Raw genomic sequence first — 136275 nt, forward strand, 5'->3', positions numbered from 1 at the left:
GTTGAGTTAATGTGGGTTTGAGAGCAGCAGACAGCCAATAAAAATTCATGATGCTGGAAAACGTCAAAATGTCATGGTCGGTGGGCTGTTCATAAACATATCAATAAGGAAGCCACAATGGCATCCCCTTTTGCAAGCGTATTGATTAACATTTCAAAGACTTCTGAGTGCTCATTGAAAAGATAGATTTAACTTTGAGCTCAACACTGGATGAAACCATATCTGACCTGAATGTTTTTAAAAATGAGCAATCTTGAGGTAAACTTATAGTGCCCTCTACTGGTGCAAAGTAAATATTGCAGGTGGTTTCATGATACATCATTTGCAGGTCTTATAGAGAATCCTTGCAACAACAAAAAAGTACTATGTCAGATGGTAATAGCAATATTCTTATATATACACAATTATATTATATCATATACTAGTATAAAGCAGGGGTGGGGAACCATTTTCCTATCAAGGACCATTCCAGTATTTCCAAAATTATTTGTTGGCCATAAAATTGCTCACATCTCCTTATTGTTGCTTGAAATTAAAGTATAGGGTGCATCCTGTACAAGCTCACACATAAAGAAAAAAAATTATAATTAAAGGGGACTTTCCATTTTACATAATTTTTTTTTAATCATAATTGTAATTTAATTACATTTTTTTTCAGTAAACAGAATCAAAGCCATTTTCTATGATTATTAAATTAATTCTCAAATGACCTAGCGAGCCAGTTCAATTGTTCTCACAGATGCTGGACATTCCTCACCCCTTATATAAAGAATTTACCATGGAATTAACATAGGAAATGTCCCAAAATAAATAATTAAATAAACATGGTATTAACATATATATATATATATATATATATATATATATATATATACACACATACATACACTGGGGGCCAAAAGCTTGGAATAATGTATAGGCATTGCTCTTTTGGAAAAAAATTGAACTTTTATTCAGCAAAGTAGCATTCAACTGACCACAATGTATAGTCAGGACATTAATAATGTAAAATATTACAATTTGAAATTTTTACTTCAAACAGTTCTCATAAAAAATGGGGTTAAGATCCATAAAACTCTTTTCCAATGATCTGTTGTCCAATGACTGTGTTTCTTTGCCCACTCAAACCATTTCTTTTTGTTTTTCTGTTACAAAAGTGTTTTTTTTCTTTGCAATTCTTTCCATAAGTCCTGCACCCCTGAGTCTTCTCTGTACTGTTGTACATGAAACTGGTGTTGAGCGGGTAGAATTCAATGAAGCTGTCAGCATAAATGTACTCCCGAACCCATACATTTCCAAAATCTTAAAAAGATAATCCCATTCTACCATATCAAACGCCTTTTCGGCGTCAAGTGAGATGGCAGCGACCGGAGATTGATCATTCGCTACTGACCACATTATATTGATGAAATGCCTAATGTTATCAGAAGAATAAACTCCACCTGATCTATATTTATAAGAGTCATAACTTAATGAAGCCAGAATTTTTACATCTAACTGGATCAGGGAAATTGGATGGTAACCTTTACATTGGCTTGAATCTTTGTCCTTTTTAAGAATCAGACTGATCCGGACTTGTGTTATGGTTAGGGGAAGCTTTCCATTCTTTTATGATACTGTATAAACTTCTAACAAAAGCGGAGCAAGTACTGTAGCATACGATCTAAAAAATTCAGTGGCAAAACCATCCGGCCCCGGAGCCTTGCCCATAGGTAAGGACTTCATTACCTTGTCAAGCTCCTCCAAGATTATCTCAGAATCAACTCACCAGGGTGTGATCAGAGACTTAATGTTTCCAATTGAGCAATCCACAATAGATGAAATGAGGGACTTTGATATATATATATACAAATCTATTCTAGAATAAATCTTGGACTGATGAAAATATGTATGGATGTGTAGTCCGTACAAGATGGGTTCAAAAGTCTCCAAATATCTGTAAGACCGAGACATTTACGCATCCTGTGAACCACCAGTGTTGCTCTAGGGGGCTTACACACTTTTGCTTCACTTTGATCAAGGAATGAATTCATCAATAGATTAAAGTCTCCTCCCAATATTATATCATGAGGGGTTTCAGCAGCTTGCAACATCCCTTCAAGATCATAAAAAAGCTCTAATTTTCAGTGTTAGGTTGCGTAAATATTAGCCAAAATCAGCATTTGCCCCTGAATTTCAGCTAAAAAAATAATGACTCTACAAAATGTATCATTAATTCGTTTGAGAAATTTGAATTGCATAGGTTTAATTATCATTATAATGACCCCACTCTTACTTGAGCCAGCATTAAAGAAAATATTTCCGCCCCATATCTTCCCAATGTTTTCAGCTTCCTACGGGGAAAGATGTTTCTTGAAGAAACACTATATCACATTTTAAGAAAATAAATAACCTTCCTTCTTTTTTTGGGGTGCCCTAACCCGTTCACATTCCACGTGGAGAGAGACAATCCACTCATATTAACATTTGCCATTTTTATATAATAGAAAAAATTAATTGTGTCAAATTTTTTTTTTTTTATAAAGACCACATTTCTGCATTAATGCAACAATCAAACCCTGATCATCCCCACGAACAAAACAAACAGAAAAATGTGTGCATTAACCCCATGCACGACAGCGCCAACCGGCGTCGATCTCTCTAAACTCAAAAGGTCCATGTAAGCATACGAGAGCCCCCACGACAACTTTACCATCGGATTGCTCAAGTCTGGTGTTTCTGCACAAATTTTGTGAAGCAAAATGACATTACAGAAAATACATTGTAAATCAAACCCCAGCCAATATGCAGAATAAACACAAAGAACATGTAGATTTATTCACAGAACTGTCTCGAATGAATGTTCCTCCACAAAACAAATTCCAGCTGATATACAGCCGTAGATGACATAATCATTCCAATGACTTGCAAAAATACCTGCCACACTTGCATTTTCTTGGTTGTGTGATTGGGGTCAATGTCCTGTTGGAAGTTGAACCTTTGGCCCAGTCTGAGGTCTTGAGTGCTCTGGAACAGGTTTTCATTAAGGATATCTCTGTATTTTGCTGTGTTCAGCTTTCCTTCAACCCTGACCAGTCCAAGCCGCTGAAAAACACCCCAACAGAATGATGCTACCACCACCATGCTTCACCATTGGTATTGCTTAAGTGATGAGCGATTTCTTCCAACATGATGCTTGGAATTGAGGGTAAACAGTTCAATATTCATTTCATCACACCAGAGAATCTAGTTTCTTACAGTCTGAGAGTACTTCCAAGTGGGCTTTCATGTGTCTTGCACTGAGGAGAGGCTTCCGTCTGGCCACTTTGCCATAAAGCCTAGATCGGTGGTGTTGCAGTGATGGTTATCCTTCGGCAAGTTACTCCCATCTCCACACATGATCTCTGGAGCTCAACCAGTGTGACCATCATGTTTTGGTCACCTCTCTTACCAAGGCTTTTCTCCCTTGATTTGTTTGGCTGGGTGGCCAGCTCTAGGAAGAGTCCTGGTTGTTCCAAACTTCGTCCATTTAAAAATTATGGAGGCCAACATGCTCCTGGGAAACTCCAATGCAGCGAAATTGTTTTGTATCCTTCTCCAGATCTGTGCCTTGACATTCCTGTCTCTGAGCTCTGTAGGCAATTCCTTAGGCTTGGTTTTTGCTCTATGTATTTTTAGCTGTGAGGCCTTATATAGACAGGTGTGTGTCTTTCCAGATCAATTGAATTTGCCACAGGTGGACTCCAGTAAATGTGTAGAAACATTTCTAAGCTGATCCAGAGAAATGGGATGCACCTGAGCAAGTCATATCAAAATATCTGAATACTTAGTCAATGTGATAATTCACTTTTTTCTTTTTAATAAATTTGCAGTTATCAAAAATCTGTTTTTTTGCTATGTCATTAGTCATTAAATGTCCGTAATATCCGTACTGTGAGATGCCTAAGACAGCGCTACAGGGAGACAGGATGGTGATCATCCTCACAGTGGCAGACCACGTATAACAACACTGGCAGAAGATCAATACATCCAAATATCACACTTGCAGATACAGGATGGCAACAACAACTGCCCGAGTTACACCAGGAACGCACAATCCCTCCATCAGTGCTCAGACTGTCCGCAATAGGCTGAGAGAGGCTGTACTGAGGGCTTGTAGGACTGTTGTAAGGCAGCTCCTTACCAGACATCACCAGTAACAACGTCACCTATGGGCACAAACCCACTTTGGGGTCGTGATTTTGTCTCACCAGGTGTGATGGTTGGTCTCACGTTTATCGTCAAAGGAATGAGCGTTACACTGAGGCCTGTACTCTGGAGGTGGAGGGTCCGTCATGGTCTGGGACGGTGTGTCACAGCATCATCGGACTGAGCTTGTTGTCATTGCAGGCAATTTCAACGCTGTGCGTTACAGGGAAGACATTCTCATCCCTCATGTGGTACCCTTCCTGCAGGCTCATCCTGACATGACTTTCCAGTATGACAATGCCACCAGTCATACTGCTCATTCTGTGTGTGATTTCCTGCAAGACAGGAATGTCAGTGTTGTGCCATGGCCAGCAAAGAGGTAGAATCTCAATCCCATTGAGCACGTCTGGGACCTGTTGGATCAGAGGGTGAGGGATAGGGCCATTCCCCCCAGAAATGTCTGGGAACTTGCAAGTGTCTTGGTGGAAGAGTGGGGTAACATCTCACAGCAAGAACTGGCAAATCTGGTGCAGTCCATGAGGAGGAGATGCACTTCAGTACTTAATGCAGCTGGGAGCCACACCAGATACTGACGGTTACTTTTGATTTTGACCCGCCTTTTTGTTCAAGGACACATTATTCCATTTCTGTTAGTCACATGTCTGTGAAACTTGTTCAGTTTATGTCTTAGTTGTTGAATCTTTTTATGCTCATACAAATATTTACTCGGTAAGTTTGCTGAAAATAAAAGCAGTTAAAAATGAGATGACATTTATATAGGTACTTTTTGTGAGTGTTGACTGTAGAGGCTTTTAAAAAATGAAAACAAACAAAAATTAAACCAAAAGAAGCTCACAGTTTAGATTTTTAATTAATAGGGAAGTGAATGTACATTTGATTCTTGAAAGACCTTTATGTATACATCTTTACATAAAAAAGAACTATACAGTGGAATAAAACAGATCTTCTTGTCTGTACCGGATCATTGTATCTCTGTTGCATTTTTGTTTGTGCTTTATAAAAACAGGATAGTGTAGTACTACACTTACAATTAAAACATATTTCTGACATCAGGGATACAAGATATACAATCAATCTACAGCATATATCTATACAGTGCACAGGTCGTCTATGGGCCTATAAAAACAAAGTGTACAATAAAACCAGCAGTGAAAATGAGCTCATTTTAATGTACCACTTAAAAATGCACCAGCAGTTTTACATTTTCAGTGACTCCATGATGTAACATCAACCATTTTGTTTAAAATTGCTCAAAGTACAGTGTAAAATTTCATTTAAGAGCTGAAGGCTCTAAATCTGACAAAACAAACATCTCCAGTTCATATTTAACCCCAAAATCAAAAGAAAAAATAATACATTATATTTTGCACATAGAAAATGCAGGCTATTTTGTTTTTAGGACTATTAAGACGTGCTGCCTGTAATATGACATTTTTAAGACAATTGAGCACATTTACACCGCAAACTGTCATTACCATAATGCGAAAAAATATTTACACATTATTTGGTTTACTGCATTCAATTTAAGCCTGATTTCAATAAAAAGGTTATTTATTACAGTGTTAACAAACTGAAAAATAAAATGCCCAGACACATTATGCTAATAAAACATTAGGAGGATAAATGAGCTTTTATGTCTTAAAAATAATGTCACAATACAAAAAATCTTATTGGTTATAAATAGGATTCTTTTCCTTGTGAAAAACAAGAAACAAAATGGACATGTTTTTTGTGAGATTCACCCCCAAACATCTAAAGTGAAGTGCTGTGTTGCTAAAAAGAATGAAAGATATTAAAGACAGAGGCTTATCTATGTGAAAGAGTAAAAGCATTGTAATTTACAGTAAAATGCACGTAAAATGGTACTGTGTATTGCTGTCCTGAGAATGTCAAATATGTGCTTTCAGATACACACATCAGTGTTTGTTTAGCGTGAGAAACAGAGAAATATTAGCTTTCAGTGTTATATGTATAAACAGACTTTATTATTCTAGGGTCAGTGTACAAAAGTCACGTAGTACCAGTGTTAAGGCAAAAGTGGACAGCATATTTCATTGAACACACTCACACAAACAATCCCAGTCACTCACCACTAAAACAGTTTATCATCAGTGTTGTAATTTCCATAAAATAATTACTGTTATGCACACGTACAAGTCTATTCCTGTGCACAACAAAGACAATTAAAACAGCCCAACCCACACAGTTCCATGTTATCTTTTCCATGAAGTTCCCAGTATAGGTCTCTCCACAACACAAAGTGATCTGGTCGTGAGGAATAATGGGAAATCTTCAGAGGATTGGCACTCCAAACTCGCTCCTCAACAGTGTGTGAAATTAATTACCTGCATTCCGCACACACCCGCATCACTTCCTCTTCCTCACTCTATAGCTCTAAGTGACTGGCCTGGGCTCTCGTCAGTACACACTGGAGGCTCATGGGTAAAAGTATGCTAGAGTGAGATAGAGAGATTTTAGCTGCAGTTCTAGAGGCAGCTTTTATCTGTCTAGGGCTTCCTCTGCAAAGATCCTGATTATGGCCGGTGAAACCTGCATAGAAAGACATTTTTGTGAGCAAGTGTTCAGATAAAGTTCAAGCAATCTGTCCTCTTACCAAAAGACAATAACCGCATTTACATGTGCAATGCATAAAATCATGCAGAGCTTAAGCTAATATTCACATAAACCATCAAAATGGGGAAAAATTTGATCTTAGTGTTTTGGACCATGGCATGATTGTTGGTGCCAGATGTGCTGGTTTGAGTACTTCTGTAACTGTTGATCTTCTGGGATTTTCACACACAACAGTGTCTAGAATTTACTCAGAATGGTGCCAAAAACATCTAGTGAATGGCAGTTCTGCGGATGGAAATTCCTTGTTGATGAGAGAGGTCAACAGAGAATGGCCAGACTGGTTTGAGAAAGGCTACGGTAACTCAGATAACCACTCTGTACAATTGTAGTGAGCAGAATATCATCTCAGAATGCACATGTCGAACCTTGAGGTGGATGGGATACAACAGCAGAAGACCATGCTGGGTTCCACTTCTGTCAGCCAACAACAGAAAACGGAGGCTGCAGTGGGCACAGGCTCACCAAAACTAGACAGTTACAGACTGGAAAAGTAGAGCCAGGTCTGATGAATCACGATTTCTGCTGAGGTACACAGATGGTCGGCCAAATGGAGATTTTATGCATTGCTGCCACATTACTGGCCGATTAGATAATTGAATGAATAAGTAGGTTGTATCTCATGATCATTGAAATGTTTCTCATGATCTTAAAAATCTCTTTATCTGAAGGTGTATGCTTAAATGTTTGAAATGAGTTTTGTAGACAAAAATATAATTGTGCCACCATATTAATTTATTTCATTAAAACATATATATATATTTTTTAAATGGACCAAATAATAAAGAAAAGCAGCCCATCAGTGCCCAACATAGATGGGAAATCCTTCAATACTGTTTAAAAATCATCCCAGGGTGAAACCTCAAGAAGTTAGTTGAGAAAATGTCAAGAGTACATTTCCGCAAATTCTAGGTAAAGGGTGACTACTTGAAGATCCTAAAATATAACACAGTTTTGATTTATTTTGGATTTTGTTTAGTTACAACATAATTCCCATAGTTCCATTTATGTTATCCCATAGTTTTGATGACTTTACTATTATTGTAAAATGTGAAATTTAAAAAAATAGGAATAAATAAAATTAAAATAAAGAATGAGTAAGTGCTTCAAAACTTTTGACCGGTAGTGTATATATGTATGTGTGTGTATGCAATCAATATTTTTTTCAGAGTTTGCAAGAGAATAACTGTACAAATATATTCACTCTATGGTATGTTTCACTAAAACATTTTCAAGGACATTAAAGGTCATTTTAGCTGGAAAACTGCATTAACAATTTCCAGACTTTCAAGGTTTTCAAGGGCGCTTGGGAACACTGGTATACCACAGGCAGATGATTTAAGCATAGCTTCTGCTCATGCACAGGATGCCGAGAAAAACAACAAGATGTGCCACAACAGTCAAATACATAATACAAAAAAACAGCATAAACGGATGCAAAAACAAACTTCTTCAATAAAGTAAAATATTGTTAACATTTTATAAGAACCTACATGAATAACATCCATAGGCTATACACTCCTTAAAGGGGCCATGACATGAGGAATCAAATTGTCCTTGATCTTTTGACATTTAAGAGGTCATTGTTCTATTAAACTTTTTAAATACATTTAATTATAGGGCTGGATGTTGAAACAGATTTCCAAATTCAATTAAATTCGATATTGATTCATGTGTTATGATGTCTGTTTTGCTTACATATGAAAGAAATTCTCTTATAAAGGGGACCTTATAACTAGATACATAAAAACTATTAATTTGACTAATTATATTTTATTATTTTATTAATAATTTATCACATTTGACCTTTTTAAAAATGAACAGATCCATGTTTTCATTGAATAAATATGATATTACATTGCATATATTATATTTTGTTACATGTTTATTGTTTAACTGCATAATTTGTGCCATTTCCAATATTTACATTGATTTGTTGAACACATGCTAAAAACGGCAATGTCTCTTTAAGAAAACCGGCATTTCTGTAAATGAGCGCCTGTTAGTGAGAGAGACTCCAATGGCTTAATCTCAACTGTGCTATGCATGATTAGAATTAATTGTTTATTTATAATTGAATTTTTGATCAACTACTGAATGTTAAAGGTGCAGTATGTAAGAAGGAATCAAATGCCCTGCCGATGTTCACTCTAGTTTTCACACGACCACGTTCTCGCTTATTCCATGCTGGATTCCATCTCTAAGATAACGTTACCTAGTGTTGTAATTTGTTGTTGCTGTTGAATAGCAGAAGAGAAGCGATTACTGAGGCAAGGCTCTTGTGAGGGCAAATAAACGTCACATCCTTTTGGATTTTCCCGGCAAAAGCGACCCGCTCCCTTCGCATGAAAATCTGTCTAAAGGCTTTAATAGGCAACCTAGGAAGTCCGGGAAGGGCTCATTTTTTAAGTTGCGTTACAAGCCGTTCACACATTGGCAAACAAAGGGCAAATATTACATGGAAATTGTTACATATTGCACCTTTAAAGAACAGAAAGGATATTAAAGAGACATTATTCAGTTACCTTTACTCTCAACACTCAGTGTAAGGATCTCACAGATGAATACCCCACCACTATACTACACAATCACTGCGGAGTGAAATCCAAACATTTACCAGCCAGTATACATTTTTAGTCACATAGTGCGAAATTTGGTTGCTAATGCGAGTGATTTCCCCTCATTGTAATAAAGGGTTGCGACAAGATTAAAAGATCGATTTTGGGATTTAAGAATCGATAGAGATTTTTCAACTCAAGATTGCGATGCAACGGAAAATCTATATTTTCACCCACCCTGATTTAAATAGGTATGAATATCATGAAAGTTGGATTCATATATTTTCATTCATACTTGAATGTTCATGAACGAATGCTTGTCAATGACGTATGATAGTTTAAAGCGTTATCAATGTGTTTTAGTTTATCAGATGTTAATAAAGTTAATAAAGAGAAAAATGTACTAAAAGGCTTATCAGAGAATGTGTCTAATGTCCTTTGTCATGTATCAAGTATATATTTTATCTATGAGTTCTGTAGTAATTCTTAATGCCTGCTAGTGCATATGTTTTATTGCGACACATTAACAGTCTGACTCTTGACTGTACCCCTTCAAAAGTTCACCAAAACTGTTAGCGTAGAGCTCTGCATATATATGCCACTGATCTTATTTAGATGTCGTTGTAGTATTCACAAAATTGGCTTATACAGTAAATTATGTGCCACATACATAATCAAATATGACCAAATTCTGAATAATATAGGAATATTCTTGTGCATGTGAATTACTCATTGACCGATAAATCCATTTACTTATAATCAATCATACCTGGTGTATATCCTGCTCTCCTCATGTACCTCCATTTCTGAGCTCTTAAACTCATTCAGTTCTTTTCTTATGGCCGCCTGGAGGAAAAGAGAAAACACAATGTGCAAATGTTTATTTATGTAACTTTACAATTTACATAAGACTAAATTCAAGTCTTATATAAGCCACCACTAGGTGGCAGATGAACCCAGTAAATCAGACAGACCTTGTCGGCAGGTGTGAGTTTGGTCCAGGGCTTGTCAGCACGGCGGTCATAGTCTTGAGCTGAAGTGCACTCCACATACTCATGAAAACGCAGGATTTTTCTGGCCTGAAGCTCAGCTACTGTGGGCCTCTGTGATAACTGTAGACATAAAAAGGAAACTTTTGTTTTCATGTTCTTTAAAAAGGTGGTATTTAAAATACCAAACTTGCTTTTTCTGAACCCAAGTTCGTTCCCTCCCCCTGGTTTCTGTTCACATCATATAATTTGGGATTTGCATCATTAACATGTGTACAAGCGGCAGCTGTTTACCACTGTAACTAGGTAACAACTCAAGAAGACATCAGACTCGCTGTATTATTCAAGTACCATCAAAATTGACATGCACAAAACAACTCTCGTGTTTGTCTGCCTGATGCATGAATAGTTCAATGATGTAATGCATGTTAACGTTTGTCTGCCACAAGCTCGTGGATGCGTTGCAAGAAAAGCGAAGAACGTGAACTGGCTTTTAAGGGCCATTTATTTGGTGAAAAACAAGTACGAGAAATGCACTTTACTATAATAACTGCGAACCGGAGCCTGTGAAGATGCAAATTGTGCGTTACCACAAGCAGTTCACTTCCACAAATTGGTACGATTGAAGTTCACATGAACCGTACACTCTGACCTCTTTTTCAAGCAGACTCATGAAAGCACCCTTAACTGTACAATGAGATTAGTGTCTGTATTAGTGGCTTATAAGATTCTCCACAATTGTTTCCATACAAGGTGAAAAACTTGACTATTTTTTGTCCACCTGCAATATCCTCATTGACCATTGGAGTCAATGAGAGCTATAATATCGACAAATGGTGGTGACTTTGAAGAAGCTCAAATTTAAGATAACTTTGATTTGCTTAACCTTTTTTGATTCATATAATTCCCACACTTCAATCTTTGTTTTTTCATAGTTTTCATTTACTATTTTCTATTATTCTTATTAGTCCAAAGCTGTATCCCCAAATCGCATACTTCCTCACTATTCTATGCCATTTTGTAGAGTAAGTAGGGGGAGTAGTGTGTTTAGACTGAAAACACAATGAAGTGTCCTACAGTACGAGCACTTGGATGATGTACTTCTTCAACCAAGTGTGGAATGTTAAAATGTACAAGTGTTGGACTGAGGTTGACTAATGCGCTATAGCAAACATCAACATATCAAACGTGCCAATTCAGTCAGCTGAAAAACATCCAATACTTCCATGTAGTAAAAAAACATTAGTGTTCCATTAGAAATGATACTACACTTTGAAGATTCATACACTAAATGACTGAGTGCACCTATAATGTGTCATATGGGATTGCACGTCAACATGCATGAAAACCTCAAGGTTAAGGTAAATAGATAGAGACTAAGATCTAATCATTCCAGCCTCATTTAGTTTGGCTGCTTTATACCTTTCTGGTCAGCCTGCGTTTGATCTCACTTCTTTCTGCTCGTCGGTCAGATTCATTCTTGGCTGAAAAACAAGAACAAACAGGCATTCAGTATAGAGAACCTTTTCTGGAACCACTTCTCTTTCCCAGACTGAACTGATGTGGATAAAAGCATCAGTAAATCTTGACTATACATATCAAGACATTTAGCATTCCACATGTGTGTTGATCAGTTGTGACCGGCTTCTGTAGATGCTATACTAGATGACTGGAGGACGTGTAGTGTGTGCTGGCAAAGGAAAAACTCAGCTGGCCAAAAACTCACCTAGCAGGATGTTTCTCTGCTCGAGTTCTTGTGCTGTGGGTCTCTGACTCAACCTCCTATGAGGAGAGAATGAAAAATACACAATGTTGATGTGAACAGAATACATAAACACTCTGTAAAACACCACTGAACACACACAGACCTTGTGAGTGTGCTGCCAATCTTGTTGCGGAGCGCCTCCCACTGCTCTTTGTTCTTCCAGGTGCCGCTGTCATCCTCTTCAGACTGTTCCTTCTCCTGCTGACGCTCCAACTTCAGTGCCAGAGTATCCTTACGCTTCACACGACTCGCAAGACCACCTGACAACACAGACATTGGTCAAAAGGCAAGGCCAGGTCATATACGAAATGTTTTGCAGATCTCCACAGAAATGATAATGCTTTTAGCTATAGCGAGGAGGTTTTTTTCTTTCCTAGTTCATTTATTTTCCCAAGACACTAAAACCAGAAGCAAAGCTAGTACCTAGTACTAGTTCCACAACTGTGTGGAGTTACGCTTAATAATAGTGTAGAAACAGGTCAGAATTTTTAAACCCATTCAGCCAAATTCTCCCAAAATCGTGCAAAAAGAAAATTTGAAAAAAATCTCTAGATTCTCTATGGGACTGTTCAAAGTTCACATTACAGGCATTAAGTCATCGGTATAACCCTCACTATGCATATTTTCTATTTAAAGGTTGTGTGTGAACCGGACCAATTGTCCAAACGATGGCTCTGCCAATTTGATTGCTTAAAGAGTTGTAACATTGAAACATAATAATGATAAAAAAGAGGGCTATCCTATCAGAAAGTCGACAAAAACACACAGTGAACAGATACAGATACAATGTGAAGATGATGTGAATCTGTTTTTTTGAACGATTTGTCCAAATCGTTCAGCCCTATTACTACTTCACACCATTTATTCATAGGCCTTTGTAGGCCCAAATCAACATTGTTATTACAGTTATGCCTGATATAAATCAATGTTCTTTCTTTTTTCAAAATGTAGTGGCCTACTATTTTTCCCAGTGTAGCTGGTTAAATGTAGCACATCTGTCAATTGTATGTATATTTAACAGATTTCATGTGTTAGAGTGTGGGCTGAGATAAACTGTAAATTGAACAATTGCCTATACTAGGGGTCTGCAACCTTTTTGACATGGAGTGCCATTTTAAGCTTTCCCCTGTTAATGGCTGTGCCAATGCCTAGTTTGCTAATTTAATAGTTTATCTTTTATTACAAGTGATATTATCAGCATAACAGTTTGAGTGAAATGTTTGCGAAAACCTGATCATTATGATATCAAGCACATAAATTGTTCTACAGAGCCTCTTGTGTATTCTAGTGAAAACCTGATCATTATGATATCAAGCACATAAATTGTTCTACAGAGCCTCTTGTGTATTCTAGTGAAAACCTGACCTTTAGTACAAAATGAGTTAACATCGTTAATGTCCCAAATTTGTAACAATCTGATTTGTGACCAAGAAACTGTCTGAAATCTTAAATATTTCGTATTAATTTTATGTCACACATTTTTCAAAATCATGAAACATTATTTCCTGGTTAAATATATATATTGAGCAGACTCCGATTTCTGAACCCTAGGATGTGTATTCTTGTTTAATGTAGTTATAAGAATCACCATCATTGAGGTTTAAGGAGGGTGTATGCTGGTTTGAAAACCTTAACGATTGAAAGCGCTGTCTTCTTATTTACATTGTGTTTTTCTGAAAGCAAAAGCTGCGCTCCTCTGTTCCGCAGTCTCATCACACTTAGTGTTTAGATTCCCATTCTACTCATAACAACATAAAAAACACATAGCATGATTATGAGGAAGGATTACATCAAGAGGTAGATTGGCTTGCAGGTGTGAGGAACTTCATATAAATACAGAGGCAAGAAAAATATGTGAACCCTTTGGAATTATCTGCATGTATGTATAAATGTATCTTAAAATCTGGTTTGATCCGCATCCAAGTTAAAATAATGAACAAAAGAAATTAATCAGTTTTTACTAATACAAAATTAATTATTTTACTGTTATTGTATATATTGAATCCATCACTCAAACATTTTCTGTGTAGGTTGGAAAAAGTATGTGAACCCCTAGTCAGAAGTTGGCAAACCTGGCATCCAATTAATTAAATTAGATTGGAGGTGTGGGTTAGAGTTACTTTGACTTATAAAAAGAACTCAAACATTTTGAGTTTGCTATTCTCAGCAAATATTGTCAGCTGTGGACCATGCCTTGCAAAAAAGAGATCTCAGAAGACCGACGATCAAGAATTGTTAGTTTGCATAAAGTTGGAAATGGTTACAAAGTAATCCCGAAAAGCTTAGATGTTTATCTGTCCACCGTTAGATAAACTATCAATAAATGGAAATTATTTAGTACTGTGGCTACACTCCCAAGAACTGGCTGTCCAGCAAAGATGACTCAAAGGGCACACTTCAGACTGATCAATGAGGTAAATAAAGAGCCCTAGAGTGACAGCTAAAGACTTGAAGGAATCATTGGAACTGTTTAACATCTCTGTTCATGAGTCTACTATACAGAAAACATTAAACAGCCATGGTGTCCATGGCAGGACACCACGGAGGAAGTCGCTGCTCTCCAACAAAAGACATAACTGCATGCCTAAATATTGCCAAAGACCACTTTGACACTCCATAACGCTATTGGGAAAATGATTTGTGGACCGATGAAACTAATGTTGAATTGTTTGGGAAGAACATGCAGCACTACGTTTAATGGGACATGTTCAATAAAGACATTAAAGATTCTAGATGTTTGTGTGTTTTTAGCCATACTCGTGACATTTTATGACCAATTAAGGCAGAAAACCAGCTAAAAACCACAGGGTTCACGTAACTTTTCTAGCCACTGTAAATAAGCCTACTCCTCTCTCACTTTTGCTTGTGTGTCAGTGGTTACACCTCCATGTGCCAATGGTGACATGTGTGGCATAGGTTGCCAACCCCTGGCCTATACTGGATTTTGTTAAACTCAGATGAATGCAGGGCAGGTACAAAATAATATTTTAAAGTCATACAGCTGGTCAGAAAAAATAAAGAATCATACTTGTTGGAACATCCTCCTCATCATCATCTTCCTCATCTTCATCTCTGTAATGGATGGGTCCGTCAGAGTCGCTCTCATCCTCGTCCTCGCTGTCTTCAGGTCCCCTGTGCTCCGGTATGACAGTTACTCGAGGGTCTCCCACCAGACCTCGGCGGCTCCGTGGCTCCATTTCCAGCTGTCGTGCAGGCCGAGGGTCTGGACGTAGCTTCTGCAGCTCTTCTTCCATGTCAAAATCATCATCCTCAGGCCTAAAAAACATAGCATATAAATAACGCAAGGTCGTATGCATATAGGAGGTGCAGTATGGATTTACAGGAAATACAGAAAGTGTGTAATACTGTATAGTCTGGTAAAGCACAATACAGCATAGTATAGTATACACTGGTGGCCAAAAGTTTGGAATAATGTACAGATTTTGATTTTTCGGAGAACGCTTTGAAGTAGTTTAAGAAGTAATGAACATTTTTGTCAAATTGTAATAGTAATTTGTCACATTATTAATGTCCTGACTATATATTGTGATCAGTTGAATGCCACTTTGGTGAATAAAAGTACAAATTTCTTTCCATAAGAGCAAAATCTGTACATTATTCCAAACATTTGGACGCCAGTGTACATGTAGCGTGGTTAAAACATTTGAAGTATTGTATCTACACTACCGGTCAAAACATTTTAATTTGATCAGAAGGCATATGCTTAAATGTTTGAAATTAGTTTTGTAGACAAAAATATAATTGTGCCATCATATTCATTTCAAAAAGTTTTTGAAATGGATGACTTGGACCAAATAATAAAGAAACGCAGCCAATAAGTGTCCAACATAGATGGGAACACCTTCAATACTGTTTAAAAGCATCCCAGGGTGATACCTCAATAAGTTAGTAGAGAAAATGTCAAGAGTACATTTCCGCAAATTCTAGACAATGGGTGACTACTTTGAAGATGCTAAAATAGAACACAGTTTTGATTTATTTTGGATTTTGTTTAGTCACAACATAATTCCCATAGTTCCATTTATGTTATTCCATAGTTTTGATGACTTTACTATTATTGTAAAATACGGATAAAAAAAAAAAATTATAATAATAAAGAATTGGTAACATGGGGTGACATTTCAAATACCAACTATTTTAAATCATATCGTTACATTTTAAATTCTAGCTTTTGGTAGGTACCAACTTTAATTTGTACAGGTTGACCATCATAGAATGACTTGTGTATTAAATTCACAATGAAGCTTCTATGTGTTTGGAATGGAATACTTTCAACACTGCGCAGTATACACTTTAATCAAATAATCAAATCAGGAACGTGTGCTCTGAGTATGTAGACTGTGTAAACACTCACAGTCGGAGAGGTTCGATAGTGACTGGGAGCGAGTATCGCCCTCCTCCTGGGGCCTCAGCGAGGATGTCCGGCGGTGACTCAAACAGAAGCGAGTAAGCACGCTGGGATCCTTCCAGGTTGGGATGGGTTGGGCTGGGATTGTTCAAGGCTCTCTGGATGCGTATGTGCAGAGGTAGGGGCAGCTCAGTGGGTGGGTCTGTGGTGGGGCTGGGAGGGTCCACATGAGGGGTGTCAGGGGCCGGATGGGCCCGAAGAGGGGATGGGGGGATGTGGGTTGGTGGAGGAGAGACGTCTTCAGAGCTTCTATTTCTGCCATCATTTGATTGGACAGTGGGCAGGGCAGGGGCTGGAGCTGGCACAGGGACGGGGGCAGGGCCTGTGGATGGAGGCTCGGGCTGATTGGATGAGGAGTCATCTGAGTGGCGTTTGGTCACAGGTGTCATCCTCTTTGGGGGAATAGGAGGAGATGGCTTGACTGGGACTGCAGTTTGAGAGGGATCCACTGTAGGAAATTAAATTATTAATCAAAATGAGTTTCACAGAGAACAGGGGGTTAGTGCACATCTGAGAACAACAAATTAGGGGCTGTTCACACAGGATACATTCCTTACAGAAAAGAACAAAATGAATGGGGTCTTGAGACAAGTTGGTCAAAGTTGGACTTTTTTTTTAATAACAGGGCACAACATCTTAAACGCATGTGTACATAGACAAACGAAAATTGTGCAGTGTTAGGACATTGATTTGCATGCCATGAAATGAATTAAGGGTATTAGCATGGAGGGGTGAGACCATAAGCAGTACTGTACACTGTTTCTTACTTGAGAACATCAAGCACAATTTAAGCCAAGGAAGATAACATCTGCTGCAAAACCAGGCTTGAAACACACACTACGCAAGTATGTTTAAAGTAAACACTTCTAGTTATGCAAGCTTGATTTCATGTACTGAGTTCCAAAACCTGTCAGAATGCAATTCATAACGCAACGTATAACTTAAGTGCTTGGCATTGTCAGCATTGAGTCAATGGGACAAAGTTTTCTTTCAATGTACTGTAACTACCTTCACGGTGGGGTAACAGTTTGAAGAGACTTTGGCTGAGCAGGTCAGGTAGAGTAAGTTGAACTGTCAACATGTTTATAGCTATCTACCTCAATAACAACACATCCTTTTTACGGCACAGACATTTGAAGGAAACTCCATCATCCCCATGAGTCCTAAGGTGTTACCGAAAGTTTGTTACTAAAGTTTGGCCAAGCATTCGCATCTGTTTATCTGTACTTGTGTACCTTACATGCAGGACAGCTCCATAAAAATTAAAAATGTAATATAAACTCTTTATAACACTTTAAAAATGTCTCGAGTGAGAGCTCAGTCTGAACTTCCAGTAAGCACACATTTGTAAGCTCTGCATGATTATGACATGTTAGTATATGGATGAATGTACAGATATCAGCCAGATTGAGTCTGTTAATTTCATCATTAGCAATGGTTATATTAAATTATCATATTGCTTATGGATTGAAATTCCATTAAATTACAGTAATCACACTGTTTCGGAACAGGACTACACATTCTGGGTTTTAAACAAGCATGACTGTCAGATGTTACTATAAGGGACATGCATGCCAATTGGCGATGGGCGGGTCGACACCAGGGCTACCTGGGCAGAGTTGAGCACCCCTGTGGCAGAGGTAGGCAGGCAGCGACAGATAGACTCCAGAATCTGCCTGCTGTCTCCAGCTCATCCAGTACTGAGGAGGCGGAGCTTTACTACACCTCTGTAATGTTGAAGCTTTGGAGTGGAGGGAGGGAAATATGCTTTTAGAATTTCGAACAACATATCAAAAGCACTGTTGGAGAGTGGTTCAGTTCAACAGACAAAACGTATTCAAAACTTAAAAATGCAATTTAAATACATCAAATTTAAAATTTAAAGATTTTCTGTGGCACACCAAACAGAATTGCAAAAATAATGACCTACAAATGGCTTATAGTCTTTCAGCACATTAAACTGGGAAAGTATTTAACTTTGAGAATATGTACACACGTCCCCTTTGAAATTGTATAAATATATATATACACACTCAGATACACAGTGCCCTCCACTAATATTGGCACCCTTGGTAAATATGAGCAAAGAAGGCTGTAAAAAAAAGAAATCTTTATTGTTTATCCATTTCATCTTTCATGGGGGAAAAATCATATAAATAATTTTTCTCCAAAACACGTTTGCCACAATTAGTGGCACCCCTAGAAATTCTTAGAAGTAAAATTTATCTGAAGAATATTCACATTCAGATTTTAGATTAAAAAAAATTTGGTACACCTTTGTGACTAAGAACATTACATTGTTCAGCCATGACTTCCTGTTTCACAAGGGTATAAATATGAGGTAACACACAAGCCAAATTCCCTTATTCATACCTCACAATGGGTAAGAGCAAAGAATAAAGTTACGATGTGAGGCAAAATGTTGTTGAGCTTCAAAAAATGGGAAGTGGCTATAAGAAAATAGCTAAAGCATTGAAAATGCCCATTTCCACCACCAGGGCAATAATTAAGACATTCCAATCAACTGGAGATGTTTAGAATCGGCCTGGAAGAACGCGTGTCTATATTGTCTCCATGCACGGTGAGGAGGATGGTTTGAGTGGCCAAAGAACATTCAAAGATCACAGTGGGAGAATTGCAGAAATTAGTTGGGTCTTGGGTTCAGAAACTCTCCAAAACTACAATCATTTAATCACCAACAAATTATTTTGGGAAGATTTATATTAAAAAGCCTCTTGCTCTTATCCAACAACACAATCAAGCCTCTTCAGTTTGCCAGATACTACTGGAACTTAAAATAGGACCAGGTTCTATGGTCAGATGACAGAAAAATAGAGCTTTTTGGCAGCAAACACCAGAGATGGGTTTCACACACACCGAGTAGTAGTCATTTGGAAAAGTACCTCATGGCCACGGTTAAATATGATGGTGGATCTTTAACGCTGTGGGGTTTTTTATGTCAGAGGCACTGGACGTCTAGTTCTGATACATGGCATCATGGATTCTATCAAATACCAAAAGATACTGAATCAAAACCTGAATGCCTCAGCCAGAAAACTTAAATCGGGCCATGGTTGGATCTTCCAGCAGGACAATGATTCAAAACAAACATAAAAATAAACACAAAAATTATTCACTGACCACAAAATCAAAGTTCTGCCATGGTCATCCCTGAACCACCAGAACCCCCATAGAAAACCTGTTGGGTTGAACTGAAGACAGTACACTAGTGTGGACCTCGAATATGAAGGATATGGCGAGATTATGTATAGAGGAATGGTCTCAGATCCCTTGTCATGTGTTCTCCAACCTCATTAGGCATTATATAACCCCAACTCCTAAAAAGTTGGGATGGAGTGAAAAATACTAATAAAAACAAAAAGGAGTGATTTGTAAATTATATTCACCCTGTGCTGAATTGAAAGCACTACAACTAAATATTATATGATTATTTTCATATCATTTTTTTGTGTACAGTACTTTCAAAAGGTTGGGAGAGGGGCAATTTAAGACTAATCAAAATTTGACGAGTTAAAATAAGGCGATGTGAAACAGGAGATGTTAAACAGATGAGTCAATCATGTCATAGTATATAAGGAAACTCCAAAACAGTCCTTCAAGATCAAGCATCATTCAAGTCTTGTCAATTTGCCAACAGATGCTTCAGCAAATAATCCAGCAATGTTCCCCAAATACAAATTAGAAAGATTTTGGGCATTTCACCCTCTAGAGTGCACAATATAGTTAAAAGATTCAAGGAATCTGGTCAAATCTTGGTGCGTAAAGACGAAAACCACTTCTGAATGCACGTGATCTCTGATCCCTCAGACATCACTGTCTTAAAATCATCATTCATCTGTAATGGATATCATGAACTTGAGCTTGGAATTACTTAAGTAAACCTTTGTTAGTCAACACCATTCACTGCTGCATCCACAGATGCATGTTAAGACTTTACTATGTAAAGCAGAAGCCATACATCAACACTGTCCAGAAGAGCTGCCGACATCTCTGGCCTCGGTCTCAACTTAGATGGAAAGTAGAACAGTGGAACCGTGTTTTTTTTGTCTGATGGGTCCACATTTCAAATTTTTGAGCTGTTATCAGCGTCAGGTCCAAAGGCTAGTGTCTGTATGGGCCAGGGATGTGTCAGTGCCCATGTCATGGGTAACTCACACATCTGTGAGAACACCATTAATGCAGACAGATATGTACAAATTTGACCAGCCACACCCAGCAGTCTTTTCCAGGAATGTCCCAGGATTTTCAGCAGGACAACTTCAATCCACATACTGGCCGAATTAGCAGAGATTGCGGGTGCTAGATTGGCCTGCTTGAAGTCCTGACCATCTCCAATTGAGAATGTGTGGTGCATTATGAAGCGCACAATATGGCAATGAAGACCCCATAAAATTGTGCAGCTGAAGACCCGCATAATGGATGAATGGGGGAAAATTGCACTTTTTAACAAACTTGTGTCTTCAGTGCCTAAATGCTTAATCACAGTGGTAAACACTCGACAATCCCAACTTTTTGTGAGTGTGTTGCAATAATCTGATTTGAAACATCTTAAACTTGTTTTTTTTTTTTTTGTTGCTTTTTTGCTAAAACTTGAGTTGTGTTTAAAATTGTTTGATTTTTGTGAATATTCTGAATGAATGATCAAAAGGATAAACAACACATATTTGCTTTCTTTGCTCATATTTACCAGGGTATACAAGTGGAGGGCACTTAGCAGTATTTTTAACCAACCTAAGACCTTAGCTTCACCAAAAACTTGACAAAATTATAGTTAATTAAAAATATGTCAGTGTGGGAAACATAAATCTAACATAGACAAACAAAGCTAATTATTATTATTCTTTATCTCTGCCTCTCAATTGTTTTAAGGTCAGAACTGACATTGGTTTGTCCTGGTGTCTGCACACGTGAGGCCTATAAATGGCTCCTTTTGGAGAGGGATGGTGTGTTGTGTTTCAGACACTTGAGCAGCTGCTACCAGCCTGTCATTCCACTGGATGTCTAAAATGATCTATTCTCAATGACACTGCGTTGCACTGTGTTCAGTAAGCGCTGTGGTGATGAGACTCCCCATTAATTCCCTTAGATCTTCAATGTTGGTGTAAGATTATCCATATTTGGCCAAAGCAGTTGGACTTGTTGTCAATTTGCTCGTATAAGAGCAGACGTGATAATAATGACATTGATTTGTGAAATCTATGCCATTCATACCATATTCTTTATGTTGGCTACACCTCAAAAACAAGATAAGAACAGTTAAGCTGAATTATTTTATTGCTATTTTAAACTAATCAAATTCACATTGGGCTACTTATTAACATGACAATGTCTATGCCTTGATTCGAACGGGAGCATTACATTTAGTTGCGTTTCTCATTTGCAGTGTATTTACAGTCTACGATGCAAGCGAGCAGCGCAACAATGAAATAATCCAAAATAATTCTAAAGTGCTTTTCGCTTTTGCTTATTGTCTAGTGTCAGGTGATGTTTCTTTAGTATTCATTTCCTTGTGCCACCGTGAACAGAGGTGAAACAAAGCAAGTATCTGGGCATCAGACTGTTGAAAACTTACACGTCAGGATCAGTTAGTAATTTAAGCATCTCTGATTGGCCATTGCCATTTCAATACTCAACGGACATGTCTGTGATTGGTTAGAAAACTCAACTGCTGCAAAAACACCTTGTAAATTGAAACCATTGACGGCAGCCGTAATCATGATTAGTTCTTCGATTAATTGTGCAGCCCTAATTACAGAATGTACACAAACCACTCTAGAGAAACCAAAATTGGTGCTAATAAACCAATAGCAAGTTGTTGTCCATTTACATTATATCAAATAGTAGTCTAGCAACGTGAATCTTCTATGGCTAGATACACAACAATCCATCGTGATGTGTTACTGGTCTAGACAGGACATAATGTAAGACATGCCCATAAAAGACATTGCCTAGATTGACAAAATCAGTAAGCATTAACTATCAAACTAGTAAGACAATCTTAATGCAATGGATCACACCCACAGTGTTTCAAATATAAATGTCCAGCTACATGATCTGGGCTTCACTACAAATTAGGTTTGCAAATTTTAAGAAATGTTCCTAATCGACAATCGCTAACGTCAATGACTGGAAATCGACTTAATTTATACCTACTGTTTAAATATATTTAAACAAATACACTTAAGAAATGTGAGTTCAGTGTATTTTTCAGCCTGCTTCTAAATCACACAGACGAAATGTTGTTTGACAGGTTTTAAACGGCGTGTTTCACATGGAAATCACAGGAAATGTTTGTAAGAAACAAATACAAATATAAAAAAACAAACAAACTAGAAGGTGTGTGTGCACATGCGTGTGTGTGTGTGTAGACTTGAATGGAATGCTGTAAACGTAATTTTTCATGATAAGTTATTTGCAGCTGATAAAGTAATATAATCGCCTTTCATTTTCGATTGTGCCGCACTAGCTGCTGTAATTTGCTGAAGTATGGAGCATCTACAAACAATCCACCAGCCAAATCAACACCTGTTAATAGTGTGTCAGCAAAAACAGCAGAGACAAGTCTGAGCCTGCCCATCATTTTGTAACTCCCTCTGTCTCTCTGCTTCAAAACAACACAGTGTAACTGAGGCACCAGACAACCACACCTCTTTCACTTACCACATAGGGCTGCAACCAATATCAACTAATGGACTGTTTATTCAGATCAAAACAATGAAATAACCTGTACCACAAAAGACCATTTTTTTTCTTGTAACATGTTAAGCTCTGTATAATGCAATAAAGCTTACTGATAATGTTATTCTTAAAAAGTATTAAATATAAACAATATATTTTCCTATGATGCACACATAAGCTACCTTAAAGTTTTATTAAAATGTGTTTCTGCATCTGTATATGCTGTAAATGCAAGAAACTCATTTACAGTATATCTGCCTTTGCTGCTTCAATCTCTCGCCCTCTCAGAGAGAGACAGATGCGAGTGAGATGCGTTCACTGTAAAGACTTAATATAGTACCACAACATCACCTAAATAGCTGTAAGCTTAACTATAAGTCTGCATTACGTAATGTTGTTTATTCCTTGTACAATGTAGGTCGGACTATAAAGTTTGTACCAGTAGTAAAATCTAGCTCTGTTGTTTAACCATGAATTAAACTTGAATTTTAACTCTGTCAAAACAAATCAGCGCAAGACAGAAAACAATATAGCAGTTTATTAAAAACAAAGAAACAACTATATGACCACACAGTCACTGAGGCAGCCTGTGGTTTTACACAGCCAGCCAGCACAGTATAAAACAGAGCATTGTTAAACATATTTCATGTCTTAATGTAATTTATCAGAAAACAAAGTATTTTTCCCATTACTGTATCACAATAATTTGTTATTATTCTCATTTCTGTAATGCAAAAAATATATTTTTCTCGCAACTCTAACAAAAAACTAATTTCTGTAATGTGAAAAAATCCTATTTTCATTACTGTAAAGCAAAAAGAATTATATTCTCATTACTGTAAAAAAAATATATTCTCATTACTGTAACGTGAAAAATATATTTTTATTGTTACTATGACAAATTTATTTTTTCTGTAATGTGAAAAAAGTCTCTAATTTCTGTAACATGAAATGTATTTACTCTCATTACTGTAACGCTTGAAAATAATATTATTCCCATTAATGTAACATGAAAAGAATCATACTCTTATTACTGTAACGCTAGAAAATAATATTATTCCCATTAATGCAAAATGAAAAGAATCATACTCTCATTACTGTAACGCTAGAAAATAATATTATTCCCATTAATGCAAAATGAAAAGAATCATACTCTCATTACTGTAACGCTAGAAAATAATATTATTCCCATTAATGCAAAATGAAAAGAATCATACTCTCATTACTGTAACGCTAGAAAATAATATTATTCCCATTAATGTAACATGAAAAGAATCGTACTCTCATTACTGTAATGCTAGAAAAGAATCATATTCTCATTACTGTAACAAAAAGTATAGTATTCTCATTACTGCAATGTGAAAAAAATTATTCTCATTACTGTAACATGAAAAAATTGTATTCTCATTCTGTAACACACACGTGTTTTTATTCTCATTACTGTAATGTAGAACATTTGTATTCTCAATACTGTAGCACAAAAAACTGTATTCTCATTACTGCAAAAAAACAAATTGTCTTCTCATTAAGGCAAAAAAATCATATTCTCATATTTTGGTACTGTAACTAATAAAAACAAATTAATGCAACAAAAATAAATTGTATTCTCATTGTAACTTGAAAAAAATCGTTTTCTCATTACTGCAATGCAAAAAATATATTTTCATGTTACTGTAGCAAAAATTAATTACTGTAATGTGAAAATAGTTGTATTCTCATTACAGTAACACAAAAAAAGTCTTATTCTCATTTCTGTAACGTGAAAAGGATCGTACTCTTATTATGTAACAATCTTATTCTCATTAATGTACCACACAAATAAATATTTTTCTCAAATGTAATGCAAAAAAATTATTTGCATTACTATAATGTGAAAAAAAAAATCACTGCAACGTGAAAAAAAACGTTTTATATTACTGTAAAGCAAAAAAAAATATATATATATTATTATTGTAATGCGAGAAAAAAAATCGTTTTAATTATGCTATATTATTTAAATCATCGTCTTTATTTTACAACAAAAACAACTGTGTTCAAATAGAATCAATTTCAGCACTGTATTACGAGAACGAGTAGCTTATTATTACATCAGGATTCAGTGCATAAGGCAGTGGTTCCCAACCAGGGGGTCGGGACCCACTAGAGTGCCTCAGCACACTTCCAGGGGGGCCTCAAGATGTCTTAAAATTATTTAAAATATGATAAAAAAGATGATCATTATAATTTTAATATAATTATTAGAATTCAACTTACTAAAAATGCTAAAAGTGTAATAACTACCTTTGACAGCTTGCTTTTTATGAAGAATATAGAGTTCTAGACATTTCTTGAAGGAAATATCTCATAATAGATACATTTTATAATATAAATATCTAATAGCCCACATGAGGTGGCCTTTGAAAATATTCTCCGAAAATGGGGGGCCTTGGAGTCAAAAAGGTTGAGAACCACTGCCATAAGGGACCTGGGTAGCTCAGTGAGTACTGATGCTGACAACCACCCCTGAAGTTAGAATCTGAAGTGACTCTAGCCAGGTCTCCTAAGCAACCAAATTGGCCCAGTTGCTAGGGTCACATGGGGTAACCTCCTCTTGGTTGCGATTAATGGTTCTCGCTATCAATGGGGTGAGTGGTAAGTTGTGCGGAAAGTAGCATGAGTCTCCACATGCTGGGAGTCTCCGCGGTGTCGTGCACAACGAGCCACATGATAACATGCGCGGACTGACTTTCTCAGAAGCGCCGGCAAATGAGACTTGTCCTTCGCCACACGGACTGAGGTGAGTAACCGTGCCACCATGAGTACTTGCTAAGTAGTGGGAATTGGCATACAAAATTGGGGAGAAAAGGGGATATAAAAAAAAAGATTTTGTGCCATTATTAGAATTTAGGGAGAATATGTGCTTAATTGTAATAAAAATAAGAAAAAAAAAGGAAAACCTTATTTTATTTGTGAGATGCACTCTTGTAATGTTTTGTACCTGGGCATTGATCACTCTATAAATCTTTTTCCAATGAAAACAAAAACGAAAATATGTGATCTTTGACATTAAGATCTGACTCTGAATGACCAATAATTTTACCCTTCACAGACTCTATTTTTATTCAAAGCGAATTCAAAATGCTGTCTACTCTGACTCTAGTCTATTAAGAGTGGCACAAGCCATACAAACTTTACAGTTGCAACTTTAGAGGCATAAGCAGGCAGGACAAAATAGGACTCACCTTGCACTGCAGTGTTGCTGTTGTGATGGGCAGGTTTAGGAGGGGGCACAGGAGGCTGTTTAAGGGTAACAGAAGCTGTAGGGGCCGAATGGGTGGGGACTGTGGGCAGGGTCTCCTGGTCTCCTGTTGTTACGGGGGGAACAGGATTACTACGAAAGGACTCGTCTACATTTAAAGACACAGTCCGGGGAGGAGGCTTTGCAATAGGAGGAGCAGAGGATGAGGAGGAGGATGAAGATGACGATGAAGAGGATGAGGATGAGGATGGGGCTTGAGCAGGCTCAGTGGAGGAGGAAGCGGCCATCAGCCATTTGGGAGGGAGGATGGCATTTTTAGTAGGCAGCTGTGACTCTTTAGTGGAGGTAATTCCAGGTTTGGGCTCAGGAATGAACCGCACACCCACTGATCCTAGCGGTGAGCATAACACATATGCACAAAAAGACACAAACACAAATAACAGAACACACATATGAGTGCACAGCACAGTCACAAAGGCATGCATGAGTAAATCAGGAATAGGGAAAGCATGTAAACAAAGTGGTGCAGGAGAGCTTAAAAGAACCCATGAAATCATAATGGCAGTTTTGTGGCTTTTTGTTCAGGTTCGTATGTTCTGAGGTCACTATATGCCAGTGTAATCCTTAAAAGATGGGAAAACTCGCATTAAGAAAATGTACGCATTTTTTCTGGTGAAATGGACCAATAGAATTTGTCCAATAAAATGTCCCGCTTTCGAATTCCACAAGACACTGACTAGTACTAGCATGTAGCAAATTATAGTTCATAGCTTTGACAAAAACTCAAATCTAATGGCTTTTATATTTTTAAAGTAGGACATGTTAACACCGGAAAAAAGTTTGAGCAATTTCATGGGGTCTTTAAAGAACATGCAACATAGTGCACAGTGAGCAACATTTATAGTGCACAGTGAGCATCTACAGATCTAGTATTCCTTATATTGTTTTTTACCTCCAGAATAAGTGTATGGACTGCATGATCAGCTCTCTATCAGTTTGGTGAACAGCTAAGCTGTTTCTCAAGGTTTGAATATAAGCTGTGTAGGCAAGCAAGTGTAAGCAAATGTGTTTGTGTCACACACCTGTATATTTTCTCCTGACAGGAAGAACAATCAATCATCTTCCACACTAAATTCTGCTCACGTGTCAGCTCATTACACAGATAGACTAAAGAGCTAATGAGAACTCTGAGGTTCATAAAATGTTAGGCTCTGAAATCAGAGGACAGCACTGTCTACATAGTATGAAGCTTGCTTCTAAGGCAATGACCCCTTATAAGTGAGTGATTGAAACACTGCTCTTGGAAAATACTCGGCACTCCACACAAACAGTACTCTTCAGGTGAAGCGCACGGGCCACTAATCACAACTGATTATATAAAGCGCAACAGCATAATCCCATTCACGTTCCCCATGGGGGAGTAGATTTGAAACAAAGATATAAACATTTAAAGCCAGACACATTGAGCTGCGAGGTTGTTAACCGATGATATGCTTCTGTTGAAGCCATCAGTCCGTGTTATTTCAAGTAAAATAATTTAAAAAAAAAATCTTTCTTAACTACACGACCCATGATCCTGAGGGGAGAAATCCACCAATCAGAGAATCGCAGCGAACAAAGCACGCCAGAAGAGGTCTTTAGCAACTGTCCGCTTCCAAGGCGCACTGTGAATGATGTCATTTGATTACGTCATTCTCAATGGGATTCTTCCTGGGATTGTAGTTCATTCCCTCAAGAAAGACTCTCAGTACAGTCTTGTACCTTTGACTTTTTGTCAGATTTTCAAATAATTGTTTTGCTTCAAATCAAAGTTTGTAATGTTGCGATTCACATTAGAGCTGGCTTGTTTGGTTCATGTCATAACATTCTTTTATGAAGGATTTTATGTCATTCTTATGAAAGAAATGCATGGGGAGAATACTTCCAGAATGAAGATTGAGAAGGCTGAGAAAGTGGGTGGGCACGGTTGCGCTCTAAGGGATTTGACATTAACGTGTTGCTAAGCTAACAATGCCACCCTCTAATAGTCATAAAAACTATATAGAACACACAAATATTGGGTGAGATCAAAGTCCATTTTTAGTAAGATTGAACATTTTTATCCTCAACTTTTCTTTATTGAATAATATACAATTGATTTATAAATCAACATTATAATAGATGGATTTCCCTCCCCACTGAACTAGTCGCAATGGGATGAGATTGTCTGCTATGCAAAGGATACCTGCATTAGAATTTGAACAAAATTACTGTAGGTATCTTAGAGGCTTTCACACTGGCAGTTCAGACCAAATCAGAGTACGGTTCGCATTATAATTGTAATATGAAAGCTGTTTTTCGATGACTTCAGATCGGTCACATTCTTGTGCTAAAAAGGCTAGACAAAAACTTCTGCACAAGACGCTGAATAAACAAAAACAAAGCTGTTCATCTAGCGTGCGTTTACATAGAAAAACAAATGGATGGTTACAAAAGCGTTCGGTGTGAACAGCCCCTTACAGTAGGTGGAGTTTTCTCAGATTAAGCAATGAGTTTTAAATGCTTTGTCAGGAAAGATGTTCAACTTGGAAATGTGTGTCTCGAGATCCTTATGCTCGGTTCCATCTGTTTGAACAGCCCCTGTGCTCACTCTGAGCTGCTTCACCACCGAGTTCAGCCGAAAACCTCTGCTGTCTGGGAATATCACTACCCTACATACAACTGTACTGAATGTGGGATTTCACGGTTATTATGAAGCTCGAGTCTGAGGTAGTATCCTGCGGCATCAGTTCAAGTTTAACAGCATGTGAACTGTCTATTGAAGCGTTTTGATTTAACATTTGGAGAATATGGGCCGACTAAAACATTTATTTATTTATTTTATGGACATTAGTTGAAAATGAAATGCTCAGTGTGGTGTCCCTCAAGGGTCAATCCTCTGAGCTAAATTTTTTAAAAGTACAGCATATCTTATTACTACTGTTATGCTGATGATTCCCAATTTTATTTTCCTGTGAGTGTAGACAAGAATTGTTCATCTGAGAACACCCTATATTGCTTCAAAGATATAAAATATTAGCTGGCAATTTTCTTTTACAATTAAATGAACGCAAAATCGAAGTTCTGATTTTAGGTTCCTCTATGTACTATTTATCTGGCCTGGTTGCCCAGTTAGGTCCTCTGTCGTCGAATGTACAAGATCAATTGAGGAGTCTTGGAGTGATTTTAGACTCATCATTACTTTTCAGTAAGCAGATCAGTGCTGTTGTCAAGGGTAGCTATTTCCACCTTAGATCTATCGCTAAAATAAAAACTTCCAAATTGTGATCCACTCACTTATCACATCAAGGTTAGACTATTATAACTCATTGCACATTGGTCTACCCCAAACTGCGTTATCCCGACTACAGCTTGCTCAAAATGTGGCAGCTAGGCTTTTAACAGGGTCAAGAAAGAGGGATCACATTTTCTGGTTTTACCATCTCTACACTGGCTTCCAGTGAAATTCAGGGTCGATTTAAAATGTTTTATTTTTGTCTACAAGGCACTATCTGGTCTCAGGACCCAATATATCAGTGACCTTCTACACCCTTACTCCCCACCAGAGCGCTCAGGTCTTCTGATCAACTTCTACTGAAGGTTACTCGTTGCCGCTATAGATCTAAGGGTGACCGTGCCTTTTCTATGATGGTCCTAATCTCTGGAACAGTCTCCCTTTACATGTGAGGTCAGCTTCATCACTAGCCATTTTTTAAATCTTCTTTAAAAAAAAAATTTTTTTTAATAGATCATTGAATAGTTTGAAAAAGATACATACATGATGTTGTATTTAAATGTTTTTATTTATTTTATCATGTTTTATATTAAACTTTAAATCAGTCTGTTTTTATATATTTTGTTTGTTTGATGGGGTCAACTTCTGTTGTTATTAAATGTGCTCTATGAATAAAGGTTGGCTTGACTTGTTGGATTGACAGGAATGTTCTTTGCAATAATATAATGGCGCTGCATGGTTTATGTGTTTAATGCGCTCTCTTGTGGACTAAGGAAACAACATCAATTTAAAAATTAGCTGACTTTAAAATTTGAATATTATTTTAATTTGGAAAATATTTAAGGTACAAATTTGAGGTAGTCTAAGCTCGGATGCAATCGCGTGGTTTGCATGAGTGGGAACACAACCTGTGCTAGAGTTCACACTTGTTTGGGAAGTAAACTAAATAATGATGACATCATTATTTGAAAAAAAAAAAAAAACACAAACATGAGCACAAGTGGCAGGAGAACTTTGTGTGACACCCAAGAGCTGAGGTGCGTTAGTGTGCAATGTAAGTTGAACATCAAAATGTGCCGCCATAATTTTTTCTAGTCACCAATTGTCACGTTTCGATGTTTATTATTGTTTGTATTGTTTACTTTTCAAATTTTTTGTATTAAGTGTTATATAAAGTCTAATGCACCTTGTATATTCTGTGTAAATTGTGTTCCTTGTTTATATTGTATACCTTTCTTATGTACTGAATTTATTGTATATAAGTGGTACATCTATGTACGAGTTGTACCTGTTCGTGATCTTAATTCGTCCTCTGCAGGAGTGTATCGTGGCAAAGTACTGCTCTGAATGGCCTCAGAAACTGGCCGGACCTGAAGGCCGATTTCAGATGAGCTTTTCTGAATACTGGGCCGCATGTCCATCTCTGACTGAGGCCGCACTAATTTCCCATCAGACACCTTTTTCACAGGCTCCGGCCTCCTGTCTCTGTCATTTTTTCTTTCGCGTTCCTCGCGTCGCTCTCGCTCTTCTCTTCTTTCTCGGTCTTCCCTCCTTTCATTCAATTCCTTTCGTTCACGATCATCTCCCCTTTCCGGCTCATCCCTCCTTTCATGATCTTCTTTCCTGTCTCTTGGCGGTTTCTTGTCTCTCCAGTCTTTGTCTTCCCGCTTCTCCCTGTCATTCCGCTTATCTCTCTCCCGTTCGTTTTGCTCCAATCTTCCGTCTTTTGCATGCCACTCGTCTTTATCTGGTCTGGTATCCCTCCTATCTTTGTCTCTTCTGTCTCGGTCTCTGTCATCTTTTCTGTCCCATCTATCTCTGTCTTTGTCTCTATTCCCTTTCTCTTCCCTCTCGCCCCTCCGATATCTTGCCTCATCCTGTCCTTGTCTCTCTCTTGGTAACGTTCCCACACGTCTGTCAGAGTCTGATTCCAGTCGACTGCGGCGGTCCGCTTCGGTTGGTAACCGAGTTCGAGCATCCACGTCTAGAGGCTGGCGGTTCCGGCTAACGTCGGAGGGAGCTCTGTTGCGGCGCTCCGGTTCTGGTGCGAGGCTATTCCTTTGTTCGTCTCCCTGTGGTCGTGATGATGGTCCCTTGATTTCAGATGCTGTATCTGACCTGCGGTCTCCAGGAAGTGGTGCAGTGTGGCCATTTTTAACTGGAAGACCTTTGGAGTGATTCACGACATTGCTCTCTGAAAAACAGACATTGATAATGGATTATGAGACCCAAAAAAGCTAAATCTTATGTGATCTTATGTGTCTAGGTATGCACGATATATCAGCGGCCAATATATTATTGGTGATAACCGGGAAAATCTAAATATTAAAATGACGTCAATAGTGGAATTGCCACCGATGTTTTCAACAATAATTTGTTACGGTTTATATACTTGCAGCAGAGAATCTTTCTACTTCAGGCAGGCACTTGGACAGCCTTACACCTTGTCTACAGAAGACACGAAAACCAATAGAACCAATTATAATCAATGATACTGTCTACACTGGATGCGTCCGTTGGGTAAATGGATGTCCTGTTCCATTCGCTGCTCATGTTGACGCGTCCAGTGTAGACAGCCTCAAGTTGTTGTGTCACGCCCGTCACAGATAGGTTGTTAAGCGATGTGCACATGTACAAACACACAGCGTGTCTGAAAGTAAGAGCAAAGCTCATGTCGCTCTGTGAGGATTATGTCAATATTACTGCACCTTGTCATGTTGTTTTGGGGCTGTTTCAGTTGGGATCATCTGCTGTTAGTAACAACATGCCATTTCCCAAATTCTTTTAATGATTCATGCAGCAATAAATGAAAAAATTATATATGTCACTTGGCGGCAATCAATTTAGCTAATTGCTTCATGAAACAGAAACAGAATATGTAAAATAGTGTACATCATTACTTACAGCAAAGGATTGTGATTAAAACAAGATCAAAAACAAAGTAACGTTGAATAGATCTTGAAAAAATCCACACAGAGCAATAAATGCAACAAAACTTAAATAACAATAATAAATGAAATGTCTCCCCACATCATTTTGATGGGGGATTTTAATATCCACTTTGATCACACAGAAAATTTATCTACAAGGGATTTTAAAGCAACACTGGACTGTTTTGGGATGACCCAATATATTGGATTCTCAACTCATTCAAAGGGACATACACTTGATTTAGTTTGTTGTGCAGGCATTACTCCATCTAATATTCACTCGTCTGAATTGCCGGTTTCTGATCACAAGGTTGTCTTGTTCAACGTTACATTGACACTTAGAAAATTAAAAGTGAATAGAATAATGTCATACCGTAACATTAGACATATAAAGAATGAAGATTTCATGGAATTAATTACCTCATACCCAAGCCCTGCTGCCACTTCTGTGCCCTCGGTCTTAGTAGGCTACTACAATGACTGCTTATCTACAGCACTTGATGCACTAGCCCCTATAAAAACTAGTTCTGTTTCCTTTGCCCATACTGCTCCATGGTACACACCAGAGCTACGTCAGCTCAAGGCTAAAGGGCGACGTCTCGAGAGGCTCAGCAACAGGACAGGACTTACAGTTCACAAACAAATGTATACTGAACATATTCTCCACTATAAAGATATGCTGAATACAGCTAAGAATATCTACGCGAATAGTATCAGTGCGGGTGAAGGGAAAACAAGGAAACTTTTCTCAACAGTGAAAAGGTTACTGAAACCTCCGGATTCAAATATCAATAACCTCTCTGGTGATTACTGCTCTGATCTCAAAAATCCATCAACAACTGGCCGTGGCGAATATCACACCGGCTGCATTGCCAGCAGCATTTGTGATAAATTTAGCCCCACCTGCTGTTTTTAGTAACTTCAGTCTTCCAACTGAGGAGTCTATTTTTGAGCTCATCACTAAATCAAATTCTTCGACATGCCACCTGGACCCCATCCCCACCTCCCTTGTGAAGACCTGTTTACCTGCTTTAGCACCACTGATAACCTCCATTATCAAATCATCTTTGTCAACTGGCATAGTCCCTGCATCACTAAAAGCTGCGATAGTTAGACCCACATTGAAAAAACCAGGACTGTACTGTAATAATCTTAATAATTATCGTCCTTTATCAAACCTGCCCTTCATCTCCAAAATGGAGAGAGCGGTTGCAATCCAACTCCAGACTTACCTTCATGAGAATAATCTTCTGGAACAATTTCAATCTGGGTTTCGTTCACGTCACAGTACCGAGACAGACCTTGTCAAGATCACTAATGATCTTCTCCGTGCAGCTGATGCTGGCCTACTATCCATTCTTATTCTCCTAGACCTCAGTGCCGCCTTCGACACAATATCCCACCAACTGTTGCTTGAGCGGCTTGAAAGTATAGGAGTTTGTGGTACTGCCCTTAAGTGGTTTGCGCACTACCTGACAGCCCGGACATATTGTGTCAAAATTGAAGATCACCAGTCAGAGAGCTCAGTGCTCCAACATGGAGTTCCACAGGGGTCAGTATTGGGGCCACTTTTGTTTATCATCTATCTTCCTCCATTAGGCAATATTTTCAGACATCATGGCATTCACTTTCACTCATATGCAGATGACACACAGCTTTATGTATCTACTAAGCCCACTGCCACACTTTCCCTAAACACCCTCAATACCTGTATTCACGATATCCAGGCATGGATGACTACAAATTATCTCCAACTTAATAATAAAAAAACTGAGCTACTGCTCATTGGCACTCCAACCACACTCTTAAAATCCAACCTCTCATTAGTTTCCATTGGGGAGGATGTCATACCAGTTTCAAAACAGGTAAAGAGTCTTGGAGTTATTTTGGACAGTACCCTTTCATTTTCCAACCACATCAATAATGTCTGTCGGACGGCTTATTTTCACCTCAGAAACATCTCCAGACTGCGTCCCTCACTTTCGTAACACTCCACTGAAGTTCTTGTCAACACCTTGGTGACCTCTCGGATCGACTATTGCAATGCAATCTTGCAAGGAATCCCCAATAAATGACTTCACCGGCTCCAACTTCTCCAAAACTCAGCTGCACGCATTATTACCCGTCCCAAATCTATTGATCATGTCACACCCCTGTTGATTCAACTGCACTGGCTCCCCATATCACAACAAATCAACTTTAAAGTCTTGTTAATGACATTCAAAGCTCTGCACAACCTCGCCCCCTCATATATCACAGAATTACTTCAGACTTACATACCCACACGCCCACTCCGTTCATCATCAGCAGGATTACTGGTAACCCCAGACATCAGACTGTCCACAATGGGAGCAAGGGCCTTCTCCCATGCGGCACCAAAACTCTGGAATTCTCTTCCCCATCATATCCGTGCCATAGACTCCATTTCGCAGTTCAAAACCACTCTCAAAACTCATCTTTTCAAGTCAGCCTATAAACTTTGAGAAACTCCACTCTCTCTCCATCAGCATTAGCCTGTTGGATGTTTTCTTTTTTAATTTATTTTATTATAATTTTCGTTCTTTTAATAGCTAATACTATTTTTTATTTCTATTTTTGTTGTAAGGTGACCTTGGGTGGTTTGAAAGGCACCTAAAAATTAAATGTATTATTATTATAACAGCAAATAAAAGTCCACGTTTTTAAATTACACCTATTTTTTTAAATGAACAGCTTTTAATCAATTATCTAGCAGTTCCAGGTTAAAATATTATAAATACATTTATCAGGTATCTGTATCGGCCACAATGAGCAGTGAATTATCGGTATCGGCTCAGAAATTCCATATTGGTGCATCTTTCTGGACACTTACCAGTTTCAAGTTTGAAATGACAAGAAATTAGTCAGTCCACATTGAAAGTGAACATACTGACACAACGAAAGCCAATCTTAACATATATATTTGTGTATACACTTTGATAGGGATTTTGGAATTTGGAAAGAGATTTCAAAATAGAAACCAAGCGGCCGACAAAATGTTTTGTTACTAATCAAGGTTGTGGCTGGATAGGATTGATTTCTCATCTCTTTATCGCATTGTGCTTGGTTAGTACAAACTGTATTGTTACCTTCATCCACAACATTTAAACATCATAATTCAAAATGATGTGACACAACCTCAACTTCATCTGTGATTCATGCCCTTCAATAGAACATTACATTTTGTTGAGTGTTTTTGTCTCTTCTGGATTGCCGTACCATTCTCTGTGACGTCCTTTAGTAAACCTCGCTCTATCAGCTCCTCTCTGGGCTTCCTCATTGATATCTTCCTCTCCAGCACTGATCATGCAGAAAAAAAAAAACAGACACACATTAGCCTCATCTCACAAGCCACTTTCTCACATTAAATAAGTTGAAGACTTTTATCAGAATTAACATTTCGAAAAAAGTATTCACACACCAGCTCCAAAATGCTATTTAAACTACACAGATGGTATTTTGCTATTTGTTGATAGACTTTTTATTTCAGGAGTGCTTGAAATACAAACTTTAGTAAATCAGGCAGCTCTGCAGGATTAAAGTATGATACTTGTAGTAGAGATAGACCGATATATAATTTTTACGATTAATCTGTCCCGATCGTTGCTTTTTGTAAGTATTGGTTATTGGCACAAATCTGTCGATAGTCGCCGATAGCTTTTTCATAATTTAGTCATTTCAGAATAAGAGTCCCCAGTGTATTTCAGGCTTGTATATACATAAAAGTCTAGCTTTATTATTTTGGTTGAACAAAAATGTGGGATTTTATAAATTTTGTCTTTGCCCGGCATATTAAAGATAGAATAACATTTTGTTTTTACATTCAATAAATCAATTTGAAAAACTATCGCCTGATTAATATCTTATCGGCGTTGACAAAATCCACTATCTGTCGACCTCTAACATGTAGTACAGAAGTCATGGGTTGATTAATCTTAATGATTAATGTCATTAAGATAGATGATCACCAAACAAAGTTGATAATCAGAAGGCAGAATAAACTAATTAAAATTTTAGTCTGGAGTTCAGAATCAGAGAAAATCTTTAGTCTTTGTATAGTCTTATTGTCTGGACTCATAACAGATACATACCTTCTGATGTTTCTTTGAACTTATCACTGCTTTTCTTCTTCCTCCACTTCCAGGGTTTGAAGATCTTGCCCAGGTTGGGGAACTTGCTCTTTCCCTTTCCTGCAGGGTTTCCTCCAGCTGAATTTGCCCCATCACCATCTGGCACACTATGATCGACTTCATCATCTGAGTGGATTGAAAGAGAGACAGAAAAATGATTGGTTCAATTCCTATAACCAAATGTCATTTTTACGATAGTTTTTTGTAGTTTTGACCTTGCTGGTGAATCTCATAAAGAGGTAAACAACAAAAGCACAAAAGTCTGGTTCAGGAATTAAAAACCCATATATCTTTGTTTATCAATGAATTTGGTTTTCAATGATAACTTGCAAACTTTTAAAGACAGACCTACTGTTAATTGGAGGTTGTTCATAGATGGTATATACCTTTGCTGAAGCCATCAGTCTGTGTTATTTCATCTTGATTGTTTAAAAATTGTGTTTAATAGTGGAATTCTTGGTGAACGGCTAAACAACCCATGGTTCAGTAGAAAAAGATCCACCAATCAGACAACCTCGGCGAACAAAGCCCATCAAACAAGTCCATCAGCGAGCGCCCACTTCTATGACACGGTGTGAATGACGCAATCGAGTCCGTCTCCCTTCACCATTAAACTACATGCATATCTGAATACATTGGAATATTTTGCAGTAAACTTAAAATGATTTTATAATCAATTCAAACAACCTAAAATCAATGGTTTTATATATTTCCATATCTTTTTTAAGTCATTCGCAATCAAAAAATTATAATATATGTGAAGTAAATATAGCAGAAAGTACTTTCTACATTGAATAAGTTAAGGTGTGAACTTGAAAATATGAAGTAAATTCTACATTTGTACTTAAATTTGAACAAGTAAAAATGAAAGCGTATAAGTAAATATTATTCATGAGGGTTTATTTTCACAATGTGTCATCAAGTATCTGTCCTAAAGTAGAAAACCTTGTTATATTTATTTGCTTATTTGAGTACATTTCACTGTAGGGCTGAAACGATTAGTTGACATTATCGACAACGTCGACAATAAAAAATGTCAAGTAGTCGTTTGATCTAATTTATTGTAACATGAGATCCCATTAAACTCTAATGATGAGAGCAGCACTGCAGCACTTCAGGTGATGTAGATCAAAAAGTATGAGGGAATTATAATGCAAAAATACTAAATAAGTAAATACAGCAGCACTCTCGCTGTGGAATAAGTGGAGCTCGAGCTGCCGCTCCGCTGAAGCAAAACTTGCGTTTCGAGCATCTTTAAAGGAAACACCTAGGGCTGGACGATATGGCTAAAATTTATATCACAATATATTTCTTAATTTCGGTCAATACGATATAATTCAGATATCGATATGAACAATACAAAAGCCTCAGAAAAACTGCCAAGAACGCCCACAACGGACGTCTGTACCTACAAACTTCTGAAAAATTAATTTGCCAAGTCTATGAAACCTCCTCCTAGAAAACTAATTAATATTTAAGAAATAAAAACTGTACAAATAAATTAATGTTCACCTGTTATTTGCACTTAGCATTCATACAAACAAGAAATGTCAAATAAACATAAAACTCACCTTTGTCAATATTAATATTTTTAACTTGAAACTATAACATAGGCTGATTATCTTTATATATTGAAACAATGGTTCTTCAGCTAGAATAAAGAATATTGAAGTGCTCAGAGTTGCTGCAGAAAACAGAAAAAAGCAACAACAAAAACTTGCTGGGGATTTAAAAACCACGCTGTGTATATTTTATATATTTTATATCAAAAATATAATGATATATACTTAAAATAACTAAGTAGTAAAACAATACAAACGAGTCCCCCCTCCCTTGCACCACAGTGGTTTGGTCCACTGCCTGCTTTCCCCCTTTACGCCACCTACACACACAAGTCCGGTGTAGTTCGAAGTGCTTCATTACTTGTGGAACTCCAGCAAGTAGCTAGAGATAACCGATATATTTTTTCAAGAATCCGGAACGTGAGCGATTATAACGTTACCTAGCTTGTTATGGAGTGGTGGTGGCGTAGTGGACTAAAGCACATAACTGGTAATCAGAAGGTCGCTGGTTCGATCCCCACAGGCACCACCATTGTGTCCTTGAGCAAGACACTTAATCCAAGTTGCTCCGGGGGGGATTGTCCCTGTAATAAGTACACTAAGTCGCTTCGGATAAAAGCGTCTGCCAAATGCATAAACTGATATTAGTCTAATATTGTAGATCTACCAGGGTTTTTTTTGGGGGGTTCCCAACGAAACCTAAAATATTATGGAGGATGCAATATCATTTTATAATTATAACATGACCGTGTGGTGAAATAAGTCTTCTGTGTACAAATGTCTCCATTATTTATGTCCCTTTCAAAAATTGCCATGTAACGCATGCAGCCAATTGTTCTGCTTTTTCTGCTCGGCTTGAAGACAATGAACTGACGGCTGCGCTCTAAACATTATTCGGTGACAAATGCTGTAATGTAGCCTATTGAAATATCAGATATGTGTTTAAAAATCATATCACCGTTATTGAAAAAAATTATTTCGCAATGCATATTGAATTATTGTCCAACCCTAGAAACATCCTGGCGTTACATCTTAAATGCAGTTATATTTAATGCATTATAGCTTTATTAAAGTTCAAATACAGCAGCAGATCATGTAAATAACTACAAACTCCGAAACTGGCATTTTTCTGTGCGGTCAGCGCCTGCGTGAATGTCCCGATCTAAGGGGGAGAGATTGAAACTGCACCCTGCTGAAGAGTCACACTGTCACGGGACGCTTGCCCTCAAGCCCGCACTTACAAAAGCTAGATTATAACGCGATGGCTCATGACTTATTGAATCATAATATATATGTCACTGTGCATTTCTTATTGTGAAGAAAATTGGCAATACACATATTTATTAATTAGAGGGAGTTTGTTTTTTTGTGAGTTAAAGTTGGATTGAAGTATAACAGAAAGGTGAATCAAAGGAAGTCTTCACACCATTATACACTGCAACTAAATATGTTTTTGATTTGTTTTTGTTTTGTTAACTGAGAATGTTGAATATAATATTAAAAATACAAATATTTTAAAATATCTAAAAATCCTTTAAAAAAGATGGATTCACCAGAGAAGCAGCATATAAGATATTTAGACTTGCTTTTAGAGAAATAATCTTGTATATTTTGTCTTTACTGCACTCGCAGAATTATAAAAAAGTAAAAAATACACTTATATATAAAATACAATTATATTTAAGCTATATTCTCTTAAAGCAAGTCTAAATATCTTATATGTTGCTTCTCAATTAATGTATCTTGTTTTTAGGATTTTAGACTATTTTAAATGGAAAACAAGACAAAAACACTTCATAATAGGATTTTTGGCAGTGAATTTCTTTCCATGTCATTTAGAGATATTTTTAAAAGATGATTTTGTCCTGTTTATTATCAGTAAGCATGTTTTATACAACCTTTTAAGTTGGGACACAAGCAGAATAATCGGTTAAGAGCTAATGATTAATCATTGCAATAATTGCCGAATAATCGTTCTAATAATCGTTAGATTAATCGATTATGAAAATAATCGTTAGTTGCAGCCCTATTTCACAGGTAAATAAAATAAGTACATTTTCTTAACTTTTCGAAGCCGGTGTTTCCAGCATGCAAGTTGAATATTAAATGAGCTTGCATGGTTTCACTGTTGGCAAGTATATTTACAACATTTGTATTGTTGATTTTGGTGTTAGATTTGGTAACTTCTTGTTTTGTGAAGTTTGTACTTCATTTTCTACTCAAAATGATCGTGTTTTGAACACCAAGTGTTGAGATCTGCGTGCAAAGCCCTGTATGTTCTTTCTATTACCCCGAGCAACTTTACCGGCATTCTCACTTATCCAATGTGCGCACCTGTTGTGCACATGATGGTTTATGTAAAAACCAGTGTGACATTCCTCTTACAAATGAAAATAAAAATGCTGAAGCATGCAATTCCTACCACACTGCTACACGTGTTCACAGCAAGAGGAAACAGAAACTGACTCCGTTTCTTGAGATAAGATACTTTATTTAATTACCACAACATTTTCGAAACACTGTTGAGCGGAACATTTATTATCCATCAGATAAACCTGTGCAATACACAGCCTGGCCAAATCTGTTTTTTATATAAGCAGATAGTTTAGAGTCAATGATTGGATCATTACTGCAGTGTAAGGTATGGCGGAGGATCAGTGCCTTAACAGATTCCCGAACAAACAAGAACTTACTGTTAAAAACCCCCCCTAATTACTGAAATAGCGCCAACCAGCCTCCACAAGCACAATAAATGTATTGACAAAGAGACAATGAACTATTGACAGAGAACCGCATGTGACATCCGCATGCTCACCACGTGCTTATCATGTGGACAGGAAGGGGGAAACTTTGAACGTAAAAATGTGTGTGTGTGTGTTTTCCAGTTAAACACAGAACTGCATATTGCTAATGAAATACGTGTAATCCCTGTATGTTGTGTATTTCTGAGGTATATCAAACTTGTTAGAACTGTTTCGTTGTGTGTTTTAAACTCTGAGGCCTCATATTTAATAGCCTCAGTGTATATTCCCTTATTAAGTGTACCAAATATACTTTTCTTGGTATCAAATTAAACCTTACAATTTGGCCTAGCTAAATTCGAATATAAGATCTTCGTGAGAATGATATTACGCTATGTTTTGCCATCTTTTGAGTCATTCAGCCCAAAATCTCTTACCGCCATAAACCCAGCCAGAAACATGCAAATGAGCCGTGACGAACAAAGGAATCATTCTCCTGCCCAGAGTAATGGAGGCCTTTACGACCTCCAAAGAAATGTTCAGAGAAGTGCTGACTCTCCCTTCATTCTCTTACTGAGAAAGAGAAATGAACCCTGTTAATCCTATATATATATTCTATATATCCATGTGATAAATATTGACATGTATCTAATGTGCCATCTCACATTTTCCCTTAAATGTGCTTGATCTATGTTTTCTTGCAAACTAATGGGTTAATGTTTCAGACTTTGCATACTATGGTTAACCAAAATCATATGTGTGGCATATTTGGTCTCTATAACTTGGTATTTTGAAGATTGAAATGACTGTGTACATGATATGTCGATAACAACAGCATATTAGTATTACCAGTATGTTTCCTATTTTCTTTCTTGCACATGCAATGGGCAATTTTACAACAAAGAGCAATAAACCAAATTCCCGCCTAGAACTCAAACCCTTCTTATTGGTCGAGCCAATGAGAGGTGGGACCTGTTTCCCGAGGGTATAAAATTGCTGCGCCCACTTCCTCTCATCTCTCTTATCTTACCAACTCTTATCCTCTTCGCTGCTCTTAGCCTCTCTTGCTCTCTGAGCCCTCTGAGCTCTCTCACTCTCTCGCTGAATGATGCCACACTAGAAGGCCCCAAGGACTCCCAAGCATGTGCCAGGCTACGGCCTCGACTGCCCATTCACCAAGATCCTCTGACTCTCACTGGTTCTCTCTCATCAAGACAACATCATCAAAGATCAACTGGAGCCTCAACAAATTGCATCAGGACAGTTTAATTCAAATGGGACATGCAAGTATCAAACTTAGTCTCATTATTTGATACATTAAGTATCCTTAACCCCTTTCTAAAAAGGGCGTGTCAGAACTAATATGATGGTTTGCTCAGGCTGTTGATCTGCTGAACTTCAAACAATGCTATAACTTCTTGCCTTCCTGTATTCTGCTTCAGCCCTCTTTCCCTTGGTAAACTGTATGAATGTATGTATATGTATGTTAGAGTAGTTTAAATGTTTAGTCTAGTTAATAAAGTCTTGTTCATGTCACATGTAAAGTTGTCTGTGTCTCAAGCTCATATCTAAAGTCACTAATCATAGATTTTGACTACTTGCTCTTAATACTTAGTAAGAAAGACATTTCCCTTGCCCCGAAATGTACCTTTCTATTAATTAATTAATTAATAACCAATATTGAGTGTTCACGGGATGAACCGAGTATTTGGTTGTAATGTTAATGTAGCTACATCAAGTTAACCCGATTAACTGATCCAAATATTCATAATTGATTATAACAAGTTATGATTGATTATTAATATTTCATAGAGCTGATTCGCTACCTAATGGTGGAAGAATATAGAGCTGATTCGCTACAGCAGTGATTAATATGTTTCAGCTGGCAACATTCTTTTGACCCTAACTGATGCAGTGTGTAGCTTCTCATTTCTTAAACAACCATGTCGGAAGACATATCCCGTGGTTGTGGAAAAGATATTACTATGTTTCAGAAGGGCAAAGTATTGGCCTGCATCAAGCAAAGAAAACAACTATGGAGATTGCTGAAATCACTGGAAGTGTGTTAAGAACTGTCCAACAGATTGTGAAAACATGGAAGGATAATGGTGAACCACCAGCTTCGCGGAAGAAATCTGGTCAGAAAAGAATCTTAAACGAACATATTCTGAGATCAATAATACGTTTGGTGAAGTCATATCGTAAAAAAATCGAAAGTAGAACTCATGGCTATGTTTAATAGTGAAAGTAAGAGCATTGCACAATGTGACAAGAACTTACAGGATTGGGACTAAACAGCTGAGTGGCCACAAGAAAGCCAATTGTTAGTGAGGTTTAGTCAGGGTAAGAAGGGAAGTGCATGAAGCGATGCACAGTCATGCATAGTGCCCACTGCACAAGCCTCTAGAGGCAGTGTTATGATCTGGGGTTGCTCCAATTGGTCAGGTCTAGGCTCAACAATGCTATGTGGCAATAAAATGAAGTCAAGCTGACTACCTCAATGTACTGAAAGACCGAATGTACTGTTATCCCAATAATGGCATCCCTCCCTGACGGCACAGAAATATTCCAGAATGATAATACCAAGATTCATCAGGTTCAGATTGTGAAAGAGTGGTTCAGGGAACATGAGGAATCATTTTCACTACCACCGAGTCCTGACCTTAACCCCATTGAAAGTCTTTGGGATGTGCTGGTGAAGACTTTACAGAGTGGTTCAACTCTCCCGTCATCATTACAAGATCTCAGCCAAAAATTCAAGCAGCTCTGGATGGAAATAAATGTTGTGACCTTGCATAAGGTTGTCGAAACAATGCCATGATGAATGTGCGCCGTAATTAACTAAAGCTAAAATCGGTCCAATGAAATAATAAAGTACGCAACTTTTTTTTGTTCAGGCAGTGTATGTTGCTTAAATGGGCTGACATCACAAACACAACTCTGTCATCAGTCTAATGAGTCACATATTCAAATAAAATCCAAATAGTGGGGGGAGATTCATGAAATGTACCTGGTTAGTGAAACTCATTTACTAAATTAACTTTATAATTAACTCACCTGTAATTGAAACTGGGAACTACAACTCATCATACAGTTTGCATGCTTTTTGACACCCCAAAACTCCCTGCTGTTAAACCCTAAAGTCATAGTCAAGGGTTACATTATATACTGTTGAGAGTTGTGCTTCAGTTTCAACTTTAATGCAATACCATAACTAGAGCTAACCAGGGCATGTCAAGCCACCAAGCCAGTTTCATGGTATTTCACAATATCACACTGGAATCACAAAGGTGCCACCCTTTCTAGGTGACATGGTAGACAATGAGTTGTGTGGTAGCACAGGTTTGAGCCACAAATCTCTTAGTAAAGGATTCTAATGAAAACCAAAAATAAATATTTGGAAGTACAGCCAAAAAACAGTAGGCCTATACTTGTTACCATGAGACTAGTGAAGTGGTCGACTGATATATCGTCAAAGGCCAAAAAAATTGGCTGACATTTGGTATTTTTACATCTTCGGCACCCGTTTGGCCGATTCGTTGTGGAAGCCGTGAAAGCTCCATGTAAACTGGAAGCAGTCAGGAGACTGCTGCTCTCACTGGATCTGCGTAAAAGAGCAACTTTAAATTCAAAACGATTCAAGTGCGCTATAAGGCACTGGCCGCTGTTAATGTCACATTCACAGTGCACTGCATGTGCAATTAGTTTGACTTGGTCTTTTTCTTAGAAAATGGGATTGTTAATGCACACATAACATTTTGTGTGATATCATATAAATCAGCATTATATCCTGCTCTCTAGATATCAGCATCAGACATTAAAACCCCCATATGAGTCGATCACTAGACTAGTGTGCTAAAATCACTTATTAGCCTAAATTAGTAGCACATAAGTTCATCTGCCTCACAACTAAAAGAATGACAACTTTACAGCTTAAATAATATACATTTATTACTGAAGAACTCATGCAAGTTCTTTAAGTCTTCCAGAATACCTTAAACTACAGACTTCCATTGTAATCACATTAAATCGGTTTCTTCCTTTGAAATCATTCAAAATTATAGTCCAAATTATTTTCTGTGGAAATCAACAGCAAATCCTCCAGTGAAACACTAAAGGCCACCCTGATGTAGCATGACAGTCTCTAACTGCAACAGGGCAGGTTTGTACTTTCAACATGATAACTGACAGCATCACAAAGGGTTGTCAGTAGTGCTGGATCGAAATATTATTGAAATATAAATAAACTATTACCTTGTAAAAGGTAAAGGATGGAATCAGCATGTTACATAAAGTGGAATTTAATTAAGTAATTGAAGTAGTTCGTGAGTAAGTATCACATGGGTAAAACTCACAGTCCTCATGTTGCTTGGAAAAAGGAGGGGCGCAATGACAGAAAGTACCAGTTTGCCACGGTACAACAACCCTGTGTTACAATAGAATAGAAACAAATCAAAGTGAAATAAGACTGGAGGTGTGGGTTAGAGCTACTTTGACTTATAAAAAGCACTCATAGACACTGTTGCATAGTGTAGAGGCCAAACTATACCCAACAACCCAGTGCACTGATCCTCACTGATCCTCACTGCCACACACACACACACACACACACACACACACACACACACTTTGAAGAGCTGTCCCAGAATCAATGAGCTCTTTGTTTCTTGAAATGCAGCAAATTCCTCTTATATCAGTGACAAGCATGAGAATGGGATCAGACTTGACAGCCGAGATCTCGTACAGAGTGGACAGGGTGAAATATGCAGCTGTTAATGCTAGAGGACATTGTGAGAGGAAGTCAAGGACACGGCACAGAGTAAATAAACACAGGGGTCAAGAGTCAAATGGAAAACTGGATGAGCTCATAAATCGGTCAAGCATTATGGAGAACAGCAGAGGACAAGTAAAGAGCCTTTCACATGCTGCTGTTTGACAAAGAACAAACAGAAGATTCACAGCAACACCTTTAAACAACATTGACATGATGAGATGGTGCCGGCCTGAAACTGAGGGGAAAACAGATACTGTTTGTGTGTGTGAGATTCAAACATGAACATGCACTAGTCCTGATGAACAGGAAAAAAAATTAGTGGCTAAATTGAATCCTATTAATAAAACATTTTTGTTACCATCCTCCATTCATTTAATCATAAATTGATTTTTAGAAGTATTTTTCCATTGGTGAAAGTTCTAGCTTTGTTCAGAAAGGAATACTAGCATACTGCACACTTTGAAGTACTGAATACTGGCTACAATAATTTTTTTCTAGTTTGTGAAACAGTATGCATTATGTTCCAGTGTTTCATGTATTCATTATCGTAGGCTGTTACAAAATAGTCTGTTTGAAATAAAACATTTAAAAGTCAAAATATAGCTAGTGCATCACATTTTGTCATTACATGAAGACTCGCTGGCCAACTCAATGGTCAGAAAGCATGTCTCTCTGCTATTCCTTTAAGTTACCGTAATTATCTTCAGTCATTGTGCTTGTCTGACTCTTGTGTTTGAAAAGATGCCATAACAATGTGTTTTAAAATACACTTTGAAAATAGCCACGGCAATAATCAGTTTCTCCTCATTTTGTCTTCGGAACTAATGTTTGGTGGGATCCAAAGTTTATACTGACGATTTCTCTCGACTTTGCTAGAGCGGAGCACTTCTAATACTCCAATAGGTTGCCGCATAACCGCGTCAAAGCTCATTACCATAATGTTGGCTGCACTTGATCTTTCCTCTGACGCCCACACCGCCCAAGACTCGCCGTGCTGCTTCTCGCCACAGAGAGACGGTGGCTGCCATAGAAAATGAATGACTTCAGGTCGATCTGATGCTCTCGACGCCTCTGGTCTGAACGCACCATAAGTTTTGATGTACTCTACGATTGAATAACAACAATAAAATGACTGGCCATGAATATTAGGGCCCTAAGATTTCCACGTTGAGGAAAACATGGACGGAATTACAGAATCCATTGATTAAAACGGAATTACCTATAAAACACGGAACGTCACAGAATCTGACATATTTGGGATGAAATTAATGTATAAATGCATAATTAAAATTAAAATCTTGATATGTCCTAGCGTGATGATTAAAACAGAGATTTCATTAAACAAAAAGCCTATATGGTCTGCATAAACTTCAACAGAAAGTGGTTGTAAGAAGCCACTGCTTGTTACACATTAACATTACGTGCACTCTATGTGTGTATTAATGATGAAGATTTGAGCCTTTTGCAGTTTAATAAACACACTAGCCCATTTAGCAAACTGTTCCGGAGGTGAGAAGTGAAATCGTCAAAAACATCCGGTTTTCTGCCAAAAAGCCAAAATAAAAGCTCAATTTAACTAGACGAGTGAAATACTTTACTTCTAGTAAAATGTAATATTCAATGTAGTTGTAGTAGTAGTAATAATAATTATAATAATTACATTATATTTAAGCAATATCTTAAGAGTTTCATCACTGATTTCATTAATACTATGATGCTCTACTGTGTAGCACTGTATTTGACAAAAATTATAATAATAATAACAGAAAATATAAAAAAAACTCACATTTTGTGTTTGGATTGTGCTGTGAAGATCAGTATAGACACTTCATTTGATAAAAAAAAATAATGCAATGGTATGTTAAAAAGTTATTGATCTGTTTTCATTTAAAAATTACAATTTAAAATTCTATTAATTGCTTTGATAAGACTTTGTTTTTTAAAAATAAAACTGTCATTAAACTTTAAAACCCAGAATTCAGAAAAAAAATATATGGAAAAAAATGGAATTCGGATTTCTCTTTTTCTCTATGTTTTGGCCTTCTGTCCACTCTGAGACAGTGTTTTTTTTTATCAAAAACTGAGCTTTTCGAAAATGCTCTCCAAAGTGGATAGATTTGAAAACGCAATCTTGGCGTTGTAGTGTGGACAGGGGTTGACGCAGATATGACGCATTTGTTGTCATGTAACGCAGTAATGCGAGCCATTCAAACCCAAAACCGATAATTTGTTACGGTTTATTTGCTTGTGGCTTCTATCCTTCAGGCAGAGACTCGGGCAGTCTCAAGCGACAGTGTGCGTGCACATACACAATGTGTCCGTGTGAGTGAGAGCAGATGAGAGCAAAGCTGATGTCGCTCTGTATGGATTATTTCAACATCTCTACACCTTGTTACATTGTTTTGGGTCTGGTTTTAATTCAAGATAATCTGCTGTAAGTAACGACATGCCATTTTCGGTTTGTTTCATGAGACAATAAATGAAAACGTGACAACAACATATATGTAACCACCTTTCCATTTACCGTCAGGCAAGAATCCGTCTAAACATGCAGGCGGAAAATTACTTACACAAATAAAGACATAGAAACAATTCTAAATGTAATAATAATAATAATGATGATAATAATCACTGAAATATAAATCATGGTTCGAGTTGAACATGTTTTTGTATTATTTTATATAGTTTATATTATTGTGGGCTGCAGAGTTGCGTTCACAATAAACTGTTCAGTGGAAATAAAGTGAACTGAACTCAAAGCACCTCCTGAACTGAGATGGTCATTTGCAGCACTAAAATAAAATAAATAAAAATAAAAATCAGAAGGCAGAAACAAAAGCGTGTGATCTTTAGATGTGCATGTTCCACGAGACTGCACGACTCTGTATCAGCGCAACATATATGCCCATATACGGCTTTTCTGTCATCTGTACTTAACAATATAACTAAGAGTGTTTCTTCAAGCGTGTGTCTGTGTGTCACGGGGCAAATTATTTGTAATATTAATTTGATAATAATAATAATAGTATAATAATGATCATAATAATTTAATAGATTAATGGGAAAACAAGCCAAAAATCGTCATGACATGGTCAAAGGCATCAGCTATTGGCGATCACTAGATCATTGATCACGAGATCATCATCTGTTTGCTCAACCCATGTGCATTTCTCTCTAGAAATTAACACAATGTTCAGACAGTCTCTTGCTGGTTTTTCTGACACATTCAGGATCATTACTGCTTTTCCCGGTGTCACTGCGGCTCGCTTCGTGCGTGCGCTTGTAAAAATGATATTTTAAAGACTCATTATTACGGTTTAGTTTTTCTCTGTAATGTAGAACAGTGTTAGCAATGATACTGATAACATTCTTCTCAGCCCTGGATCTCAAACCATTTTCTGATGCTAGTGTTTTTCCTTGATGCCTAAATACAGCCAAATCACCAGCACTTTTAAATTTGGGCACATCTAGTATGTTACATGCTTATCTCTGACATTGACGAGATTAACCCCTTAGGTATCGAAATTTGGTACCGAACGACAAGACATTTTTCAATACTCGACTGCTTAGAGGCAATTGGGTCGGTGCCCAAAATGTATCGAACTCGACACCCAGCCCTAATCGTGACACATATTTTTTGATTCACTAATCACAACATCACGAGCCATCATGTTATAATCTAGCTGCAGCAAGCCTGTGTGTCACCATAGAGCATACATAAGCTAGAATGCAGTTTCAATCTTAGATCGGGTCACTTCACGCGACTCATAGAAGCAGCGCTGACCGCACAGAGAAATGCCAGTATCGGAGTTTATACTCATTAACATGACCTGATTATTTTAACTTTAATAAAGAATGCAGAATAATGCTCTGACATGCAAGTTTTGCTTCAGTGGAACGGCAGCTCCAGCTCCGCTTTATTTCACAAAGTGTGTTTCTGTATTTACTTTGCAATCTACATCATCTTAAACCATTTGGAAAGTTGAGTGCATCTGAACTGTGAGCTGTGTGATGATCTCAATCAGGTGCAAGGTGGTTGGTGCTCCTCTCGCGCACCATCATTAGAGTTTAATGTGATCTCACGTTGCATTAAATGAGATTTGACAACTAAAATTTTTGTCTACAATTTCTATTGTTGTCGTTGCCGATAACATTGACTAATCCTTTCAGCTCTACTTATTACTTAATGAAACATTAACAGAATGTGGGAAATTGCACATCATTACTTGTAGCTCAGAATTGCGATTAAATTAAGCTCAATAACAACATAACATGGTTCATAGATCTTGAAATAGTTCTCACAGAGTGACTCCAGATGGCTAAAAAGACTAGTTTGTGAGTGAAGCAAATACTCATTGTATTTTACGAGTTGAGATTTTCTAACGTTATGACTCATGACTATTCGGTCTGTATTATGTTCCCTATTCCCATTTTGATTGTTGTGTTCACATTTCATAAGTTATACAGTGGAACTATTACAGATGAGCGCTGTAACAAGCGTTTGAGATAAGACGTGCATAAGCTGCACACACAGTCTGACTGCTAGCATAAATATTACACCATGCATACAGAGATTATGGTTTGTATTGTGTGTTTTGTTATTTAATATTTGTTACATGCAGTTTATAGCCACATTTTGATTGGATGCATTATCACAGCTGTTTGAAGTTCATTATTCTCTCTGTTAGCGAGTCATCAGGATTACCGTAAACACTCATATAAATTGGCACCATATAATTAATGCAAGTGTATATTTTCATCTATTTCTCATTCAAATCAGCATTTAATCTGTAATCTAGGCAGGGTTGGGGAGTAACTAAATACATACGGGATTAAAATACAAAACATACTGAAGAGAATACTTTGTTTTACTTTGTTAATTTTATTGTCATTTGTTTCATTTAATATTTAGTCCTTTCAGATGGAAAATATTTTTACATATAAATATTCGGTTATCGGTATATGCCCATATATTCCATATTGGTGCATCCCTAGATGAGGAAAATTCCATTTTAGTGTGGGCGAGCAACTTTTGGAAAATGCTTCAAAACTGCAGTGTGGACAGAGTGCGTTTCGAAAATGAAAACAGTTTTCAAATGAATCTGGATTAATGTGGACGTAGACTTATGCCCGTTTCACACATACTCTGTGTGCAGTGCGTATGCGGTACGTATGCAGCACGCGCTATAGTGCTTTCACATATGCTGCGTTTGCAGTGCACTACTGATCTGCAGTTTCTGTGTGCCACAAAATCAAAAATGTGTAAGTAATTTTGATTTTAAATCCAAACGTTAACTTTGAGATTGTTTAATGCATTGAAACAGTATGAAAATGTATTTTAATGTAGTTCGAGTTGAAGAAAATCTATCACGCTATATCTGTTGCTAAGAAGGAGAAGAATGAGATGCATTTGGGTTCACGCTGTCTTTTTTAGGGTAAAAAAAAAATCATATATGATGGCATTTTGCAACTTTTGGGACTATAATCATACTTTTTTGTTTTTCTTGACCCTGTAATTTAGTAACTGTAGAACACATTAACTGAAATTATGCGTATATGATGAAATGATTACAGTTTCTTGTCAATCTATGTCTATTTTAATGTGAACAATGCACTGCCACTTTAATTCAGTGCGGTGCAGCACAGCAAAAATAGACTCGGTCCGTAAACCATCGCTGGACCGCTGTATACGCACCGCAACTGGAACGGATCGACGGACTGCATCCGCGTGCAGTTTGAAAGCTCTAACCTGTTAACATGGGTACAGAAAACGGAGTATGTGTGAAACGGGCGTTAGAATGTCAGTCCACTCGGCAGCCATCTTTGAAAAGCTCTCGGGCAGGCTGAGCAACTATTTTTCTATGTAATCAAGCAGCATACAAGTGCAGCTCCTATCTACCTGAATGTTGAAAGACAGAAATCTCCAAAATGGTTGGTCAACACTACAATCAATGAACATGTTTCAAATCAGCAGTTAAACCTGACAACACTGGTATCATAAATTGTGCTTCTTTACCTCAGATTACACTAAAAAATGAAAATGTTCCCGCTTGTATAACTAATTCGAATGCACATTCTCAAGTTGATTAACAGGCAATGTCTGTATCTAAAAGGTCATTGGCTCTTTTACCTGTAAGGTGGGGCTTCCTTTTCTACATCCGTTGACTGTTGGGCATTGGAATTTCTCCCATTCATTTGATTAGAACTGGCCTATCTCTGCTAGTCTCTGGACACACCTACTAACTCTTGATCATTCCTTTTTTCCAAATTTTAGAATAATAGTCATCATCAAAACCATTAAATAACACAAATGGAAGTATTGGCATTATGCAGTGACAAAAATGCTAAAACAAATCAAAACCATCTTATATTTCAGCTTCTTCAAAGTTGCACCCTTTAGTTTCCAGCTCTGCACACTATACTCATTCTCTCAAGCAACTTCATGTGGTGCATCCTGAGATGCTTTCAAACAGTATTGGACACTTGTTGACTAATGTTCCTTCACCTTGGGCTCAAACTAATCAATTTCATTCAACTTTTTTAATTACAACATTAGTTTTGTAAAGCAGTTCTTACATTTGAACTAATTTGATGCATTGAAGCATAAACCTTCAGTCCTGAAGATCATGAGAAACACATTTGGTCAACTGTGTCCAAACCTTTGACTGCTACTGTGTAAGATGAGAGAATAGGGCACAATTTAACCTCCTACAGAGTTGCAGTCAGTTACAGTGGAGCACACTCTCAAATCATCTCACGCCGTCTAATCCCATCAGGACAGGAGAGAAAGTGAGCGATAGGAAGTGTGCTTAACAGAAACAAGAGAATGTCCGATTTCACAATCACCACATTCCATCAGCATATGTTCACCTACACCTGCCATAATCCAGATTAGTACACCGAGTATCTGTATGCACAATAAAACCGTTCCTTTCAGCGTAACACACTTTACAAGCAAAACAGGTCTGGTATGCCTTCTGAATCAATCAACCATTTTCATTTTTTCTTGTTTTAACTACAAACTTGCTTACCTCTTTCATAAAAAAACGTATGCCACAACACCAATTTAACTCTATGAGAATGTAACAAAAAAAACTATGCAAACTTTTGTCTTCACACTCTCAACTCCTCGTTCACAAATGTCTTGCAATTCACCTGTTATGTAGGCAAGGTTCGGATTTAAGGTCTGAGTGCTCACTTCTTGTCCCATACTCCTGCCCTGTACCCCTGCGTCCCAACTGCCCCGTCCCGGGGCCCACGGCAGGGAGGGCAAACACAGTTCCACTATTCCACCACGCAGGTACTCGCGCTCTGTAACTCTAGATGGCTGAGCTCGCAATAATCAGTTTGTGGATCTTTTTGTCCCTCCTTCTTTCTTCTACTCTGTTTTGGTTGCTCACTCCTCCTCTCTCAGGCAACAAGTCAGAAAGGTTCCTCCCTCTCAGCAGCCTTGACTTCATAAATAAGATAGGCTGCACGTTTGAAGTATGTCAGCTGGTCGGGATGCCAGTCATTCCCTGCCGTAGACATTTCAGAGACAAAGTTCACAGGACATGGCTCCAGAGGGAGCGAGTGTGTGTGTGTATGTCCTTGCATACAGTAGATATACTATACTCTACTCTGGGGTCCTGACCTCTGTTGCAACACCTTCATTTCCCATAATGCATTAAACAGTGCAGTGTAACCTGAGAGCAGATGCAATATTAGCTGCAGTGAGGTGGAGCTCTCAGCTGCCAGGAAGTGACATCATTAAGGATTCAAATTACAAGGAGAGAGACAAATAGTGAGGTGTTGACATAGGTTTGCGTGGCTCGGATTATTTATGTGTGTGTGGGAGTAAAATGAAGAACATGTTCACAGTATAAACTACACAGCTGCTAGGCATAACCGAAATAGGAGAGAAAATTCCAGGAAATTATGTTAATTACTAAGGCAGTGCAATACAGTTGCAGCAATATGGATGGTGTAGCATACATTTTTTTATTTTACTACTGTCTTCTCACCAACTTGCTCATATTCTCACATTTAATGAGAACACGCAAACCTATAATTTGGTTTTTGACCATAAAAAAAGGCTGCCGGGTCTTTGCCATGCGGTTACTAAGAAGTTCTGAGTGGTTTTTAGCTCATTGCTATGTGGTTGGTAGGGTTTTCTGGGTGGTTACTAGGCCACTGCAAGATGGTTGCTCACTGGCCAAACTGCAAGAACCCATCCCCAAGCCTCTTTGATATTCTGGTTAGAGGTTGATCGGTTTTGCTGATTAAACATGGTGAACAGCTACTTTTGGAACTATCTTTTATGAGCAAAGAATGCTGATAGTTTGCCTTTTTTTTATTCTCCCCATAGGTGACTTTGGAGAACGACCGCAACGTCTGGAGGTGAAATATTAACAACCGCTGACACCTAGTGGGAGTTTGCGGTTTCTAAATCTGTCATCATTGAAAATGAGCTTGTTTACATAGACACCAGAAAGCCATTTATTGAAAGAAAGCAACTTAACATGCAAGAGAGCGTATGCGTTCACATTCACCATGTTAACCGTTTACTCATTAAACTCAAATACATGAGGCTGGGTCTGTAAAATGCTTTGTTCATAGCAAAGGGGATACAATGTAACTTCCCAGTGATACTGTTGTAAATGTTCCACAGTTTTTGCTGTGTTTGTTTCTTTAACTTTACATTGTGCCTACAGCCCCATTACACTGCAATAGTGGGGTTTCCCTCTTACATCACTCTGGGATTCCCCCAGCGCACTTGATGTGATGGATAGTAGTCGATATTCTTAATTGTGTTGTCTACCCGATTTTGCATACATGTGTGCGATATTCCCTTTACCGCTGTACTCCCCAGAAATGTGTACTGCTTGCAATTTTGACTTAAATATATGTAGCACCATGGTACTCAACAGGTGTCCTGCCCTCTACCAACTTTGTGTGGCCCGTGTGATGTTGGCATCATCTAAACTATTATACATAAATTTCAGGGGTCAATTTACTAGGACAACTTGCCTCGTTAATATATAAAAATGGTCCCTGGGCTTTGCACAGTTGAGTACCCCTGATGTAGTACATTCTATAATGTCAGTTTAGTTATCCGGTCTTTTCAATGCACATGCGCACTCTACTAAAACCAATAATAATAACTGTGCAATGCCTTTACATGACCGCATTCTCTACATTCTCCAGGAGCATCCTAAGTGTGTTAAACCGCTTTCTCTTAATCCCTTAAATAGCATAAGGAAAACATATATGGTGATTGCATGTCGTTTCAGAACGCCACTTTCTGCAAAAGCTCTGGCATAAATAGTTTTCTTAAGGGCGTGTAAACAGGGTCAGTGTTCGTCCATATTTATATCTTCAATAAAATGCGCAATTTCATTAATTTGAAGTGCGTGCATGTATGAACAGAAAAAGAATGGTTCGCTGTCAGCACAAAAATCACTCCAACGTCATATCTGGTAAATAAAACTCAAAAATGTAGGCTATATGGTTAAAGTTAATAATAAACTCCCCTTCTTCTGGTGAATATCCAGGCTATAAATAGAAACATTTCATTTGGAGAATGCTTTGATGCAGTGTATAGTAAAAGATCCAAGTGACTGTTTAAGGACTAATGCATGATTTTTATTACGAGATGATGTTATTAAAAAAGACACAAGTATGGATATTATTGAACGATGATTTGCATAACCATTCTTGATTAAGTTCATGTTCAAGTTAATAAAGTGTCCCTTAAGGGAAAAAATTTCATAATAATGTTGTATCAATACTGGATTACCGGACATTTATGACCAGTGATCGCTGATAAACTCCTGTTGATGAATTACTGCACATACAGTATTTATTCCATGGCAATATTAACTTTATAGTGTTAATATTGTAATACATTGTAAATGACTGTAAGAGTGCATGTTTCATTTTCCTTATTTGTTTATGGGAGCAGGTGGAAGAACAGACATTTGCAAATAAGAGCCCATAGTGTTATTCAGGATTCTTTATAGTTAAAAGTCCCACATTATGCATGGTTATTAATTGAAATTTGTCTGTAAAATAAACAGCATGTGAGATTTCACTTAATTTCGACTTGTTTAGCCTCTAAATTTGTCCTCTTCAGTAAGGAAAGACTATGATTATTATTTTTTAAACTATCGGACAGTTAATCTGTCATCAGTTTTTCCCTGATGACACTGGTTTACTGGTATCTGCAAAATCTCTGTCCACTAGATATGGCTTGGGTGCCAGCTTCAATGTCAGTCTATAGGATTATTATTGCATGTTTTATTGTCCACCAGCCAAAAATAGTGTAATTGCTTAAGAAAATAAACATCCACAAGATTTGAGGTCTCGTTCATGTCTGTAATGCAAACAATGTGGAACTAGTTATGCTCCAAATTTTAATATTCAGGTTTGTTCAAGGAGAAACTATTTGCTTGTGTATATTAGTGGACACTGAGATAAAATAACAGGTTAGCCAAAAGGAGTGACATATGGACCAATAAGATTCATTCTGATTTTAACTGATGTAGATCCCTCTGGATATGTGAAACCTTGAGGAAGGAGTCTTGCAGACAGTACATGATGTGGCTCATGTTAACAGCATGTGGGGGTGGAGGGTCAGGGATAGGGGAGAGCTGGATCTCTGAGAGAGAGAGACGGGAGGACAGAAAAGGCAAAGCTGGCTGAGTTCAGTGCCAGTCATTGCTTTCAACAAACACTCTCACACACACTACCAGAGCAGTGCTGGGATAAACCCACTCAAACTGTCACGAGACGAAACCCAGACTAGAGGTTGAATGAACCACGAAAGATAAAACTAGTTAATTAAAGAGGAAACAAAGCTTTTGTTGGACATTAAATGTTTTAAATTTAAAAGATTTGGCAAGTATGCCACTATAAAAATACAAAGAGTAAAAAACATCTTCAACAGTTTGCACTTTATATAAACACAGCAGACAGCTATATTCTGTCAGAGAAGTGTGTTATGAGCCAGTTGTGCTGCACTTAAACACTTTAGTTAAATACAGCGTACAGCAACAGCACTTTCCCATGATCAGTTAAACAGAATTGTTTTAAAAAGTGGAGAAAGTTTATTAGCAATAGAGCAAAAGTATAAAATCTACAGCTTTTCATAATTTTCTGAAGGTACACACACACCACCAACGGCCATCGTCAATTTCTGAAGTGGCACGAAGCGCAACTCGCATAGTTTTCCATTAAATTTACTCTAGCCATCACTGGATGATATATTGTGATATGTATCTTTGATGTAGCCTACACAATGTATTTTCAGTTACAAGTATGTAGTTTTGTGTTTTGACAGATTGAATAAAAGACCAATTAAAGGCAACATAGATAGAAATTGCATAATAAACGTTGTCATTTCTAATCACTCAGTTTGCGCAGTTACACCAGTTTCATACACTAACCTGCAAACTCATCAACGTCAATTTGTCCATTCTTGAAGAAGCCCAAAAACCTTTGTAAATTTGGACTACCATCTGCTGCACTATATCAGCTCGCGCTGTGTCTGTGTGATACCTTTGCCTTTCCTACCCACGACGGGCTTCAGTAAATGCTATATCACCCTCTTGTGGTCTCTCAATGCAATTACGCCAGACTGTTAAACAGAAAGCCAACTGAGTGAATTTAAATGTCGGCTAATTTTGATAAATCAAAGCCTTAAAAATATATCTAAAAAATAACTTAAATCAATCAATAACCCGTTAACACATTTACCATTAATACAGCATAAACACTGGTGTTAAAGGCAGAACCTTTGTAATGAGTCCGCCTGGAGTCATTACACTGACGCACACTTCAAGGGGAACATACAAGCTTAGCATTATGTGGCGGTCCAATAGACATTGTATGGACAGTACTGTCGTAACATGCTAGTTGACCATTATGCTCTCTCCTATGACAGAGCTGCATAGGTTGTCATCTAAGTAAATAAAAGAATCTCTAACAGCAAAAGGGAACACAAAATCTAAGACGTTTTAAAATTCATGTTCATTTTTCAATTCCAATTTTTTACCTATGATGCCAATCAAATAATTTGCAATGAAAATATTTGTATTTAATAAAAAAAGTGCTTAAAGAAAAAACTATTTCACCAATGGTCTGAGTGGATGCCACTGATGGTCAGTATGAACAAGAGATAAAGTAAACCTGAAATTCAATACAGTCAACATTCCTCATTCGGAGCCTAAAAATCTCTAAAATAACAAACACACAGAACAGCAGTGACAGCACACAGGTTTCCTCAAGCTCTAGATTCCTTCACTCTGCCTGCAATTGAAAGTCAAAAGTTTGTATTAGCTCCATCTGAAGGGCAGAGTGTGTTACTGCAGTTAAATCTTTGTAAATAGAGACAAATGGAAAACAACTTAACCATTCAGGCAAGAGCAATAATTTGTTTTATGTGTCTTGTGCTTGTTTATCGATACTACCAAATGGAGCTATGTGGTATGACGGAAATATTATGCAACGGTACAAAAGTGTCAACCGTGATTAAAAGTGATTCTGCTTTACCGTGACATAGCAGTGAAAAATCTGACATAAAGCAGAAAACTTTAGGTTACTCACGTAACCCCGGTTCTTTGATAACAGGAGTGAGGTATCTCACTATGGTAATTTGCATCAGGCGCATCTGACACTGGAAGGAATGACACCACGTCTGTCAGCTGACAGACCAATCACAGCAGTGATAAGGGAACCCCACCTCCCTTTAAGACATCGTCACAGGTCTCTTCTTCATTCTACCTACCATTCTACATATCTGTTCTCCATGCAACTGCATGGAGGGAAGTTTGGGGAGATACCTCACTCCTGTTATCAGAGAACCAGGGTTATGTGAGTAACCTTAAGTTCTCTTTCTAGCATTTGTTCGGTTTCTCACTATGGGATATAGCCAACTCCCGTACTGCAGATATGCTATCCGAAGCAGACCACCAACCGACTTGTGGTGTCCAATGTACACCCACCTAATTAATTGGCAAAGAATAGATAGTTAGCAATGTGTTATTGAGTTTGTGATGGGTGGGAGACATATAAGCCTGAAAAAAGTTTTTATTTTTTACTTCAAATATTAGGCATAAACAAAAATGAGTTGTGTTGTACTGACTCTTGCATTTCCCAAAATATATGTGGTCTTTTAGATTTTGTATTTGAAATTGGATTTATTCACCAATTTGTTGCATTCGTGCCTAAAATTGTCATATGGTGTGACAAAAGTTATTCTGTTTAAAATGAAAATGGGATATACTCTCCCTAAGTAACTAACTTCAACATAAATCGTTATCATTACTATCTTAAGATTTAACATTTCTTTTGTGCAGATTCATTAGGTTTTGTATTGTTTTTCTAAATCATCATGCAAAGGAAGTCATCTCTCCTCAGCCTTTCCAGATATTTTAGATTATGTTAAACCCGGTTATAAATCTATGAAAATGCTTGTGACTCTTGCTGATACTATTTCTCTTGTGTTCCGTTGACTTTTTATGATTTATAATTAAGAAAGTATTTTTACTAGCACAATTCTGAATGTCACACCACATTATATAGTGTCACACTATATGATGAACTGCACCACACCACAATTTGTCAATGCAAAAAACTGTATTTTATTTGCATTCAACATTCAATTAATTCAATTCAGTTAACATTAATCAAAATCAAAAAACATACTAACATTGTTTTAAAACTTTTAAAATATAAGAAACTCAGAAATATGAGTAAATCAAACACCATCTCACTTCAAGAACATTCAACATGAACAATTTAAAATTAAAGGAGAGTGTGTCGTAACAACAATTATAATTGTTAAACAGTAAAAAACAAATCAATTTACAATTAGTTGAATGTTTTAGATTGAAAATTCATAGATATTGGTAAAACCAGATACAGTAAAAACATACAATGTATCATTTGCATTATCCAATGAATCTTTAAACAAAAACAAATATGTGTATTTCACATGGGATTTTTAAACATCAGTTGAAGCTGAAAAGCCGAAAGCCGATAACATTTCAGACCATATTAAACTTCAGCCAGTCAATCTTAGAAAGCTTGGTAGACCTTTGAAGAGGTTCTGGCTCAGATATTGTGCAAACTATTTGATCACAGCTGTAAAATATGCAGTCTGGTTTATTTGGCCAGATGAAGTTATTCTTGTCACCAACTTGCTTCATGCAATTAATCTCTGCCTTGTTGTGACATATCTTCATGATCTGGCCCACATATGGCCTATCATCGTAGTTGACAATGACAAACTTTCCAACAGTGTATCTGGTGTCATCATCAGAATCAGTGCTTTCTGCTTCAGCTGGGTGGTTTGCTTCTTTTGGTTTCACACAGGTAACATCTTGGAGAAGAGCACTTTGCAGTTCCACATTGGCACTGCCAGCTTTAGAAGCAGAGACGTCCATGTGAAGTTTCTTCGGCTGATAACAAAGACACATCTCTGGGTACTTGCAAAAGCAACTCAGGCGTCTATATAGTATTTCCCCAGGTGAAAAGGAGAGCACTTGGTGTGTGTTACTAATTCCAACCACTGGGCACACTGTTGAATGAAGCAAGCTATCCATGGAAGAGATTTCATCTTCTTCAACCCATTCAATGGTCACTCTTTCTGTGTTCTGGCAAATATAGTTGAACAAATCTTTAGGTGTTTGAAGATCTCCACCTCCATGGACATACTTGTCAGCGATACGTTTGAGAACTCCGCCTACTCCATCAGGAGCCCCCTTGCCATGTGACCTCTCAGAAAAGTTCCAGGTAACCATTTTGAAACCCCAAGAGTATGGAATGCTGCTAAGAAAAAAGCAGTTTGCACGATTACGATACTGGGTTGCAGGACCATCACTTAGGATGTGGAGTGTATCAATTTCATGATCACTCTTGGCCTTAAAGTCCTCTATAACTGGCTTGATGTGAGCCCACACTGCCCTTTCATCATGTCTCAGAGACTGCGATATAGTTGCATAGCTCTGGGACCCACCAATACCATAGGCCACCCCTGTGTGTAGAGTTGCTTGTTGTCTGTTGCCTCCAAAGTGAAAGGTTTGAATTTCAGTGTTAAGCTTGCAAGCATAGTTTTCACTGAAATCAATATGAAGGACCATTTCATTGTTTTGCAAGTTCTCTTTGAGATGTCTGAACTCCCTAACCTGATGAATCCAATTGTAGACTTTGAAGGAACAGTGAAACGTGCTTCAATGCTAGAAATACTGTCAGTAACTCCAGAAAATTTGCGTGCAATGCGTAGTGAAGCCAGACAAACCCCATTCACTATTCTGCCTTCGTACACCACACCCCAACCTGTGAGTGACACGTCTGTCATCAACGCTTTTCTCAGAGACACTGCACTCAAAGGGATTCCCCATGAAGGAAAGTGGGGATTCTCCAGTGACGGAGAGCGAGCATCCCCTATGACGTCACTGACCCCCTGCTGCTATCCAGTGCTGAAATTTTCACATTCACAATAGTGCAACTGGAATGACTGACGCCGTCAAGGCCATCAGACCCAATAGGTGTAGACTTTTTTCACTCTCTGAAAAAGGGGCAAACATTTGCGAACCGATCTGATGCGCTACTCTGACAGAAACGCATGGTACAGATCGGAGTTTAATCTGAGACCTAATCAAGTTCCAAAAAATAACATAAATTTCCTCATATTAATTCACTGTATTATCAAAAATAAGTATGGACCCTTTCACAGACAGTGATGATGTGATTATCTAGTTTAGATTTTTAACATTATATTTTGTAGTATATTACCCTGGAATTGCGATGAGGTTTCTAATACGGTTACTGAGGGTGTGACAGAAAATTTGGCAACTTACCTCTCTCTATTTCATCTTCTCAGCAAAAATGATATTTGCTGAGGTCTCCAATTCACAGCTAAACAAGTTTACCCTGCTATCGTTTACTTCCGCATTCCAAACACAGATATGTGAACAGGTTTTATCACTACATGGTAATATATCCAATATTTCAAACATAAATAACTATACTGTTATGTTACTATACCATTAATGTACTATAAAAATGACTCAGTCTATGATAGAAGACAGTGTTCACACCTACCAGCCTACAAATAGCTGACATTAACATGAATTGCTTTGATTAGATGTTCATTTTCTACACCAATGTGAGGTCTATTCATTTCATTGTGTCACTGGACTGCTGACTCACTGTACACCAGCACATGATTACAATGACCGCTGACTCACTGCTGGGCTTACACAGTATGAATCAATCTAGGTGGAGCAGGGGTGGGAGATTGTTTGAATCATTAAATGATGAAACAACCCATTGAACATGTGAAACTCAGCAGTAACCTGTTGAAGTATTAGGCACAAAACTGTCAATCTCTGTAGTTTCCGTATCTGCTATCCTGATATCACACTGTCCAAATGCTGAACACGAGCGTCACAGGGTGAAAACAGGCCAAAACACTGAGGCGAGTTAATCCTATCGAGAAAATCTTTTGGAGCGTTACCAAATCACAGTAGATAAGTCATGGAAGTAAAGGGTAATTCCTCTTCCTGCCCTGTGTTTCTGAATATAACTTCTATCATTAAAAAATTACCATGGCATTACCATGTTTTTCGGACACTGTACTATGTTAATGCAATATGCATATTATATTTTCTTCAACTTGGGCCACTTTTAGCACTATGGATTTCTAGAAAGTAAAAGTCCAAAATATATTTCACACTCTCGATACTTTTATTAATTTACTAACAACATCTAACAGTGCATGTACATTCATCACAAGTGATTTGTCATTTTTGTCATTTTGTCAAATTACCACCACGGTATAATTTCAAACACTGTATTGTGTATTGTGTTTAATAGAATTCTGTGTGAAAATGACGCCGATGGAAATTTTTATGTATTTGTATTTTTATTTATTTTTTATAAAATATCAGACTCCTTTGTCTTGCTTAAGCTAATTTCATATCTAACATTTGCTGTATCTTAAAAACACACAATGCAATAATATTTTCAAAATATTTGCATTGTTTGGTACAGCTTGATTGGAAATGATGCCCAATAAAAATACTCTGCTCACAAGTGACATTAACCTAAAACTTTGTTTTCTTTAAACATCTTTCATTTTTCATCTTAAGCATGCTCTTCGCTGACACTTTTTATTTATTTGGGGCAAAACTGTTTGGTTTTGTTGGAAATGATGCCACAACTATAGGACAGTTGGAATTTTTGAAAAGTTTTGATTTTCACAATAAATACTAGAATGCTTTGTTTAGATTTTCATAATTTTAAACATGTAATAATTAGTATTATTATCATGGATTTTCAGAATTTAATAGTCTGAGTATGGGACAAGGCTCAAGCCTATATATTTTCTTTGGGCATGGGAGTACCAAACCAATATGTAAACAGGTAGATACAATTTTTTTAAATCAAGATTTTAGGTTTAAATTTATGTGAATGTATAAGAGAAGTGCAAATCTTAGGTCCACCATTTTTGCCTTCACCAGCTCATATTAATCAGTCACAGTTTAAAAAATACATTTTTTAAAGTACAATATTCCATGTCATCCTCAATTAAATGTAAACTTAACAATTAACAACAATTAGCCAAATATGGTTTAAATAGTTTTAGATCTGTCAACATCCCCAAAGTATTTAATATCAACCTCCCAAATACCATGGTTTATGAATGTATTAATTAAGGGATATATAGCAAAGTACAATAGCACAACCATCTCACATCACCAATGACCCTTGGTGCTGACACAGCACATTTTGAAAGGCATCACAGGAGCAGATAATCACATATCTGCTATTGTATACAGTCCTTCAAGCTCGATCGCTTGTGAAAAGATGTAATCTAGTATCTGGTTTGATTGGACAGATTTTTGCAATGGCATAAACAAAAGAACTGTTTGTTCCAGCACAAGGGGTAAGCAATTTCACAAGCTTACATTTATGCTTTAGTATACCAAATAATACAGAGCTATTTATAATACTAACTGAACAAATATTGCTAACTGAGCCACAAACAAAAAAAAAAAAAAAAAGTCTAAACCAACAGCCGAAGGTGTTAAAATACATGATCTCAGGCAACAACATGAATCAACTTAGCAGTGGCTTGTATCGCTATTACAGTAAAGCACTTGACCTTCACTGGTAAAAAAAAGCAGAATTCCACCCTGTTCCTCATTTTGCAGAAACTATGAAGTGTGGTATGTCCTACCTGAGGTAATTTCCTCTTCTACGGAGTTAAAATCTTGGTCCATAAAGGGTGAAATTCCACAAAGCAAAACTACACCACGGCAAATGAAAAGTGCTGAGAGTCACCTGTGGGTGTGTCGACTAGTCAAAGCGAGATCAGATATCTCGAGAGTCAACACACCTTTGTCACATGGTTAGCCATCTTTATGATGTTAACTTTCCTTATGAGGTCAGTCATCTTCAATCATCACATAGTTCAGTATCAATGATAACACCTGCTGTAGTGTAGTTTCACTTTTATCTACTGTCAACACAGTAAATGCAGGTATTTCATATTTTTATTAAACATCAGTGGTCAACCAAAACCACTGAAGTAGAAAATAACAGAGGCCCAGTCAATATACAACCATTTCTTCAGATGAAGTTTGGACACAGATTTCCTTACCGCTTTATAATAATAATAATCCATCAATTCGCTTACCTCTGTTTTCCATTCCCGTGTCCAGAAGACAACAGCAGCTAAGAGGTTCCTGAAGAAATAAGAGAAGAATTCGTTAATTAATTAGACACAAACACTAAATATAGTTGGACCGATACAATGGCTACAATGTATTGAAAGGTGCGAGACACACAAGGAAGAACCCTTGAATGAACATTTAAAACTGGCATGACAAACATGTGGTTTGTTGAGTATTCTGCCTTAAAGCAGCCTTAGAAAACAGTCAAAACATTATCCTTTTTTTAACAGATAACTATTATTTAATAATCTCAAGTGGCTTTAATGTTATCCTCGGTCAACACATTTGCGAATGGAATCTATTGCCAAGCCCATCTTGTAATTAAATGCATTTTATTATTGTCCGAGTACTTAATTCATCGTATATTATGTTGAATCACAAAATCATGTCCTAGACATCTTTATCCAACACCTACCCTCATCTGGATCTCGAGAAAATGCAATTTGCATGACAGTTAAATCAGGCATTTACATGGTATTGTACACGTCTACATTAAATGCATGTATTTGCTAAAAACATGTCTTAATTGTTTTGAATAATCACCTCACAAATTACGTTATAGTCATCCTAGACATGTTCAGTAAAAGCCTAACTCTTTAGTCAATGGTTCAGCAGGATTAACTCTTAAAGTGATTTAGTAAAGTTCCTTGAACAACAATGTGAAACTAAAGAATCACATTAAAAAAAATGGAAAATAATGGGAGCTTTACAATATGGGATGCACCGATCGATCAGTCCATCATCTCTAGTTTCAGGAATGATCTTTTTTTTAAAACCACACATACGCTGCTACTCTAATGAATGAACTTATCTTATCTACTCAAAGCATGACATTACGGCCTCTGGAGGGTGAATTATTCGGTTACACTTTATATTAGGTGGGCTTAACTACTATGTACTAACATTAAATACATACAAGATTATGTATTTACTGTGTAAATACTTGTTGTTCAGCAGAATATCCACATTTGCTGCTACTGAGGTTGAGGTATGGGTAGGTTCAGGAGTAAGGGTAATATTAGTGTTAGAGTTTTGGGGTAAGGGTTATGTAAATAATAAGAACATTGCATCAAATGGTTAAGTACAGCGTAGTTAAGGCCACCTAATATAAAGTGGGTCCAATTCTGACTCGCTGTACAGTTGGAGACGGAGAGGACAAAGATACTGCAAATATATGTAAAAGCTGGTGTGTGGTGAGATAGAGACAGTTTGATCGATTATACCCGCTCTCAGTGTCACTCAAACATGTGCGCTCTCAATCACTCATCCCAGTGCTTTTTTGTAACAACCCAGATTTAAATAAAGTTCTTAGAGCAGAAAATCGAGTTTTTAAGAGCAGAACATTTGTGAGTAAAAGGGATGTGATATACTATATAGACTGTAAATTGTTTATTGATCTGCTATTTATTTTATCAATATATTTTTGAGGCATAGATATATTAAAATTAGCCAACATTTAAATTAGAAGTTTAATTTGCGTGCTTTCCAACTCACTCCTGTTTAACAGCATTGGGAGACCACAAGAGGGTGAACATTTAAAAAAGCCAGTCGCAGGTTGGAAAAGCACAGGTATCACACAGACACGATGTAGCAGATGCCAGTCCAAAGTTACTAAGGTCTTTGTACTTCAAGAATGAGTTGATGAGTTTGCAGGTTATGCCGAGTTTACACTACAAAATTTTAAGCCAGATATTCGTTCTCTGACAGTTTTGAGATCACCGACAAAAGCCTGAAATCATAGGCAAATCGGAGCTCACAATGTAGGAACTATCAAAGATGTGATTTGAGAGAAGCGTCGAGGCATCACAGGTGTCTAAGAGATATCTATAATGTTAAATATCTGGACCTGTCTGCGATTCCAAATCATGCAATGTGAAATATGTTTTGATTGAATACAACTGCAACGTTAATCTACAGCCAATGAGAGAGCAAGAAACGGGGCACGGGAAGTTTCAGTGGGAGGAGTCCTGATGTACCTGCAACAGAACATCAACTAGCATGGCTGCGGAATCAAGAAAGTCTCATTGGACCGGAAAAATGAGTGGAACATTGGAAGGAGCACCAGTGCCTATTTGATGCTTCATCTGAACTGTACCACAACCGGGTGGAGAAAGATAAGAGTTGGAGAGAAATCACTAATTCTCTTGGACAGTCAGGTAAGCAAATAAGAAGATTTTTCAGTTGGAGCTGCTTTTTCATATTGTAACCAATAAAATATATGATTAAAAACATACACATCATATTCTGAAATGCATAACATATGATGCTGCATTTGTTTCCGTATCTCGTATCACTCGTGTGTACTCTGTTGTGAAACATAATTTGGAGTCCAGGCAGAGTCGTCGGGTGATTCATCAATAGTGAAATGTTTTGTAAAGTGTTCACCCCTGTCGCCGATTCATTGTGTAATTTGAAAACGCAACAACTTCCATGTACTTTGAAAGTCATGTAGTGTGTAGGAGGTGTTAGTGTATGAAACTGGTGTAACTGCACAAACTGAATGATTAGAAATTATGACATTTATTATGCAATTTCTATCTATGTTGCCTTGAATAGGTCTTTCATTCAAGCTGTCAAAACACAAAACGACATACTTGTAACTGAATATACATCGTGTACACTGTAACAGAGATCTTCTTAGAGAGCATTTTGAGTGATTATAGCTTGCTAAATGCTAAGCTTAATGTTCATATATCCTTCTGAAATGTGTCTGATCTGGGCCACGTGATAATAACTGAGCCAATATTATTATTAGAGTGTCAGCCGCTGAAAATTTTTAATCGTGAATAATCGCATAATCTTTTTGAGGTTAATTACGATTAATCGCAGATTTTAAAAGTGCTGAAATTTGACACTATATATACTTATTTTCTTGTCAAAATTCATTTATTTCCATATTAGGAAAGAAAAAAAATATATTTTGCAATATAATGCTTTATTAACATTTTCCAAACAAAGCCTTCCACAGTATAAAGATAGAAATGTACTAAAATATCATCATTTCAAGTAACATTAAATGTTTTCTAGAGTCTAACCTCATGCAAGTGGGTGTTTGACCTTGGCCGGTGTGTTCAGGCTTTTGCATGAGCCAGTATGAGATGGGGAAAAATAAGTCAATTTCATGCTTTTAGCAGCCCACCAAATAATAATAATAACAATAATAATAATAAAATCGATCATCGGAAAAAGATGTATTACAATGTAATGAAATATTTGTGATCAAAATGTTTCATGTAAAAAACATTTAGTCAGAATACATGATTGTTTCTGAATGGCCATCAATGGGAACATGCTGTTAAGCACCGAGGGTGTAGTTCCAGCATCTACCAGCAGTAGCTAGCAGGGACCTGCTAAACAGTTAATTCCTGCCCCCATTCTGATTATCAATCCGTGTAGAAAAGCATCGATCCCAAGCCTAATGGGTAAGCCAATTTCTTAGTTTGCTAGAAGTACTTTCAAGCAATGATAAAAATGGAAAAGTCTGCTGGGCCTGCCTTTGATTAACATTTTCAAAGACAGCTAAGTATCAGGAATCGGGGCATTGCCACAGTGTGCTCTGTTTGTTTTACACTTATAAGCCTCTTTAAAGAGAGGTCTAGTGTCAGTTACCTTCCATGCACTGCTGTAGCGGCTTTAAGCATCAGGCCTAATGTGCACTATGAACCCTGGGTGAGCGGATGTGAAATATCCCCTGCAACCCACAGCATTTTCAAGGATCACAGATCTAATCTATATCCTGGAACTGCACAAGCATATTGGAGTGTCAAACTGTCCCTAAGGCAACTCATCTATTGGGCCACTTATGATCAAGATGGGTAGGTGTAGCTTTGGATGGGGCAGGGATGGCCATCCTACACAGATCTACTTTTGGATGCAACCTACTAGAGCAATAAAATACCACAATCTTCAATCCAAAGCAGATCTGTCCCTTTCAAGCTTTAAATGTTCAAACAAAGCCCAAATATCTAAATAGATCTGAAAATGTTTTATTGTTTAACATCTCAAAGTACAATACAGCTGTTATGATGCCAATGTGTAGGCTAATTTGTCAAAAAAACATTATAATAGAGCTTTTCAATTTATGAGAAAATGTCTGTGGTTTGCAGTTGCCTAATTGAAGCAAACATTTACATTGTGTTCTACAACATAAATTACACAGTCATAACTCATAACTTTATTTAAAAATGGCTCTTTTTGTTAAAAACATAAGTAACTAACAAGTTGCTACACAAAGACTAAAACAGTGTCAAAATGTGTCAAACACATTAGCTCACATCCTTGTGGTGATTGCGGTCTTTAAGTAGCAACTTTTATTTAATGTTCTGCTTCAAAATACAGGTGCAACTGAAGTTTCTAATCAATGGCTCAAAAATATGTATTATTTTTCAGGTTTTAGGTTTCAGCTTTATTTGGAAAGGCACACACCTGTCTATATAAGGTCCCACAGTTAACAGTGCATGTCAGAGCACAACCCAAGACATGAAGTCCAAGGAATTGTCTGTAGACCTCCGAGACAGGATTGTATCGAGGCACAGATCTGGGGAAGGGTACAGAAAAATTTCTGCAGCATTAAAGGTCCCAATGAGCACAGTGGCCTCCATCATCCGTAAATGGAAGAAGTTTGGAACCACCAGGACTCTTCCTAGAGCCGTCCGCCCAGTGAAACTGAGCGATCAGGGGAGAAGTGCCTTAGTCAGGGAGGTGACCAAGAACCGGATGGTCATTCCGACAGAGCTCCAGCATTTCTCTCTGGAGAGAGGAAAACCTTCCAGAAGAACAACCATCTCTGCAGCACTCCAACTATCATGCCTGTATGGTAGAGTGTCCAGACGGAAAACACTCCTCAGTAAAAGGCACATGACAGCCCACCTGGAGTTTGCCAAAAGGTACTTGAAGTACTCTCAGACCATGAGAAACAAAGTTTTCTGGTCTGATGAAACAAAGATTGAACTCTTTGCCCTGAATGGCATGCATCATGTCTAGAGGAAACCAGGCACCTCTTTATTTATTTTATTTTTTATGCCATATCCGCAGCAATGGCTATTCATGGTAAAGACAACAGTGTTCAAAATAAACAATGTTTACAGTAGTTTGAAAGATACAAAAAAATATATAATATATATATATATAACAAAAATAACAGCAGTAGTAATAACAATTATAAAGAGTTTTTCAGTTTAGTATGTGAAAGGAATTCTAAACTTTTCCTTGAGACCTTTTTAAAAAATATCCATCAGTATATTTTCTGAATAAAAGCGTTTTCTAATATCATTTAGATATGGGCATTCTATCAAAATATGTTTTATACTCAGTCTTGCATAGATCACAAACCTGTTCCTCTTCACCTTTCAATAAGTATGAATGAGTGAGTCTTGAATGACCAATTCGACATCTCGTATATACAACCTGACCATATCCATTTTCAAAGAGGAAATGATAAACTCCTTGATTTAGTACTGGGTTCACTTCATGTAGTTAGTTATATATACACATTCATTCCATTCCATTTGCCGTTTGTTGTGAATGTACATATTCAATATGGGTTTAACATCAGATGCTGGTATATTACATACTGTCATGTCCAACTGAAGTGCTTCCTTAGCCGGTTTATCTGCCTGTTCAATGCCAGCCAATCCCATATGGCCTGTTATCCAACAAAAGACAATATTAAAATCTTTTTTTTTTTAAGGAGTCTACTTTTACTATATGCTAATAATTGTAGGGTGTTCTGTTTTCAGAGCTTCGAGTGCTTGCAGGCAGGATTTAGAATCTGTACAAATTAGAAAGTGATGTTGCCGTTCCTTTTCAATTTGTTCTAAAGCTATTAATAATACACAAGCTTCTGCTGTGAAAATTTAACTTGGTCCAGGAATACACTTGCCAAAACGTTTAGGACCAATCACTACTGCTGCAGATACATTGTCTGACATTGATCTTCTGTGTACACTGGTACATGAGATGGTAAGCTACATCTTATGTCCAGGAATTTCTCATGGTAGACGTTTGGATGGTTTATCTTTTTAGTATACTGAGCCAGGTTCATCATGATAGTTGTTTTTTTTAATATTTCAGGGCGGTATAGGGCACAGATGTGTCGATGTTAGGATATCCAGATTTATGTCTATGTTATGTCTATGGGTCTGAATTCATACAGGTTGTGAATGTTGAGGATGAAAGACTGAAAGATATGCTGGGTTACTTTCATTAGCTTTTAGATTAACAGTATAGTTAAGGGTCAATTTTAGCCTTCCAATATATAGTGATGGTTCTCTTGCTTCCATATACAAGCTTTGGATTGGAGAGGTCCTAAATGCACCTAGTACAAGTCTCAATCCTGTATGATGTACTGTGTCCAACATTTTAATATATGACTTCCTGACAGATCCATAAACTGCGCTCTCATAGTCCATTTTTAATCAAACAAGTATCCTATAGAGTCTCAAGAGTACTTCATAATCTGCTTTGAAGCATCTATTCCGCAGCATTTTGATATGAGGGTTGAAGGATAGTTTATTATCGAAAGTCCTAGGAATTTTCTCTCCTTTATGACTTTTATAGGTTCCCTTTCCAAAAAGAGTTCTGGCTCGAGGTGCATGGATCGCAAATACAAAAATGCATACACACAGTTTTTGATTTAGAACATTTAAATCCATTTTGTACTGACCAGTCATACATTTTATTTATACATATTTGTAGTTGTCTTTCAATTACATTCATATTTGTGCCTTTATAACAAATGCACACATCATCTACATACAGGCTACAGAATATATTTGGCCCCATAACACTTGAAATCCCGTTAATTTTAATGCTAAAAAGAGTTCCTGAAAGTATACTTCCTTGGGACATTCCTGATTATTGTACATGCAATTCAGATAGCATGTTTCTTACTCAAAACACGAAAAACTATTGTTATATAAAAAAATTGGAAATAAAAATGGGTAGACATCCCCTGAAACCCATATTGTACAAATCTTTTAGAATGCCATAACTCCATGTACTAAAAAGCTTTTTCTAAATCAAAAAATACTGCTAATACATGCTCTTTTTTTAATAAAAACATCTCGTCCAAAAGACTCTAATTTTATAAGGTGATCAAGAGTACTTTTCCTCGTCTAAACCCACATTGATATTTACTGATCTTTTGGTCTTTCTAAAATCCACACCTGCCTATCATTGATCATTCTTTCCATGGTTTTGCATAGGCAGCTGGTTAAGGCTATTGGGCGATAATTGTTTGGGTCTTTTCCTGGTTTAGGTACTGGTATAATGGTTGCTTCTTTCCAGATAGCTGGTATTTTTCCCGATTTTCAAATGCTATTGAGTACATTCAGTAGGATCAATAGTATGTTTTGGGGTAGATGTTTCAGGAACTGATAGTGAATTTTATCAGGTCAAACTACAGTGTAGTTGGAGTTTTTAATAACTGTTAATACTTATGTACATGTGATTTGTTTTGTATTTTTTATTTGTAATAAATTTGCAAAGATTTCATACAAACTCCTTTCACGTTGTCATTATGGGGTATTGTTTGTAGAATTTTGAGGAAAATAATGAATTTATTCAATTTTGGAATAAGGCTGTAACATAACAAAATGTGGAAAAAGTGAAGCGTTGTGAATACTTTCCGGATGCACCGTATATATATATTTATAGGCAAATATATTAGGCATGTAACGATACACAAATTACATGATATGATGCATAGCCTCATGATATAATACGATACGAGCACCCACAAATGTTTCGCTCAAAATTATTCAAGGATTCAACAAATTCTTTTAAATCTCTAGCATCCACACATCATCGAAGTCTACCTGACCAGCCTTCATTTGTGACAGCCAGGTATGGATAATGTTTGCCCTAAACTTCGAAATCGTTTGACACTTGTGTGAAATTAACTCACTATAAAAAAAATCTCCATAGAGCCAGAAGGTCTCCTTGAACTTCTGTCTGGAGCGAGTCATGAAAATGAACCGAAACTCAGCATACACTTTCCTCTCAGACATGAGAAATATGTCTATAGAAACATGAACTGTCTACTTTTAAATGAACCAATTTTCTCAAAACAAATATTCTCTGATTGTGTAACGCAAATAAAACAAATGAGAGGTACAGTCATTCCCGTTTGAGCTCATTATTGTTTTTGGAGAAGACCTGTGAGCGTGATCCGACAAGGCCTTTCTAACACAAAAAGTGTGCCACAAAATTTCATTTTGTGACTGAAAACTGGAGTCTACAAAATCTATTATGTGTTTCTTGGCCTTATTTCAGTGACTTAAAAATGCCTAAACACACATAATCTTGAGTTTCTCAAAAATGCAAATATGTACATGTCATGTTTGCAGGCTCTTACGTTACAACACTGCTGAGAAAGTGATGCAGTTTATTTAATAATTTTGTTAATTATTCATGCTTGAGATGATGACTACAATCATGTCAGTTGTATCTGGGCAAATCAAGTTATGGCATTTGGAACCAAGATAGCCTTTTTAATCAAAAGTTTAAAAACAACTCTCCAAACAAGTGACCTGAGGGTTTTACTGAACCTAAGAACTACTTACATTTGTAAATGCCACAATAAACCAGAAACATAGCCTAATTACATAGGATAATTAACAACTAATAAGAGCAGTGCTGTTCCTGTTCTACGCATTGTAAATCAAGACCTGTCAATATAAGCCATCAGTCCAATCCAAGCTGTAAAACAGTGGCCGATTGGTCTCTACACATTGTCCCTTCCCACCATACCCACACACATACCTGATATCGGAGATGATCTTATTATCGGTTTAAGAGTTAATAAAGTTGTTTGTTAACTATAAATGAACACATTAACTGTTATGCTGTATTTAATGAATTTAATGTTGAATAGGTTAGCTTTTTTTAATTAAATATGCTATAAGTTGATAATTGCCATTTTCTTCAATCATCTAATTATTAGACCACCTAAAAGATGTTGCTTTAAGTGTTTGCTTCAGCCAGTGGAAGGCATGGTACAATTGTACATTTACACATGATCAGGATGGTACCACCTCTGACTCAGTTTGAGACAGGAAAAACCCTGTAATTCTCATAGTATCAAAGCAGCTTTATAGAAAATCATGCCTTGTTGTTTGAAAGCCCCCTGTGAACAAACAGAAGTGACTGTAGCAAGGACAAAAAACTCCTTTCAATGTTATTTAGTGGTGAAAAAAAAAAAGGAACCTGACCTCTGGTTTTACGATATATGTACATAATCCGATATTATTTAGCGGCTTGAGCAAAAATCGATCAGCACATGTCATTTTTTATTTGCCATCTTCCCTGTTTCACTGTAGGTTCAATTTACCTGCATTTTTACCGGCTTTTAGCATGTGCGCGAGTGTTGTTCTCAAGGCTGTATACATTTTGAAGTCAAAAGCAGATCATTATAAGTCATGTAATCGCGGGTTTCTTACATTGTTTTTTTTTATAGTTAGGACTCAAGGATTTAATAGCGTTTTGCTGTGCATGTCACGCTCAGTGTCGGCTGGGAGAGGCAGCTGTTGAACTTACTGCTGCTGTTTCTGCCTCACAAACCACCGATTTTGTGCGATGTCTGCATAAATTTTTTTATATGTTTGAAGTACTGTAACACCAGGACATGATACCGTTGTTTGGCAAATTCAACAATCTGTCTCGCTACAGTACTATCTACTTGCCGTTTGCCATCGATCTTCTCGCCTTTGTAATGTAGGTGTGTTGATCTGTTGACCTGTGAGCACTCAGCGCCGCCTCTCGTGGGAGGAGATTGATCCGCAGCTCTCAATATTGAGCTACTTGGTTTTAATTACACTATATTGTGTTTATGAATTGTATGATGCATATTGTATTGTATGGTGAGCGTTGTACCGTATATTACAATACGATATTTGTTTACACCCCAATTATATATTTATATAATAAAGTAGCTGGTAAAACTGGGCACTCACCAACCACTGTGGCTGGAGGGCAAAAAAATAAGTAAATGTCATACCCTGTCAACATGTATTTCGCATGCTAACATTCACTTTCACTAGCTAGTACATAAAGAATTAAGACGTATTTGAATTTCATTGACATGTCTAATTTTATTGGGTTTACCCAATTCAACTGGGATCTTTCTACCCAAAGTGTTTGTGTTAAGATTACATAGTTGTTTGAAGAAATCTAATTTCAAACACATCAAGTTCAGCCAAAGAGCTATTTCATTTATTTTTTAGTGTATAATATTCTGATCCCTAGATACGGCTTTTGTCACCCTTTCATTTCAAGGATTTTTCTTTTGCCAATTTTATTATCAGCCAGGTTAAAATAATAAACAAGCTGCACAATTTGGGGTTGGTTCAAATCCCTAAGCCTAAATGGAAGCAACAGTAATAGCTAACACCACTAATAACAAGCCAGCATAACAAAAGAGAGCAGGTAGAGAACAAAATGAAGGAGGTAACCCATTTCTAAAGCACACAATCCAGCTCAGGTTGTCAAACTGGTCTGGCCAACCCAGATGTAAAAAATGCAGTGAAGCTGAAGTTAGATTATATAGTACATAGCGGGCATGTTAAAACAGATGATATGTGGGTTAATGAAAACTGACTGTTACTGGTCTGTGCTATTTGACTATTCAAAAGGAGATGATAGGCAGAATGTAAGCCTCAGTCACCATTTACTTTCATTGCATCTTTTTTCCCCATACAATGAACGTGAATAGTAACTGAGGCGGTCACTCTGCATGACAGTGAAATGTCATGAATTATCAATCAAGGCCCATGATAATGTTTAAAATTCAATGGCAATTCAGTTTTCATTACTATTTTAACAGTAAGCAGAGCAAGAAAACTATCAGCAACTGCATTACACACAAAATGTCCAGAAGAAACTCCACACAGCAACATTTTGCACTTTTGCAACACCTCCTACTTTAGCAGGAAATGTAAAGAAAAAAAGCACAGCAAACACCTTGACAGCCTGTGCATGTGAGAGTTGTACATTACAATGTTGACTGCAGGAGTACATTAATGGATAAAAAATTATTAACCACATGAATGAGTCAAATGTCCCCCGGAGTAAAGAAACTGCAGTGCACCGAAAGCCAGACAAAAATGAGCCGGACTGACTGGTTGTGTAAACTGACCCGATGCCACTGCAGCATTTACATAGCTCTGAGAGTTAAAGTACAAACTAGTTTTAGAACATCTTCACACACACACACACACACACACACACACACACCATATACTCAGTGTGAGAATATCACACAATGTGGAGTTTCACCACTGTCTTGTGAAGCCATATATTGTGAACGGAACAGGAATGTTCAACAAAAGGGAATATTCTGTCATCATACAGTATATTAACCCTCATGATAATCCAAACCCATTTCATTGTCTGTCTTCCATGGAAAACAAGGGGAGTCCTTCTGCACAATGTCTCGGGCAATGTTTTCATATGATAAAAGTCGGGAGGTACACAAATGTTGCGTTAGGATACGATGCAGAAGCCTCACGATACATGGCTCAACTATAAGGATGGCCTAATGACCCGGGGCCAGTGTGAAAGAGTTTCGGGCTAGTTGACGAAACGGTCACTTGCCCTATAGATGAAGTTGATGTGAAGTGGAGAAAAGAACTGGTGTATATGGACGCTTTGCTAAATTTGAGCTGAACATGGCCAAACAAAATTTGTTTGTGGGGTTGAAACACCCCGTTTTCTATGGATTATAGGAGATTTGGGCTTCTTTAAATTTCCATCAGGATTGGTAGATCAGGATAAACTCAGGACTTGCCACATGTTATGATATTTTACAAAGGATTCTCACAATCTATGATTGCAATCCAACGTTTTAACATTTCCATAGTGCAATCGCTGTGACAAAAAGTGAAATATGGCATAAAGGCCCTTCATATGTACTTCATATGAAACCGAAGAACAAACAGGTATGACATCATTTAGAACAAAATCTGGCCAAAAAAAAGGTCATTTAGGTGGTTCGGAACAGCTTGTCTGGGCAAACTTTTAAGAAAACTTCTAACCGGCTGCTAAGCACCACCTTGCTGCCTTTGCTCCATGTCATCGGTAGGTGTGACCTGGAACTCCACCTACTACTTTGTTTACGATTTTCAGTTAATATTCAATGTGAACACACCAGCTTGCAAGACCATGTCATGCGTTTTAGTCATTTAATTAGTCTACAAAAGGAATCAAATCTACTCAAATACTCTTATGTGCCATCTGCAGTGAATCATTGACACATCTGCCCAAAGTAAGATATGCTTCTCTTGTCATCATTCTTTTGTCTGTATTTTGCCCATTATTACTCTTTTATACAGCCATCTTTGCAGTTGTATCAGTGTCATGATAAATTACAATAACAGAGTGTGATCGGTGCATATTATATCCGTGTATAGCATGTTAGTGCATTATAAATGTTTGATCTAACTTTTTGCTTTGTGACTCTTCAAAACTCGAATTACATGCTTGATTATGGTAAAGTACATTTTGACAACTTTGAAGAAGGTATAATGTGACAAAATCCAGCATATTGAGTGACTAGACTACACCGGTGATAAGTAACTTGTGAATTCACTGTCATTTCATTCTCTGTCTGTTTGGGTCAGCTCTGCAATGTTGTGTGCAAAAAGAATGAGAAGCAGTACGTCTGATCGCTCACATCATGGACACTTTCATAAACAGAGACACTTCTGTCATCTCTCTCTCTCCGTTATTTCATATCATTCACATTCTTCTGACACCATCATAAAACTGAGTGTGCTGAGTGACTCCAGCCAGGTGTCCTAAGCAAACAAATTGGCCCGGTTGCAAGGGAGGGTAGAGTCACATGGTGTAACCTCCTAGTGGTCGAGATTAGTGGTTCTTGCTCTCAATGGGGTGCGTGGTAAGCTGCGAGTGGATCACAATGAGCCTCCAAGTGCTGTGAGAATCTGCGGTGTCATGCATGTCAGAGAGCCACATGATAAGATGTGCGGACTGATTTGTCCTCCACCACCCAGATTGAGGTGAGTAACCACGAGAACCTACTAAGTAGTGGGAATTGCGCAATCCAAATAGGGAGAAAAGAGGAAAAACTCAAATAAACAAATAAAATAAAACTGAGTGCAATAAAAATTATGTTTTGAGTCGACATTCGGGATAATATTCATTCAACTCTGTGCTTTTCACATCATGAAGCCAAACCAACTCAGATATACAGTACAGGAACATATGCCCTTTTTATAGCACATAGCTCAAATATAAAACAAATATATTTTTTTAATTGTTATTTTATCATCAGTAAATAAAGAAGAATGGAACCATGACTGATATCTTCAGGAAAAACATCAATTTCATTTTTTTATATAAATGTAGCTAATATTTTTACTCTGTTCAACTGTAATGGCTCTTATGGCTGCTCATCTTCATCTTAAAATCTGTAATCCTGCTCTGTAATATTCTATGTTGTGCTTATGCCTCATTATGAACATGTTGTTGTTATAATTAGTATTAAATAAGAATTTGTTGTTTATTGCACAGCTCCTTATTGCTGTCTGTTGATCTTTTACTGGGATGGCATGGTTCAAAAATTATTTACTGTATGTAGGTTAATAGATGCATAGTGTATGTCTTATGGTAGTTTTCATTTACACAGTTAAAGTCAGAAGTTTACATACACCTTAGCCAAATATATACTCAAAATAAACTCAGTTTTTCACAATTCCTGACATTTAATCATAGAAAACATTCCCTGTCTTAGGTCAGTTAGAATCATTACTTTATTTTAAGAATGTGAAATGTCAGAATAATAGTAGAGAGAATTATTTATTTCAGCTTTTATTTCTTTCATCACATTCCCAGTGAGTCAGACGTTTACATACACTTTGTTAGTAAAGTTGCCTTTAAATTGTTTAACTTGGGTCAAATGTTTTGAGTAGCCGTCCACAAGCTTCTCACTCTAAGTTGCAGGAATTTTGTCCAATTCCTCCAGACAGAACTGGTGTAACTGAGTCAGGTTTGTAGACCTTCTTGCTCGCACATGCTTTTTCAGTTCTTCCCACAAATTTTCTATTGGATTGAGGTCAGGGCTTTGTGATGGCTACTCCAATATCTTGACTTTGTTGTCCTTAAGCCATTTTCCCACAACTTTGGAGGTATGCTTGGGGTCATTGTCCATTTGGAAGACCCATTTGCAACAAGCTTTAACTTCCTGGCTGATGTCTTGTGATGTTGCTTCAATATATCCACATAATTTTTCTTCCTCATGATGCCATCTATTTTGTGATGTGCACTAGTCCCTCCTGCAGCAAATCACCCCCACAACATCATGGTTGGGATGGTGTGCTCAGGCTTGCGAGCCTTACCATTTTTCCTCCAAACATAACGATGGTCATTATGTCCAAAAGGTTACATTACGTTACATTTTTGATTCATCAGACCAGAGGACATTTCAGCCAAAAAGTAAGATCTTTGCCCCCATGTGCACTTGCAAACTGTAGTCTGGCATTGTTATGGACCAGTGGCTTTTTCCTTGCTGAACAGCCTTTCAGGTTATGTCAATACAAGACTCATTTTACTGTGGATATAGATACATGTCTTCATGTTTCCTCCAACATCTTCACAAGGTTGTTCTGGGATTGATTTGCAATTTTCGCACCAAATTACGTTCATCTCTAGGAGACAGAACGCGTCTCCTTCCTGAGCGGTATGATGGCTGCGTGGTCCGATGGTGTTTATACTTTTGTACTATTGTTTGTAAAGATATAAGTGGTACCTTCATGCATTTGGAAATTGCTCCCAAGGATGAACCAGAATTGTGGAGGTTTTTTTTTATGAGGCCTTGGCTGATTTCTTTTGATTTTCTCATGATGTCAAGCAAAGAGGCACTGAGTTTGAAGGTACGCCTTAAAATACATCCGCAGGTACACCTCCAATTGACTCCAATTAGCCTATCAGAAGCTAATTGGCTAATTGCCTAAAGGTTTGATATCGTTTTCTGGAATTTTCCAAGCTGCTTAAAGGCACAGTTAACTTAAGTGTATGTAAACTACTGACCCAATGGAATTGTGATATTGTTAATTAAAAGTGATGCAATCAATCTGTAACAATTTGTGGAAAAATTACTTGTGTCATGCACAAAGCAGATGTCCTAAACGACTTGCCAAAACTATAGTTTGCTAATAGGAAATCTGTGGAGTGGTTAAAAAATGTGTTTTAATTACTTCCACCTAAATGTATGCAAACTTCTGACTTCAAATCTATATGCCACATACCTCAGGCTTTAGAAGAGTGCTAAGCGTGTGAGGAAGTGAAGCCTATCGAACTGTAACATGTCCAACATTAGCATACCTGCATGTTGAATCAAGTTAAAACTTGTTTTCCTGATAATTCAGAAAGAACCTTTAGTTTTCTGTGATTTATTGACATTTTTTGTTCTTATTTAAACTGATCATCAAGCTGAACGTATCTAGTTGGCTATCACAGATGAGGTTTTGTTGAAATTGTGAGAATGTTTTATGATTAGGGATGGGCATTACCAAATAATTTTGTAGTGGAGTACTCTAACCCACCAAAATATAAGTAATTGATTATTTGTAAATTAAAATGAAAGTAAAAAAACACGTATTATATAAAAAAGTTAAATTTATGAAACTTAATTTCTCCTTAAGAGAGTAATTCTGTTCCTCCATAATGACCATGAAAGGGAAAAAAAATCATACAATTGTAATATTTACAATTGTTAGAATTTTAGAAATACATATCGTTGCCCTGCCTCTTTAGAGAGCCATTCTTCTGCCAGGCCCACAACTGGAGTGGGCAGAGGAGAGAGAGAGGAGGGGCGCTGTGACTTTTCCCGTTTGGCGGCACGTGGGGCACACCTGAAGTCAAAGAAGAGCCTCATCTCTGCTGCCTTTAAAACTTTAGTGCACCTCTCCTCGGGAGAACGGTCTCTAGTCACTGGCGTCCTCATAGGTCCAGAAAAGGAGTAGGGAGGGTCTGGCAAGAATTAGATGCAATGCCGGGGATTGGAGCAAGAGTTGCGGTGCATGGACCAGGATGCTGAGCCGCTATTCCTCTCAAGCAACAAGGCCAAGGGAAGCCGGCCAGATCAAGAGGAGCAGCTGCAGCCCTGCGTGCCTCGGAACCTGCCCACTATAATCTGGACCTTACCCTCTATGCACAACCCATCCTTCATATTGCCCCATTCACTGCGAGGAAGTCAAATTCCCCTTTGTTTTGGACATGTTCCCCTTTGGACACTTTACTCCCCCTTATTCTGTGGTTATTTTAAATAAATGCCTCTCCGAGGCCTGACGCCACACCCACTGTGTCTGTCTCTTGCTGACCCTGCCACAACTCCTGAAGGATTTTTAGATTAGGTAGGAGCCCTTGATACACACTTTTTGTGCATTGTGAAATAGCTGTTGTGATTTGAAAAACAGACATGAAGACAAAAGGTACAAGGCTGTGGACTTACTGTCTTTCATGAGGGCACAAACTACAATCCCATGAAGCAGTGCGGCTGATGTCATTGAAAAAAATACGAAGGAATATATAAAACTATTGAATTTAGGTTGTTGATTACAAGTATAGAAACAATATATTTTAAGTTTATTGCAAAATATCCTGTTATGTCCATATATAAGTAGTTTAAAGGTGAAGGGAGACCGACTCAATTATGTCATTCACAGTCATGGGAGTGCGTAGTCGCTCCGAGGCTCGTTTGGTGGGTTTTGTTGACCGCAGTTCTCTGATAGGAGGATTTTTCTCAGCTTTACCATGGGTAATGTAATTATTTACCATGAATTCTGCTATCCAACACGATTTTTAAGCAATGAATGGCTTCAACGGAATAGATGAACAACCTTGTAGCTCACGGTAAGTCTGTCTTTAAAGGTTTATAAATAATCGTTGAAAATCAATTAGTTTATGGGATAAATAAATGGGATTTTTTTCTTAAGGAACCAGACTGTGGTGCTCTGTTATGCCATATGACTTTATGTAGCATGGATACAATGTAGTACCATTAAAAAAAACTAACTTCTCAAAGCCTCAACATCTAAGAGCATATATTTTCAGCCCCACATTACAGGCATGTAATGAGGGGGACATCAATGCCATCAGAGTTTTTTATTTTTTTAAACACAACATATCTACATAGGTAGGGTTCAATAAGATATGCAGCCATTTGATGGTAAGACCAGCTGCATACCTTACTAACCCCTGCCTTTGTATATATGTTGATGTTTCAAAACAAAAATTATTCAGATTGCCCAGTGGCACAATTTGTGGTTCAGCTAAGACTGATTTTATTCTTCCATTGTAAAACTGTCAAAAGTTATCGCCTCATAGGTTAATTGGACATCCAAGCATTCTAAATTTGTTTGTTATGAAAAGGAAATTGTTCATTCAAATGTTATAGTAATAACTACTGCTAAATATGCACATCTGTCATGCAAGTCAGGTTTTTTTTTTTTTTCAGCTAGTATAGACTTGTCATGCCTGTTTGGTCACTTGTTTGATTTATGTCGGTTAACAGTTAATAACCGGTTACTACTGGTGGTTATTCGGTTAAAAGATATAGCCAGAAATTTTTATCCCAACCACATGTGCCATAGTTTCCCAGCAAAGCTACTTTTTGTAAAGAAAACTTTGCATTTAATAAAAGGACATATTTTTCCTCGAACATAGATACAATGTTTAAAATAAAAAGTAACGTTATTTTTTTGTGGTGGGCCAGTGAAAATGTCAGTGCAAGTAAAAATCTAAACTACTTAGTCTCAGTAAAGATTTCAATGTTTAATGATGCTGTAGCATATTTAAAAGACATTTTTAAGACAAAACCTTCACAACAGTTTTTTCACGATGCTCACCCTTATGCACTTTATCATTCTAAAGATAAGAAACACAACCAGTGTGTATCAAGGGCTCCAACCTAATCTAAACAATCCTTCATTGTCTGTCCATCATTGTTACAGTAGATGCACTGACAGAATGAAAGGAGGTTAAATGGGACACAGTCGAGCTTGAAGTAGGCCATTTACTCAACTAAAATCACTGCAACCGTTGCACCAGAACACCAAGGCCACTTTTCATTTATGATTAACCTAGAGTCCAACATGTTCAGATGGACACAATTAAAGGAATATTCAATACAATTTAAGCTCAATCAACAGCATTTGTGGCATAATGTGGATTCCAACTAAAAAGTAATTTCGACACATTTCAAATTAAAAAATAAAAAAAAGCATAAAAGCAAAGATCAAGGTTACAGTGAGGCACTTACAAATGGATGTGAATGGGGGGCATCATTAAACTCTTTTTGGAGAGTTTAAAGGCAGAAATTAGAAGGTTATAATTTCACAAAAGCACTTTAATTCTTCTGATAAAACTTGAGTTTAATTTCAGCTGAAAAGTTGTTTAAATTGTTGTTTTTATGGTTGTTTCATGGTTTACGCCATATCACAATTGATTGATTTATTAATTTATTGTCATTGCTTTTACAATAAAATGTCGAGTAGCATCATCTCCAAATAGCTCACACAAAGTGCCTACACCTATAGAAAAGTGCACAAAATAATAACATTAAACATATATTTGCATGCTGGGACATTACACAATGTGGCAGGACTTGCAATAAAATGAGTATCTCATCCTAGATCAGTACTAGTATGTATGTTATGGGTGGGGTCAATCTATAGCACCACAGGTGGAGGTCCTCCCCCCAACAACAGATCTACCGGCATTTAGGGAATTTACAGCCTGTGGAAAAAAGCTGTTTTTCAGTGGCACAATGGCAACGAAGTTGTAAAATTGGATATTATTTTACACAGGAAAGGTTTGCAAGTTATTTTATCACACTAAAATCAAGTTAGCACGCATATTTTTAATGTCTTTTGTCTATACTTTTGAAACAGTGAGGATTTTAACATATACAGATTGGCCCCATTCACTTCCATTGATTCCTTTTTTTTTTTTTTTTTTAAGAAAAGGAGGGACAAGTGGAAATTATTTTTTTGGTAATCAACATTATGCCACAAATGCTGTTGACTGAGCTAGACTTGTATTGAACCCGGAATATTCCTTGAAATCAAGGTCCTGGGAATGGAATGCCGAGCGTCACTTCCTGTTCAGACAAGCCTAAACAAGATGACAATCTACAGCAAAGATACACTGCTTTCAGCTTCACTGCAACTGGCAAAGACAACTGATACTATTCAATCTTAAGTGCATGACAGAAATGCAATGAAAACAAAATCAGTAAATTCATGAACTAAAAAATTTAGCTTTCCTAAGCTTTACTTCTACTTGAAACGGGTGACCGTGCCATACTTTTTCATTCCTGCTTCTTGGTGAAAACAGATCCCTCAGGTAGCTCATTCTCAGGGTGTCTACCTGAACATCACCTGTGCTTGTTGAAACTCGCAGACTCCAGAAACCACATGGGGAATGTATGGACTTCAATCAAGCCAATGTTTAACTCGGAAATCAAGTCAGTTCATATTAAGCAGATACATTATTAGATGAAAAACACCTTAAACAAGGTTGGCGTGTGTTTTGAGCAGTGTGATCTGCTCCATTTGATCTCAGCGCAATCATTAAACAGATGGGCAGATTGATTTTACATGATCAACAATGATTATTTGTGTCCATTCACCTTTATTTAAAGCAATATAGTCTACAGAGTGCATTACATGCATACTCACGCTGTTGTGACGTATATCTTTCGTGTTTATTGTGTCACACAGATGTGTTTATTTCACGATTTCCTGGTCTGTTGCTGATGTTTTGAAACAGCAACAGGTTGTTGAGCTGCTAGCATGTAGCGGCTAATCACTCACACCGATTCAAAGCACTAAAACACCTCCTTTATTATTAGAAAAATACCTTTCTAGGATTTATAATAGCTTACCTGTTGTGTATATGTCAATCAAATCCCTCCATAAAACTTTTCTGAAGCTGTGAATAGTTTCAAACGAGACTGTCTTGTCAAAGTCCGTCAGATCCACAAACTCTCAAATGAGACAGTTAGAAATGATGATAATAATAATAATACAAAAATATCCCAAAACTTCTGGGTTAATATGTCGTTATCCAGAATGTTCTCATGTCACTGTTCTGTTGGTTCAGTTGTCTCGGTGTCGGATCATGTTTATCGATCGCTGCTGTGGTTTTGACGAAAGCGCGAGATCTCGGGTTGCCAGGTGTAGTACCTGAAACTCCTCCTCTCAGAAACCTGTCGAGGTGAATGTGATGGTGGCTTACTGCAGACGTCACGGACAGGTCATGTGACCGGAGAAAGGTTTAACTTGCCTGCGAGATCACTAAGTTGCCAAGTGTTTACCAATGAATCCCTCCTTCTGATTTTTTGTTCGTTCGTTCATTCATTCTTTCTTTTTTTTTTTGCTTTTTGTATATAATATGGCTAGAATTAACTTCTTCCTCTTATTTTTTTTTTTTTAATCTCAAGACATGGGGTCATTTTCATTGGACTGGAAATTCTGAAATATATATTTTTTCTGAACATGGTTTGTCTTGCTAGCTCATATATATATATATATATATATATATATATATATATATATATATATATATATATATATATATATATATATATATATATATATATATGTAAAACATACAAAAAGTTTACTTTTAAATAAAGCAGCCCTCTTTTACTCCTTTACTGTCACACATAAAGGAGTCGAGGACGTCGAGCATGTCGAGCATGAATAACTGAACAACACTGCCATCAGCCGTTTGAGTCACTGGTCACGCCTGCCATCTAGTGGTGATATTTGTTAAGGGAGCCACTACTTTATTCTAGAGAGAGAGAGAGAGAGAGAGAGAGAGAGAGAAACCTTTATTTGCCCGAAGTAGCACACTGTCAGAGAAACATTCTTAAACCAGTATGAAACATGTCATCATTTATTCCATAGAGAAACTCACATATGTACTTGGAGAAGACAAGCCAACCCAACACAAAATATGTGTCTGACATTCACAATATAAGAAATAGTTAAGTCGTTTTGTGTCTTTTTTTTCCGTTTTCTTTTCTTTTTCCCCCCATGTAATATTTATTAGTATTTACATGTATCACTCTTCTTTTTCCTCACTTTTACTTATTGTATTATTGCATCTTTATTTGTAAAATGTATTTATGTTTATTTATTTACAAATATTGAAACAGCTTTGAAATGCTTTGGCAATACTGTTACAAAACTATCATGCCAATAAAGCTAAATTGAATTGAATTGAGATGCTCAGCAAAGTCTCTCTCTCTCTCTCTCTCTCTCTCTCTCTCTCTCTCTCTCTCTCTCTCTCTCTCTCTCTCTCTCTCTCTCTCTCTCTCCAATATTTTGTTCTGCTGTCAAAAGTTTTTTGATGTCTTTGATTTCAAGCTAATATCTATTTTATTTCTAGGTTGAATAAAATGACATAAGAATGAAGATTCTTCCACTGTTGCTATAACTATCACACATGCTTTGTGACCGTGGGCAATTGTAATAGTAGATAAGAGTTGAAAATTATTATTAATAATAAAAAGATATCTTTATCTAAGGCCGTACCATGTCTTGAACATTGGGGGGGCCAAACCAGTTTGGGGGTGGGGGGTCATATATCCAGAATAATGGTCCTCTTTGGTCCTTTAAGAAAGTAAATGCACTGAATACAATAACTTTCTGAATAAAGGCTTGAAAAGCCATAAAAGCCCAAAATTGGTTTTAAAAGATACACAGTACAAGACTACCACTGTGTCTGCATTGCCAGCAATTTGCCTGTTTCAGTCATCTTTTCTTTCTTTTTTGTGCTGTATCAAAGTAAAGATGAATATAAGTAGAATTTTTTTTTCATCACTGATGTATCTGTAAAATGACATGACTGTATCAGCTGGCTAGCAAAAATAAAATACACAAAATTAGTTTACGGCATATACAGGCGTTAATTTAGGTAGAGATGACAGGGACATGACTTTCAGAAAACCGGAAATATCCCGACCAATATTTGGACAATTTACCACACAGAAAATACCTTAACTTTATACTTTGCTTTTATTTTAATTTTAAAAACTATTAGAGGTCCTTAGTATTATTAATGTGTAAATTACTGTCCTACCTATTCTGAAGCAGCGTAAACGGTGTTGGCACATGGCACCTGTTACTTTTCTCAGCGCTGTTCAGGATGCGCCAATCACTGTAATTTGCAAGAAATTATTAATAATAATAATAAAAATAGATATTTTCTGGGGAATACCATTGGCATCATACGTCCTATCCTTTAAATGTATAGATATAAATAAGCACACTTTTTGTGTACAACTGTTTCCTGTAAGTCAAAAATGTTCTGAGTTGTGTATGCAGCAAATGGAGTATTCAGCTTTTTGGCCGGAAAGCACCCTCTTTAATTCACCTTAACATTTTGAACATTGTTTCAGAGGTGCATGATTTTAAGATGCTAGTATAACTCCCAATAAATATTTATTTTTTTACATTAAAGAAGAACTTCGTGTTATATTAAAAATATATATTATATATTGAAATAAATAATTTGTGTCATTAGGTTTATTGCATCACATATTGCTGTTTAAGTGGGATTGAATGTTAACCAGCATGTATCTCACCTCCATAATGCAGAGTTTGAGGATATGGGAATGATAATGAACATCCATCGCCTGTGGATTTTGGCTTAAAATGCATGTAGTAGGTTCCTCGCTTGTTCACTGCACCATGTAACATTGTGCTCTCATGTCGCCGATATCAAGATCAAGGCTTGTCAGGACATTCCTTAAAAGGAGTAGATTCTCCATCTGTTCTGTCAGTCTGATAAAATCCATTGAATAATTTGTGCACAAGGTCTCTATCAACGTATCTTAAAACCACTGCAGCTTGTCTGCTTGTGTCTTGTGTTTCACCTGAAATAAGGGCAAAAATTCCAGCTTTACTCCTGGCCTAAATGATGCCGCTTTTAACCTGACTGGACAATATATTGATCAACTCATTCTGGTGCTTAACATAACTAAATGATCTCTCTCGCCTTTTATAAAGTTGATCATTTAGTTGGCTATTAGTGGCCCTTAACTCCATCAGTTGTAGGAAATGTACCCAATTTTCTGATTCATCGGTGTTCTCGTGACCACAAAATGCAAAACCAGTCTCGGTTCTTATTAACTCTTTTTGCATGTTCACTGCTCATTTGAGTGGCATCGCTTCCCGTTTTAAGTGACTGCCGATGGCTTTTCGGCTTTAACTGCAGAAATGTGCACACTCCTTTTCTGATGATTATTTGAATTTTTCTGTGAATTACTTTCCAGTTACAAAATCCAGTCACTTGGAATGTCACAGGCAAAACAATAAGTCTGACCAATGGAAGGACAGCCAGTCATAAACAGCATACCATTCTTTTCTAAATGTTCTACTTTCTGTTACAGGGAAGGAAATTATTGGTTGATATGGCCTAAACTCGCTCAGGTGGCAGCTTGTATGTGGAGGTGTGGCTTACCTCACCAAATTGCGGTGGAGCTGAAATTGTTACTGGGGTGGAGTTCTCAGTTCTGAATGAGAGACACTTGTCTGCTTAGATACCTGTCCATCAGCAACATCAACATAATATTGCCCCCAATCAGGGGCAGATCTACGGGGTGGCAAAGGGTGAATAACTTGCCACCCCAGTTCGCAGCAAAGAATTAAAAGTTATGGCCAATTTGACAATTTACGAGCGCGAATCTCCAATGTCCGACTGCACTGAATGCAGCACGAGATGACGCCAGAGCGGCAAGATACTTAATGCCTTTCCGGTGATAATGCCCTTACTTCAATCATACTTCTATCTCCTATTAAGTGAGATCACATTGTATGGTCACTTATTCCTAATATGAACTGTTTCACATGAAACCTCAAATGCAAGACATTGATTACATGAGATTTAGTTTGTCTGTATGAGTTTGTAAATGGCAGCCTGTGCCCTTTTGTAGTGTGTACATACTATTTCTCATCAAACTGTGATAAACGTGATTAAATTAAGTATATATAAGTCTGCCATATGTTGCCACCCCTCAAAAATTCCTGCCCCCCTCTCGCCACCCCATAAATATTTTTCTAGATCCGCCCCTGCCCCCAATTGTCCCATGACTGTAAACATTGGGAAATGCGATTTCTTGCAGCTTGGTTGTCATGGTAGACATGCACTGCACACTTTATTGTTTGAGTTGGACTGAATATTTTTGTTCTTCAACTGTGGAAGACAGACAGACAGACAGAAAAACAGAGAGACAAACAGACAGATAGTAGGACTGTCATAAAATATTGAGTAAGGCACTGGTATCAGACACAGGATGCATCGATGCAGCAGTTGGTAGTACAAACTATTTTTTGGATCTAGTCACCATACACAAAAAAGTTACGAAGGTTTTTGTTCTTCAAAAATGAATGTGATGTTGATGAGTTTGCAGGTAAGTGTATGAAACTGGTGTAACAGCGCAAACTGAACATTTAGAAATGGTAATGTTAGGCAGTTTGGATGTAGCATTGAATTTGTTTAACTCAAGAAGTGAAACCACAAAACAACATTCTTGTAACTTAAAATACATTATGTAGGCTATTTGAAAGATACAGTACATTTACACCATATATCATCTAGTGATGGGTAGTAATACATCAAGAAGAATGGCTACATGTTCTTTTGTATAAAGATGTGGGTAATTCCATAATATTCACCTTTTGTATGCAGAGGTCAGTCTTTTATTTAGTCACCTGCTCTAAAAACACTGAACTCCACACTGGTGTTTTTGTAGCTGAACAGCGACTGAGTGACAAATCAAAAGGAAATAATCTTTCTGTGGTTCCTCAGGCTGCCAACCTCGTTACACTTGCTTGTTGTTCCCTTTTGGTTTCTCCAGCACATCCCAGTTCTTCATAACATTGAGACTTTTCACCAGAAGGCATATGTCCACTGTAGCCCCACCATTTAGAGTCAAACTTGCATCTAGTGCTTTGACTTGAGTGGTACTCACACTTTGTTCCATCTTGCAGTCAGCTACTGGATGGGCCAGGGCTTCCCATGTTTTCTGGACTTTTGATGGCGTCTTGCCTCTCCTATCAATTGGGGGTTGGACCACGTTACACTCAACAAGTGGTGTCATACATTTGTATTCTGATGAATAGAACCACCGTACAACCATCCATTCTCTGCCTCACCTTCCAGCTCAACAGTAGTATGATGACAATCCAGGTGGATGTCGAGGCTGTCTCAACCAGCGCTCTCGACATGAAACTGCTGACCAGAAAAAGATTACCTACCTCATCAATCTACTGACCAGAAAGGCGGTCTCCTGGGCCATTGCCATCTGGGAGAAACAGAAACCTTAACCAGGCAACTGAGCCATGCTTTATCAGGCATGATCACAAGTGACCATTTGTTTGGAGGGACATACTTGCTTGACATACTTTTGATTTTCGTACTAATGCCATCTGCAATGGACCTTGTCACCTAGACAAGCCGCCAACAGTACCTTTGCCAACTTAAAGAGGTTCAAAGGCCCGGGAAACACAGTGCACACTGCTCTGGAGGCTCGTACGCTCAGGTTCAGCAGACTTAACAAACATATTCCTTGCCAAAGCAAATAGGACTATGAAGAAGGTGCAGCCAGTAATAAACCTGCCAATTTTAAGTCCAAACTCTACACCAAATATTTCAATCCTCAAGCAGACTATGAATAATGTCATGCACTGCCACCTCCTGTCCACATCTCCTTTGGCAGTGACTTCCCAAATTCTTTCAATATCCAACATCCTTAAAGACTTTTCTCTTACAGGACTGTGGCCATTGACTATTCTTCCCTAAAAGTCTTCATGGACTTTCCAGCTGATCTACACACCCATTTCTTTTTTTATTAGTTGAACTAGTTTTGTTTTTGTGTTGACCTTAATATCAAACCACTTTAATTTTCTTTTTATCTGTGCAACTGTTATATTCATTATAAGTTGCCGTTGATATCACTTTATGGCCTCCATTAAAGCATCTAATGCTTCCCTTTGCCTGTGCGTGTCATGGCTACTCGGACACGTTTGAACACCTTCAATAGCAAAATCTTTTGTTTACTTTTCACTCAAATTTGATATTTTGACAGCTCTTAAGACCTTTGACTCATAACTGTATTAAAATGCAAATTATTTATTTCCAAGATGATAACTATGTGTGATCCACATGCAACTTTACAAGGTCACGTTTTTTAAATGTTTAACATGTATTAATGCTTACTTTCTTTTTTAAATAGCAAACAGTATACATTTTATACTGTGCAATATTCAATATGTAGTAAGCTATTATTCCATTCCAAACATAACCAAAGACAATTCACATTGTAGCCATCTACACATGCATTTTCTGTGTAGGCAATAGTACTGCTTGAATGGGGAAATGCCAAAATCGCCCAAACTGTCCACATTAAGTATATGTCAAATCAGCAATAAAATCTAACAACAGTGGTTGTATAATGTGGCTTTTTTTGCTCAATTAATAATAATAATAAAATAGATCTTTCAGGCTAATTAATGCACATGCTAGTACACAAAACTAAACAATACCTCAAAACTGAAAGTAGATACTTTCTTTTCTACCTTGCTATATTGAGTACAATGATTTGGCTAGGCATAAAGAGCCAGATGACTGACTCTATGCAAAGGAAAAAAGTCTCATCTCTGTTACTGCATCCCAGGCATCCTTCTTTTCTGTTATGAATTTATGACGGTTACACCTCCTAGATATTTTTTACTTTAAGTATCCAAAAAAATTAAAAAGGTGAAAATTAAATGTTCCAGAAATTAAAAACATGTGCATTAATAAAGAGGTGTTTTCAAGTAATGTTCTGGATGAATAGCATTTTTAATGTTTTCTTTTTTATTATAGACCCAGAAACAAACATTTCATTACATTATTGAAATTTTAACATGCGCAAAGTTTGTCAAATTTCAGAAACATGCACAATGTGTGTGTTTATATTATGTATATTAAAACTACATTAGTATCAAAAATATGTATTGTTTTGGGATATGTCCATCTCTTGAGATATAAGGTAAGTGTTTCATTACTGTAACAAGTGGGTCAAAGTTTAGCATCAAAACAGACATCTTTAAAAAAAAAAAAAGAAAAAAAAGAAAAGCACTCCTTATTGCTATTTTCTCTAAATGCAATTTGACACTGTTAACCAATGCTAACTGATGTTCCCAAAAGAGGGTAAAGAATAGAATAGAATAGTTTGTCAATTATAGTAATCTAGATTTTGTACATTTTCTGAAGAAAATCACTTGATCACTTGCACACCTCTCCTATACAAGCCTCACAATTCAAGGTATTATTTTGTGCATATCCCAAATGGTGCGGGATGAGACACACCTAAGGTTAGGGGTTGGCAAGCACCACTAATCATTGACCTGTTGTGACGTATTGGGTAGCATGTTAAATTGTAAATCGCCAGGTTACATAAAAACTAGCTGTGCCAGATAGCATGAGATGAAACAACATTATTTTACAAAGGGAACATCATATTAAAAGGGTGCAGAATTTCTTTTATGGAAGCTGTATCCAGTCAGCTGTGAATGGATGCACTTTTTTACATTTGCTTCTATTCAAGCTGGAAATATTTATATTATCTTTATCTGTTGAACCTAAAACCACGAGTCTCCACATTTGGAAACAGTTTAAGATAAAAGATTAAGACAAAACAGTATGCTTTATTTTTAAAAATGTTATTTTTAAGTGTCAGTGGACAAATGTAGGAAAAAGAAGTCAATGAACTGCACTGAAATGACAATAAATACAGAACCTTCTGACAGCACTTAAAATATAAACAATAGATGCTGTTTTCAACAACCAATCCCCCTGGGATTTCACTCTCTAAATGTTTAAATGCCACTGATGGAAGCTAATGAAGTTTCTGTAACTAGAATACATTTGCTGAGCAATCATTTGAATGCTCAGAGCAATGACAAAATTAGAAATGTGTGAAAAGTCTGTAAAATAATCTTCCCGATGAGCTTTAATAATCTTATGATTTAAACCCTCCAAAAATATTCCTTTTTGTCACTTGTAACAATGCAATAAACATTTTAATATGAATTTTTTTTAATCTTGATTATACATTAAACCTGTAATAAATCATGATTTGTTTATAACAGCCTCCTCTCATAGAAAAAAATACTCTTTTTATGATACATGTAAGTTATATAATCTTAAAAACGACTCACAGATCACAGGTGTTGTATTTGAGGACTCTGAGCTCCATAGAAAGTTATTGTTGTTAGTGCAAATACTTGCTGACCTTTATTACAGTTTCACTCATGTTTCATGAAGTTTCAGTAATGGCATTTCCTCATTTCTAGGGAACAGATGCTTTATTTGCCACACAAGTGGTGCCGTTGGAATTTCAGTGACTTCTAGTACATTTTAAAGGGAAAGTTCACCTAACAATTAAAGATCTGCCATCATTAATCACCCTCTACTTCTGTAGATTTAGCAAGTTTAGCAGAACATGCTGTTTTTCATATAATTTAGAAGTTGATGAGGACAGGCACAGGTGATCTCCAAAAAAACAAAATAAAGTGACAGAAAAATAGCCCATACGCCTCATGCACTACATTCCAAGTCTTCTGAAGTGATATGATAGCTTTGTGAGAGGAACAGACTGAATTTTAAGTAGCTATTCACTTAAAATCTTGCCCTCACAATAGCTACCACATCTCATCAGCATTTCTGCATATTGTGTCACATGATGTGTCATGACAGAATAGTTATTGTTGGGTGAAATTAAATGCGTAGGTGCTTCGCTAATCATAATTACACACACTCAAAAAAATGATAATTATAAGATTTACACATCTCAATTTCATAGCAAAATTCCATCAATTTAAATTAAGAAAACTAATTTTATTTTATTTAGTTAAAAATTACACAATATTCAATTGGATGGAATTTCGTTATGAAATTGAAATGCGTACATTTTAAAAATAGAAAAAATATTCTGAACCTAGGGTCTTAAGCGACCAACACGTAGTATATCTATCACAAATGAATCTACAAAATGCCCATATAGTGTTACATTTTCAAAGCATTTTAATAGAATAAGAAAATAATTGAATAAAATATATTCAAAGAGATGATGAGGATGGAACAAATGATAGAACGGGATTCATTTTGATCTGAATTTGATACATTCTGGCAAAATAAAATTCTCTAATAATTTACTCACCCTCTTGCCATCCTGGATGTGCATGACTGACTTTCTTTCTTCTGCAGAACACAATTTAAGATATTTAGAAGATTATCTCAGCTCTTTTGGTCCATACAATGAAAATGAATTGGTGCAAAAATATTGATGCTCCACAAATCACATAAATCAGCATAAAAGTAGTCTAATCCATGTGCCTAAAGTGGTTTAATCCATGTCTTCAGAAGTGATATGATAGATGTGGTGAGAAACAGATCAATATTTAATTTCTTTTTTACTATTAATTATCTTCCCTGCTCAGTCAGTCTCCACTTAACTTTCTTCTTCATGCATATTGTCACCTACTGGGCAGAGAGAAGAATTTCTAGCTGAAGTCATGGATTAAACCACTGGAGTTGTATGTATTACTTTTATGCTGCCTTTATGTGCTTTTTGGAGCGTCAACATTTTGGCACCCATTCACTTACATTGAATTAACCTATACAGCTGAAATATTCTTCTATTAATCTAAAATTCTAAAAATGTGTGAATTATTTCTTTAAGTAGCACATGGGGGGCAACATTGTCCTCCTTTTGAGATACAATGTTCCACAATAATTTAGTTCTTGTATCTTTTAAGCCCATCTATAGTTGTGTTCTCATTCTAATGCATGATGCACAATGTTCTGAAGTTTGTGACAGGTGTAATGTTCTGCTGAAATATTGCTCTGCAAATGTTGATAATTTTCTATTTTAATAAAGGCTAATCATAATTCTAAATTACTTTATCATCTCTACTTTCCTGGTAATTTATTATACCAATTAACACTCTCTCTACATCAGGGGTCAGTATTATTAAAAAACATACAATATTTAAAAAAATATTATTATTAAAAATATCACTGTTTTATTCTATTACATTAATTCTTCTAAAGCTACTCAAGTTACTCAGCCAAAAGTAGTGAGTGGTTTTCTCATTTCCTTGTTAATGTTGTTTGATTAATAGCCTACTAGACAGTGCTCAATATGGTTACATGTACACTTCAAGTCCAACATTTTGATGCAAATACTGTTTAAATTCATTTTAGACATAAATGATTGTGTTTACATTAAATCCTCATCAAGACGAGCATTGGCAGAATTATAAAGTGTATTTGATCATTTAGGAGCGAACCCGCATTAGCGTTCAAACATTAGCCGCCTGTCAATCAAACAGCACGCAGCTACAGACATCAGGAAATAGAAAGTTATTCTTTTATATTTCATCTAGATCAACCAACCAGTGGTGCTCTTGCTATTGCAATTGATGTAATGAACACCCCTGTTCTAGATGTTGAACATAGGCTAAATATAAAAAACTACTAAAAAATTTGGAGGACATCTCTCTTTTTTCCGATAAACATCTAGATCATTTTATTGCCCAGTCCTATTGATAACATTGCATTAATCTCTCACAGCAGCCCAATAATCTCAGTGATAGATAGATAAATTACAGGTTGCTTTATAGACACAGAATCTAATAAGCAGAAATATGAAATTTACCTCGATATGTTTCTTCAAATTAGAGGCAGGATTAATGCTGATATCTGGCTTGAGCAAGTTAAACTCACACAACACGATCAAGCAATTGGCCTTTTTCAATGCGAAAAGCCCTTCCATGTGCGGCCGGTTATGTTCTGTGAACTGTGCTTGAGGCATTCTCCACAGTTGGCACCAGATCTGCTGCTGCCATTCAAGAGTCACGAGACTCTCTCTAGCCTATCATGTTGATAGATAAAAATAAAATCAGGACAGGGAAGTAGCGAACACAAAAAGTAGTTAATTACAGTAAAGTGAGTATTTGTAATTCATTACTTGACATCCCTGCACGGGACTGTCCTGGAATGGGTATTTGTAGAAAAAACTCTATTGATATTCAAGAACGAAGTGATAACCCACAGCCTGTGTTTGTTTGCAAGAGCCCAAATGACCTCTCTACATCCTCTTACAGATAAACTGTGACTAATGCAAAAAATAAACAGAAAACTAAATATGGAGTGGAAAAGAGCACCCTGATAGACAACTGCAGCGTGGGCTAGTGATACTGAAATGAGACAATGTGTGATAGAGGGAAAACAAAATGTTTTTTGTGTGTGTGTGTGTGTGTGTGTGTGTGTGTGTGTTTGACTGTGCTGTAGCAACAAACTATTTATAATCCATGAGCGGGGATGAGTCAAAGATAATTTGTCAAAGATAACGTTCCACAGAAAGTACTTGCCTTTAAAGACACAGATTACATTTATATGAAACACAATGGACACCATTTTACCAAATTGTTTCTTGTGTTGTAAATCACATTTCTGGGCTTTCTCAAACAATTGAAGCTCTTTTAGTTGTAGTAATAATTTGTCATATGTTTAGCATGACCACATAAGCAACAGGATACTCTCTATTTATCTGCTGAAGTTCAGCGCAACAGCACATTCTATTATTAACTTTTTTGTTTGTCCCTGAGAAAAGCCCAGGCCCTTTGTCAGTTTAACTTGTCAATGTGCATGGGAACATGTGTAAACATTGTATTTCTGACAGAATGTATTCATGCAATAAATGTTGATATTTCCTGGAATTAAATAACAGATTTTTACAGACACTTTCTTTGAACTGAAATCATATTGGTGGCACATTCAATGCATTTCCGCTGTCACTTCCGGGGCTTCATCAGGCCTCCTCTGGGCTTGCTCAGGGCCAATGGCCAAGCACCTTTTGCCCGCCGATTACCCTTGGGCCATAGAAGTCCAGCTGGGGATTGAGGCAGCGTCATTGTCAAAGGAGGAGTATCAGGTCTCACTTTTCACCAAGCAAAGACCAAAATAATCAAACAAACGTCAGCTTCAGTCTCCACTATGTTCATTTCAAAGGCTAGCTATTCTCCAGAGTCTGATACCTCAGCTTGAGCTTCCTTCTTGCTTGTGAAATGGGCAGGGTTTGTGATGTTGGCACCAGGGTTGCTTAATAAGGGCGGGTTTTAGGGCAACATTACTTGGCCTGATGGTGGGAATGCAGATTGATTTTGGTCTTGCGCTGACCAGTTGATAATCCTGGCCCGATAGTGGAAAAGCGGCTATTGTGTCTTACTGACTCTCAATGAGACTTAATAAAAACAGTTAGTGAAAAACGTATCAATAGATTATTAAGAATAGGCCAATAATTACTAATGTGCTCCTCGAAGTGCCTGTATAACAAATGAAAATTATGTCAGCTAGTTGAAGTGTTTTTCTCCAGATAACACATGAAATAATTGGTTTATTTAAGTAGTAGGGTACGAGAGGCCATGCTGTAAACCCTTCAATAACTTCAGCTGGGACTATATTCACAATTTAGCTCAGCCTCGAGTGCCTAATTGCTTTTATAAAATGGTTACTACTTACTCAAAATATTAAGGACACAAATGCTCATTATTATCATTTTTAAGTAAAATCATGAATTAAAAATACTTCCTTTAGAAGATACATGGTGCGTTCACGTCATGTCGGAGTTATTGTAAGCATTCATGTCTTCGTAGAACTTACAAGTTGTAAAATCGATATTCTATGAAAGCTCCAACTTGACAGTTAGAGCTAGTAAACACACATTTCTCTTTGATAAACCATTTTTTTATGCCATTGTTACCTGGGGTACTTTCTTTGTTCTTAAAAATGTAGCAATAAAATAAATAGTTGAGTTATTGAATTAATGTTGTAATAAATATTTCACTGTTATCAACAACAAAACAGTTTTACATTATGAGCATTGCCATAGATACAAATAGCTTCCAAGGTCCCAGGACGTGAACAGCTCCGAGTAGAGTCTCAGAGTTTCCATCTAATAAATGACTCAGTTCAGGCACTAAACTCTGAATGGTGCAAGCTGATAGGATCTTTGAACTTGTTATCTGCTAGCCAATCAGCTCACTCGCATGTGATATGTCGAGCCAATCGGCTCACATGGTGTAAGCTAAAAGGTAATTTGACATGTAATGAGGTAGCCAATCAACTAGCATACTCTCTCTTTGCCTATAATTTAAACTTTCTTAGATGGCAAGTACTCCGGTTTCACTGCAGCGTGCTGCTAGAGTTTTCTATGAAAATGCAATTTGCTCAGGTGGTTGCTAGGGATTTTCTTCTATCAGCTTGCATGGTAAGGTCTGCTTGGGCCATGACAAATGGAAATAGTGATGGCAAAATTAAGCTTTCTGAAGCAACTACATTTTGAAGCAATTACAAATGTATTGAAAATGGGTTCATTACTTGAAGCTTCTGTACAAGGTCAATTAACCACCATCTGGTGGTAAAAAAAACAAAAAACCCAGTAAGCCACTGTGGCTGACAACATTTTGAAGCAATACAATTATTATCATCTAAATTATCTTATTTTTGTGTGTTGTTCACTTAAGTCGTTATAAATAAGTAATAACCAAGTGAAGTATCACGCCTCAATGCTTAATATATTAGTTTAGATGTTAACTGTGTAATGTAAAAAAATAAAAACAATGTATGAGAGTTAATTAAAAACTGATTATTAATGTGTAGATTGGAAAATAAATAAATATGCGGGCTGGGCAGTAACATTTCATTAACAGAGGAGTGAAATGTGTTTATGTGAATATGTAGGCCAAACTTGTAGGCCAACTGGGATTTGGGCTTCTTCCATTTTCATTTATGCATTTGGCAGACACTTTTATCCAAAGCGACTTACAGAGCCCTTATTACAGGGACAATCCCCCCGGAGCAACCTGGAGTTAAGTGCCTTGCTCAAGGACACAATGGTGGTGGCTGCGGGGATCGAACCAGCGGCCTTCTGATTACCAGTTATGTGCCTTAGCCCACTACACCTCCACCCCGCCTTCTTTCATGTTCTTTCACAAGCTTCGAAGCTTTGGTGTCAAAAATCCCATTATTACATAGAAGGGCGACTTTATCAAGGTAAGACACAGCCAAATCAGGCACTGGCACACATTGCTATCTTGAGTCATATGTTTAAATAAATCCACACTTAGCTAGGCTAAACCTCTCTGGGCCTTCCAGATCCAGGTACACATTATGAGTCAGGTCACTAGCCTTTTAAGACAGTCGGCCAAGGAGGCCCAATAACACATAGAGATTTAGTTATTGTTACACCATTCGGCCAGTGGCCAAGGAACACCTAGCTAGTATACACTTGGTGCTCATGGCGATAACCTCATTGACATGCAAAATCTTTTAGAGAATTGGAATGACTGAATTACAGTAATTCCGACACGACGTGAAAGCAGCAATCCACCTTTTTCCTAAACACGGAAGTGTTCCACGACTCATAACACGTGTCAGTTTTTATTTGCAGTTGCAAGTGTTTTCAATCGCATCTGCGTACGCTCTTAGTGGATATTGTGATGTCTACTGTAGTGTCATACATTTTCAAAAATTTTTCAAAAAAGCATGTGGCTCCTTAGTGCTGATACTTTAGATGTCGTGGTGACCGTTCTTTTAAATGAGGTTAGTAACGTTAATAAGATTAACTACTTCGGGTTGTTATGACAGCCAACAGCTGCACAAGTTGAGCCTGAACTAATTTTTACTGCAACTAACACTTAAAATAAATTTAGTTTTCTGTCTGGAAAGTTTGTATTGGTAGTTTCTTGTGGAAAGTTACTTGACCAGAATCATCATGCATCACTTAGTGGTTGGTCAGGAAAGATGTGGATAGTCCCTGACAGTAAAGAGTAAAGAGAACATTGCTATGCAACAAGAATAACTGTCAGGGTGCTGAGCAGTAGTACAAATAGAAGCTTAGAAAAGAGGTCATAGCTGTGCTTTATCGTGAATAACACATAGCTATTGACCAATCAGCATGCAGGACAGGAACTATACATTTAATGAATTTGAATAATACTTTTTTAGGCATATAATATAATATTATATAAATACTCATGTTTATTAATGCTTACATTTTCATCTAGAAAGCATCACAGTCTAATTAACATCTTCTAAACATCTTAAAAGATCAGATTTACAAACATTCAACATAAACAAATGTCTCAAAGACATCTGCTGAATGTCTTACTTAAATCTGAGACATCCTTATTGACATATGTTTTATAGGTGTATTACAGATGAGCAAACAACATAAAAATATGTCTTCCAGATGTAAACACACACTTCAAATACACGTCTTGGGGATGTATGTGTGCTCTCAGGGGCATTGTTGGGCAATCTACTCAAAAATTTAGCAAGTTAAGCTACCAACTACTCAACAAAGAAAATGTTGTTAAGATAAGCTAAAAGTAACACTTCAGAGAAAGTAGCAAGTACACTACAAGCTACACACCAAAAGTAACTACAATTAAAATACTTCCCAGGGCAGTGTTTTGCCGGTGGTACTGACAAGTGTACACCAAGAAGTCCACCAACCATCTCATTTACACCCCCCCCCCCCAACTTCACTTTTCACAAATCACGAGTAAAACGTCAGATTATCAGTTTATAAAAACGTATTTTTCGCCACCCATTTTAATGACATCAAAACACTATTTTTTTGTAGCATGACTTTATAAAATGATTTAATGATTGCAATATACAGTACAACATTTACAATTTCTTATTGCAAATGAGGAACATAGCAAGCGATTTCTTGTACAAAAGTCATCACCTGCATCAGATGGATGCTTTTGGAGTGTCTCGGTTGCGTCTCATCATAAACTTACCGTTTTTTGGTCGCTGTGTCAAGTTAAACTTAATCCCTGCCTTTGGATTTGCACTCCATCAAGCTGTGTTTTAAGAACGTGTTCTCATCATGTGTTGTCTACTCTCGTCTCGATAAGTGTGGTTGTTCTCTGTATAAGCTGTGCGTTGCCTATACAGCGATTTTCGCTTACTGCCCCCTGGAGGAAACCGTTGGTACTACAAGCTTGGATTGCTTAAATCAGGGGTGTCAGACATACCCACAGGCAGGATCCCATGGAAATAAGTAATGTTTGAAAACATTCACGTTGATTCAGCCTTTAACTTGAGTAAGATATATTCATGCTATTATTTTATTAGCAACAGCAGAACAGATAAACATTTCAATTTGTGGTGTAGCATGTAAACTGCAGCAAAAAAAACAAAAAATGGGACACTAAAAATTTAGGACACTGTATTTTAAAGATAATTTTGTAAAAATCATAATAACTTTACAGATCTTTATTGTAAATGGTTTAAATAATGTTTTCCATGCTTGTTCAATGAATCATAAACAATTAATGAAAATGCATGTCACGATTCCCTGGTTGTCTGCCCTGTGTTTCACTAGTCCTTTTCTAAAACTACACTTCCCACAATTCCCGGCCCTTATCACTGCCAGCACTCTGTCATTGTTTGCACCTGATTGTCGTTTGTGATCATCCTGTGTCTGTGTATATAAACCCTGTTTGTTCTCCATTCCCTTGTCGATCGTTGAATGTGAATGTTATGGTTGTGTCTTCATGTTTCGCCTGCCCGTGGATGTTTTTTCATGTTTATGTTGTTTTCCCCTCGTGGATGTCTTGTTTGTTCCCAGTGTTGTTTTATTTTTAGTTAACTTGCTCACCTTTTACTCTTTCATTAAAGAACCGCATTTAGATCTCCACTCCTCGTCTGCCTTCGTCTGCATTCTTAACAGAACGAAAAAACATCCACTGTCAGGCGAAACATGAAGACACAACCATAACATTCACATTCAACGATCGACAAGGGAATGAAGAACAAACAGGGTTTACCATTTAATTTATAAATATAAACTTCCGCCCCTAAGCAATGTTGCTTGGCCCAATAAGGCCCGTGACCCAAAATGAGTTAGACACCCCTGGCTTAGATGGAAGGAATACTCCTTATTAAGGCCGGGGACATTTTTTTTAAGCATTACTTTTTTATATATCATTGCACTGAATTAACATGCATATATTGTCTCATTGTAGCCTATGACTTACCATTTAAATGGCTTTCTCTATGTATCGTGGCAGTTTTCTGGTGAAATAAACAATAGAGGTGTTACAACAATGACATTTAGTCACACAAATCACAAAAAAAACAGCAAATTATCAGTTCATAAACACTTACTCTTTGCCCTGCATTTAAAAAAAGTTACGATTGTACTAAGACTAGGGTCGGGAGGGTTACTTTTGAAATGTATTCCACTACAGATTACAGCATACATGCTGTAACATGTAATTTGTAACGTATTCTGTTAGATTACTCAAGGTCAGTAACGTATTGTAAATACTTTGGATTATTCTTCAGTACTGGTAGATTTTTTTCACTTGTTTTGATTATAAAACTCTGCCAGTACAGTATGACAAAATACACATATTCAAACGAAATATCTTATGCAGTGTTGTTTCTAAAACAAGTTTAATCAAATTGATCTTGTTTTATGGATTTGTAGATATTTTTACAGGAAAACAATAAAACAAATGATTATCAAGAATATGATTTTTGCCCTAATAACAAAGCTCTTACTAGAAAAAATAAATTATGATCCAACGTGAAAATATGATTGAGTCATTTTAGCTTAGTGTAAATCTGACAATTTACACAATGTTTGTTTCTATTTCTTCTGCTCCAAACTTACTTCAAACTTACTTCTCTGTCTGCTTGTATGAATGTAACACATCATAAGAAAGTGTTTCACCACTGTTCAAATGCACATTGGATCACATCATTTATATGTAGAAATGTTTTCCATCTCAAAGGACTAAATATTAAATGAAAAAAATTACAATAAAATGAAAAGTAATCTCTTCAGTAACCTTTTTGAATGTAACTGTATTCTAATTACCAATTATTTAAACTGTAACTGTAGTGGAATACAGTTACTTATATTTTGTATTTTAAATATGTATTCACATGTATACATGTTACATGTATTCTGTTACTCCCCAACCCTAACTAACCCGATACATTTTAACGTTTGCATTACATAATTTACTACATTTACAAGCTTGTTCTAGTGCAATGAAATTGTACATTAGCTCAACTGATAGCGTGTTGTACTTGTGATTTAAAGGGCCAGGAAACAAGTCCTGAAGAGCAATCGAGTCGACATGAATTGTCATAGAAGCAGCACAGAATGACATTGCTCCTTTAGCAAATATGTTTTTCTTCTCACATTTGGTTTTATGACACTATTTGTTAGGTTTATGTTTAGAGTAGGGAGGTAGTTTTTTTTATTTTAAGCTCGATTGAGCATTAACCTTTAAAGCCTCATCTGTTTGGGAGAAAATGTTACTTGCTTTTAGCACCATTTAGTGGTTATTTCATATCATAATTGCCGTGATATGTGCCATAAACCATGTAATACCAATTTTGCAAAAAATGTACTGCTATGGCATGGTGTCATGACATTTTTTTTATTCCTATTTCATTCACTACAGAGAGTGACAATGTTTTTTTTTTTAATGATTTTTTTAAATGACTGCATTGATTCCCAGCTGCTGATCTGTGGAATATGGTCAAGTGTCTAAATCCTCAACTCTAAATCATGCAGGAAACTTATAAGCAGAGACTGTGTCTCAGACACTAATGGCTTTGAGAACCCCTAAACAAACTCACCACCCTTTCCAGGCAGGTGAACAACATTGCCAAGTCTGACAAATTCACATATTCATACTAGTCTTTATTGTTCAGCTCCTAGTGAGATGTCAATAGCAAGTGTGTGCCAGCTTAAATACTGTAGGTCTTATCAGATTTTCAGTCAGACACACGTGAAACATTCGGGTCATGAGAAGCAGTTGAAAATGGACGAAATAGAAAATCTAGTAATCATTAACCTCCATCATCGTGGTTAAGGAGCACTGAGAAGGATATTTGCTCCCTTTATTAAAATCTTTTAAAAAGGCATGATCAAGGACATAGATTTGGCTTAAAAACTGGGGGATTCCCGGAATCTACACCCCTGGGCATGATGATACAAACCCTGAAAAGCAACTATTTTATTACTTAGATGCAATTAGAATAAACTTTTAAATAATAAAACACCCTCTAAATCTTTCATCGGTACACATCAGTGTGCAATGTGCATCGGACTACAGGAAAAAAACGTGTAGCATATTTCAATATGTCATCAAAAGATGACCCTAGTCACCACCACTCTAGTGATGATTTAGTACTGTAGCTACTCTCCCTAGAAGTGGCCGTCCAACCAAGATGACTCAAAGGGCACACTGCAGAATGCTCAATGAGGTAAAAAAAGAGCCCTAGACTGACAGCTAAAGACTTTTAGGAATTATTGGAGCTGGTTAACATTTCTATTCATGAGTCTACTATATGGAAAACATTTAACATGCAAGATGTCAATTGTAGGACACCACGAATGAAGACGCTACTTTCAAACAAAAACATTGCTGTGCTCCTGAAGTTTACCAAAGACCACATTTACACTCAACAATGCAAATAATTTGTGTGTTGTTAGCTTATGTCAAAAACAAGATGATCTACACTCCTTTTTCTCTATTATTTTATATTTTATTTTTATCTCACAATACACGAGAGCATAACATGTGTTGTTAGCTTAAGCACATTGTTATTAGATCACATTTTAGATCACATTGTATGACCAATTATGCAGAAAACCAGCTTATTCACATACTTTTTCTTGCCCTTGTATCTACTGGCCCAGCCCTAAACCACCACTGGGTCAGTGTAATGTAATTTGATTCAATTTAAAAGTATTGATTTGATGGTAAACCTTCCACTTACTAACATGCAATATTCAAAATGCCACACCACGTGAAAATTTCATGTGAAATTGTGCCTGATTATTGTACCCTGACCCTACTCTAAAAATAGAGTTAGGCTCTAAAATTCAATGCAATCTATAAGACACAAGTCCTTCTCTTGCTTTAAAGAAAATCTCTGTGTTCATGTTTTATTTTACATCGCTGAATTGACCCCTTGTTCAAGGTGCCCTGACTGGCATACAGTATTGAAGGGTCAAAGTTATATAACTTTGACCCTTCTATGCTGTATGCTGATTCTGTCCTCTTTCCGAATCTTCAAGATGGGTGTCTGTGTCACTAGATGTCTGCCGCATCATGGAAAACGATAACACGATGTTTGAGGCAAAAGCTTGTTTTTTGAGCAGTGGAAAACAGCACCAAATTTAGCAGATCTGAAAGTCTGGAGCTTGTCATATAGTCACACAGGAAAATGGAACAATGGCTTCAAGCGACAGAGGAATCTGGGTGTACCCAATGCAAGCGCTACCTGCCAAAGCACCAGACTTGATCTGGAGACCTTTTAATGGAACAAGTAGCACCAGAAAATGCAGGTCTCACATGTATTGTGGTATGTTTCTCTATTACCTAAAAATAGGTTAAGGGCAGACAAAAGTGAAAAATATCCTTATCCGAAATGAGGAATGATGGAAGAATACTTGGGAAGAGTCTTGCTGGAGAGGTCATCTAAAAAAATTGTATTTAGCCACTAAATGACAATATGTTATCTACTGTGACTCAGACTTTCATAAAATATGATGTTCATATTATGATGATGCTCTCTGTGTCAGGATAACAGAGGAACTGATGGCTGCATGAGGGGTTGGACTTTATTCAAATTGTACTCTTTAGTTATGGTTTTCTATTTGCTTAGTAAGGGTTTAGTAAGACTTTATTATTTGTTTAGTAATGATTAAGTAAAAGTCGTTTTTAATAAGGGTTTAGTAAGAGTTTATTATGGGTTTAGTAATTATAAATAGATTTAGTAAGAATTTAGGTTTTGTTTAGTAAAGGTTTACTATTTGCTTAGGTTTTTTTTAGGGGGGTTTAGTAAGACTTTAGAATTTGTTTAGTAAGAGTTTAGGAAGAGTTGTATTTTAATAAGGACTCAGTAAGAGTTTAGTAAGGTTTTTTGGGGGGGTTTAGTAAGGATTTGGTAAGAGTAGTATTTTTTATAAGGACTTATACACTATACATTGTATGTTCACATGCAATGCAAAGAAAAGTTTCGCCTTGCATTGCTTGTGCGAGTTTGTTATAAATGTGTGTTTAGTAACGCGCACCCGCGAGTATTCCCTCTTCACTTCTGGAAAAGGACAGGAGGAGGGGCTTCTATGACTTGGTTCATAGTAAAGTACAACCAATAGCTGGAATCAAGTAGACGCGCATATTTTCAGACCTTACCAGTTAGTCCAACTTCCTCGCTCACATTCCTCCAAGCGATGTCTTTTTTCGTCCGGTCTCTGTACACGTATGACATTGTGTTATACGATTCCGGGTGCCCACACACCACTACAACAATGTTTTCATCCATTTTTCCAGATTTCTTCTGCTACTACGTCAGTACGTCAGTGACATCCGGACAATCTCAATGCTTATAGGCTTTTGCGACAACGCATCATGCCAATACGCAAATTAAGTTATTTCACGTTTTCGAGTCGCACCATTCGCTTCATTTGTGGCTATTCGCATCTTTGCATTGACTTTGTATGTAATCGAGTCACGTGAAATGCTCGCTTCACGTTGTATGTGAATGCACCATTAGTAAGAGATTAGTAAGGGTTTTTTCTTGGGTTTACTAAAGATTTAGTAAGAGATTTGGTCTTATTTAGTAAGGGTTTACCATTTGCTTAGTAAGTTTGGGTTTAGTAAGACTTTAGTATTTGTTTTGTAAGGATTTAGTAAGAGTAGTATTTTAAGAAGGACTCAGTAAGAGTTTAGTAATGGGTTTTTAGTAAGGATTTGGGTTTTGTTTAGTAAGGGTTTACTATATGCTTAGTATCAGTTTAGTTAGGGGTTAGTATTGCATGTTTTTAAATCTCAAAAGAGTGAATCCACCACCTCAGCAAAGGCCTCTTTGACAACCTCTCAATCACTGAATGATTGTATTGTTAAGACTTGCACACTGCTAACTTTATAGTTTAATGACAACGACAATGACAACTCGACTGTGAATGGGTCTTCATCAGGTCAAACAAAATGAAATAGTTCTGTTTGGGTCGAATTTCATTATACTGGAACATCAGCAGTGTGCCAGTATATTGCTCCCTTTTTTCTACACATTTTATATACACACACCAATAATGGAATAGAACATCACAGCTAAAACTCTGAGACATTTTGCTTGAGGTTACTCTTCCTCATTGCCAGTGGCATCTCAGGGTCATCATATTTGGTGGGGCACAAGCAATCACTTAACCCAATTTTACAGATTACATTTTTTTTTACGGATAATTCCAAATGCTGCCTGTTATTTCAACATGAAAAAATAATCAATAAAAACAATTTAATCTGTGCATCAGGTTTGACTATACTCTCTGTGTCTCACATCCCCGCTGTATGTGTGTGCTCTGTTTATTCCCTGGTATTACGATGTATTAAGAAACGTGTATTAACATGAACCATCAACATTAACACAGGTTTCATCTCTTTTGTGTTTGGATTTTGAGTAGAGGCCTAGAGGGTCTCTAATTTCATGACTGCATACTGTAAATCAATGCATGACAATAAAGCACAAAAATGCATAATAACAAAAAGAATGTTCGAAAAAAGCGGCAAATAATTTCAGTTATACAGCAAACAGAGCAGAATTGTCAGAATAAGTGCAGTAACTATTAACTGAGCTTGAGAGATGTGCTTCTCATGTGGCACTTTATGTTCAAATCAGGGACAATGAAAAAGTTCTGAAAACTTGTGCATGTATGTCTGCTCTTTCACATAGATTAAAAACCTTGTTTTAGCACAGCAGCTGATTGACATGGTAGAACCTTCACCCTAGAACGTTTCCTAGAACTCCTTGGTTTCATCACACATAAGCATGTTGAGTTAAACAATTGATCAAATAAGTCTACTGCCATGAATATGCCAATATAATGGATGCTACACCCCTGAATAAAGCTATAGTACTTCTAAAATAAAAAGTAGGAAGGATAAATATAGATCAAGAAAATTTCACAGAGTGATGGATAAAGATTTTATAAAGCGCAACCTGAAAATTACACTACACACAAACATCACTAAAAATTGCATCTCGGCACAAAACACCACTAAAAATAAATATCCTTCTCAAAAAGCTCCAGTGGCAGGAAAAGAAAACCATAAATGGGCAAATTGTCAAAGTTTGTTCATATTTTCTCGTATGAACAGCATAACAAAACTAAACAAAATGAACAGACTCTGAATAGCAGTTATTGTAATCTAATATAAATCAATGCATCAACAACACAGCTCCTCAAAGCAATGGCATACAATTCATTGAAATTATACGTTTTGTGCTTTAACTAATCTCTAGCAACAAAATCGAATAAAATTATCTTTTAAAACTTACCAATGAAGTTCACTACACAGGTCTGCACTCAACATCCGAGTGGTGACTTCCGAGGCTCATGCCAACAGCTTGACATAGATATGTTCAAAGCTTTTGATTGGCTCAGCAGCAAAGGCAAACGAGTCCTTCAGGCCATCATTAAAGGCTTGTTGCACATGCACATGGATGGTTCCATTCATGCACATTCGGATCTCTACTGAATTGCATTGAGGATGAAGAGCTAGCCCCACACATAGTACTTTTATCTTAATAAATGGGCATAAAACAAGTTTATGATGTGGAAATTATATTATTTCTTAAAATAAATTCATGATGATGCCATGCGTTTTGCACAACAGCACCACCTCTGGCGGGGCTCAGCCCCACTTGCCCCTAATGCAGAGACACCGCTGCTCATTGCTTTTATATGGTGTCATGTCAGTTGTCTGGGACTGATAGATACCTCTAGCCAGTTCACCCAAAATGAATATTCTCTCAGGATTTACTCACCCTCCTGGCATCCCAGATGTGTATGACTTTCTTTCTTCTCTTTAACACTCTTGTGTTGTTATTAGTGATGTCCAGTTAATGAACAAATCGTTCTATAAAATGTTTTTTTTAGTGAATGTGTTTTAGTGAACCAGTTCACCAAATTGGACTGAATAGTTTGAAAAAGTTTGTGTCTCGAGTCAACACTGATCCACAAGTTACTCTATATTAACTTGTCTCTCAGATGTAGCTGACACTCAGAATTGAAATGAGCTGATAACTGGGAGTAATATGATCCTAGAACTGGTGATATCTGCTTTTTGCAAACTCTTCTTTGCAATTAACTGCTCCAGCTAGTTCACAAATCAGACTGAACGCTCCGGTCACAATAGTTCTCGAGTCAACAGTACAATGAGTTGCTCCAACAGTTCTCGGGTCAACAGTACACAGAACTGAGAATTGCCTCTTTAGGAGGTGTCCGACATACTGAGAACCAATGAGCTGCTGACATTGAGCATATGTGTGATTAAGGGGCGAAATATATGTTTGGTGTATTTTGCTGAACAACAGAAAGTGTAACAAATAAAACTTTCTGGAAATATGTTTATGAATTGATTATATTACCATATTATCAACGTATGAAAATAATCCAGTCTACAGTTCCCGAGTCAACAGTGCATTGATACGAGGACAGAAGCTCTTGAGTCAGCAGTACATTGAGTTGTTCATAGCAGTTCTAGAGTCAACAGTACACTGATCCGAGGACAGCAGCTCTTGCATCAACAGTACATTGAGTTGATCACAAGAGTTCTCGAGTCAACAGTACACTGATCCAAGGACAGCAGCTCCTGAGAAAAAAACAGTACATTGAGTTGATCACAGCAGTTCTTGGGTCAACAGTACACTGATCCGATGACAGCAGCTCTTGAGTCAACAGTACACTGATCCGATGACAGCAGCTCTCGAGTCAACAGTACACTGATCCAAGGACAGAAGCTCTCGAGTCAACAGTACACTGATCCGATGACAGCAGCTCTCGAGTCAACAGTACACTGATCCGATGACAGCAGCTCTCGAGTCAACAGTACACTGATCCGATGACAGAAGCTCTCGAGTCAACAGTACACTGATCCGATGACAGCAGCTCTCGAGTCAACAGTACACTGATCCGATGACAGCAGCTCTCGAGTCAACAGTACACTGATCCGATGACAGCAGCTCTCGAGTCAACAGTACACTGATCCGAGGACAGAAGCTCTCGAGTCAACAGTACACTGATCCGATGACAGCAGCTCTCGAGTCAACAGTACACTGATCCGATGACAGCAGCTCGAGTCAACAGTACACTGATCCGAGGACAGAAGCTCTCGAGTCAACAGTACACTGATCCGAGGACAGCAGCTCTCGAGTCAACAGTACACTGATCCGAGGACAGAAGCTCTCGAGTCAACAGTACACTGATCCGATGACAGCAGCTCTCGAGTCAACAGTACACTGATCCGATGACAGCAGCTCTCGAGTCAACAGTACACTGATCCGAGGACAGAAGCTCTCGAGTCAACAGTACACTGATCCGAGGACAGAAGCTCTCGAGTCAACAGTACACTGATCCGATGACAGCAGCTCTCGAGTCAACAGTACACTGATCCGAGGACAGAAGCTCTCGAGTCAACAGTACACTGATCCGAGGACAGCAGCTCTCGCGTTAACAGTACATTGAGTCGATCACAGCAATTTGCGACTCACCAGAACACTGAACAGAGAATCGCCTCTTTCAATCATAATAATGATAACTGCTCATCAGCTGATGAGCATGCGTGAGCCGAGGACTTGAATGAGAGGTTGAAATGTTTCAGTCACGAGACGTAAACAAATTTTACTATTGACTTTTGTGCATGCAGAGTTTTTGTGCATGCAGAGGTTGTTTTAAGCTGGATCGTGGTTTATGTAAAAAAGGGTGAGTTGATTAAGACTAGTTTCATCACTTTTTATGCTTTAAACATGTGTAGAACATTCACATTTGTATATCAGTGTCTGATTATGTAATAATCTACAAAATATGTGGTTACACATGACTATACTATGACTTACCATTACTGGTTGTTATGGCAGACCAGTTCACTGTTATTCATTAGAAATTCAAATGTTATGTTAACCTTTTAAAAAGTGGGCCTCATTCATGAAACACGAGAAGAACACATTTTTCTGTAAACCGCTCTGATGTAAATCGTCTCAGTTATGTACTTAACCTTGGTTCCCTGAGGGGAACGAGATGATGCATATGAGCACTCTGGGACACTGTCCGAGTAGCCATTATACAATCATAGCAATTTATTGGCTGATGGCACTTAGTGATGCCCCTCGGGAGCTACGTCACGGGCACCATAAAGGTGCTTGCTTTCACGCCATCGAGCCAGTGCAACTGCTAATGACTATGGCCAGCTACACAGCGTCTCTTTCCCCTCAGGAAATAAGGTAATGTACGTAACTGATATTCCCTTTTGGAGAACTTGAACTGCGTATGATCGCTATATGAATGAAGACATTCACGCCATGCAAACAGTTGCTGCCAACTGCCTATCGCCATCACAAACAAAAGCATCACCTTAACCAACTCGTTCCCCAGCGCGAGTCGAGGGAAAGTCCAAATGGGGCCGGTGAACTTATAGGCATACCTTAACGCGATGTGCTTGGTTGGATTGCAAAACCATCATAGATCCAACAGCTGTCTGTAAAGAGCAACATCCACGCCACCATCAAAATATCGAGCAGAGATAATAATATGCATCTCTTCCCTCGCCAGAACACCTGTGTGATCCACGAAACAGGCGAAAGAAAAAACTGCTTAAAATACCTTGCATCTCCTGATAAATCCCCTAGGAATAAAGGGCACTGACGAAGCACTGCACGCGTTGGTTTGCCAACACTCAGTTGGGGAATATTCTCTTATTCTAGCCCCCTCCTTCTGCAGCCGGGCTCACCTGTCCATGTGCGATCTCCTCCGCCACAAGCAGTTAGTCTTCGAACGGTGAGGGGAGAAAGAGAGAGGCCAGGCTGCTCCTCCATTGGCTTATTCATTTGCATTTTTCCAGAATGACACAGAAAAATCAATAGGGACAAAGTTTCCTTACCTTCCAATGCCAAGATGCTGTGCTTGCTAAATCAAAATGTTACAATGTGGATGAATGGCTTCATTCATAAAAATTATTTAATTACTGCTCCACAGATGTTAAAAGCATCCTCAAGCAAAATGTCACAGAGCTTTAGCTGTGATGTTCTATTCCATTTATTGGTGTGTGTATATAAAATATGTAGAAAAAAGGGACTGGCACACTGCTGATGTTCCATGATAATGAAATTCGACCCAAACAGAACTGTTCCATTTTGTTTGACCTGATGAAGACCCATTCACAGTCAAGTTGTCATTGTCATTAAACTATAAAGTTAGCAGCGTGCAATTATTTTTCTTCCTTTTTTCTATGGAAATGAATTTGTAAATGAACATATGCATTTATTAAATGTATGTAAACTATACTTAAGTGTATTTTTAATATAAAATTGTACCAAAATTTTTGTTGTGTTTTGTAGTAACATAAATTATAATTTGTAATCTTGATTATCACCTCCTTTTCCCCCCTAAAAACGTATCACATTCTTAGTTGTACAATGAAATTATGTGGGGGGAAAAAACAGACACACTTTCTTAAAACCTTACTTTAAATGCTTTAGTAAAACAAGGAACTGGTGCTAAGGCACCTCAGCCGTCTAGGGTCAACTGGGAAAAGAGCAAGCTCTCCCCGTTTCAGAGCATCTCTTTTCTCGGCATGGTTCGACTCGGTCTCAATGACAGTGTGCGTCACAAACGAGCGCACGTAGTCATTGCTGAACTACCTGAAGTCATTCAGGTAGAGGACAGCTGGTCCACTAAAACACTTTCAGAGGCTCCTAGTGCATATGGCTTCCTCGGTGGCGATCACGCCGCTCTGGTTGATGCATAAGAGACTGCTTCAGCACTGGCTTCAAACTCGAGTCCCGAGATGGGAATGGCACCTCGGCACACATCGCGTAGCCATAACGCCGCTCTGCCGCCACTTATTCAGCCCTTGGACAGACCTCATGTTTTTAAGGGCAGGAGTTCCCTGACAGCAGGTGTCCAGACACGTTGTGGTCACCACAGATGCCTGCAAGCTAGACTAGTGCCGTTGATCCGGGGTAAGAATGTGTTGGTCCGGTCGGACAACATAGCGACAGTAGCGCTCTCCTTGCGTGCCGCAACTCACCCACCATCTCCTCTTTTGGAGTCAGCGGCGAGACTGCTGCAGGCCACTCACATCCAGGGCAGCCTCAATACTACAGCACATGGGCTGTCATGACAATCGACGCTCAGTGGAGATTGGAGATTCCACCCCCAGGTGGACCAGCTGATTTGGAGTCGATTTGGCAAAGCACTGGTAGACCTGTTCGCTTCCTGGGAATACTCCTACTGTCCACTCTGGTATTCCCTGACGGGAGCCCCCCTCGCGACAGACTCGCTAGCACACAGCTGGCCCCGGGGGCTGTGCAAATATGCGTTCCCTCCAGTGAGCCTACTTGCACAGACCCTGTGCAAAGTCAGGGAGGACGAGGAACGAGTGGCCCCATATTGGCCCACCCAGACTTGGTTCTCACACTCACCTCATGCTCCTCGCAACAGCGCCTCCATGGCAGTTTCCCCTGAGGAAGGACCTTCTTTCTCAGGGATGGGGCACCATCTGGTACCTGTGCCCAGACCTCTGGAACTTCCACGTCTGGCCCTTGGACGGAACGCGGAAGACCTAAGTGGCCTACCACCAGCAGTGGTACACACAATCACTCAGGCCCTCTCCCTCTACAAGGCAGCTTTATGCCCTGAAGTGGCGCTTGTTCGCAAATCCCCAGAGATGCGCTGTCAGGTCAGTGCTTTCCTTCCTGCAGGAGAGGCTGGAGGGGCAGCTGTCCCCCTCCAACTTGAAGGTATGTGTTACTGCTAAAGCGGCTCACCATGACGCAGTGGACGATAGGTCCCTAGGGAAGCACAACCTGATCATCAGGTTCCTCAGAGGCGCCCGGAGGCTGAATCCTTCAGGCCACTCCTCTTCCTCTCATGTGATCTCTCTGTGGTCCTCCTGGGCTTTCAGGGAGCCCCCTTTGAGCCTCTAGAGTCAGTCGAGCTGAAAGCCCTCTCCTTGAAGATGGCCCTCCTGTTTGCGTTCACCTCCATCAAGAGGGTTGGGGACCTGCAAGTGTTTTCTGTCAGTGACACTTGCCTGTGTAAGATTCTCATGTGATCCTGAGACACAAGCCGGGCGATGTGCCCAAGGTTCCCACGACCCCCTTCAGGGATCAGGTGGTGAGCCTGCAAGCGCTGCCCCGGGAGGAGGCAGACCCAACCCTGTCATCACTCTGTTCGGTGCGTGCTTTGCACACCTACTTGGATCGCACGCAGAGCTTTAGACGCTCTGAACAGCTCTTTGTTTGCTTCGGTGAACAGCGGAAAGGGAAAGCTGTCTCCAAACAGAGGCTTTCCAAATGGATCGTGGATGCCATCACTCTGTTATATCAGGCCCAGGCCATGCCAGCCCCTTTGGGAATACGAGCACACTCTACTAGGAGTGTGGCATCCTCCCTGTTGGCAGATCCACGTCTCCCTTGGGCTACCGTGTTTGTAGAGCTCCTCCCCTTCGAGGCAGGACCTACCACCACGTCCCTTCCATGTGCGGCTGGTGAGACCATGTGTTGTATTGCCACATGTTGACCTTCCCTTTTGGGCAGGATGTGGTCTCCATGAGGACTTTTCCCTCTGAAAGATTAGGAACGGAAAAGAACACCATCCCGGATGCGTACAATAGCGTTAGATTGCCCCAGCCAGATCTAAAACTCTGTGGAGAGAAAACATAGAGAAAAGGCAGCAGCTGGCGTGGCCTGCTCCCATGCTAGTTACGTCGCTTCCCTCCCCTCAGGGATGTGGGGAACTACATGATGTCTTTTTGGGGTGTTGGGGGAGGTTACATGCAGACTGATGCACCTGCTCTTACGCACGCAGCAGCTTGCTAGCACCTGCATCAGCAGTTCACGTAACATTTTTCAGCTGTTGTGGCGTTTTTTAGGGGAACCCTTGTGTCACTACATCAACACAACGTCGAGTGAGGGACAGAAGTGGAATGACTTGGTTACTGTTTTAACCTCTGATGGAGGGTACCTGAATGAGAGTGGGCATTCCTTCTCCTTTTATGTCCAGGGGAGGGGCATGCAAATTCCATTTGCCAATTCTCATTGGCCTTTTCTCAAAAGAATAGAGGTGTTCGGGGCTCTCAAGTGCGACCCTTAGTGTCACTACACCGACACCACGTCTCGTTCCCTCCATCAGTGAACAGAGTTTACGACAGTATATACTCACTAAATGCTTTTTAGTGATCTACGCTAAGGGGGGTGAACAAATCTTTATGACTTGTCAGTGAGGTATTTTTGGTGCTAATTTTGGATATAGCGCTCTTGTTTTTGAAAACATCTCTGGTGTATGTGATGTTGAACACTCATGGAGTTTATTAGCTGACAATCACAGTGACAACAATAACGGATCTATATCACGAAACTGATATGTTTAAAATAATTACTAAAAGGGGTACTTCACCCAAAAATGAAAATTCTCTCATCATTTACTCACCCTCATGTCATACCAGATGTGTATGACTTTCTTTCTTCTGCAGAACACAAATTATGATTTTTTAAAAGAATCTCTCATCACTGTAGGTACATACAAAGAAAGTGAATGATAGCAAGAACTTTGAGGCTCCAAACTTCACATAAATGCAGCATAAAAGTAATCCATAATACTTCAGTGGTTTAATCCATGTCTTCAGAAGTAATATGATAGGTGTGGTGAGAAACCATATTTAAGTCCTTTAAGAGTCCTGTCTAGACTCTTGTGAACAGTATTCAGTCAGTTTAAGTTAATTTTAATTATGCATTGCATATATCAAAGCCAAAATACAACATCTACGCATGTGCACGCGAGGTCCCATGAGGTTAAGGTACTAAATAATTATATTTAAACCATTATAAACAGTTACAATAGATAAATAGTTTCAACTTTATGTTGTGCACTACAAAAATACAAGCAAGCAATTAATAAATGATTTGTAAAGATCAAAAATGGTAAAAGCATGCACACCAGAACAAACAAACAGTAAATGTGACGGCCATTACATAAATAGCTGGAAATTAATTAATAATTTGTAAACATGAATAGTGTGTGATGTGGTGAATTATACAAATAATTTCTGATAACATTTGTAAATGTAAAAAATGGCATTAGCTCATTTATGAATAATTTATTAAAATGTTTAATGCATTAGTAAGCATTCAAATGAACATTAACAAATGATCTGTTAATCATTATACAGCATTTGTTTCAATCATATGTAGATGTTAAAACGTGCAAGATCATATATAAATAAAAGTTTAATAAAATGTATACGTATTTGAATTTACTGTACATAATGTTTAACAGATCATTAGTTAATGGCAGTTCAGTTAATTAGGGATAGTTCACCCAAAAATGAAAATTATCCATTAATTTACTCACCCTCATGCCATCCCAGATGTGTATGACTTTCTTTTTTCTGCAGAACACAAATGAAGATTTTTAGAAGAATATTTCAGCTCTGTAGGTACATAAAATGCAAGTGAATTGGTATCAACATTTTTAAGCTCCAAAAATCACATAAACACAGCATAAAAATAATCCACAAGGCTCCAGTGATTTAATTCATGTCTTCAGAAGTGATATGATAGGTGTGGGTGAAACACCGGTCAATATTTAAGTCCTTTTTTACTATAAATTCTCCTCTCCATAAATTCTCCTCACAGTGGTCAGACGCATGAGAGACTGAGGTACTGCTTGGATGATATCGACTGGGAAATTTTCTTTGATAACTTTGTCAATGCAAATGAACAGCGACAATTATGTCATAAATGACATTTTGCGAAAGCAATGCATAACCGACAACACTCCCGATTTTACCGGGTGTCTCTCATTTTTCCACCACTCCTCCCGCTGTATTCCCAATTTACAATGTCTCCCAATAAAAACTGAGAATGTATAAGGCCAGATATTCTTTTAATTACTGACATAAAAACCTCCGCAGTTCTATCATAAGAGAGTGTGACCAGTGGTAGAAATGGCCGAAATTCACTGGGGGAACCCTAATGAGAGAATTGGAGAGATTTACCAGTCCAGTTCCGTCCAAATTTAAGAAACAATGTGCATGAACCTACACATGGGATGCAGTCACACAAACCTTTTAAATAAATGTGTTAAAGGTTAAAGAAAACTGCAGAATGTATTAGGCTTTGTTTAGTGCATTGTTATATGCATGTAAAGTTGTGGGAAAGAGGGAGGATGCGGATGACACTGACTAAAGAAAGAGGAGACAGGAGTTTATTTTCAATCTGTCTTGACAGTAGCATAAATCATATGACAGATTGCAAACTACAGAAAATGAAAATAAATGTTCTTTACTTGACCACAAAATGAAACTGCTGGGAAAAACTGATTGAGGAAACTACCCAATATAAACATAACACTTTGTGACAGGTCAGTGTAATAAAAAAATTAAATGGTACAGTAAAAGTCCATATTGCTTGATAATCTGCATTAATGACAGCTAAAAAGCTTGATTACATATCTCTATATTGACATACATAGATTATATTTACAATACACATTTAGGCTAACATAAGTCTGGATATAATGCTTAATAAGCTATAATAGTAAAATGAGTACTTTTAAAATAGTCTCAGTAGTGATGCATTTATTAGTTTATTAGTGTATTGTATTGTGACTCGTGGGTGAAGTATGTTTGTACATTCTTCTGGTTTGTGGATTTGTCAGTTGAGCGTGTGAGGATTTGTTGCATGCATTTGTTGATGTAATTATGCATTTGTAAATCTGTCACGTGCTTGTGGATTCCCATGCTAACTATGAACCTGTCAAGCACATATGTGGGAGGTTATGAGGTTTTGCATCGTGTCTCAATACGTGTCTCATCATCTGTAATCACTAGCTCTTTGGTAAGACACCTGGATAATTTCACGTACGATCGCGCAGCTTTATCGATCTAATGTAATCGTTTCTGAATAGTTCCTGATATCGGATCTGTTAAAGTAGCAGATTCTGTTCAGATTATTGTACTGACAGAGACGCATTCCCATTGGCTGCATGCATTCCGTAATTTCTATCCATTCACGAAAGTCAACACAACGCAAGTTACGCAACCACAGATGCAATAGCTCCCACTACATTTATGTGCGTAACTCACATAGCTTTCGTAGGCTATTAAGTGGATAAAAGATTAAAAATGTAAACAAATTTCACTTAAAAATGTAATAAGTTTGAAACGGAATTCACTCCCCGGACGTTTTCCTTTACCTGTATTTCTTGTCTTTAGTCATACATTTTTCGATCTTATTGAACACAGTTTTAGCATCATTTGTGGACTTTTCAGGCAGTCCCTTACCACACCCTCCACAGTATTTGCTCATTTTAGCACAATGTGTGGACTATTCAGATGGTTCCTTACCCATCCTAGGCTGAATTTCCAACTTATACCAACTTGGAGTTAATTAACAGATGTTGGGGAGGAGCATGTTCATTTTAATCTGACAAATCACAGCCCACAAGCAGGAGTATATAAGCCGCTGCTTACCTGTTCCTGTGGCAACTCTCCTGACATCAAACCTCCACCCCACCTCCACCTATTCTTTATCTAAATAAGTAAAGTCCGGGGTAATCAGAACACGAATCAAGTCTTGAGCTCCGAGCCCTCCAGTTTATGGACAGCAAGTCAAATATGTTTACGGCTTCAACACAAGATTATGTTAACATACAAACTACTGAAAGTTAAATTAGCGATCTTGAATGACTTCATCTTAAAAGTCTGCACATTGTGCTGAAACGTGCTAATATTGTGGAGGGTGTGGTAAGGGACCATCTGAAAAGTTCACATATTGTACTAAAATTGTGGATTTTTTTGTGAAAAAACAGAAGGTTCAATATAAATGTTCAATAAGTTATAATAAATTACACATATCAGTGTATAAATAAATAAGATAAAGAAGTCAAGGGTCAGGAAAATCTCAGCATACAAGAAAGGCCATTTATTATTAATAACTCATAAAGCATTTATTGCTAACACTGTGAATATGTGGTAAAAGACCATCTGAATACATAGTCAATTTCTTGGCATTACATCTTCAATGTAGTATTACTGACCGGTACTGCTGCTACCTATAAGCATATTGTGCAGTCTGCGTAGTGCACCTACTCACTTCGGGGGCACCAGAAACTCCACCGACTGCCGTTCCTCCCACATACGAACCATGTTTACTTTTAATGTTGTGGCACAAAGCAGAGTGTTGAGCGTGAATGTTTGAATGTTTTTTTGTCCTGTCATGTGTTATTCACTATATGTGTACATGTGGGGAGTTTAAGGCAAATGTAAACATAAGTGGACAATAATGATTCAATTCAACAGCAAGGATTTAGAATGGGTGTTAAATCTCTCATTAAAGCTGAAACAAGACTATCTGCTCTGAGATTGCTTTCATTTAAGAGGAGGATCTTACAGTCCTATTTGCCACTTCTTTATTCTTGGTTTTTATTAGTCACTCCTTTTTGGAGTTCATATACAGGCAACTATGCCAAGCATGGAAAACCCCATGCCACATCATGTGAGGAATTCCTTACTTTGATCAGACGTGTAGATCTGTGACACTTATTTATGTATTTATTAGACACTTGTGTTACCTGAAACTAAAGAGATTACAAGAAATCACTTGGCTTTCATTTCTGGTCAAAGCCTTAGTGAAATTTTAGTGTACAGCCTTTGGGAATTACCATGAAAATTGTGTCACCAATGGCTTTGGGCATTATTGTAATTGATTTTGTTACCATAATTTGTGTTGTGGTCGATTCGGTTTTTTTTTTGTTGTTTTTAAAGGCCAATTCACCCAAAAAAGAAAATTCTCCCATCATTCACCATCATACCATTACAGATGTGTACAACTGTCTTTCATCTGAGAATATCTTAGCTTTGTAGGTCCATACAATGAAAGTGAATTATGACCAGACCCTTGAAGCTCAAAAGAGCACATAAAGGCAGCATAAAAGTAATCCATCCGACTCCATTGGTTTAATCTAGATCCTCTGAAGGGATACAATTGGTTTTGGGTTACCAAAACTCCCATATAACTCGTATAACTTGCCATTGCAGTCTCTAGGCACAATCATGGTTTCAAGCTTGATTACACTTCCTAATGCTTGAAACATGCACAGAGCGCTAGATGGTGCTAGAAAATGTAATCAAGTTTGAAATCATGATAGCCAAGCAGGTGTGGTTCTAGAAGCAATTATATTTTTATTGTCAACCTGAAAATTGTTTTTTTGAGTCATAAATATAAGAGACACAAATGATGTTACAGACACAAGTGCACCTGTATATGGTGCAGCATACAGTACTAATGGCCCAGACAACCAGGAAACACTTAGAGAACAAAAACAAAGATTAAAACAAAGCCAACAAAGACAAACACAACTTAACCTGTCGTAATCAGTTTCTGTCCTAGCCACGTCAGTTCCTATCACCAAGCGGAGACTGGCCTTTATGTTTCCACTGTTTTCCCATTTTTCCCCTCTTGGCTGATTAAATTCTCATCTGAAGGAATGTGGCAGGAATGTGCAAACTGCTTCCTGTTTTTACTTGCTCTTAGTCAGCGGTTTACTCGTAAAGAGCTGTGTGAACAGCTTCATCTTTACTGAAGAAGAAAAGAGGGATTGCGAAAAAAACACAAGATGCATTCTTGTAAATGCCGTAGTCACAAATAAAGTCGATAAAATCCTAATTTTAATTTGCTCTACATAGAAACTGCAAGGAAATATTTTCAAAGTTAAAAAACATTTTAAAATTGTGCCACTAGTGTCAAGTTGAGAAATCAACCCAAGTCGTACTAATATTATGAGATGTTGAAATCGTAAGAAATCGAGTTGGTCTGTACAAAAATGTACCACTTATACTCTCATAGAGAAAAATGAATGAATGAATGAATGGACGAATGCACAAAAAAACACGCTGTATTTTTTACACTTAACCCCTCACCCAAACATAAACCTAATCATAAAGTCTAACCCCTTAAACCAAACCCTAAACTTTATTATAATTGTAATAGGTGATTAACTTTTGTGTAGAAAACTTCATGGTTTGAAAAAGCTTCATGTCATTTGAATTGCATAAATAAATATGGAATGAGTAACCAAGTATGTTCACAGACGGTTCCTTTCTTAAAGAAAGTTTCGGAGTGGAGGCTAGCTAAAATGTGATGCTGTATTGTATCGATTCCATATTTAGTTTGATGATTGGTTGGTCTCAGTGGAAAAAAAAGTCGTAACTATGTCTTATGATTTCGCCATTTGAATGATTATGGGTTTTCATGAGACTATGTTGGCAAAAATGTTTTTACTGTTTTCAAACAGGTTTCCTGAACACTTCCAGAAAGCACCAGAGAACCACAGCATTTACACTTTTCGAGGAAGTCAACCTACAAATGGCTTACTTCATAGTTGACTGCATATTAATCTGGGAAAGGGAGAAAGTATGTTAACATCCAAAAAAATGACCTGCTCACATAAAGCTGAAGACAAGTTTGTTACATTAATCCTTAGAAACCCAGTAAGGAATCTAAACCTGTTAACCTGCTTCTCTAGACATTTTACACAAGCCAAGTGATATAGATTGACTCACATGTTAAGTATTAATATTAATATACTTTAAGAGATGTCTGAACTATGCCTTGGAATTTCAAAACAGTATATTCTGAGTAAACATTTGGGCAGTTGGAAAGAGCTGGTATAGACAAAAAGACTGCACATCTGAGCAAGATAAAATACCACCCCAGACAACTGCCACACACCACTTAAAAATAAATGATGTTTTAAGGCATGTTGTAAGCTTCTTTTATGGCTTTTAATATGTATTGTCACCTATTTGGATACACATGTGGAATTCTCAATTGTCAGACTTTTTAGATTTGTAGATTTTTAAGTATGAGACTTTGTAGTAGTATGAGAAAATGATGTTGACTTCATAAGAAATAAGATATCAATTTTGTAAACACAGTATAAGCACAGTTGGTTTCCAAAAGATAAATAGTGCAAATAGCAGATCTAGGTGCAGCATTACAGTCGTGCTGGAATACAAAGAGCAACAACTTTGCAGTGAAACATCTGTTCTCCTAGTAACTGTGTATTTCACTGTGCAGCACCCATTGAGTCCAGCTATTATCTTTAGTATTACATGTCATATTGCATCTTGTAGCGGAGGACCAGTGGTGGAGCTAAGGGGTGGCCTATGGGGTGGCCACTCCATTGGGCACCCCACTAACAATTTTGTAAATTTTTTGGAAATCAAAAAATGTACACACTAGTCAAAAGTGTGCACACACTTGACATTTCTCATGATCTTACAAACGTTTTATCACGGCTGACTGTGTATACTACATTTATACAATGACATCTGAAACTGAAAACTATTCATTTTAAATGATGCTGCATCCAAGCCACTAGGTGTCAGTGTAAGTCCAAGATGACTCAAAGACAAAAGTAGAGTTTAAACAACTCTTTGAGCTGTAAAGTTGTTTAAATCATCATTTTAGGGTTTTAGTGTTTGTTGACATTATAACATCATGGAAACAAAGTTGTAAAATGGGCTATAACTTTACACAGAAAACGTTAGTAAGCTATTTTATCACAATAAAAATCATGTTTACAAACATAGTGTTTACTTAGTGAGTATTTTAACGTTTAAGGATTTGGACTCACTTTCATTGTGAGTGCCTCACTGTAACCAAAAGGAGCTACATTTTTTGGGTAATCATTATTATGCCACAAACGCTGTTGATTGAGCTCAACTTGTATTGAATGCAGAATATTCCTTTAAATGTGTAATTGCACAGTAAAATATGTAATGAACTGTGTAATGAGCAGTTGGACTACTGTTGCAGACTTCCGTGTTTAACGATTAACAAGAAGTGCAAAGTTTAAAGTTTTACTTATCTGCAGATGATCAAATGAACATACTACAGCAAAATAAAATAGTTCACGATAATATTCAATATTCAATAAATATATTATTTATTGAATAATAGCTGTACAGACCAATCATACAAAAATACATTTTATAATAAATTAAATAAATAAATAAATTGACTGTTGGACACAAACATTTCCAGTTTAAACATTCAAGTATGTGTAAAAAACATGGAGTCTTAAAATAGACGCTCTCTAAATATGAAGAAAAATAACAGGTGCAGCATAATTAAATATGAATATAAAAGTCAAAACTTTGCACAAATAAATAAGCATAACATACATGCATAACCAGTCATTACAATAATTCATTGAGGGTATTTTACAGCTGTAATGTGAACTCTACAGTGCAATACAATATTTGATGTAATGGAATATGACTCACCAGACATTAGCTGCCTGTTTGTACATTAGAGAAAACAATAACAGCATTTTTGGCAGACACTGAGCCATTGAACCTGCTGGTATTCTGAAGAATTAAACACCCAACAAAAAGTATGCAATAAATATTTCCTCCTTCACTAAAGAAAAACAGAAAAGAAAAAATGGGGCAAGGAAGGTCATAAAAAAAAACAGATAAACATTCCTCAGAGCTACAGCTTTTTTTCTTGTCTCGAAAACATTCAGGCACTTTCTGGAGCCGTTGATAATTAAAAGCATTAGCGCTGAGAAGCAGAAATACATTTAGAAATAAATAAATGTATAAATGAAGCTCTGATACAGAGAAAATGTCTTAAAGATACAATAAGTTAAATTAAATGACTACACATTAAAACAGTTCAGTGTCAAGAGTAAAGGCTATACTGTCGCACTTTTCATTCCATGAAGCATCTATTTCTTCATTGAAGGTGAAGGGTGGTATTTCTGTGCGGCACCAAACAGCATTGCAAAAATAATGGTTGAACACCCCTTGTCTTCCATTGTTGTCTTCTCAAATGGTAACAGCAGTATGCTTATGTAGACTACCATGTCAGATTTCAGCTTCATCCTTTGGAAATATCTCCACTTTATTCATGTAGCCGGTGATCTGTTCTTATTTTCACCACATAAATCAAGGCGTCTTTGTACTCTTGTAAACAGACATTTCTGCTGAAGTAGTTCTGTCTAGCGTCTTCTTCCCATGAGGCAGATCCCAAATGAATCCTCTTCATTCAGGTTTTGTTCAGATGCTCATGAGTACATCAGTTCCACGTCTCTCTAACTAATCAAGAGATTCTTCATTCTCCATTTCTTTTTGGGGGACACAGATTGTGAAGCTGTCATGAGGTTTTCTTTAACCGCATTCCTGTAAATGGAAATGATGTCTTTTTAGCCCCAAAGCTGAATATTTTACTCATATGAGCAAAAGCATATGCTGAACATGCTTATATTGATGCGTAATGGTAAACGTTACCTGAGAGATGAGAGTATGTGATCACTGGCTTTGCCCACATTAATCGACTGGTCATTAAGTTGGGTCACAATAACTATATGAGGGTTTTCAGAGCTGTAAAGAAAGATACAGATAAAGGTTACGTACGGTACAAAATTTACCAGAAAACAAATTGGGAATTTCCCAAAATCTAAACTTGACGTTTCTCGTGATCTTACAAACCTTTTGATCTTATAAGCCTTTTATCCAAAGGCTTAATGCTTACATACTTTTTAAAAGCAATTGTACCTAATTACGAATGTGTATGGATGCTAATCGATATCTACTTTGCTTAATATTCATTGACTTTCTCCCACACAAGCCGGGAATTCAAACGTGACCTTGAACAACCACAAGAATTTACAATAAATCATCTTTTGATAAAATGAAACGTATCCAAATATAGTTGAACTTTGATTTGGGGACCCTGTATAACTGTCTCATTTCTTCAGATGAAGGTCCCTTATCCACTCCCTTATGCTCCCAGCATATCAACACTTCCTAAAAACCCCTACACAACCTGCCCTGATCTACGCATGGCTGCCTGTGTATCTGCGACAGACAAAATTACACATATGAAAAATATGTCTGATTTCATCTTCAGGGTAGGGCAAATCTCAGGTGCAGATCTGAGAGTTGGAGCTCACCTGCTGTGGCAGAAAGTGGAGCAGGTATGGTCGGCCGGTATCGCACATTCACAGCGGCCGGTGGAACGCCGGCGACGGGAGAGAGGACTTCCCAGACCATAGGGAGTGATTTTACTGTATGGAGATGAAGAGGAAAGAGTTTACTGAAACTGTGGATACTGTACAAGCAGAGCGCGATTGATTTAAGGTTGAGACTAACTACTAAAATGAATGTTTTTGGATTAGGGTTAGGTAACTGAGGGATCGAATTCCACATTTGGGTCTAATTCACAGACGTTTAGATTAGAAGGCCTATGTGAAGTCAGGTGAACTGGAATTCTTTCTGACGGTCATTTCAATGGCAGAAAGACGCCCAATTTACCTGATTTCACACTATATGTTCTTAAACGTACTAACCTTGGTGTGTTGACCCAGATGATGTCCAGGTGGCAGAAATAGATACACTCCTTGTCCAACCAGCTGCTACAAGAGCAGCGCTTGGAACGAACCCGTTTGAGAACAGGTGGGTCGCTGGATTCTTCGGACGGTTCGGAAAGTGGATATCCAAACCCTAACATGATAAAACATACATATGTTATGATGAAGGGTGTCCACAGTGAGTATTTTTCAACAGTATCTTTACACATCGCTTAAAGTCGTAACCTGCAATTGTTACCTTAAGGAGCCATTTCTACTTGTTCTAACCCTTAAATGAATTTATGTTATTTGTTATGGTTACCACATTTTTAGGTTCCCATTTTTTACAGTGTACTTTTACGCTTTCACATCTATCTGATCTACAGTATGAGTCATACACTATGAATAGCTATTTGAATTTTATCCACGTCAAATATTACATATGTGTCGGTGCAAGCAAGCATTAAACATTGTACAGGTAGCCTACAATATGTTTCATGTTACAGCTAAATAAACTGGTTTAACAACAAAAAATATGACAGACTCAACCTGACTAGGTATTTAACCTTTTAGGGTCACATCAGGTAAAAACAGACTCGGTAACAACTTCACATTTCCACTTTTGGTACACTGTAAAAAGAGGTCCAGTTTTTACCTACATGCCATAGCGTAATAACCTGCAGTACTATTAATGCAGGTACTGAGCCATTGTCGTTCTTTTTGTTTAATGTCCATAGGTGGATCACAGTGTACAAGAGGACTAGTATATCATTCTATGCAGATTTCGAAGACCTCAAAAATGTATCTGCTTGTATTCTATGCACACTATAAACTCATGTGGCATATATTAGACACAAAAACTGCTATTTGCTGAGAATTCTTAGATCTGGATAACAAATGGTCATTTAAGTCAACACATTACATTGTAATTAACTTACCTTGTTGCAGCATGCACAGTGTAACATAGATAAACACAGCTGTCCACAGTAAGAAAGACATCATAGTATCACAAGAGTGTAACTAGCCTGTTAAATCCACAAAGAGTTGAGTGGTGCACACATTCAGTGCATACAGTCCACAGTGCACTATAGAGAGACTGACAGATGCTTGTGTTCACCTCAACCTGCCCGCCTTCCATTTATGCTCCCAAACGCTCCGCCCCATTACTCAAGTGAGTGGAGCAAACACTGTTACACAACAGAGACTCTCCCACTGCATCCTGAAATTCCCTGACGTTCCTGCGTCCTGATTGTTTCAAAAAGGTAAAAGAAAAAATTGACTTGGAATGGGGAGTGATGTCACTAACTCTCCTTGGATCAGTTAGTGTCACAGAAAACAGGAAACTCTGCCATCATCAGAGATAGAGTGTAATGGCATGTTTTGCATGTGTCCAGGGTTACATTCCACATTAGTGCAGATGCAGAATAAATGCCAGATACCTCTGGAGGAAAAAGCAGGACTGATATGATATCCACTGAAGTCCGGGACTACTGATTATAGATATGGAAAGACTCATGTTATGTAGTGACACATTTTATTTTGCAATTTAAATGCAAACGATTAGAGATATTGTATAAGAGACAAACATTATATATGTTTTATATATATATATATATAACAAAACTTATGAACACATTTCCCAAAAAGTAATGTTATTCTCGACCTGCATAGGAAAGAAATTGTAAATAAAATCTCTATATCTATACACCTTGTGTAGAATTATGTGATTTGTTTTTATTGTCAGAAAAAACACATGTAGGTAAGAAAAATCATAAATCAGACACCAGAATGAATAAGAATAAATGGAGAGCAAATGAAGACTTCTGCTTAAGTCCACTGCTTCTCTATTTTTATTCTCTCTATCTCACATATGTCTCCAGCAGTGTTTCAGAATAGATCTCAAAAACGTTTTGCCACTTCATTTCAGCCAAACACTTTGCATTAATGTCCCCTTTGTTGAGATTTATAACATGGTTAATTAATAATGTACAAATGCATTATAAATCATTAAACAACATGAGTAAAAAAGGCAAATTTCATGCAAAATTTACCATATAGTGAGCATTTTAACGTACATATTATACATGCATAATAAACACACTGCACAAAACACAATATAGAATGCTCTAATTCTTGATTTATGTCAAAAGGAGTGATTTTGTCTGTAATGTCTTGATTCAATTGTGTAGTCACTTTCTTGTTGCATTGATGTGAAATGAATGATGCTACTCCAAGTCCTAGTTCCCTAAAGTCCTCTGCAAAAACACTTTTCAGCTCATTCACAGCACATAATCAAGCCTGATGACTATTAAACCATACTGAAGTTTATACACATAGGTTACTAATGTTTAAAAAGTATTATAAAGCATAACACGTGAGGTAAAATGGCTCAACATTTTGCAAACATTGCATTTAAGACACCCTTTTATGCATGTTGTTATAACTGTATATCAATGATTTATAATGCATTTGTAAATGAATTATAAGTCATTAATAAACCACTTATAAACACTTAACAAAGGAACATGTAAAATGGTACACAGATTTCAGTATTCACTAATCAAATTCTGCCAAGACTGACTTTTCTGAGCTATGCACATATGTTTTTCATTTTAATTTCACTGTAGGAATTTTAAGAGAAAGATCAGAGACAAAGTTAATACTTAAATGCAACATATTTCATTAACTTCATTAAGATTTATGAGCTATAAACAAGCGACCTGTGAAATTGTTTTGTTGAGTCTTTTTGATTTGATGAAAACCCACATCTTATATAAGCTCTTCCTAATGTAACGTTTCCTTGTGAACTTTCTGTTATTTATTTAGGGGTGGAAGGTAATCCAATATATCTGACCATTGCATTAGGAAAATTAGATAACATTCACTAAAGTCATGCAAATGATATATGTAACCTCTTCAATAGAGGTCATGACACCATCGTTTTTGCTAAATGGCTTTAGAAAGATCTTATCAGTGTACAGAGCAAATGTCAGTTGTTCAATATGCATAAGTCAAATACGACTTTTTATGACATATTGGATTTGGAATACATACACCCAGCATGTTAGATTTGGAAAGCAACTGATATAGTTTCCCTTTCAATGGCACGTCAAATAATTTATAAGGGGCCAAGCACCGAAGGTGCGTAGCCCCTATTTTATCAGTTAGTTATATTATTAATTTTATTCTGCTTCTTCTTCTTCCTCCCAATGGGAGTCTATGCAGCCCACATAACCATTTGAAGGAAAATGATGAAATTTGGCACACTGATAGGGGTGGTCATGAATAGTCCCCAAAGCCAATCTGGGACCTCTAGGACAAACTCCATAGCGCCACCACCAGTCCAAAAATTCAATATATTTTGCGTGTATCTTTTGAACCGTTTGTCTTAGAAACAAATTATTTTTGGTCTGATTACACTCCTCTTGATGATTCAATTGAACCCCCATACATTATAACTCTGCCCATTACAGTAGCTGCCAGATCATTTTCTTGGATAATGATGTTTACAGTTTAAAAGTCTGATTTGTCCAAACAATAGCTCAAAATAATCTCCAGACTGAGCCACACAGGAATAATAGTAAAGGATTTAGATTTTCAGTTTTGTTTAAAAGCAAAGTTAACAAGGTTGATGTAAAACTGGATGTGAGGCTGTATCTCGACAATGGTTTGTCCTATTGAAACAAAACGTGCTATGCTTCATCAGAACCATGATCTGAGGGTGCATGCAAAGTCTGGAAACAGTGCCACCTATGATTCAACATATATAGATATAACTTTTGAACCATATGCCCTAAAAAATGGGGTTGGTATCTTTTGATTCCTGAGGTCATGCATATTTATATATATATATATATATATATATATATATATATATATATATATATATATATATATATATATATATATATATATATATAATTTTTCTCATGTCAGCTGTCCTTCTTCCACTTTGCATTTTATTATAAAGTTATATCTTTTTAAAAGCATTGTGAGATTTAAAAGATAATTTTTATGCATCAAAACATCATTTGCTGAGGATAACTGAGCAGTTTTGAGACAGCGCCATCTATAGTTCAAAAGATCATCCAAAGCACTGGTTTATTGTTTCAAGGGTCCTGGGTTTGGATCCCCACCTCAACAAATCACACAGTTAAAATGTATGTTGTTACGGAGATCTTTGCATTGAGCTTACTATATGATTGCTGGGCTTTTTTCCAGTCACATATTTATTTTAATTTTGTTGTGAAGTTACATGAATATGAAGCTGATTATGGTGACTATGGTGATTGGCTGTGATTGCTCTATTCATGGTATGTCCCTTTGGTGACTGCCAATGTTGTGGCTCTGTGGTCCAGTGGACTGTGCAGGGAACTGTTGAACAGAAAGTCATAGGTGCAAATCCATCCTGAGGCATTGTGTAATGTTGTGTGTGTGTGTGTGTGTGTGTGTGTGTGTGTGTGTGTGTGTGTGTGTGTGTGTGTGTGTGTGTGTGTGTGTGTGTGTGTGTGTGTGTGTGTGTGTGTGTGTGTGTGTGTGTGTGTGTGTGTGTGTGTGTGTGTGTGTGTGTGTGTGTGTTTGTGCTTTATGTCATATGTGATCTTTGGGTTGTGGTTAATGCTGTACAATGTGGGCCATTTTGGTGCTTGGCTTCATATATATATATATATATAAATGTGGCAGGGCGGAGGGCGGGTCAGGTCGTGATTCTACACACCCAGTCCCTTATCAGGCTAATTAAGCCTCCGAGAGGGATAAAGGCTGACTCGTGGAGGATTGTGTGGGAGAGAGAGATAGTTCATGGACATGTCCGTCATGTGTGTGTGTATAATTATGACCGGCTCCGCCCTCCGCCCTGCCACAATATATATATATATATATATATATATATATATATATATATATACTGTATATATATATATATATATAAATAAATTTAAATCCCCAAAAGTTTGTAAAGTATTGTAAATGAAAAAGTAAGAAAGAAAACAATAGATCTTTTGCAAAATGAAAGGCAAAATGCACTGGGACACTTTGTGGTTGTCAAACGATAGTGAAACATGTCTATAGTTAATGTGATAACATACATCTGGCTAAAAGTCATTGCAAATATTACCATGAAATTACTTTCTTATCTAACACACATTAGGACATTTTAATATGTGTGACTTTTTCACATGTGTTTTTTTGGGACCACATAATAACAATAAATAAACTAAAAGTCTCAGTTTAACATTATATTACTTTTGTTTCAGACGAAACAAATGACAGAAAAAAGAAAACTGCATGAAAAGAATACAATGATATTTAAATGAGATGCACAGCAACTCTCTAAACAACAATAGTTTTTCTGATGAATTGGAAAAATATTAAACATTCAGGAGTCACTGCAGGGGGGCAGGAAATGCCAGAGTGATGTACAATCCAGCAAACAATGGCACCACAGAAACTATTTGTCCTGTTGAATGTGTGGGGGTAAAAAAAAATCAAACAATAACTAAAGTAAATATTTATTTGGTAGCCCAGCATGAGTGGACAGAAAAAGTTCAGTTTTTCAGGTAAATCAGCATAAAAAATCTGCCCCATATTGCCATGTCATTTAATTGAAAACAGAAGAGAATTCCATACATGTGAAATGTTTGAGCTCAACCAATAGGCTCAATAATATGGCATGTAAAACCAAATTTATCCTGATACAAATAGTAATGCTTGATTATAAGTTAATGATTGCTCAGTACACTGGTTTAACACCTCAGTTGTATTTCTCTCTTCCTCTATCTCAGTTTCAAGAGTCACAATCTAACAATGCACCCCTATCCATTTCCTCCTGCTCTCAGCCCAGTGTCTCACAGCAGGAATGTTGTGAAAAACACAAAACAACTGAAAGTGTCTGTGGAATTATTCTCAGGAATGCTCTGTGCTCCACTGCACTTTGACACCTCATATGCTCCATTAAACTGAAATTGCAATAGAGAGGAGGGAGGGACAGGGAACAACAAAGATGACATGCAAAATGTGTTAAATGTTGCTATAGGGCTTAATATAAGTGCATAATAACAGTTCAAATGAATGCACAGATAAATAGAAACTTATATTCATTGCATTCTTTTAAGTATTTCTACACTGTGTATTATATTAAACATTCATTAAGAATCATGAAATGCATTTGGGTTAATGAAAAAAAATAAAATAATTAGCTCTTTGAGAAAATTACAATTCTTACCCGCTCATCTGAAATACCTGTCTGCTTTTCTCATCCTGAAAAAACACAACTGGTCATTTCTATGGACGCCTTCAACATCTTCACTGACTCCAAATATGACACATGTGATATATTTAATGTTTTATAAATTCATACAAACGTTTTTTGGGTAACCGACATACAGACATACAGTGAGGAAAATAAGTATTTGAACACCCTGCTATTTTGCAAGTTCTCCCACTTAGAAATCATGGAGGGGTCTGAAATTGTCATCGTAGGTGCATGTCCACTGTGAGAGACATAATCTAAAAAAAAAAATCCAGAAATCACAATGTATGATTTTTTATCTATTTATTTGTATGATACAGCTGCAAATAAGTATTTGAACACCTGAGAAAATCAATGTTAATATTTGGTACAGTAGCCTTTGTTTGCAATTACAGTTTTTTCACCAGGTTTGCACACACTGCAGGAGGGATTTTGGCCCACTCCTCCACACAGATCTTCTCTAGATCAGTCAGGTTTCTGGGCTGTCGCTGAGAAACACGGAGTTTGTGCTCCCTCCAAAGATTCTCTATTGGGTTTAGGTCTGGAGACTGGCTAGGCCACGCCAGAACCTTGATATGCTTCTTACAGAGCCACTCCTTGGTTATCCTGGCTGTGTGCTTCGGTCATTGTCATGTTGGAAGACCCAGCCTCGACCCATCTTCAGTGCTCTAACTGAGGGAAGGAGGTTGTTCCCCAAAATCTCGCAATACATGGCCCCGGTCATCCTCTCCTTAATACAGTGCAGTCGCCCTGTCCCATGTGCAGAAAAACACCCCCAAAGCATGATGCTACCACCCCCATGCTTCACAGTAGGGATGGTGTTCTTGGGATGGTACACCTCATTCTTCTTCCTCCAAACACGGTTAGTGGAATTATGACCAAAAAGTTCTATTTTGGTCTCATCTGACCACATGACTTTCTCCCATGACTCCTCTGGATCATCCAAATGGTCATTGGCAAACTTAAGACGAGCCTTGACATGTGCTCGGGGAACCTTCCGTGCCATGCATGATTTCAAACCATGACGTCTTAGTGTATTACCAACAGTAACCTTGGAAACGGTGGTCCCAGCTCTTTTCAGGTCATTGACCAGCTCCTCCCGTGTAGTTCTGGGCTGATTTCTCACCTTTCTTAGGATCATTGAGACCCCACGAGGTGAGATCTTGCATGGAGCCCCAGTCTGAGGGAGATTGACAGTCATGTTTAGCTTCTTCCATTTTCTAATGATTGCTCCAACAGTGGACCTTTTTTCACCAAGCTGCTTGGCAATTTCCCGTAGCCCTTTCCAGCCTTGTGGAGGTGTACAATTTTGTCTCTAGTGTCTTTGGACAGCTCTTTGGTCTTGGCCATGTTAGTAGTTGGATTCTTACTGATTGTATGGGGTGGACAGGTGTCTTTATGCAGCTAACGACCTCAAACAGGTGCATCTAATTTAGGATAATAAATGGAGTGGAGGTGGACATTTTAAAGGCAGACTAGCAGGTCTTTGAGGGTCAGAATTCTAGCTGATAGACAGGTGTTCAAATACTTATTTGCAGCTGTATCATACAAATAAATAGTTAAAAAATCATACATTGTGATTTCTGGATTTTTTTTTTTAGATTATGTCTCTCACAGTGGACATGCACCTACGATGACAATTTCAGACCCCTCCATGATTTCTAAGTGGGAGAACTTGCAAAATAGCAGGGTGTTCAAATACTTATTTTCCTCACTGTACATGTTGTCAGCCACTGCCTGTGTCTTGTGAAACACAAACATTTATTCCTGCAGGGGGCGCTTGACGCTCTGAAAATAGAATCCTCCATGCATCCGCATTTTAAATCTTAGAAAGTGTAATATCACTTTGGAGACATTTTACACTGGATAGTTATTTTTAATAAAAACTGACAATTGCAAAGATTCATAGCTGTGAATGGAAATCTTCCTCTGCATTATCTTTAAAATAATTAAAAATAAATCATCATCCAGTAATAATAAATGTCTAGCCAGTGCTGAGAAAAGTAATAGGTACCACATGTCAATATTATCAACACGCTGTTTATAATTACATTTCAGAACGTGTTATAACTCATTGGAGACATTTTACACTGGATAGTTACACTGATGAGCCAAAACATTATGACCATTATGCTTAATATGCTGTTGGTCCTCCAAATGCTTCCAAAACAGCACCGACCAGCCAAGGCATGGACTATACAAGAACCCTGAAGTTGTCCTGTTGTATTTGGCACCGAGACATTAGCAGCAGATGCTTCAAGTACTGTAAGTTGCAAGGTGGAGCCACCGTGGATCAGACAAGTTGTGCAGCACATCCCACATAGGCTCAATTGGATTGAGATCTGGGAAATTTGGAGGCCAGGGCAAAACCTTGAACTCTTCATCATGTTGCTCAAACCATTCCCGATCAATATGTGAAGTGTGGCAGGGCACATTATCCAAAGAGGCCACTGCCATCTGGGAATACCATTGCCAGCAAGGGGTGTACCTGGTCTGCAACGATGTTTAGGTAGGTGGCATGTGTCAAATTGACGTCCACATGTGGCCAGACCTAGGGTTTCCCAGCTGAACATTTCCCAGAGCATCACACTCCCTCCACAGGCTTTATGTCTTCCCACACTGCATTCTGGTGCCATTACTTCCCCAGGTAAACGCTGCACGTGTGCATATCCATCCACGTGATGTAAAAGAAAATGGAACTCATCAGACAAGGCGACCTTCTTTCACTGCTTCAAGTTCCAGTTCCATTGCATGCGCACCATTGTAGGCGCTTTTGACATAATGGGTACTCTGACTGGTCTGTGGCTACGCAGCTCCATACACAGCAGGGTGTGATACACTGTGTGTTGTTATACATTCCTCCTGTAACCATCATTAACATTTTCTGTAACTTGTGCCACAGAACACCATCAGTTGGTTTGGACTAGATGGGATAGCCTTCGTTGCCCTCGTGCATCGATGAGTCTTGGGTACCCAACACCCTGTCACTGGATTGTCCCTCCTCAGACCACTGTTTGTAGGTACTCACCAATGCAGACCGGGATCACCCCACAAGGGTTATTGTTTCAGAGATGCTCTGACCCACTTGTCTGGCCATAACAATTTGGCCCTTGTCAGAGTTGCATGGTCTGGGGCGGTGTGTCACAGCATCATCGGACTGAGCTTGTTGTAATTGCAGGCAAAAACACTGTGCGTTACAGGGAAGACATTCTCATCCCTCATGTGGTACCCTTCCTGCAGGCTCACCCTGACATGACCCACCAGCTTGACAATGCCACCAGCCATATTGCTCGTTTTGTGCATGATTTCCTGCAAGACAGGAATGTCAGGGTTCTGCCATGGCTAGTGAAGAGCCCGGATCTCAATCCCATTGAGCACATCTGGGACCTGTTGGATCAGAGGGTGAGGGATAGGGCCATTCCCCCCAGAAATGTCCGGGAACTTGCAAGTGCCTTGGTGGAAGAGTGGGGTAACATCTCACAAATCTGGTGCAGTCCATGAGGAGGAGATGCACTTCAGTACTTAATGCAGCTGGTGGCCACACCAGATACTGACTGTTAGTTTTGATTTTGACCCGCCTTTGTTCAAGGACACATTATTCCATTTCTGTTAGTCACATGTCTGTGAAACTTGTTCAGTTTATGTCTTAGTTGTTGAATCTTTTTATGCTCATACAAATATTTACTTGCTACATTTGCTGAAAATAAAAGCAGTTGAAAGTGAGAGGATGTTACTTTTTTGCTGAGTTTATAAGATTATCACACACACATATATATATATATAATCTGATTCTCAAAGGAATGTCAATCATCACTGGGGTTCATACCTCTTAACAATCAGGCATCATATTGTGTTTAGAATTCATCATCAGATGAGCACACTCACAATAATGTGAAATGTTTCCTTATCGCAGGTTAACTGCAGGTATATACATAATAATGTCTTTGATTATTTTTATGTCCCCCATCAGAGAGGTGTGTAAGGAATGCCAAACAGTAATAAAATTGATTAACTTTCGTGGAATGTTGAAAGTGATCATTCAGTGCTTGAGATTAGCAGAGAAGACAAATAAACAACATATAAAAAGGGCAATGAGTTATGGTGGTAGTACGCACACACACACACACACACACACACACACACACACACACACACACACACACACACATTTCCATTTCCTGCACATTCCTCTGGTGTGAGCTATGGCCTGCATCTCAGTTAAGAACGTAAACAACATTTGAGAATTGTCGTCTGGAGCTCTAACACCATAAGGGTTTGACTGATAAACCCCATTGTTGTATTAAAACACCTGCATATCTTAAATATCTGCACTCTGATTCAGTAAACGTCTGCCTGTACTGTTACCCACCCAACCCTGTAACAAACAGTTGCTGTGGATACCGGCGGATCATTTTGGTGCCAGTTCCTTGAGGTGACACAGCACTGCAGTGAATTCCCTTATCAGATACAGACCCTCTGCCAAGACTTCTAAACATCTATTGGCCTATGATACTTCCTACTGTCACAATCCACACCAATAAAGAGGGTAGAGTCTGAAATCACAGGGTTGATTCTAGTATGGATTTAATCATTCTTTTAAAATGCCTTTTATGCATTAAATTAATAATACTAATAATACACACAAATTAAAGCTCTAGGTCTGTCAATGTTCTGTTGACACAAATTCCCAAGAAAGCATGTGTGTAGGATCTTATTATTGTTTTTACAACCTTTTGTATGAAGAAAACATCTAATCAATGTAAATCAATAGACAACAAAACCCAAAGAGTGTAAATGCAACTAATAATACTAACATACCTGGTCTTAAGGAATACAGATGAAATCCTGTAAATGGGA

At 37.5% G+C, this 136275-nt stretch overlaps 2 protein-coding genes across 5 annotated transcripts; both read right to left on the reverse strand.

The window, feature by feature from the left end:
- Nucleotides 1–5025: 5025 nt before the first annotated feature.
- Nucleotides 5026–84856, reverse strand: LOC127619985 (phosphatase and actin regulator 4A-like). Of its 4 annotated transcripts, XM_052093030.1 has the most exons (15): nucleotides 84531–84856; nucleotides 64591–64639; nucleotides 36790–36954; nucleotides 35918–35998; nucleotides 31039–31944; nucleotides 26481–26888; nucleotides 18170–18301; nucleotides 16507–17008; nucleotides 15160–15407; nucleotides 12235–12391; nucleotides 12093–12148; nucleotides 11789–11850; nucleotides 10352–10489; nucleotides 10147–10223; nucleotides 5026–6738 (listed from the first exon to the last, which is right to left on the reverse strand). In XM_052093030.1, the coding sequence occupies exons 2-15, from the start codon at nucleotides 64601–64603 to the stop codon at nucleotides 6723–6725; spliced, it is 2961 nt and encodes a 986-aa protein (XP_051948990.1). In that variant the 5' UTR covers nucleotides 64604–64639; nucleotides 84531–84856; the 3' UTR covers nucleotides 5026–6722. The 4 variants fall into 4 exon arrangements, with proteins under 4 accessions (XP_051948990.1, XP_051948989.1, XP_051948992.1 ...); XM_052093029.1 differs by lacking the exons at nucleotides 64591–64639; nucleotides 84531–84856 and adding an exon at nucleotides 53061–53425; XM_052093032.1 differs by lacking the exons at nucleotides 26481–26888; nucleotides 64591–64639; nucleotides 84531–84856 and adding an exon at nucleotides 53061–53425.
- Nucleotides 84857–122778: 37922 nt separating this feature from the next.
- On the reverse strand, nucleotides 122779–126264 carry LOC127620165 (endothelin-2-like). Its single transcript, XM_052093283.1, has 5 exons — nucleotides 126107–126264; nucleotides 125169–125322; nucleotides 124773–124886; nucleotides 124108–124200; nucleotides 122779–123999 (listed from the first exon to the last, which is right to left on the reverse strand). The coding sequence occupies exons 1-5, from the start codon at nucleotides 126168–126170 to the stop codon at nucleotides 123912–123914; spliced, it is 513 nt and encodes a 170-aa protein (XP_051949243.1). The 5' UTR covers nucleotides 126171–126264; the 3' UTR covers nucleotides 122779–123911.
- Nucleotides 126265–136275: the final 10011 nt, after the last annotated feature.

This window comes from Xyrauchen texanus, chromosome 26 (genome assembly GCF_025860055.1).
Source record: "Xyrauchen texanus isolate HMW12.3.18 chromosome 26, RBS_HiC_50CHRs, whole genome shotgun sequence".
NCBI lineage: Eukaryota > Metazoa > Chordata > Actinopteri > Cypriniformes > Catostomidae > Xyrauchen > Xyrauchen texanus.

What these genes read in the sequence shown, in the direction of transcription:
- LOC127620165 (XM_052093283.1), bottom strand. Translation starts at nt 126,170, where the DNA reads ATGATGTCTTTCTTACTGTGGACAGCTGTGTTTATCTATGTTACACTG. An exon ending in ATCTGGGTCAACACACCAAG is followed by an intron (nt 124,887 to 125,168) that starts GTTAGTACGTTT and finishes ATCTCCATACAG; the next exon opens with TAAAATCACTCCCTATGGTC. An exon ending in CACATACTCTCATCTCTCAG is followed by an intron (nt 124,000 to 124,107) that starts GTAACGTTTACC and finishes TTCCATTTACAG; the next exon opens with GAATGCGGTTAAAGAAAACC.
- LOC127619985 (XM_052093029.1), bottom strand. Translation starts at nt 53,115, where the DNA reads ATGGGACAAGAAGTGAGCACTCAGACCTTAAATCCGAACCTTGCCTAC. An exon ending in GGGTGCTCAACTCTGCCCAG is followed by an intron (nt 17,009 to 18,169) that starts GTAGCCCTGGTG and finishes AATTTCCTACAG; the next exon opens with TGGATCCCTCTCAAACTGCA. An exon ending in ACTATCGAACCTCTCCGACT is followed by an intron (nt 15,408 to 16,506) that starts GTGAGTGTTTAC and finishes TATGTTTTTTAG; the next exon opens with GCCTGAGGATGATGATTTTG.